The 144,179-nt window shown below is 44.6% G+C and overlaps 1 protein-coding gene and 1 long non-coding RNA gene across 2 annotated transcripts; one reads left to right on the top strand and one right to left on the bottom strand.

Moving 5' to 3' along the window:
* The first annotated feature begins 35,909 nt into the window (after positions 1-35,909).
* Positions 35,910-88,432, top strand: LOC147610837 (pentatricopeptide repeat-containing protein At4g35850, mitochondrial-like). Its single transcript, XM_086785300.1, has 8 exons — positions 35,910-37,557; positions 55,336-55,522; positions 55,632-55,794; positions 60,499-60,564; positions 67,951-68,048; positions 68,174-68,291; positions 68,413-68,625; positions 88,328-88,432. Exons 3-8 carry the CDS (start codon positions 55,663-55,665, stop codon positions 88,430-88,432), a joined length of 732 nt encoding a protein of 243 aa, XP_086641426.1. The 5' UTR covers positions 35,910-37,557; positions 55,336-55,522; positions 55,632-55,662.
* A 33,528-nt stretch (positions 88,433-121,960) lies between these two features.
* Positions 121,961-123,330, bottom strand: LOC147610836 (uncharacterized). The gene is made up of 5 exons (XR_015263915.1): positions 122,859-123,330; positions 122,658-122,753; positions 122,502-122,558; positions 122,180-122,287; positions 121,961-122,091 (listed from the first exon to the last, which is right to left on the bottom strand). It is a non-coding gene; the product is annotated as an uncharacterized LOC147610836 (long non-coding RNA).
* Positions 123,331-144,179: the final 20,849 nt, after the last annotated feature.

Raw genomic sequence — 144,179 nt, 5'->3', positions numbered from 1 at the left:
AAAGAGAAAAATAAGAAAAAGAAAGAGGAAAGAACAAGAGGAGAGAGAAGAAAAAAGAAGAGGACGAGGAGAGACAAGGAAAAAGAAGAAGAGAAAAGCAGAAGGAAGAAGATGAAAGAAGAAAAGAGGAGGAGGGGAGGAGAAAGAAGGAGAGAAGCAGAAAAGGAAGAGAAGGAGAGACAAAGACAAATATTCTAAATTTACTAAGAAAGGGGCTCGGGATAGGGGGGGAGAGAGAGAGAGAGAGAGATAGCAACCTTGTTTTTAGAGGGCCTTTGAAGAGAGAAGGCCTTTGTTTTGACACCAAGAGAGAAGGAACTTTGATTTTTTTTTAACTCGAAGAGAGAGAGAGGGAGAGCTGCAACTCAAAGAGAGAGAGAGAGAGAGATTTATGTTTATTTACAAAGAGAGATAAAATAACAAGAGGACAAATAAAAAATCACGAGTACTTCAAAATCTAAAAATCCTCTAAAACACTCGTTTTTACTCCTTTCCATTTATAGAGTCCTAATTTTATGCTTTTCATTCATAGAAAAAAGAAGATGAGAAAAGGAGAAGAGAGAAGAAAAAAGAAGAAGAAAGAGAAGGAGAAGGAAGAAGAAAAGAAAAGGAGAAGGAGAGGAGAGAGACGGAGAGATAAAGAGACAGACAAATATTCTTAATTTTTTATTAAAAAAGGAGCTCAGGATACGTTTTAGAGAGAGAGAGAGAGAGAGAGAGAGAGAGATATCCGCCTTGTTTTTTAACCAAGAGAAGGCCTTTGTTTTAACGCCAAGAGAGAAGAAGCTTCGATTTTTTTTAAACTCAAAGAGAGAGGGAGAGCTCTGATTTTTTAAACTTTGAGAGATATATATATTCATTTATTTATTTATTTATTTTTATTTACCACGAGAGAAAAAGAGAGAAAATAACAAGAGGACAAATAAAAAATCTAAATCTCAAGTTCTTCAAAGAGTGCTCTTCAAAATGTAAAAATCCCCTCATTTTTACCCCTTTCCATTTGTAGAGTCCTAGTTTTATGCTTGAGTCAGCAAGCCAAGCACTTCACACAAATCATACATGCACTCCCCTAAACCTATGGGCATAACCCCCGCACAAGGAACACATGAACACCAACAACGTGTTGGAAGCATCTCGACCAAACACACTTCAATGCAGAAAGTCACAGTTCACCTTGATCAAAAAGTTGAAACCATGAGATGAACTAAAGAACACGTTACCTCGCTCAAAGCAAAAGTACTACAAAGTGCGCAAGCACCATACACTCATAATCAATATATGGCAAGGTACATTTATAGATGGAGGGACTCTTATAGGAAAAATCCTAGTCCATGGTATGACACATCACCTAGATTCCCTTGAAGGTGCACGTACAAGTGGTTGTTCTACCATTTTTTTTGACAACCCAACCTTGCCAGCAAACCAACCCCCCCTCAAACACAAACCTTATCTCACGACTAAACCCCATTGTGCGCTCTTGCCGCACGTGTCGGAGCTAGGGACTTGCCAAGCACCATGTGTGAGCCACGAATGGCTGCAAGCACACAACCAAGAAACCAGCAAGCTCAAAACAGGGAGCAATGGTGTGTCACTCACCGCTCAGACCGCCATCGTGAAGGATTCTCACGCCACACGGGTGCGGGGTGTAAGTCTACCGGTTCTTGTTGTGCCATGCTTTTTTCTTTAAATTCCACTTCCTTTTATTGCTGAGCTAACTCTCAGTTTTGACGCCTTCTCGTAGTATGACTTAGTTTCGGCTTCTCTTCGATTTCTAATTGGGCGATGTCATGAGGTTGCGGACTACACCACATGACACTTTGGAGGTATTCTCCCCAATTATCCACTAACTTCCGCCGATGAGCGTCATATGCTCCTACATAACTAAGCCATTCTGCAGTGGATCTCTCTTTGTTTATTCTAGCTCGTACATTAGCTCGATAGCATTGTCGCTTATGTCTTGTCTTCTTCTTACCTAGTTTCTGATTTTTGTTTATATCAGATTCAGACTCACTTGATCGATCTTCACTTGTTCCCCCCTCACTCTCCGATGAACTACTGCAAGAGGTTACTGTCCTAGGCCTTGAGCACGTGGCTTCCACACTTAGGTGAATATTCAATTCATAACCCATATCAGGCTCAGAGTCAGTTTCTTCTTGAGATTCAAACTCGGAGTCGCATTGGTCAAAGTCTTCGCTACTTTCAGTGTCAAGGGAGTTTGCCACTTTGTTGCCATCAAAAGTCAAGTGCATAACACCTATCATGTTTACTGGCACTAATGGTGGCATATCTTGCCCCTCAGGTGTTACCCAACTTGTGCCTCTATTTCCCCATGTGTCTATGGTTGCGGTTAGGTGTACCCAACCTACGTTATCTGACTCAGTCATGCCCGGTAGGACATCCATATAAGGAGAATCTTCCCCATCATCGGTCTCTTTTTTGCATGTATAGCAATACTTTAATGAGGCTGAGTGAATAGTGGTATCCGATCGATTATTAATGATAACCTTGTGTAAGGTTCCCCCCTTCTAAAATAGGGGAAACACTTAAGATAGTCCACTAAGTCTTAACTTGGAGAAAATTTCCTATTCATCGACACCTTGACCATGTAGAGATTCAAGGATACGATTCATAGGTAAGACCTAGTTCTATCCCGCAGGGGGAGCGTGATCTTCTAAAAAATCAAATCACCCATAGGGTAATTGATCATAAATTGGATAACTACTAGACTTGATTTCTAGAGGCAACACTTTTTTCCTCATCCATGCAAGGCACAGCCGCTGGCCTAGTCTTCTAGAATAGAGTTGCCCAAGAACCTATTTATCTAGCGTAGGGCTTTCACTTAATCTGTTGGGAAAGCTACCCGACTAATCGGGTCCACCCGTCCGTAGGATGGTGCCGTCGGGACATTCCATCCTCCCACTTTCCACCCTACTCACGCGTCAATTTATTTTCTAATTAATCCTACCACACTGTTTGTTGACATAAATAAACATATTCCTTAATTAAGGCCCTTTTCACAAGGTTTGTTAAAACAGTCTTTTTCCACAATACAATAATGCCAAAAATAAGATTTATATATATACATATATAAATTTATACATGAATCAATTCCATACAAGCCAAACCGGCTCTCTTATCCTTTTCCTTTATACTGCCGATGATCTAGAATTTGGCCTTCCGTCCTCTACATGCTGGGCAAAATCCTACGGGACCATACACCTCAATTCCATACAAGCCAAACCGGCTCTCTTATTCTTTTCCTTTATACTAGGCAAAACCCTACGGGACCATACACCTCATCATCGGCCGGGCGAGGACTCAAGCCGACCTGTCGCCCTCTCAGGCTCCACAATCGCTCGATCCTCCCGCCCCTCAGAGGGATGTCTGCACACTAGGATGGGCTTATCACCGTACTAGCCTGGGCCCTCAGAACTAGGCAGCATCATAATCTCTCGCCCCAATCGCCGACCCTTATTCTCCCAATGGTATGAGGGATACCTTGGGCCATTCTCGAGCTTTGCTAATGACGCCGCCCGGCTACACAAGCACGAAACGGAGTTAGCGTCGAAGCCAGGAAAAACTTGCACTCTTTAAAGATAACAATTTCAATGCAATTTATTGAATACAGCATCACACAATTCGTAACTTCATACAATTTTATGTCATTATTTTAAAAGGAAAAGATACACATTTATTAACACTAATATTAAAAAAAATCTTCTTTAAAAGATAACCAAGCTAACCTGGCCACCATTTCCTTGAGGAGCTTGTAAAGGGAGGGTTGGAGCCGCATCGACAGCATCTTCTCTAATCTCGTTGTTGCGCGCTCCTCCCAAGGCAATATTCTAACGTTTTTGAGAAGGGGCCATCTTGGACGTTGTCTTGTAGGGCTCATTGTTGCGGTCGAAATGCTTTAGTCGGATCTCAATTCTGAGATCGTTTGCTCACCCTATGAGCAAAAGACCACAGCGCATGAACCCTCTCTTAAGGCAAAAACCTCTTACTAAAGTCCACACAAATGGGGGGGGGGATTGTGAGATGTCCTTAACACAAAAATGTTTTGCAAAAGGGGAGAAGGGATGAGGGCTGCTGTAAGTCTCTTCACACGTGGGGGGGGGGAGGGGAGAAGAGTTAAGGACACTGCCTCCTAGCAAGGGGGATAGAGGAAAATTGCCTTATCTGAAAAGTGGCAAATGAGGGGGTGTGAGAGGGGTGGCTGCAAGGGGCGGCTGTACTACAGCAAGTACACTACACAGGGACGGTCGGACGGTACGGACGGCGGCACAGCAGAGCATAGGCTACGTAGAAATGCGTGCTGCCCATGGAGCACCCCGGGGATTTATATAACTGTGGGGTACGGGTACGGGCGCTGCGCAAAGCAAGGACAAAAGGATGGTGTACCAACAAAGGCGGTAGATCAGTGGCCTGCATGGGTCTAGGGGAAAGGTACGGTGTCGGTTAATAGGGAAAGGAGTGGTACGCATGTACCTTATTTGGTCAGGGGCAGCATGGGTGTCCACGTAGCGGTACGTGTGGACCACATAGTGGACGACCGTCCTTTGGTTCTTGTGCGGCCATCGTACGGGCACCCTGGTAAGTGTGTACGGTCCAAATTTTGGGACAGGGTCCCCAAATTTGGAGCACCGGCCTCGATTTGCGTGCTGGACCGCCCTGGGGGCGATTTTTTTTTTTCGAGAGGTTCTCCTGGTCGTTGGGGTTCAGACCGTTCGTCAATCGGACGCCCGATCGTGCATTTATTAAGGTTTAAAGGTCATCGCTTTTAAACTAAAAATGACTAAAATTTACGTATAAGCTTGATCCGGTGTCCGTTTTGGATGTTGTAAAATCCTATATTAGGGTAAAATTGCATGTAGATTCCAAATTGGGGCTCAGAATTTGAAGATTCTAAGTAGAAATGACTCATTTAATAAAATCATTAATTTTTATACCATAAAAACTCTATTGCATGGACATTTCTTTATTATTGAAGATGGGTATGTTACATCCTTCCCCCTTAAAGAAATTGAGATGTCCTCATCTCGTCATGAATTGGGGATAATCCTTTAAGAGTGTAGCTTCATCTTCCCAAGTTGCATCCTCTTCAGGGTAATCTTTCCACTGTACTAGATGTTCTACAAGAGTTCTATTTCAGAGTTGCCTTTCCCTAGAATCTATGATGCTACTGGGCTGTAATTCAAGGACTCCTTGAGTAGGGATTACAACTTGTTCATCATCAAGAATATGATCAAGGCTGGGTACATAAGGTTTTAACAAACTTACATGAAATACATTGTGGACTTTGATATGGGGCTGGGAGTTGGAGTTTATAGGCACTTTTACCTAGACACTTGATAACTGTATAGGGGCCACAATACCTAGGGCTGAGCTTTTTCTTATATTTCCCAAGTGATAGAGAACTTCGTTTAGGTCGCACTCGTAGAAGACCTTTATCTCCTTCCTTGAAGATCCTTTCAGACCTCTTGGTGTCAGCATAATGTTTTTGTTGATCTTGGGTAACTTTAATATCCTTTTGGATTGCCTTGGTTTGTTCCTCCATCTTTTCGAGCATTTTCCTGGATGCCTCAACTCTTATGGTCAGAACAGAGAAATTTAGAGGAGACAAGCATTCTTGCCCATAGAGTGCTTTGAAAGGTGACATTCCTATGCTCTGATGATAAGATGCATCGTAGGCAAATTCTACCAGAGGAAGGTATTGAATCCACCTTCTTGGTTCCCGTCCACAATATGCTCTGAGAATGTCTTCAATTACTTGATTGACTCTCTCAGTCTGGCCATCGGTCTCTGGATGATTGACTCTCTCAGTCTGGCCATCGGTCTCTGGATGATAAGCTGTGCTAAAGCAAAGTTGAGTTCCCAGGGCTTGAAATAAGGACTGCCAGAACTTTGAAGTGAAGTCAGAATCCCGGTCACTTACTATCCTTTATGGGAGACCATGAAGTTTGAGGACTTCCTTGATGAATATTCGAGCAACATCAAAAGCTTTAAAGGTCTTCTTTCCTGGTATAAGGTGAGTTACTTTGGTAAGTAAGTCCACTACTACCAGAATGGAGTCATATCCTCCTTGAACAGTGGGGAGACTTGTGACAAAATCCATACTAATGCACTCCCACTTCATTTGGGGAATATCCAAGGGTTGAAGTTTCCCAGGCATCTTGACCCTTTTAGCTTTGATCCTTTAGCATGAGAGACATTGCTTCAAGTACCGAAGGACATCATTTTTCAAGCCTGTCCAATGAAAGCTCCTTCTTACGGCATTTAATGTTTTTGCATAGCCTGGGTGTCCTGCAGCAGCAAGCAGGACTATCATGAGCTTCATGGAGGATTAGTTTCTTTAAAGTAGGATCCTTAGGGATACATAGCCTGTGTGATTGAAGTAGAGGCTTCCTTCATGAGTGGAGTATCCCTTGATTAGATTCTTCTCTTTCTCTGAATTTCCCCCTTCTTCTACTAACTTCATCATCCTCTGATAATCTGGATCATGAGATGAGACTTCATCCACCTTGACCAGTATGGGATTATTTGGCATTGAAATTGCACTCAAGAAAGATTTGCATCTAAGTGCATCTGCTACCACATTACCCAAGGCGGAATTTGATGTCGAAGTCATATTCTTGTAGAATTTCAATCCATCTCCTTTGCTGCATGTTGAGGTTAGGCTGGGTAAAGATCCACTTTAGGCTTTTGTGGTCAGTACTTTACAAGCTGGAATTTGCCCCCCAAGAGATAATGTCTCCATAATTTTAGGCAATGAACAACTACTAAGAGCTCCAAATCATGGGTGGCATAATTTGCTTCATATTGCTTCAGCTTGAAGTATAAGCGACTGGTCTTCCTTCTTGGCCTAAGACACCACCAAGTGCTAGACTACTGGCATCAGTAACCACTTCGAATTCCTTGGTGAAATCAGGAAGTTTGAGGACTAGGGCAGAAGTAATAATGACGTTGAGCTGATCAAAACTGTTTTGATGGATCGGCAGCCACACTATTTTGCAATCCTTCTTAATAAGATCTATCAAAGGTGCAGCTACCAAGGCATAATCTTTGATAAAAATCCTATACCCTCCCGTGATTCCCAAAAACCCACGAGCTTCACGAACTGATTTAGGGGATGGCCACTCCAGAATATCTTTGACCTTGGCGGGGTCTACTGAAATGCCATCTTTGGAGATGATGAACCCAAGATACTCAATTGGATGAGTAAAGAAGGTACATTTGCTCTTCTTGGCATAGAGTTTATGTCTGTGCAACAATTGCAGAACTCTACGCACATGCTCCTCATGCTCTTCCATTGATTTGGAGTAGATTAAGATGTCATCAAAGAAAACAAGCACAAATTCATCCAAGTAAAGATGGAATATATCTTGCATTAGGCGGTTGAAGGTTGCAGGAGCATTGGTTAACCCGAATGACATTACAGTAAACTCATAGTGGCCATAACGGGTATTGAAGGCTGTCTTGGGTATATCTGCTTCCTTGACTTTGATCTGATAGTAACCAGACCTCAAATCTATTTTTGAGAAGACTTTGGCCCCATGAAGCCTGTCAAGAAGTTCGTCGATGCGAGGGATAGGATACTTATTCTTGACAGTGACTTGATTCAGCCCTCGATAATCTATGCATAATCTATGCAAAGGCGGAGAGTTCCGTCCTTCTTTTTTTGGAAAAGGACAGGTGCCCCCCAAGGAGAGCAACTGGGGCGTACGAATCCTTGCTCAATGAGTTGGGAAAGTTGCTCTTTAAGTTCAATGGCTTCAGGAAGGGACATTTTATAGAGCGTTTTTGAGCCCCAGGGATCACCTCAATTTCATGATCGACTTCTCGAGGAGGCGGTAGCCCTGTAAGCTCATCAAGGAAGATGTCAGAGAATTCTTGGAGCCAAGAGGGTTCTGTCTCCTTAGGTTCAATGGCTTTGTTGAGCTTGACTAAGAAAACTTGTTGACCCTTACGCGTTCCCTTGAGAAGATGTTTTGCCTTGACTACCCTAGATTTAGGTTTTCCTGTTATCCCCTGAACGGATATTACTTGGCCATTCTCATTTTCAAAAGTGATACTCCCCTGGTTATAATGAATGCTAGCTTTGTTTGCAATTAACCAATCCATCCCAAGGATTCCATCATAAATTCCTAATGGCAAGACTATAAAGTGGCCATGAGTTTGCTCATTACCCAGCTCAAAATCAAGGTTTCCTATAGAGTGACGAGATACTACTTCTTTCCCACTGGCTAACTCTACAGTCATTCTTCTAGCTATTTTTTGACCCAAGTTTAATTTTTGCAAACACGTAGGAGAAAGAAATGAATGGGTACTGCCACAATCAATCAAAAGCTGAAATGGCTTACCGTGATGAGTGGCTGGGGTTTGGATTACACCAAATTGTTTATTCGGACCTTGGTGTTCTACTACCGCATGGACGGTGGCGTGCTCTTCTTCAGCCACCTCCAAGGTCGGTTCTTCAATTATAATACAGGCGGTCCTAGAAACTGCTCCTCCGCGGCCTCTGCCACGCCCATCGCCTCTTGCACCTTGGTGGATAGGGATTCCACGGCCTTGATTTCCTCTGCCACCTTGGGGAAATGATGTTGCCATCTTGGGACAGTTGGCCCTAAAGTGTCTCGGCTCATTGCACTCAAAACACAGAGGGCCTTCTCTGGAAGAAGCAGCATACGAGCGGGGGATAAAAGAGCTGCCTTGTTGCCCTCTGTTGTAGTAGGGGAAATTCTGTTGGGGTTTCTTGTAGGGTTGATCTTTAGGATTTGCCTCAGGGTAAGATCTCTTTTGATGCTTAGGTTTGTCAGTCCTCATTTCTTTCACAAAGGGCTTTTCTCGTATGAGAGCATCCTGTAATGTGCTTGGCCTCATTGCTTCAAGGCGGGAATCGAAGGGTTCATTTAATCCTTGGCAGAAACGAGCCACTTATTGGGAAGTAGTCATAGCTGGGACATACTTCCGAAGAGTGATAAATTTGGAATAGTAGTCCTCAAGAGTTAAGCTGCACTGCCTAAGACTAAAAAACTCATTCTTCTTTATGGATTCATGGGATGGGGGAAGATATCTTTCCTTCACGACCTGCTTGATGTCTTCCCACGTTTGAGAATGCTCAGTGACTACCTTGTCACGCACCATTGTTTCCACCAGAGTTTAGCATCTCCGATGAGGCGAAACCGTGCAAGCATAGACTGATTTGCTACTCCAGTACCGGCGGCAGAGAAATAATCGTCCATCGCTTCAATCCAGACTTCAGCATCCTTCTCAATCTTTGAACCTTCTCCTAAAGGAGGGAGGTTGCATTTGCTTGAGCAAGAGCTTCTTCTCCTGGATATCAGTGTAAAGCGCATTGGGAAGTGGAGGGTGATCGTCCTGGCCATCATTGTAGAAACAATTTTAAGATTACAAGATTCATATTTGCACAACGCTTATTTTGAAAAGTAAAACATTGAAATCATTTTATTTCCAAATATTTATAAGGACGAGTTTTATTACAAAGATCTGAGACTAATATAATTAGTCTTATTTGCCATCAAGGGAAATTCCTAGGCTTGACTATGACATAAGGGTAGAGCGGTCCACATAGGTGAAATATGGGGATTCCGTTGTAGTTTCTAAGACTCTAAAAACTAATGGTAAGGTGGTAGACTCTGGATTGGGGTAGGTCCCAACACAGCTACTCTGTCAGTAGGTAAGACCTGAGGCAGCATCATAGTCTCTCGCCTCAATCGGCGAACCTTATTCTCCCAATGGTATGAGGGATACCTTGGGCCATTCCCGGGCTTTGCTAATGACGCCGCCCGGCTACACAAGCACGGAACGGAGTTAGCGTCGAAGCCAGGAAAAACTTACACTCTTTGAAGATAACAATTTCAATGCAATTTATTGAATACAGCATCACACAATTCGTAACTTCATACAATTTTATGTCATTATTTTAAAAGAAAAAGATACACATTTATTAACACTAATATATTTTTAAAAAAAAACTCTTCTTTAAAAGATAACCAAGCTAACCTAGCCACCATTTCCTTGAGAAGCTTGTAAACGGAGAGTTGGAGCCGCATCGAGAGCATCTTCTCTAATCTCGTTGTTGCGCGCTCCTCCCAAGGCAATATTCTGACGTTTTTGGGAAGGGGCCATCTTGGACGTCGTCTTGTAGGGCTCGTTGTTGCGGTTGAAACGCTTCAGTCGGATCTCAATTCTGAGATCGTTTGCTCACCGTATGAGCAAAAGACCACAGCGCATGAACCCTCTCTTAAGGCAAAAACCTCTTACTAAAGTCCACGCAAATGGGGGGGATTGTGAGATGTCCTTAACACAAAAAACGTTTTGCAAAAGGGGAGAAGGGCTGAGGGCTGCTGTAAGTCTCTTCACACGGGGGGCGGGGGGGGAGGAGAAGAGTTAAGGACACTGCCTCCTTGCAAGAGGGGGATAGAGGAAATTTGCCTTATCTGAAAAGTGGCAAATGAGGGGGTGTGAGAGGGGTGGCTGTACTATAGCAGGCTGTACTATAGCAAGTACACTGCACAGGGACGGACGGACGGTACAGACGGCGGCACACCCAGGGATTTATATAATTGTGGGGTATGGGTACGAGCGCTGCGCAAAGCAAGGATGAAAGGACGGTGTACCAACAAAGGCGATAGATCAGTGGCCTACATGGGTCTAGGGGAAAGGTATGGTATCGGTTAACAGGGAAAGGAGTGGTACGCATGTACCTTATCTGGTCAGGGGCAGCATGGGTGCCCACGTAGCCATACGTGTGGACCACACAGTGGGCGACCATCCTTTGGTTCTTGTGCGGCCATCGTACGGGCACCCTGGTAAGTGTGTACGGTCTAAATTTTGGGGCGGGGTCTCCAAATTTGGAGCACCGGCCTCGATTTGTGTGGTGCCGGACCGCCGCCCCAGGGAGGGTGAATTTTTTTTTTATTCGGGAGGTTCTCGTGGGGGTCGTTGGGGTTCAGAGCATTCGTCAATCGGACGCCCGGTCGTGCATTTATTAAGGTTTAAAGATCGTCGCTTTTTAACTAAAAATGACTGAAATTTACGTATAAGCTCGATCCAGTGTCCGTTTTGGATGCTGTAAAATCCTATATTAGGGTAAAATTACGTGCAAATTTCAAATTTGGGCTCATGTTGGGATAAAATTGTGTGCAAATTCTAAATTTGGGCTCAAAATTTGAAGATTCTAAGTAGAAATGACTCATTTAATAAAATCATTAATTTTTATACCATAAAAACTCTATTACATGGACATTTCTTTATTAGTGAAGATGGGTATGTTACACCTTGCTTCTTAAAGGATGCGTGCGACCATTCTCAAGATCAACTCGAATGACAGAGTCCTGGAATTGTAAGTAGACATGGTTTTTCGACTAGTCATGCACCATTTGTGCTTCCCTCATGAAAGGACGTCCTAAGATCACTTGATATGACATAGGATGCTTAGAGAAATCCATTACAATGAAGGTATGCCTTACCTTGCATCCTAGAACCTTGATCTTAAGGTCCCTTAGCATTCCAATAGGTTTAGCTATAGTTCCGTTTGCCATCTTAACCACTATGTTTGTGACTTCTAGGTGAGGTCTTCCCATAGATTCCCAGCAGTTTTTAGTCACAATGCTCACTCCAGCACCACCATCAAGGATTCCCTTTAGAGTTAATCCCTTGGTAGTAATGGGGAGGGTTTCATTAGATTCGTCACCTTCAAAGTACTGTCCCAACTTGTTAACAAGTATTTCAACACAACCGAGTCTTCATCTAGGTTGGGCTGTAGATCCAAATGTTCCTCCACATCTTGAAGCGTGTCGGGCCTATCCATATTTGCAAATTGTGGTAACCCCATCTTCAGTTCTCCATTGAGAAATGCCCGAAGAGCTAAGAATAGCTCAGGATCTCCGTATAACTTGGATATGATCGTGGTTCTGATTTCAGAGGACATGAAATCCATTAGTTTGGACACATTCAACGGTACTTTTTGAGATATCGGCCCTTAACTAGGGACTGGTGAAGATGGAATCACTTCCTCTTCGATGGGGTCAGGCATTCCCTCACTAAACATTCTTTCAAGCAAGAAGGGTGTCTACCCACTTCCTGATGTCCTATCCTCACTTTCTTCCCGAATGATACTAGGTATAGCTAACGGTTTATGGCTCCTATGAGGTTGAACTTGTGTAGGAAACATTGTGTCTGGGATCTTGATTTTTCTAAGTTCTGGCTCCAGTTCTCTTTGTGTTTCTTCCACCAAATCCCTTAAGTGTTGCACTCGTTCAATCTCCTCTACTGGGTTTGGGTAAGTCTCAATCTTTTTCTTGAGGGTTTTTGGCCCACGTGGCTTGTCTTTGAGAGTCTCAGTCAGTCTGGGTAGCCGAGAGGGCATTAGCTGACTTGGTTGTGCGGCAAGAGGAGTTTCCTTTTGTTTCCCCCGATTTATGTCTTTGCTTGATTCTCCTTGGTTGTGCTCCCGAGTGGGTTCCTCCCTTAAAGTAGTGGCTTTGGTCTCCATGGTTTCTATTGAATCAGAATCATCTTCAAGATCATTCATATACACAGGGTCGTCTCCTGTCCCTATATTAGTCTTTGAACTAGGTTTGGAGCTTGTGGCATTAAGTGATCTCTTCCATCGCATTTTCTTTTTCTTTGCTCGAGCAATTGATGCAGTATCGCTCTCTTCAAGAATGTAGTTTTGATTTTGAAGCATTGACCGTGTGACTACATTTACGGGTACAACAGGTGTGGTTCCTAGTGCCTCATTGGTGACCTCAACGAAATTCAATGGCGTAATCTTGGGTGCACTTGGATTATGTGGACATTGAGCAATCAAATGATCTATGCCACAACGATTACATGTAAGTACCGGCATTCCCGACATGCTCCCTTGATTTGGTTACATTTGAGTAGCGATCTTCTGTAGCCTATTAGGGCACTCCGCTACACGATGCGGTCCACCACAATCGTAGCATTGAAGAGGTGGTCTCCTAGCAAAGGTATTAAGGTTTTGCCCTCTTGTGGCGAGAGCAGCCACTTGATATACAGGCTTGACTTGCCCGAAATGATCCTCCATGTAGTACTGGTGGGGAGTCATTTCAAACGTATCAATCCCATATGGAACATTGGGGTCTATATCCTCTTCATAATCCCCACACGCACTATGTGACTCCTCACAACCCATCTGGTTTATAGGGGTAACCCTCGGATGCGGAGGTTGTGGTCCTAGCACTGGCGGTGGGGTAACGGCACAGACTAAATTAAATTTGGGTTCCTTGAAACTATGTGTTGTGACGGTTGCTCGACAGGTGGTGCAAGCATCAGTGCGGGTACTTGAGGTGTGTTTGACCAGGCTAGTGGTGCCTGATTTGCTAACATACGCTTAAGTACTAGGCAATCCTTAGATTGATAGCCATACTTACCACATGTATTGCAAGTCCCATTGAATTTAACTCTGAATGTAGGACATTCACTCGTGCTATGTGGTCCTAAGCAAACCGAACACCATTGTTGCTCTCTTCTTGGGTACATATGGCTATTTTGAGGAGCTCGATTACCCCTAAAGTATTCTTGGGTGGAGAGCCTTAGTAAGGTCAGCTATAGACATTTCGGATATCTTGGGCTCCTTGGCAATAGGTTTTACAGTCATTGGCTCGTGCCCAGGTACTTGCGAACTAACAGACTTTGTCTCCAAAGACACCTTTTTACCTGCAATCATCAAGTTGTCTTCTAACTGGATTGCATTGGCAGTGACTGCTTCCCACGTCGTAAGACCTCTAATGACTAGGCCATTGTATATGTCCTCGTGCCGCAATCCTTGGATGAATCTATCAAGAAGTTGGTTATTATTGAAGCGCTCCATCGGGAGTACAGCGAGAATTTAGATGCTTTAGTCAACTAATAAAGTCTCTCACTGACTCTCCTTCCTCGTGTTCAGCTTTTTGGAGTTGAGATGCTATACCCCAAAGCACACCCTCACGTATGTATTCTTTCAAGAACAATCTCTTGAGAGTGGGATAGTGAGTACGCTCTTCAACCCTTAAAGTTCGATACCAATCTCCGGCTTTTCCACTCAAGGTTAAGCCTAAGGCTTTACACTTATGCAGCTCATTGTGCTCTTCCAAGGAATCACACACGTGTTCAAAAACTTCAATGTGCTTCCTAACATCTTCGTTACCACCACTGAAGTTCTGAGTGAGCTTGGCAACTTGTACCACCTTACTTCTAGGCTCTCTCTCAGATATGCCATGCATGTTTTCCGCAATAGATCGTCCGATCGTTTGAGCAAACACTGCTAGATCACCTAAGTGAGCAAGCATAGCTCATGGAGGCACTTGTGGGATGGCCTGATAGGAGTTTGCATTGGTCTTGGTATGTATGCAGCTGACGTAGGATATGATATGTGACTAGGCATAGCTTCTCTTGGATAAGGGTTCTGATAAGGCATTCGTAGAGCATACGCCATTGGCATAACAGGAGGCGTAGGAGCTACATGAGCATGAGAAGCGATAGGTACATATGGTCGATATGCACTGGTACGCACTGTTGTAGGTACTGTACCACTTGTACTAACTACAGTGGTAACGGGTGCACTTTCCGTCATGCTCATCATCGGAGTAGGCATTGTGGATTCCCTAATGGAAAGTTGAGCCAAAGTTGGAAAGCTAAAGTTACTGCTTGTGGGCTCAACCTACATTGAGACTCCAAGCGAAACAACATACGAAGGATCTACGGGACTCACCGAGGGAGTCTCCAATTGCGACAGGGTTGGTTGTTTAGCCTTGCCCGTATCCAAAAATCTCATAGGGCCAGTTGCAACTAGGTTCACTCCTCTACTCTGCCTCTCGAATTGGATAATTCTATGGATAACTTCACATATCATTTGTTGTTGTTCATCTAGATTGGTGGCACTAGATGTAGATTGTATGACTTCTAACCAACCTACATGGTATGTGTAACCCGTGTATAGGTCAGTCAGAGTCTCCGTGTGTAAGTCATATTCCCAATTTTCATTGAGAAATATCCCATCTAAACTTGGCGTGCCAAAAGGTTCTCTCGAAGTGGACGCAATGTCACTTCTTGTGGTTTGACTTCTAGGGGCCTCTACTTTAGGAAGAGCGTTAGGCTCATCAGTAGGGCCCTTATTACATGAAGTGGGTAGAATATCCACATGGACACTCTTTGGGAGGGCAGGGTCTACATGAGATGTGAATGGCGAATCTACTTTCCCACCTCCTTCGTTTACTTCACTTGTCGCAGGTTCAGAGCACGTAGCTCTACTAAAAGTCTCTATTAGATGACTAAACATGCTAGATCCGGGTTGTGGGGCCCAAATTGGCACGTTTTGGCTTGCTTCCTCAGAGTTCTGGATAGGATGCCCTTCCATGACTTCAGAGTCAGAGGACGAGTCACTAGCCGCTATTCGTGGATCTTGGGTTGCACTTCCTTGGGTACCAACAACTGAAGGCCAAGATGCTAACGTGGAGGGATGGTGTGAGCTTGCGTAAATTGAAACACTTTCTAGTTGCTCAGACTCTAGCACCCGACGACCAGAGCATAGATGCATGTGACGTGGGTATCCTACGGGCGTTTATATCTACCCTTGAAGCCCACACAACTGGTTTCTCAGGTGTTTCGCACCCCGTTTTTACTTGTTTTTGTCTTGTTTTCAACCCATTTTTACCCCCTTATGGTTAAAACTGGACTAAGGCGTGTGATAGCTCAAGACGAGCGTATCGTTTAAGGGGTCCTAGCGTGCTTTATAGCACAGTGTTCGCCTATCCGAAGCTCCGATGGCCCTCAGAACACTCTATTTGTGCCTAGGTGTGAGGCTTAAATTAGAAAATCCAAGGGTGCCTGTGGGGGGGAAGGTGAAGGCTTTGTCCCACATGCCCACTCCACTACTTGGGGGGTAGACTATATATAGAGCTTCACTCCCCTTAAGCTTTCACTTGAGAGAAAGCTATGGAGCCTCACTCTCCTATATATCAAAAGACCAAGGCCGGGGTTGGGGTCGATTGGGGGTTTTTTCTTTCTCAATTTTTTATTTTCAATAAAAAATTTCTTTCCACAAGGGTTGGGTTGATTTAATTTTTTTATTTTTTTTACTTAAAAAATATTTTTAGAGAAAAATAGCTCATGTGCACCTAGGGCTGGCCGCTTGCCACGGCGCCCTCTGCGGCTACCAACACAGCAGCATAGCGCGCAACAGCTCTTCTACCCTCTGTCTACACGTGCGTACGCACACACTAACACTAACTAACTTATTGCTCTAACAGCTAACACACAGAACTGAAATGTGCAGAAAATTAACAAAATATAACTGAAAAATGACTGAAGAACAGTAGCAAACACACAAACACACCTCTCTTTGCCTTTCCTGCAGGATAAAATAGACTTCAAACAGTAGCCCGAGCTGCATCTGGAGCTTGGTGCAGGGCAATTCCCCAGCAGCAGCGCCAAAAATATGCGCTCTTGCTACACGTGTCGGAGCTAGGGACTTGCCAAGCACCGTGTGCGAGCCACGAATGGCTACAAGCACACAACCAGGAAACCAACAAGCTCAAAACATGGAGCAACGGTGTGTCACTCACCGCTCAGACCACCGTCTCATGAAGGATTCTCGTGCTGCGATAAAGAAGGAGCCGCCGCCACCGCTGCCGCTCTACCGCCTTGCCGCCGCCGTGCCGCCACGCAATTCTCTCTCTCTCTCTCTCTCTCTCTCTCTATCTCTCTATCTCTCTCACACACACACACACACACACGCTGGAGAAGGAGATGGAGAAGATGAAGCAAGAGCACTCCTTGTATTCAACACTCAGAGAATGAGAGGTTTTAGGTTACATTTGACTTTTATATGTGACCTGGCCGTTCACACATGGCCGACCGATCCTAACCCTTATCCTAATGAAGTTCAAGGTGCTCCTCTCATCGGCGATCACCCAATCCCCTTACCCTTTACATGTGGTGCCGACAAGCCCGGCCCATGACTCAGAATACGTAAAATAATTATATGACGTAAAAAGTAATACGTCTCAATGTCCTCCATAGGTTAACACCCATAATCTTCTCTAAACCAAAAATGTTGAGGAAAGTAGCTATAGGAGTTGAAGAAAACAGGGAGCTAAATTTTCATGCACACATGAGCACACACCTTCAGGCCACATAGCAAAATCACTAAGGTCTTCACACATCACAACCATATGTTGCATGCATAGGCACTCACAATATCTAGCACCTACACCAAGCCTCATCATTGAGTCATCCACACACATCTTTTTGGAGGGGGGGCCATGGTGGCCGAAAGCCTTGACCCATTGTGTGGATCCTCTTTGAATGCTTCATTCTTGTACTCTAGCCTCTACACTTCTACCACCATAGCTTTCATTTTCAAAGTGGCATTTTTTTTTCACTTCCTCTGATATTGATATGCAGTACTTGACTCTTATGCAAATTCGTATGCCTGAGCCACCTCCCTCTATGTTAGTAGTGGACCCATATGGTGAATCTTTATTACTTGGTGTTTTAAAGGACCTTGTAGCCCCACTGCTACTAGGTGGGGTGGGCATAACACCTTATGTATTCTTGCTCTCCACTTGGTATCCACCTTCCCATAGTGAATATACCTCCTCGTCTGTGAGGTTAGTTTTCAATAGAAATTCGCCATATCTTGGGTGGTGGATTGGGCTTTGGGTTTATGTTGGTGTCCATAATATAGCAATGAAGCACATGATTAGGGAAAAATCACATCCATAGTCCAATGAGACCATTAGGGTGCTTGATATAGCCTTTGAAAGATGGTGTAGGCACACCCTTCACAGAATTGGCAATGTGTTGTCCACACCTCTTACCCCCATGAGGCATTCCGTTGTATGTGACCTTGCTCTGCCCAATGCATGTCCTTCGGATTGCCCACATTACTTCATTCATCTCTTACTCCCACGAGGCATTCCACTGTATGTGACCTTGCTGCCATTGCATCTTCGGATTGAGCACATTACTTCATTCACCTCTCACCCCCCCACAAGGCATTCCATTGTATGTGACCTTGTTGCCAATGCATGTCCTTCAGATTTCCCACATTACTTCATTCACCTTACGCTCAATCACAATCACAATGAACTCTGTGACTTCTGTTGTTCTATCAGGAGTACTGGTTGTATCATGATCCTTTAAAATGATCTTTTGTGGCCTTCCCACATACTTGTGGTCTTGTACATGCGCATTATACTCCAGACCATGTGTGGCCTCTATTAATATCAATTACCATAGGCTGGTCTCTTGTGACATGTACTTTCTTTGTCAACCGATGAGGGGAGTAGGCAATCTGTACATGGGTGTTCCTTCAGTTTCCTGATTAACTATTTGGACCACTTGGGTTGGGCTTGTAGACAACCGTTCTTTTAGTTTCTTTAAGCTTTGTCCTCTCCCTATGTGCTTGCCTTGAGAGTAATAGACTGCCTTAGTGTTTTGTCTGCTTGCCTTGAGAGTAATAGACTGCCTTAGTGCTTTATCATGTCCCTATGTGCTTGCCTTGAGAGTAAGAGACTACCTTAGTGATTTGAAAAATTGCATTCGCCATATCGGTAGTACATGCATCATAAAGAGAAATCTTGCATCTATATCCTTTCCCTGCAAGCCAACTCCCATGCTTACTTTCTGGTAGGTTTGTCCTTAGGATATTTGCACCATGATTACTTCTCTCTACTATTGCCATCACTGAACCCAAATGTGCTTTGCGCACCTCCCATCAACTTAACAAAGAGTCCATTGCTTAAATATTCATATCCATTACATGACCATTGCACCACCATTGACGTATCAATCAAGCCTCTACTGACGCATCTTCACTAGTAGGAGCCATGTGCCACTTCTCGCACATTGCTTGGTGCTCACATTGAGATGTGGCACACACATACTTTGTTGTGTGGGCAACCACGCTCTATTCCCAATGAAATAGGTGTAGGACCTCTCCCTATCCATCAGGACATTATTTTTCCCACCATTGAACACATGTCAAACTACATTCCAATTAGCCTAAACCTTGTCTGCCATGAAAACAAAGAAATTTTTCCTTTCACAACCATGGTTTTCCATCACCTCATTAATACACTCCGGGCCTCTATATCCTCCTATTTCATTTCACATGTCACAATTGTTAGAAGATCCTGCATGTTGCGTGAAAACTCGAGTCATTTATGGGGTAACACACTTGACCACCTCTGACTATGTATATATAGACATTTGTAATATGCTACCTTGGATTATACACATGACAAGCCATGGTCACCCAATCTAATGTCCATTGGGTGTGGTTGAACCGTATCCAGGCATGTCATAGGTCCCCAGAGCCATTTCGTTGCATTTGATTCACCAAATCCAACCCAAAAGCAGCTCCAATGGTGAACATCTTAAAAACAAAGTATTTCTCACCTGTGGACCTTTGTCCCCCAGGAACCTGCTTCCGTGGAAAAAGTTATAAGTGCACTCTCATTTCAACTCTTCAGAAGTGCATCCAAGCCAAAGCTCTCCTTAAAAGGCATGTGTTGGGTTGTAGTTGACCCTTGAAACCTAATAATCAAATTGTTCAAGTTTCATACTTCACTCATCTCCTTAAAAGACCCATGCCAGGTTGCAGTTGACCCCTGAAACCTAATAATCAAATTGTTCAGGTTTCATACTTCACTCATCTAGATTGAAATAACTCATTTACAAAAACATAACTATCCAACCAATTTAATTTACCAGCTGTCTTCTAGCAGTGGTCCCACTCCTCTGCAATGTTCATGAACTCTTGTTCCCTAATGAAATGTGAGGAACCACCTTCTTGATGCCATCACGATTTCTTTTGCCACACACATTTGTAACTTTCTTGCTCCAGCATTGCGATCTCCTCCTAACACCCTGGATACCATTTGATTTCTCCTATCAGTTAGTGCCTTTGATGTGCCTGCCCGTACATTATGTTGATGGACACATGGGAAGGGAGCTTTCCATACACATTGTTGCACTCATCTCTAGTGGTCAGTGCCTTTAGCATGCTTCCAGTAAAATGTGATGTGTTTGAGACCCTATGGTTCTTTAAGCACGGGCAAAGCTCATCCACACACTTCAAACTGCCTAGGCAATGGCTTCTTCGACACACTCCAAGGAAGGCAATGTTGGAGGTTTGTGGCTTTAACCACCAATGGGGATCATACTGATGCTCCATCGATTCCATTCCTGCATGCAATCCCATGGTTAGTGGAAACTCAAATGCAATATAATTTGTACACTTTGACAATACTAAAGAACCAAATCATAGTAATTTAGAAAAAAATGAAAATTTAAAAAACCCTTGGGTTGCATATTGCAAAGTATAGTCTATTGCATTCTATTTATCACCATTTTCCAAAATATAATTTAAATTAGTTGGTTATTTTAATATTGTTATTTTTGGAACTTAATTGTTTATTTAAGTTGGTAATAAAATTTACTTCTTTAAAATAAATAATCACTTTTTATATGTTTTAGATGGGAATTTTTTTAATAAAAGTTCAAAGTAATAATGAAACAAGTGTTCCTCTAGGAATGGAGTTGTAAATGGTAAGAAATGTTATATGTTTTGCAAGGAAATAAGCAAATATAAATATGTATATACATTTACACACACACACATATATATATATCTAAATGTATATACATATACATACATACATACATACATATATACATACATACATATATACATACATATATACATACATACATACATACATACACATATATACATATATATATATATATATTTATATATATACACACACACACACACACACGCGCGTGCACACACACATATACATACATACATATATATGTATGTATGTATGTACATGTGCCCCACCCCGTGTACTACCCTACACAGGCAGTACACGTGGCATGCCATGTGTAATGCCTGAACGTGGGCATTACACATGGCACATGTCACGTGTGTAATGCCTTCACGAGCCTTCCAGGTAGCATGCCACGTGTAATGCCTAAGTTCAAGCATTACACGTGGCATGGCCACGTGCACTACATTACACATGGTCATGCCACGTGTAATGCCCAAGCGCGGGCATTATACATGTCATGGCCACGTATAATGCCACAATCAGTTGGTGCCACTTGTAATGCCACAATCAATTGGTGCCACTTGTAATGCCCGAATTGGGGCATTATGTCATGTTTAATGCGCGAGCGCGAGCATTACACATGGTGTCGATCTGCTGTTGACAACGCCACATTTGTTGCTACGTGTATTGCTCGAGTTTGGGCAATACACGTGCCAGCATCGTGTGTGCTACACTTGTAACACACATGGCACCTGCCACATGGTGCCACATATGCAACACACATGGTGCCTGCAAACGGTCGCAGCAGCAATAATCGTGAACTACATCTTCACCTAGCCACCCCACATGCCTCCTCTCTCTCAAATCGGCCACCCCACATGCCTCCTCTCCCTCACATGCCTCCTCTCTCTCAAATCGGCCCCCTCACACCTCCTCGCCCTCACACGGCCCTCTCTCTCCCTCAAATTGGCCCTCTCTCTCCCTCACACGCCCCTCTCTCTCCCTCAAATTGCTCCTCTCTCTCTCTCTCTCTCTCTCTCTCTCTCTCTCTCTCTCTCTCTCTCTCTCTCTCTCTCTCTCTCTCTCCTCACATGCCCCTCTCTCTCCCTCACATGCTCTCTCTCCCCACACCCCCAAACAAAATGCCTCCCTGGACACGTTTACAATCCAAGGGCTTCATGGATAATTCATATGAGATTCCAGTATCGTAGGATGTGGGCATGTCACAAGTTGCCACATCAAGCGCGGTAACAATACATCTGGATTACGGTTGGGTGCGAGGCTTGCTCCTAAAACGCCCACCAAAAATCGTGTTGCCAGTAGTGGTGCCATAATGCCAAAGAGGAGGAGTCCATAAAGGAGAGTTTTGGCCAAGTGGTTCATCGACACATCTCCACGAATTAGGTGGAGGATCACTCCATAACCACCTTCTTAGAGCGCCTCTATGTCGCCTCTCTCCTTGCAAACCCTCGAGAATCCGTACGAATGAGGATTTTCAGTGTGATGAACTTTTGTACACTCATATTACATCTATAGGGTTGTTTTATGCTTTTGCTATAACCATTTAGATATTTGAGTTAACAACAAAGAGAGATGGAGCAAGATGGATAGAGGAGAGGCCACGAGAGAGAGTGCGAGGAAGTTTGAGGGAGTGGCAGACTGTGTTTTTATCTTTGTAAGCCATATAAATTTGATATTTTTTTAATGCTTAAAAAAGTTATGAAGAAGTAGCAATGATAGTGGCCCATGGAAGTAAACAACAAAGTGTACACACATGCTTTCGTGTGTTATTGTGTGTGTTCAAAATCTCGTAGGTGTTTGTCATAAATTGCTCGTCTTATAATGTTACTTTGGAATATAATGGAAGTTTTATCTGTCTATGGTGTCTTTGTGAGAATGTTGCAATGATGGTGGTGGGCAATGGTGTCTTGTGCTCAACATCTCGTAGGTGAGAAAGACGGTAGAGAGAGAAAGAGTACACATAGAAAGAAAGAGTAGAGAGAGAAATCGCTTGCCTCAAAACCAAAAAGCGCTCGCTCAAAAATGCTTGCAAAAAAATATACCCCATATTCACTTAAGGCTAGATCTAGAACTAGAGCTTTTTAAGTTTTAACATCAACCTATCTTCCCTTTCCCTTAGAGTACCATTAAATGTGCATCTTGCAAGGCTTGTGAAAACATGATGAATTTTCCTCAGTGATACTATAGTGGTGTGCATTCATTCACATAACTATGTTGTAAATCATAATTGGAGCAACCTGAATCATTGAGTGATTTAAGACTAAACCAATATGCTAAAGTGTGCTTTGGGGAGGATTAAACAAATTTGGTCAAAATCTATCCACATATTGGCACTCCACATGGGATTTTGCACAGTTTCCCATTTGATCATGAATGCCTAGGTTGGAGTAGTCTTTCAAAGGGGGCCTACCCTTAATAAGAAGGGTTTAAATAAAATCATCCTTCACAAGGTAATGATTTTGAAAAATCAATTGTATGCTCAATCTTGTACATTAAATTGTATGGTTTATACGAGCCCTTCAATTTGATTTTTAGGGTCTCTCTTTAGATTCAAGATATGGGTATGTGTGAAGATATCTTATGGGGTCACCTTATGTATATGTAACATAGCACAATAGTTAATGGATAGTTTTTCTCTTAAAATTAAGGAACTTACATGATGTACATTGTATACATGTATGAGGGGATTTAAAAAATAGTTGTTTTTCATGAATATAAATTTGCATAGGATGGTTTGAAATTCAAAATCTAAAAATGTTTACATGTAAGAGGGGAGTAAATAATTGTGTAAAAATGTATTTTTTTCAATAGGGGTATTTTAAAAATATAGCTATGCTCGCAAGTAGCTATATAGGTTTTTTATAGAGTAAGTGCTCGAGGAAGATATATAAGAGAGTTGTATTATTTGATAATGCATCAATGACTTACTGAAGCTCGTTAGAAATCTAGGGCTTATAATTGTCCGATTGAGGTGGTAGCTAATAGCCAACTATGTAGACTCTCAACATCATCTCGTGCAAAAAGATAGTGATAGTCTAGTGGGGACGAGGATGAGTGCTCATTGGAGGCCTTTCGTGGCATCGTCTAGGTCCATGAAGAGGGTTATTTTAAATGATTATTTGTTGAAACCTTGCTTGGACAGCCTCTACTTTATTTGGAGTTTGGATGCATATCAACCAAGTCACATTAGGTCATGCTACATCTATATTTGTGAAAAACATAAGTGGGAGAAAGATATTTATTATATTAACACTGGAAAAAATTATGAAAGGTACAAAAGACCATGGGCCAAAGGCTAAGAGCTAGAGACTATTCCAACTCTTTTACATTGCAATTTAACAGCTTACATAACATATCCCATCTATCATCTTCCCGCACAAATGAGGATTGGCTCCAAGAAACATGATATCCAAGTTGTATGTAGGCAATCATCATAGCTTTAGTGGTGCAACCTTTGGGGGGTAGCCTTTCCAATACATATATACTAGTCCACACCTTGACCACTGGTATGGTACCTAGGCGGTTCTCAATGCAAGCCACAAATGTGTAGATGGGATGTTTTTCCTTGAGGTACCATCTTTTGGTCTCTGGCCCAAATTTGGGAGGCATGGTCTTCACATCAAATCCAAAGTAATCTTGCATGCATTAGGCAACCTAGTATGTACAAGGGCCTACTGATCACTAGATTGGCTGATCCCAGACTATAGAGAGTATATTGCCTGGAAAATGTTAGCATCATTTAGCTTGTTTACATCATGTATAGACCAAGCAAAGATGAGTACATTTATATATTAATTCAGTCACATTTAGAGTAATCCTGCATGCAACCAGATATTAGGCAACCTAGTATGTACAAGGGTCTATTGATCACTAGATCAGCTGATCCCAGATTGCAGAGAGTATATTGCCTGGAAAATGTTAGCATCATTTAGCTTGTTAACATAGTACATAGACCAGTAAAGATGAGTACATTTATACATCAGTTCAGTCACATTTAGACCACTATTCCCCCTTTCTAAAACATAATATTATTTCTAGATACCCATATTTCCCATAAACAACCATATCAAATAATATTAAAAAGCAAGTTAGTAACTTCTTCAGAATCCACTCCCCTTCCTAAAACCCAATACCCCCAAAGACCCTAAACACCTAAGGACTTAGCTACCCATTTTCCAATTTTAGCCGAAGAACCCTTGATAGTAGGGCAATCCCATAAAGCATGCCTTCCATCTTCCAGAGCTGATCTGCACCTGGGGCAGCAACTTGTAGTGAAGTTCCTTTGAAGGAGTTTAGTACCAATGGGAAGGGCCAGCAAAAGCAGACTCTCCATAGAAAAACCCAAAATTTCAAGGGAATGTTTGACTCCCAAATGAGCTTCCACCTCTTCCTCCAAGTTCCTACTCTCCAATTTACTTCCCAGGCTCTATTGCAGCATTCAATGTTCATATCAGTTTTCCTCAGTTCTAAGTAAAGGACCTTAGCTAACCCTTTGTCCAATTTCACACCATTAAACCACATCTAGTTCTTTATCCAACAAGAATCATCAAAGGCAGTGGAAACCCATACTTTCTGTAATTCTGCCATCTATCCAGCTCGGTGCTTTCTCTGGATAGTAAACCAAAGTCTATGACTAACTGATCCAACTCTTTCCAACCTACCAAAGACCAGTCCCAACAGTCAGCTAGTCTCCTTAGTCCTCTGTTATTCAGTTTCTTTGCAAGAGGAACATAAAGGAGGGCCAAATGAGGGTTAAAGTTATGGGACCACTAGATCCCTAAGCTGAGAAAGGAATTTCCAGTGGCTAAAGGGAAGCCATCCCAATAGCATAGGTTCAACACTTCCTTCCATTTGGCACTTAAAAAGCTACAAAAGGGGGAGTTTGAGATCTTGAGGGGAGTAAAAGAGAATAGCTTAGTTCTCTAGTTAAGTCCCAACCATCTATGTTTCTGGAGGATAAAAGAATCTTCCACCACATCTTTCAACATTCTAGACCAAACTTCCTCCCGAAGTAAACATTTGGGGAGAAGAAGAGTAATTCTAGCAAGGGCATGAGTAGGAAGATGTAAAATCCCTAGGTCTCCATGTTAAAACCCTAAGATCTCTCTACATAATTGTTATGCATAAACATGCATAAATCAGGCATAAACTCATCCACCCGACCACCCCCGAGCCCAAGGGATGCACACATGAATAGTAATGAAATACATCATACCTTTAACTTGATGTCCCATACCATCAAGAGGTATAACTCCAATCCAATAGCATGTAGCTATAGTGTGAAATGGTAGGTGAGTAGATATGATCCTCTACACAAGAGACCATAGCCTAAGTCTCTAAGCTTCCAAGCCTCCCTTGAGTGTGCCCCATGCCCCTATTATATATAAGAGGGCCCTCAAGTGACCCATGCCCCACTAGAGCTTGTTCCCATGCTCCCATGCTCACAAGCCTAATGTGGGTTAGCCTCTTAGTATATGCACACATAATGTGCATATAACATACTTCCCCTCTCTCAAAACATTGCACTCTTGCAATGAAAAGAAGGAGAACTGCGCTGAACAATCTCAACCGACTCCCAAGTTGAATCCTCTATTTTCCTATCTTTCCACCTAATTTTAACCTCAGGGATTAGTCATCTACAAAGTTTCCTTTCCTTGAATTCAAGTACCTTATCAGGTTCATGTGGAATATAGGATAATTCTTCGACTTCAACGAGTTCTTGAGGAGTAACTATGTTATCCTCACCTCCCAGTTTCCCTTTCAATCTATTGATATGAAAGACTGGATTAACTCTAGCATGTGGAGGTAGTTTTAGTTCATACGCAACCGTGCCAATCCGATGTATAACTCGAAATGGACCACAATATCTAGGAGATAAATTCGAGCATTTTCTTGTTGACAAAGTCTGAGAATCTTTAGAAACTTTTAAATAAACCAATGCTCTTGGTTCAAAAAACCAAGTTGATCATCCTCTATCAGCATAGAACCGTGCCCAATCTTAAGCACTCCTGATAGAATCCTGAGCTTCGGTCAGCATTTCCTGCATATCATGCAAGAAATCCCTTGATGCATCAAGCTCAATGTCCTTAAGACCGACATCAATAGGTGCCCTAGATTGATACCCATACATAAGTATGCAGAGACTAAAACCAATAGCCGTATATTTAAAACTGTTATAGGCAAATTCTATCATTGGAAGATATTTTTCCCAATATGATGATTTTCCAAAGACATATGCACGAAGCATATCCTCTATAATATGATTCATACGCTCTGTTTGCCCATCAGTTTGTGGATGATCAGAGGAATTCATACTCAAAGTAATTTCCTCATTTGTAAACCATTCGGGATAAAGTAGGAAAACATGGCATTATAACAGCAAGAACTAGGGATTCATCGGCGCCCTGACATACCCACATCTGCATATGGAATTATCGGTGTCCCGAGTTACCCATATCAACATAGAGAATCATCGACGTCTCAATGAGTCAAATATGTCCTTCCGTAAATCATCAGGTTGATTGTATAAATCACCTAAAGTACGAAAGTAGGGAAAGAAATGCAAACAAAGGAAAAATCCAAATTTCCTTAATCCGAACACAACAAGATAAACTCATTGAACTCTAAAGAAAGAGATTTGAACAAATGAAAATGTCGACGAGATTACACTCATCAATACATGAAGGCTATAGATAAAAGAAGTTTATCTAGAGAATGCCCACACAACAATTTTAAACGAATTCAGAAAATGAGATTGTCTTTGAATGTTGAGGTCAACATGCTAAGTGATGTAAGCAGAGCAGCATTATTGAGCCCAAATTATCCCATAAGATAATATATGTGAGGGATCGCTATAGCGTCCCATACCACCATGATACCACCCATACATACCACCATGATACCACCCATACATACCTTACCAATTTGAAACTCCCTAGTATGCCATCTAAGAAATATGAATAAAGTCCTGTATAAAAGAAATAAGATGGCCTTATCCTAGACTTTCACATACTAAAACCTGTCTCTATATACCTCAGACTACATCAAGGAATAACTCTTTCCAAGTGCATGATTAGAAAAGAAATTGAATTATTAGCGCCTTTCTAATGATAACTACCCAATAAACACAATAAAGCTGGGGTAGAAAAAATAACTCACCTAGATACATAAACAACTAGGTATCCGAGTTGGAATATGTACAAGAGTACAAGGAACATAGTCCAAAATTATGTGCAAAAAACGAAGGCAAATGCTACCCTCAAAGCACATGAAATTATCCAACAAATCAAAAGATCCTTATAAAACCATGCATAAAAGCATAGAAGCTCTTCGAATCCATGAAAACCATAGTTGATCATAAAAATCAATGCATGCCATCTAATGGTCATAAATCATGCCAAAAGAAGCATGAAAATTGGTGGCCATCTTATCAATCCGGAGTATATGAACGTGGTGTTTGTTCAAGCAAAACTCCAAAGTAAGAAAGTGAAACACATGTGTGTAGCACTCATTAAAAAATACCCTAGACACAAGTGATCTAGGCAGAACCTGATGAGTCCAAATAAAACTTGGAAAACATCCAATAAAATCCACCAAAACAAATCGATTAACTGACCCATGATAGAATTTGTCTTAGGCTTAAGAAATTAAGCACAGACCACACTTAAACAAGTGCAAAATAAATTATCATGGAAAAGTGTCAAAGGTGAAACACACTTTGAACGCGCCATCATTGAAGAAAGTAAGGAACATGTCCAAAAACAATGGCTAAACAATGGTAGAAAATCATGAAAACATCGTTTAGAATTAATCCAAATATAAATAACTATTAATACGAGGTATACTCATATTAATAATATGTAAATACGAGGTATACTCGTATTAATAATATGCAAATAACCCGCATCTATCTAATGTCAGCACGAGAAAATGTACTTCAATATTAAATAACCCTAAAAAATATTAAATTCTCAAGAAAAAGAATTATCATGATTTTTTTCTAATTTTATACGGCCTCAAAATATGATAATCTTGAATTCTACCAAACCTATCTTATGGCATTCTAAACCTATATTTTTCCAGAAAATTTTTAGCAAATAAATTTGCTAAAATACCATTGATATTTTAAAAATACCAATTTCTAGGATTTCTAAAAAAATAATTTCTAGAAAATTCCTAATTTTTTGTGAGAATCCCATCGTTCACGAAATTTACAATTCTGTTCGACAATTCTCAAATCCAATGAAAATCTATAATTTTAATGGATTTTCTAATTCTCTGGGTCAAAAAATATATTTTTAAAGGAATTTGAATGGTCACGGGCGCCCAAATGGACACACCACATGCCAAACACATACCCCACATTTTCTTGAAATTTAAAATAACCTTTGTCTAATTTTTCACTAATTTTCAAGAATTTTTTAAAAATTTTAATTTACCCCGAACGCATTTAGAATACAAACGGTCAAAAAAATTTCGGAATCCCAACGGTTTTCCCGGAATACGGAAAGCCAACAGTTTTGGGAAAATGAAAAGACCAAAAAAAAATCAGAATGTGAAAGGTCAAAAGTTTCCAAAATCCGAAAGGTCAAAAGATTTCCCGGAATTTGGAAAGCCAAATTTCCCCCGGGACTGCGGAAAGCCAAAGGATTTCTAGAGATTTTTTTTCTCAAATCCCATATATTTCTCATAATTTTTGGGCTTCTTTTAAAAGTTTTTTTGCAAAAATTTCAAAAGTCTTTTTTTAATTAAAAAACAAAACTTTAATAAGCTTTTTTATAAAGCTTACAAAATGATTTTTTAGGGGAGGGTGGCGTTTTTTCCGCCTGCCTACAGCGAACCCCTCCCCTGCGCGTTTGCGATTGAAGGTGGAGAGAGGAGAGTCCTCTCTCCTCACCCCTCTCTCCTCTCCTTCTATTCCATTCCTTCTCTCATTCTCCACCCCCTCCTTCTCTGTTAACACAGAGGAGGATTAAGCTTTAATTAAAACTTTACTTAATCATAATTAAATATTAATTAGGATTAATGTTTAATTAAAAAATCCCTATTAAAAGGAGTTCACACGCGGGAGAGGAAAAAAGAAGAGAAAAAATAGATTTTTTCGGTGAAGAGGGTCCTACGCACACGAGAAAGCATTTCATGCATCAACATGCTGCCCCCTACTGCATTTCAGCAGAAAATCGGCAGAAATTTGATCACATACCCGCGGAAAAACCCGCAAAAATGTATTAAAAATATATTTTTAACCATAAAAATGCTCAATAGTTTTTTTAAAAAAATTAAGAAAATTTTCTAAAAATTTAGGGAATCCATTCTACCAAAAATATCCACAATAAAATATGTAGTATTTTCGTAAAAAATTCCATTAATGCTTATTTTAAACCACAAAAATAGGAATAAATAGCATTAAACTCACATAATTCCCCCGCAACGTCAATTCGTCCATTAAATAGTAGTAACATACGTTCCAATTGCCATATTGACGATGCACATGCAAATCATAAACACAAATCAATAAAATAGTATTTTTATTATTAAATATTAAAATTTACTTCAAAAAAATACAAAAAATTACAATAAGAAAGAAAAAATAACAACAATTAACTAGAGATTGCTCTGATACCACTGTTAAAATCCTAAGATCTCTCTAGATAATTGTTATGCATAAACATGCATAAATCAGGCATAAACTCATCCACCCGACCACCCCTGAGCCTAAGGGATACACACGTGAATAATAATGAAATACATCATACCTTTACCTTGATGTCTCATTCCATGAAGAGGTATAACTCCAATCCAATAGCATGTAGCTATAGTGTGAAATGGTAGGTGAGTAGATATGATCCTCTACACAAGAGACCATAGCCTAAGCCTCCAAGCTTCCAAGCCTCCCTTGAGTGTGCCCCATGCCCCTATTATATAGGAGGGCCCTCAAGTGACTCTTGACTCTCCATTTCCCATGTGTGACCCTTGGATGCCTGACCCTAACCTTAACCCTTAAGGTTAGTCCTAACCCATGCTCCACTAGAGCTTGTTTCCATGCTCACAAGCCTAATGTGGATTAGCCTCCTAGTATATGCACACATAATGTGCACATAACACTCCATCCTTTTTTGGTAAGCCTACTTTGCCCCAAGTTAACCATGCTGCCACTCTCTTATTATTGCTCATGTTCCTCCATAATAAGTCCCTAACATGACCTATGATTCTGTTCCATTAAGCTTTACCAAAGTTGATGACTGGAGATAGAAACATAATGTAGGAATTCAATACATAATTACATATAGTTAATCTATCATGAAATGAGACCCTTACTCCTTCCCACTTCTTTAATTTTTGAAGAAATCTTTCTATAGCCCACTCAAATAATTGTTTATTGGTGACCTCCACCCTTAAAGGGACCCCCATGTGCCTAATAATTTGGCCTCTTCTGACCACCTCACAACCCCATCTTTCCAAATCAAAGTATTTGTCTTCAGTTAAGCCAATTATTATGGATTTCAGAATGTTACATTTGGAGCTTTAGGCATCATCAAATTCTTGGATTATGGACAAGGCCTGCCTCACATTATCACTATCTATTCTAAAGAACAACATAGAATCATCAGCAAAATATTGAATTATTAATTTCTCCCCACTCTTGAACTTCAATCCAACAATCCTCCTTTTTTCACTGGATTCTTCAAGGGCCATAATAAGGGGATGAGAAGCAATTGCAAAAAGCAAAGGGGCAAGAGGGCATCCCTACCTTACTGACCTTCAAAACCCCCTACTAGCCTGCCATTCAAAAGAAGACTAGAGAATCCCCCAAGAGAGAGGGTATAGATGCAAGAGGCTATTCTAAAACCAAATCCTAGTTTTTCCATAACCCTTGCCACAAAGGACCAATGTATCCTATCATAAAGGTCCAACTGGAACTTGATACACTTTTGATTAGTTCTTTTGGCTACATCCCTTCCTATCATAGCAGCCATAATATTGTCATAAATAGATCTTCCCTTTATGAATCCATATTGTTTCCTGGAAACCACTTCTTGAAGAACGTGGGAAATCCTCAAGGCAATGACTTTGGCAAGGATTTTGTATAAAATAGTTAACAAGGTGATGGGTCTCCAATAGTTGAACCTACTATATAGGCAGCTTGCTTGGGGATGGAGCTTCACCACACCCTCCTTGAGGTCCCTGTCCAAGATCCTAGAGCTCAAGGCTTCTCTACAAATGTTCCAAACTATGTCCTTGAGAGAGGGCTAGAAGGAGATAAAGAATTCCAATGAGAGACCATCCCTTTTCCTTACCTAGATTGAGGAGGGCTAGCCAACATTCATCAAGTTCCACATCTCTCTTCAACTATCTGGCCTTATCAGTGTCTAAGGTTTGCTTAACCGAGTTTAGCAGGTTATTTTTAGCAAAAAACCTTCTTCTGGACCCATCCTCTTTCAAGCTTAAAGTGGATCCCAAGTAATCTACACATTTCTTAGTCACCTGTTCAATCTCACCCAACTCTTGTCCATTTTCATCTGTAATGAGCCCTACCAATTCCCTACTTCCTTTTTCTTTAGTTAATTTAAATAAGTATCTATCAGGCTTCTTTCTAGAGGTAAAGGTTCTCCTTCTAAAGGCCCCAAGATAAAGTTTGTAAGGTTGTCATCTTCCTCTTTGAGGCTTAATTTGGCATTTAGTATAGAGACTAATCTCATCCTCAGTAAGCTTTCCCATATGCCTTTTTTTTGTAGTACCTCCAACTGTTCACTCCAACTCTTCCTCCTCTGATTTCTCTCATGTGCTCTAAACTTCCCCACCCTTCTAATAACACCTTGCATCTCATTGGCAAAGGACCTTCAAGCTCTATCAATATTGCTTCTCCTTCTCAATCTGTTGATTTTGCATCTTCAATATACTTGATGAACATCTCATCTTTGAGCAGGGAATTATTGACCCTCAACTTCTTAGTCAGGAATTGGCTCAACTTTCCTCCTCCCAATCTTTCACATGCCACTCCCATTTCAAGGGCATGTGATCTGTGAGGGAAGAGGAATTATCAATTTCAAACTTTAAGGTGTGAGGGACCCAGGTACCTTGATGACTAAAAAAGACCCTGTCTATTCTGGAGGAGGAGCCAAAATATTATAAACTGAAGTAGGTATGTCCAGGGTCCATTCTTCAATCCCCCAAGCTCCACCCATCTACAAGACCCATCTTGCCACTAAGCTCTTCCCACTTCTTTTTTTCGTGGCCCATCAATATAGTACTCCCTCCACTTCTATCAGAGTGCTTTTCAACCATGTTGAAGTCCCCATCAAGATGCAAGGTCCCTGAATATTAAGGCCAAAAAGCGAGTCCCACAGACTCCCCCCCTCTTTATAGTTATGAGCTCCATAAATATTCACCACCCAAAATCTATCTCCCCCAATCTGAATCTCGACCATTAGAGCCCTACCATTAGGGTGATTGGCAACTAAGAAGGGGTTTAGAGATTTCTTTATGATGGGGTCATCACTCCACTATAACCATAACCAATCCCCCTATAATACACTACCCAGTCCTTGAAGCTATCCCTCGTAGCTACTTTGCCCCCAAACAGGTTGTGTTCCTGGATGGCTTTCAAGTCTCCAAAAGGCTGCATTATTTTTTTCCTATCTTTGATACCTTTTCACATTCCAAGTGCAACCCCTAACCTCCAACTTATTATTCATGCAAGGGCAGTTTCAGGGACCATCTCTACCTCTTCACTGCCTCCCTCATCAGGGGTTGGTTTTTGGGAGTTCTTCCAGCAGGTAGTCTCAACCTGCTAGTTAACTCTTTCCATAGAACAAGTCTCACTATCCACTCTTCCAAGAGGACTAAAAGGGTTGGAATAAATCAGAGGGCTAAGGTCACTGGAAGAATTGTTAGCACCCTTCTCCTTAATTAAGGATTTATTCTGAGATCTCCTAGCTTCTTCCTTGGCTAGTCTACGACTAGATTTATTCTTTGTCTTCTCCATAACTTTGGTCCACCCCCCTTCTGCATGTCCACTTCCCTGAGTGTCCAACAAACCTTTTCCCTTATCTTCTTTCTTCTGATTACGAGCAATTACTACTTTGTCTACTTTCATTCCCCCCCCTCCCCCCCTCTGAGTCAATACTCTCTTTTCCCTCACCCCACAGGCTTTCTCTTGAGGCCCATTCCCACAAAATCTGGCCATATGGCCAAAGGCACCACACTTAAAACAAGCACCAAGAAAGGGACAAAACTTTAAAGCCAGTTCTATTTTCCCTAGTCCCCCCAAATCAACCTCCATAGATTTAGGAGTCTTAATACCTGTATTACAAGAAACGCAAACACTATTCGCATGTGTTAGTTGGAATCATCTTCTTTGGGAATGTATAGAGTCGAGTCCAAAGATTTGGCAAGCGACGGCGGCCGGAGCCAGGGAGGGATACCAACAAGCTCAACCCACACAGGACAAGACTCTTTTAAACTTTTGTTCACATAAAAAAGAAGATCGAAAGGTACATCATGCACTTACTTAGGACCCATAAACAAAGGAGCCCTTGCAAAAAGATTAGATACAGCTTGTCCCCTATACTAAAGAACATTAAAAAAGCCCTTTCCACGATAAAAAATATGTGAGACCAACTTTTCATGAAAGACATCCTCCTGCAGCCATCTTCCTAGCTCTACCTTAGAAGGAGGTCTACCTGGGCAGAACAAAATAACATTGCAAACTGAGAACAAGTTCACCTACCTTCTTACCAGGTCAACAGGGACCCTTGTACATAACTTTGCTTTAGGTGATTGATTAGTAGAGATGCTAGGGGCCAATCTACCCCCGCTACCCAGTCAGGATACGTCCTCTTCGCGTCCAAGCTTTCGTCCTCGACCTCACGGGAACACTTCATGGCATCGCAATCTTCCAGGCCCTAGTCACCCCAACTACGAACCTCCTTGTGCGCCAAGGCCTTGCCCTCCCACTGCATCCACTCCTCTCCCATGGCTAAGGTGGCTAAACTTGCTCGCGCGACGTACGACGACCACACGCCCCACTATGCATGCATGAGCGAAGTAAATAGCCATGTTCCCACTCTCATCAAACCATTTACTCTCTTCTCTAAATTTGTGAATTCTCTTATACCACTTATAGCCCATCCTAGTCCCAATGGTCGCTAGTTGTGGAGAAAATGAATCCCAAGCACACAATCAAGTAACTTTCAAAATTGGAACCCATCCTTCTTCTTTTTGGGCGAGAGAGTCAATATTGAAATTACATGCCATCACTTCTCACTATGGGAGTTAGTAGATTTGAACCCATCATGGTCACTAGGGGTGTGAAAATAAATCCCAAGCATATCAAGTAACTTTCAAAATTGGAACCCATCCTTTTTTTCTTTGGTGTGAGAGAGTGGGTATTGAAATTACATGCCATCACTTCCCACTACGGGAGTACGTAGTTTCGAACCCTTTTTAAGGGTCACCAGATGTGGGAAAATGAATCCCAAGCATACAACCAGGTAGCTTTCAAAATTGAAACCTATCTTTTTTTTTTTTGGGGTGAGATAGTGGGTATTGAAATTACATGCCATCACTTCCCACTACGGGAGTAGTTCGAACCCTTCTTCAAGGTCACTAGCTGTGGGAAAATGAATCCCAAGCATACAACCAAGAAACTTTCAAAATTGAAACGTATCCTTTTTTTTTTTGTTTGCAAGACAGTGGGTATTGAAATTACATGCCATCACTTCCCACTATGTGAGTGGGTAGATTTGAACCCAGCACCTTGTGGAGGCGCACTGCGGGGCTACAACTAAGGAGGAGAATTGATCCTTTAAGTTTTTGCTTAATTAGATCATGAAACATCAACAAGCATGCTAAAAGATAACTTTTATTCTCTAATTAACACATTAATAGTTCATAATATGCTAAACAGAAACTTTTATCTCCAATTGATAAATCGATATCCCCAGAAAGTTACAAATTAACCATGATAGTTGGGAATGGCTATATCAAAATCTTCCCTATCCGATTGAAAAAGTGTTGTATGCAATGTGCACGTTACTTGAAACCTTCCTTTCCCATGGCCATTTCCTAATCCGTAACCTATGACAACTTTGATAGAGGTGCCTAACATGATGCCCCACCTACATGGTGAATATAATTAAACTCAATTATAAGAGGCTGTTCACACATGGACCACCGGTGGTGGTTGGTGGCCAACTAACCAGTGGGCTGGGCTGAGTGTGCAGATGAATAATCCAAGGGGCACTTGAAACGTGGGCTGAGTGTGCAAAGGAATAATCGAAGGGGCACTCGAAATGGGGCCACACGTAATAGGTTTTGTGCTAGTGATGGCCAAAGTACCATCATCTCCCCCATGAGTGAAGTGGCATGAAATTTTGGTGATGCCTACATCTCCCCCATGAGTGAACATCGCCTAAGTGGCATGAAATTTTGTTGATGATAATTCACATAGAAGGAGAGACACTCTGCTCTAAAAAAAAATAAAAAAATGCGAGCCGAGGTTTACAGGGCTTAAGCTCATCTAAACAAGGCGAGGGTTCTGAGGGAGAGCGAGAGAGAAGGGGGTGTTAGTCCATTTCTCTGCATTTTTGTGGGTTGTCTTCCTTCTGTAAAATTCATGGAGTTGGGCGCTTTGAAATTTTTGCCTTCCGCTCATTGGTATTTTAAAAAATCTGTCTAATTTCCCTCACTTCGTGAAATTGGGCACCATACCCAAGTCTCAAAGACCCAGCTGCTTAGTTTTTTTCACTAACATCTGCTTTTTAGGTTACTTGCTTGCATACATGCATGTAGGAAGCTAGCTTTGTATTGCATTACTTTCTGCTAGTTTTGTTTTTCTTTGTATTTGCTGCTCAAACATAATAAAGTAAGGGAGAATGCACTCTCACATGAACATTGATGCAGCTAACATAGTACTGCTGAGTTCTGTTACAAAGCAACAGTCAAGCTAGGTTTTTGTGGGTGTAATCAATTTTCCCCCTTTTCTACCAATCCATGTCTTTTTTTAGTTGCTTAGGGGCTTGAGCCCAAGTGGGTTCGAGTGGTAACACCGTGGGCCTCTGATGTGCACCTACGGGGTTAGAACCATGGCATCTAACCATCATAATTAATCTCTCATAAAAAAAGGAAGTTGTTTTGTTTTGTTTTGTTTTTGTTTTTATTTCAGGTTCACATTGTTGCTTTTCACATAACCTAGTAGTGCTGGATTCTCTCAGAATTCAATACTCAAAGATCCATTTCTAGGTGGGGGAAAGACAGCCCAAGCATTGAAGTATGCACAAGGGGACCAGCTTGATAACAATTGGTTTTTGAAAGCAAAACACTTGTCCTTTTTTTTTTTCTGGAGTTTTTTAATTCGTGTGGGCTAGAGCCGGTTCTACACGTTATGTGTTGCTCCCCCAGTTGTGGTGAGGTGGCGTCGTGGGTCAGGGGGGTCGAACCCACGACCTCTGCATTTGAACTTCAACCCCCTAACCCCTTGACTGCACTTATCTTTTACATGGTGTAGTGATTCACATGCATAGAGGTCTCCCTAGGACTTTGTGTTTGGTTGTCATTCAAGTCTTGGGGATACAGAGAGGAGGTGGGCAGTGAACCATGTATCATAAGTTACTTTCTTTGTGTATATGTGCACCAAAAATATTTAATGGCCGAACTTTTGCCCTTTGCTGATTTACCATGTTAGAGGGTGTTGGGGGAGACTATTTTTCTGAGGAAGAGCAGGTCGAACCTACATGCAACCTGGTTTGGTTTTTAAAGCTCTTTGAACTTAGGCGCCCACCCCAAAACCTTAAAATGGCTAAAGAGGTGATGGACTGGTTTTCCATTTTTGCAATGGCACCCCATGGTTTAAGGTAGAACTGTGCTTGTTTGTGGTGTGAGCTGAGGAGAGCCACCACCTCGTTGCAGGGTACGGCTCTACCTATCCAAGTGGGCCACAAATCCTGTAAGTTCCCTCCCTCTCCATAACTGATTTTTTTTTCTTTTACTTCACTCCTATGTTGTAAAAATTAAACTTGTTGATTTTTCTCCGGTGGCAGGCTAGGAAAATTCTTAAGTTGGGCATTATAAAGAGATATAAAATTACTTTTTGATTCGGAGACTCAGAGATAAATAATAATTGATTTTAAGTTGGGCATGATACATTAGCAAGAAATCAAAGAAAAATAACAAATTATTTTGAAAAATTAGAAACAAATAATTTTTGGTGATTTTTGTGGAAGGTGAAATTTCGGTCCAAGGTAAGTGACAATTCGGACATCTAGGTGTGTGCAGATTGTAAGCTTAGTTAATCATACCTTATTAATAAGGGCCTGCTTAGGGAACATTCTCAAGGGGCTTGCTTGCTCATCTCTCTGCCATGTGTCCTACATACCTCCTTTTGGAAAGAACAGGATGCTTCTTCCCTCACCTCCCACCATTCCCTTTCCATGTGAGACCACTATTGCTGCTGTATTTGGACTGTTTGGAGACTTCTCTTTCCTATTCTCATGCTGAAAAATATGCCTACTTCTCTAACCCCTGGGAGTTGCATTTTGTCATAATTAATCTTTCCTTTTCTCTCCCTGTTCCCTCCTACTACTACCCTCTCCACTCTCGGGTGCTTTTGGAGCAATTTCTGGGCACTTCCCACTCTCCCAAAGTCAAAATGTGTGTATTGTAAGTAAGTTCTGGTTTTACTCTGAATTTTTCAGCATTAAATCTTAATTAAGCTTTCCCTAGGATTTAATTATGCTGCTAATGTGCTATGAAGTGTTGTATAGTGTCTTGGGAGGCCATTTCTTGGAGTTTGCTACTCTTCTCTCTCTCTTTGCTACTCAATTCTGAAATTAGAGAGCTCTTTTTGTCAAATTAAGTTAAGGGAATTTAATTAATTAAGATTAGCAATTAGCATAACGATTAAGATAAGTAGAGAAGTAAAATTATGTGAATAAGCTATACTCTAATCAATTCTTTACTAAAGTAAGGTTATTTGTGAGAATTTCTCTTATAGATATTCTCTTATTTCTTTATGTTTTCTTAAATTTCATTTAGCTTAAGTATATCTTTAATGCTTTACAAGAAGATTAGAGATAATCCAGCTTCTCCTAATCTGTTAAAATGAGTAGAGTAATCTGTGTTGTAGTTATTGTTTCGTAATGCTGAATTTGTGGATTTATATGATTAAGGTTAGAGTTTTCTCTCTCTTTAAATAGAGAGATGTTATTTTGTATTTGTAAATTGGAATTGAGAGAGGATGAATTGTTTGTGTATAGTGGGCATAGCACAAGCTATGGTTTCCTTATCTTAAACTATGAGAGAAGTAGGAGTTTTGCGAGAGTATAGGAGATTTAGAGAGCTTTCATTTCCTTTTTAGTAGAGAGCTCGATGTGCATGAGTAAAAAGGATTGTCTTCTCTTAATCTAGGTCTTGTTGTTGCTGCTTAGAGCTAATCTAAGTCAGAGACAGATGAGATTCCATTTCTAAATGATCACTCTATCTCTCAAGCTTTCAAGGTTATTCCTGTGGGAGTCTTTCATAGCATCTTGGGTATGGATTGGCTTGGTAGGAATGATGTTGACATTCATTTTGTAAGATGGGACATGTGTAACATGCGGAAGCTTTGCGGGAGATCAATAACTTTAATGCTCAGAAATCAGCACACTTGTCGCGACGAAATTAACGTACAGCTTTGGCTAAGCTTGAGAGGCAATGTTTCCAGGACCACTTCTAGGAACCAAGCACAAAGATGTGGCTCTTTGATACCTTGGTCACTCCTGCAGTATCTTATGGGATAGCTTTTTGGGGACCAGATTTAGGGCAAAAAGACTGGAAAAATTTAGAGAGGATACAGATTCTGATGTTGTCTAGGATGATTCGGAGCAAAGCATGGGTACCCCATGAGATCATTAGGCAGAGTTTGGAGCTGCCTCCTTGGTAGTGGATGCCCTTTTTTGGATAGTGATATACATACACCGGGTATATGCACTAGGTAGAGACGGCCTCCAGGGATTAGCCCTAGCACTAGAGTCCTCGATGAGACAGGAGACACAGGGAGCAGTTTTTTCATGGTATGCTTGCACCAGAAGATGGTTTGCCTCACACTCCCTAAGCATTGATGGTCTGCCACCTTTCCAGTATAGCCTTGACACTCTCATCCGCACAGACCTCACTCAATTGTGTTAGCACTTTCATCCCCAATTTCTACTCTTTTATGGTGCCCATTTGGTCCCCTTTTCTATGGCCCTTGCTTGTGGGTTGGCCACCCCTTTTTACTATTTTCTGGGATTTTTCCCAGCCTTTTCTGGCATTTTCCAGTCGGCCATGTCCAACAGCTCCAGTCGGCCTGTTTATTAGCTCCAGTCGGCCAGCATTTCCCCACTATAAATAGTGGGTGCTGACCTCTCTTGTTTCATTTAGTCTTGTACATATTTTGCTCCCTCACTTATGAGACTATCTGTGTCTCTTGCTTGGGACTGTTTTGCTTCAGTATATTCAGCATAGTTTGCTCCGTCTCTCTCTCTCTCTCTCTCTCTCTCTCTCTCTCTGTGTGTTCCGCACATTCTAGTGCCACTCTGCTTCCGCTCTATGCACTCGTTCATGGTATCATCGCTCCCGGTTTAGCAACCTCTTTGCTGCCCCAGATTCAGCCCTGTTTTCAGCACCTTCTCCTCTGCGTTTTTCTTCCAGATCCATAGACTTTGCTGCTGCATTTTCTGGACAGCACTCTGCTGGTCGCTTTTCTTTCAGATTGGCTTCACCAATTCAGCCATCTGGTACTTGTTGAGACCAGCGTTTCCTTGCCCACTTGGAGATTGGACAATAGGCGGCCTGTTTTCTACAGGACAGCACCTTTTCATTGCTGCGTTTTCCTCTCCAGTGGCCCTTTCCCTTTGCAGAGGGGGCTTGTGGTGTTGCAGGCTTTGGTGGCACTCTTGGTACCTGTGGAGGACACTTCTTCTTCAGAGTTTGTGCATTTTTTGAGATTGAGCCCAAGCTTTCGTGATGGCTGCTCCGACTTCTCTTCATATGTTTGCTGAGTCTGCCAAGTTGGATGGTTCCAACTACACCCTATGGAAGGTGAAGGTGAAATTGGCCTTGTGTGGACTCTTTCAAATTGGACATCCGTATTACATGGCTAGACCCTCAGGAGCTGCCCACCAATTCTCGGTTCTACAGTAAGAATTTCCTCAAGTTCACACCAAATGGATTCATACAACGGCCACACTACCTATAGAGACACATGTCACATGGCATGTCGATGGTGATTGGCCAAAACTGAGTCTCATCACACTCGCTGATGGATTGTGAGGATCAGCGTTGCCTAGGCCTATTTCTGCTTGAGATGTGTCGCCACAGAGATAGACTATTCAAGGCACAAAGGCTAGGATGGGACACACCACAGAGAGTCCTCACACAATTTTTTGGCCAAACAACCCCCGAGGTGACAAGATGTCTTACTCGTGAGCACGAGGAGCCCCAGCTTAGGCAGACCCGCCAACACCCTACCCAGAACACCCATCAGCGAGGGGTCACCATTGAAAGAGCATGCCAGATCCGACGGGCTTGACATCCATGCCCACCTAGGTGCAAACCCTCGACACAACAGCTCCAGATCCTCTCAGTTTTTTGCCTGACAACCCCCCTAGTAGTGGATGTGTCTCACCTCGTAGATGTAATGTGGATGGCATGGACACACCAACTACATGATGTACACATGCCCCAAGTGAAACCGGCCTTCAGAAATCTGATGGGCGGTGAAACAAACACTCGCACACAACACTTCAACACCATTGAGGACCTACAAAAGGAAAACAAACAAGGGGAGCTAGAGTGTTCTTGCAAACAGCACACGGACACCGATTGGCCCCAAAACGCAGTGGCGCCCCTTGCGGTATTTGTTTAATTTATTATAAGAGCTTTGATTACAATAAGGCTAGGAACTCAGCCGTCACAGTAGAACTCCTGAAGCTTGCACATACCCTGCATCATGGCTTCATATCCACTCAGCATCCACAAACAAGTCCAGCCATTGTTTGTTGGGGTAAAGGCATTATGCCCACCCTTGTAGTGTGTACAAGCCCATAAGTTATAGTACATAGTACACTTAGTACTTTTAATGTACTAAGTGCACTATGTGTACTAGAGAAAATATACATGTGTGATAGGGGAGTCACACACACTCACATTCTATGAGTTGACTTATCCCCACATATGTCTCTCTCTCTCTCTCTCCCTTCTTCTCTGTGTATGTCTCCCACATGAAACCCTAACTCTAATCTCCCTTCAACTGGTATCAGAGCTTTGGCTACAGGAGATCCCTGTGGTAGAGAGTGGTAGGGTTTCTACATCGAAGAGCACTGGCTTTAGGGTTACGAATTTGATTGCTGTGCTGACTGCGACAAGCTGGCTAGGGTTTGTTAGGGTTCGTGCAGTGTGCAGCGACTATCCCTGCGTTGAACTAGTCGCAGGCAGGTGGGCGGAAAGAGAAGGAGGCGAGGGCAGCCATTTCTCCTTCAGCAGAGCGACGGGTGAAGCTGGAGCCGCTGGAAAAACACGTGGCGTGTCTGGTGCTGGTAAGCGTGTAGCGCTGGCCAAGGCGTAACAAAGGGCACAGGTAGGTGTCCCCGTGGAGCTCCCGCCGTCTACTGCGTTGCACACAACGAGGAGAGCTACGCACTTACAATCCCCGACACTGCCAGCCTGCGGTTTCATCCACGCCTGCATCCAGCCCAAGGCTAACACGTCCTGCTGCTGTAACGTGATGCTGCAACGTGGGCAGTTGAAGCCCTTGCGTACCTGAGCCAAGCAGTTTTCTGACAGCAGCTCTACATCTTTGACAAAATCGATGAGGGAGTGCTCTCGCGTTTTGAAGTAGCTCGTGCTCCGTTGCCCTCTGACGACTTTGTTTTCCTCCAGTACCTTCTTCTTTTCTGTCTAGGAGATCCCAGCAAAGGGGTAAAAGCCAAGAACGGGGAAGGAGCAAGTCCCGCTCCAAAAAGGACTTGGAATGCCATTATTGTGGCAAGAAGGGACATATCAAAAAGCAATGCTACAAATGGAAGAATGATCAAAAGGAAAAGGGCAAAGGCAAAGACAAAGACAAAGATGAAGGCAAAGATGCAAAGCCAAAGGGCAAAAGTGGAGTCAAGATTGAAGAAGTCAATGTGTCACATGCAGGTGACAGTGAGGATGAGGTCCTATTCACGTCTTCACTTGATGCCCATTCACTTCTTGCAGGAGATGGTCATGGTATGCACTCATGGATCATTGATTCAGGTGCCTCCTTTCATGTCACAGGTTGCAGAGACTTGTTTGTCAGGTATACTGCTGGCAATGAAGGAGTAGTTTATTTGGGTGACAACCATGCATGCAAGATTCTTGGCAGAGGTGATGTGAGGCTTGTGTTTTCAGATGGCTCACAGCTTATGCTCCATGATGTCAGGCATGTGCCTGAGATCAAGAAGAACCTGCTTTCTACTGGACAGCTTGATGATGCTGATTATGTTACCACATTTGGTCGTGGAAAGTGGAAGATTAGTTAAGGGCTCACTGGTTGTTGCCAGAGGCTCTAAGGTGGACACTCTTTACTTCATGCATGCTGGTGTTTGTCACCATGTTAATGTAAATGCAACCGAGCTGCCGGAAATCTCTATGTGGCATAGCCGGTTGGGACACATGAGTGTCAAGGAATGGAGCAATTGTCTCGTTTTGGTTACTTGCCTTCTCTAAAGTTCTCAAGTTTTCAGTTTTGTGAGCATTGTATATATGGCAGGCAACTCCAGTGCCCCCACAAGAAAGCTCTTGGACAGAAAGATGCTCTGTTAGAGCTTGTGCATACAGATGTATGTGAGATGCCTCAGCTTTCTTTGGGAGGGGCAAAATATTTTGTGTCATTTATTGATGATGCCACACGCAAGGTGTGGGTTTATCCTCTTCGTTTGAAGAGTGATACATTCTCAGTGTTTGAGAAGTTTGTTGCTCATGTTGAGAATCAAACTGGCAAAACACTGAAGGCTTTGCGTTCCGACAATGGTGGAGAGTATATGTCCAAACAGTTTCAGGACTTTTGTGATGCTAAAGGCATCAAGAGAGAGCTCTCTACTCCTTATGATCCTCCACAAAACGGGACAGCAGAGAGGATGAACAGGACCATTCAGGAGAAGGTCCGTTCTATGTTGTCACATGCTACATTACCTCATGGTTTTTGGGCTGAAGCTGTTATGACAGCCGTTCATCTTATAAACAGGTCACCTAACACGAGGCTTGGTGGGAAAGTGCCAGAGGAAGTATGGACAGGGAAGCCTCCGTCATACAAGTGTTTGGTTGCGTTGCGTACGTGCACATACGCAGGGAAATACACACCAAACTTGATCCTAAGTCTCACAAATGCATATTCCTAGGATATGGTGACAGAGGTGAAATGGGGTATAGACTTTGGGATCCAGTGAATAGAAAGATTATACGCAGCAATGATGTCATTTTTGATGAAACATGCATGTATAAGGAGCCTGCAAGGCAACAGGAGCCTGGCAGAGTCATCTTTGATGATGATGGACATCATGGACAACAACCAAGGGCTGTAAATCAGCCATTACAGCAACAAAACCAGCCCTTAAATGGTGCTGAAAATGGTCCAAATGGACAGCCAGAGATGGCAGAAGGTATCCCTAAGGATATCCCACAGTTAGAGGAGATACCGGGCATGATCTTTCAACCTTATGGCATGGAACAGGAGCCACCAATAGGTGATATGCAGGCTGGACAGCAACCTGCAAATGATGGTCATTGGGTACGGAGGTCCACAAGACCCTCCAGAGCCCCTGACAGGTTTGTTCCAGGGGTTGACTACTTGATGCTCACTGAGTGTGGGGAGCCCTCATGTTATAAGGAGGCTTTACAGAGGGCAGACAAGGCTCTTTGGGAGCGTGCTATGAAGTCAGAGATGGATTCTCTGCACAAAAATGGAACATGGAAGTTGGTGCATTTGCCTACAGGCAAGAAGGTTTTGCCATGCAAGTGGGTTTACAGGCTCAAAGTTGCACCTGATGCAAAGCCAAGATACAAAGCCAGGTTAGTGGCTAAGGGCTTCAAGCAGGAATATGGTGTGGACTTTGATGAGATCTTCTCTCCAGTGGTCAAAATGACCACACTTAGAGCTGTGTTAGCTTTGGTTGCTCATGATGATCTGGATTTGATTCAGATGGATGTGAAGACTGCTTTTCTTCACGGTGATCTCCATGAGGAGATATATATGCAACAACCAGAGGGTTATGCAGTGAATGGAAAGGATAAGCTTGTATGCAAGCTGAAAAAGAGTCTTTATGGGCTCAAACAGGCACCAAGGGAATGGTATCATAAATTTGATACATTCATGAAATCCCAGGATTTCAGGAGAAGTGACATAGATCACTGCTTATATACCAAGAAAGCTTTGGATGGCAGTCTATTGATCCTCATCTCGTATGTTGATGATATGTTGATTGCCGGGAAATCTCGTAAAGAGATGGATGCCTTGAAGAAGAGGCTGCATCAGACCTTTGATATGAAGGATTTGGGTGATGCAAATCACATTTTGGGTATGCGGATACTTCGGGACAGAAATCAGCATGTGTTGGATTTGTCTCAGAAGGAATACATTGGTAAAGTTTTGCAGAGGTTCAATATGGACGGGGGGAAGAAGACTAGTACTCCTTTGCCTCCATATGGGAAACTCAGTGCTATGGACAGCCCACAGTCGGATAGTGGCAGGGCTGATATGGCCAAGATTCCGTATGCTTCAGCTTGTGGCAGTCTCATGTATGCCATGGTTGCTACTAGGCCGGACATTGCATTTGTAGTGGGAGTGGTTTCTTGATACATGGCCAACCCTGGCAAGAAGCATTGGGAAGCAGTGAAAGGTGTCATGAGATACCTGAAGGGCACACAGGATATGTGCATTTGCTTTGGCAAACAAGATGCATTAGTGCATGGTTACACGGATTCGGATTATGCCGGTCATCCAGATAACCGGAAGTCTACTACCGGTTATGTGTTTACATTCACAGGAGGTGCTGTGTCATGGATATCCAGGATGCACAAGTGCACTGCCTTATCTACTACACAGAGGCCGAGTATATTGCAGCCACAGAGGCTTGCAAGGAGGCATTATGGCTATCTCGGTTAGTGGTTGATTTGGGCTATACAGGGGATATTCCATTGTTGCATTGTGACAGTCAGAGTGCCATCTAGTTGGCAAAGAACCCTGTCTTTCATGCAAAGACGAAGCATGTGGATGTGAAGTATCACTTCATCAGAGAGGTGATAGAGAACAAGCAAATTCAGCTTGTTAAGATTCATACGGATGACAACCCGGCTGATCTGTTGACAAAGAGTTTGCCTCCAGAGCGATTTGCTCATTGCAGACACTTGATGGGCATTGGATGAGGCCAGTTTCAGCCTTGATATGGCCTTGTATATTATCATGTATATGCTGATTTTTCTTTTCCTTCATTTAAGGGCACTTTGCTTTTAAGTGGGAGGTTGTTGGGGGTAAAGGCATTATGCCCACCCTTGTAGTGTGTACAAGCCCATAAGTTATAGTACGTAGTACACTTAGTACTTTTAATGTACTAAGTGCACTATGTGTACTAGAGCAAATATACATGTGTGATAGGGGAGTCACACATACTCACATTCTATGAGTTGACTTATCCCCACATATGTCTCTCTCTCTCTCTCTCTCCCTTCTTCTCTGTGTATGTCTCCCACATGAAACCCTAACTCTAATCTCCCTTCATCGTTCACATCAAAAGACTCTCACACATTGAGTCCTGCATACAGAAGCTTTCTCCCATGATCAGGGATGCCACAACCATCCATAGCCTCTCACCCTATGAACAGCATCACACCCTGACACATCCAGTGCTTCTGCATCACAACACAGACTCCCAAACTGTCTCTCAAAAGAGAACTCGTATCACAGCACAGCATACCATACAGTCGAGACACCTGTACCAACCCTCTCTACCTTCCAAGGGTACTGTCCATCTCTGTCATGGATTCCCTGTCCCCTGCCCAATCAGTAGCAAGGCTGTACCATACATGTGTTCATTCCTGTACCTTCTGCCTGCATGTGACCTATCTCCTGGAGAAACCCAAAAACATGTTTCCTCGAGAAAACCTACGATCTGTTTCCACATGAAACCCTTAGGCCTGTTTCCCTTTTAAACTTCTGTCCTGTTTCCATACAGAACCATTCATGGCACCATTCAACAACAGTGCCAACAACGGCATACATCTAGTTACCTGTTCCCTCATGAAACATCTGGAAACATAGAGATGCCCATAACTGTAGGTCCCTCTATTCCTTTCTAGCAGGAAGAAAACAATCTGCTCCATGAGCATGCAGCCATGCGAGCTTGCTTCACTCCCATGCCAAGAAACACATTCAAGTGACCTGTACTTGGAGCTGGAAACCCAAAACAGGCCATCAAATCAGCCCCATGTCTCCTTCCAAGAGAGAGAGAAAAACCCATGCGACTGTCTTGTCTCGTGCTCAATCATGCGTTTCTGCCCTCTTGCAATCAAGCCCACGCGATTGTGCCAAAGAGAGAGAGAACCCAAAAACGTGTTGTTCAGCCTCTTGTACCTCCTGCAACCAGTCCACGTGCAGCCAATCAAGAGAGAGAGAGAGAGAAACAATAGTCGGCAGTCTCTGTCCAGCAACTTCTCTCCTCACTGTTTCTCCTGCAACTTGCCACACTCCACAAGAGAGAGAAAGAGTCCTGTCGGCCAGCAGTCCTGGCCACGTGCAGTCCAAAGCTGTACTTCTCTGCAGCCCAGCTAGCCGCCTAGAGAGAGAAAGAGGCGTGCAGCTGTAGCCGGCCAGTTACTAGGAGAAAAACATTTGCTATGCAGCTCCTGTGCACTGCCTGCCCAACCAACGCATAGTCCAGCCTGCTCTCTGATCATCCTTTGTGCAGTCCAGCCCACTTGTATGATGCGCCTGCACCTATCCATACAGGACAGCACCTGCAGCTGCCCGCACAGTAGCAGCCTGTACCTGGTCGCCTTGCAGCCCTGCGCCAGATGACGAGCAGCAGCCTGTACTTGGTCGCCACGCAGCCAACCAGCACATCCTCTCCTTCACGTAGCCACAGTCGGCCTGAAGCGCAGCCCTGAAGCACACCTTGAAGCAAAGCCCGCCAGCCTTGTTTTCTCCCAAAAAGCATCAGAGAGAAAGAGACGTACCCCCCCCAAAAGTAGAGTAGCCTCTATAAATTACCTAGGGGCCTCCCAAGGTTTAAAATCTTTTTAACTTTAATTTTTGGCCACCAAAGGTTATAGAACCTTTTTAAATTTTAAATCTGTCCCCTTCACACTTGGGATTGTCCACACATGGGTTTCATTTTCAACTCCAAACTGATGCCATTCACACTGTCCACCATGTCCCTGTGCACACCTGCATATTGTCCAGAGAAAAACACAGGGTCGTGACATACCCCCCTCTTGAAAAATAGCAAGCGTCCTCGATTGCACTCAATGGCACAGTAAGGCATCTTATGAGCAAAGACTCCCTATACGACAAAAGCAATGGCCCTCAAGTGCATCTGGGTGATGAAACAATCATCCTGCACAATATGGCCACACCGTCACGTCAAAGTGACAAACAACTCTTGCTTGTTCCTTCAGAACCTACAGCAAAAGTCTAAAACCAAGTGGAAACACGTTAACTGTGTTAGCCAAAAACAAAACCATGCATCATTCTACATATGACACACATATGCATGACACATATATGCATTCGCAAACAATATGCTCCTCAAGATGCTCTACCTACTCTAAAGTAACAGTCTAAGGGCTGCTCGCAAGCCTTATGCCCATGGGCATCCCACAGGACCCACGACTGATGGTACAACTTGAGCATATGAAAGCACTCAATGCATCCAAACAATACATCCACTAAGTACTTCCTACATATGTCTCATAGCCATCCCGCAGGAGTCACACCCAGTGATGCATCCATGAACATAATAAAGCACTTGATGTATCATACCAATATGCATGCAGCACACGACACAATCCAGAGTATTACCCAATGTATTCTCAATGGTACCAAGATCCAATGGCACCAGAATACAATAATACCACAAAAAGTGTATGCATACATGCACAAATAGAGTTCAATCCATATATGAACCAAACCAACTCTAGGACTGCTCGCAAGACTTATGCCCTCCATAGAGTTATCCATAGTTGCAGTTATAGTTCAAGGTGCGCGCGACTGTGAACCATACTCAACCATCATCTCATGTGTCTAGAACACAAGATCATAGAAGTCCCATAAGCAGATGTACTGTCAGCCTCAGTACCTTCGGGTGAATACAAAGATGTCACCAAGCGACTCCTAGATGACAACTGAGCCTGTCTGTAACAAGGGAGCGGAGGTGCTACCCCCCTCTTGAGCATCAGGCAATGCTCCAGACCTATGCTCTGCTGAACCTGAATGAGCCGTAACAAGAGTCGACTCCAACTCAAAGGCATCGAGATAAAGCTGCAAATCTTGAGGTGAATTTGCTAAGTCACCCTCCTCCATCCACTTCGTATCCATCAGTGAACAGCTCTTGAACTTCACAGGATAGCGACGGGAAACTTTACCCTGTACCTTTGTTTCCTTATGTGCCAGTATCTGCTCGGGAATAAGAACCTCGTCAAGTTCCTCCGCTTCCGTTTGAGCCTCATCTGATACATCCTCAGGCACCCAAAACCTGCTTGCACTCCACCCAAGTGGTAAGCACAAGTCCTCGATGAAACTGTCTTCCGACCCATGAAGCCTCTATGAAGATACGACCGATGAAGATAGTAGATCACCACTGCTAAACATAGAAAGAAACTGTCTTCCGAACCCATGAAGCCTCTATGAAGATACGACCGATGACAAACTGTCGAATGTTTTGTACCATAACACTTCAACTGGTTCTTGTTCTCCTGGCTGACTACTTCTTGTCCTTGGTGTCTTTTCTCCTGAGCTTCATCTTCAGCTCTTGCTCTTCACCTCGTATAGGCAAAGACACACAACCCTGCACTGTCTCCTGCACTTCCTTTTCACTTTCCTCATGTTGAAGCTTTTGATGTGACAACCACGGGCTCGCCTCCTTGAGAAAGTCGACGATGTCCCGGCCAACGGAACCTTGAAACTGGCCTTCAGAAATCTGACGGGCGGTGAAACAAACACTCGCACACAACACTTCAACACCATTGAGGACCTAGAAAAGGAAAACAAACAAGGGGAGCTAGAGTGCTCCTGCAAACAGCACACGGACACCGATTGGCCTCAAAACGCAGTGGCGCTCCTTGCGGTATTTCTTTAATTTATTATAAGAGCTTTGATTACAATAAGGCTGGGAACTCAGCCGTCACAGTAGAACTCCTGAAGCCTGCACATACCCTGCATCATGGCTTCATATCCACTCGGCATCCACAAACAAGTCCAGCCATTGTTCACATCAAAAGACTCACACATTGAGTCCTGCATACAGAAGCTTTCTCCCATGATCAGGGCTGCCACAACCATCCATAGCCTCTCACCCTATGAATAGCATCACACCCTGACACATCTAGTGCTTCTGCATCACAACACAGACTCCCAAACTGTCTCTCAAAAGAGAACTCGTATCACAGCACAACATACCATATAGTCGACACACCTGTACCAACCCTCTCTACCTTCCAAGGGTACTATCCATCTCTGTCATGGATTCCCTGTCCCCAGCCCAATCAGTAGCAAGGCTGTACCATACATGTGTTCATTCCTGTACCTTCTGCCTGCATGTGACCCATCTCCTGGAGAAACCCAAAAACATGTTTCCTCGAGAAAACCTACGACCTGTTTCCACATGAAACCCTTAGGCCTGTTTCCCTTTTAAACTTCTGTCCTGTTTCCATACAGAACCATTCATGGCACCATTCAACAACAGTGCCAACAACGGCATACATCTAGTTACCTGTTCCCTCATGAAACATCTGGAAACATAGAGATGCCCATAACTGTAGGTCCCTCTATTCCTTTCTAGCAGGAAGAAAACAATCTGCTCCATGACCATGCAGCCATGCGAGCTTGCTTCACTCCCATGCCAAGAAACATATTCAAGCGACCAACCAACGCACAGTCCAGCCTGCTCTCTGATCATCCTTCGTGCAGTCCAGCCCACTTGTATGATGCGCCTACACCTATCCGTACAGGACAGCACCTGCAGCTGCCCGCACAGTAGCAGCCTGTACCTGGTTGCCCTGCAGCCCTGCGCCAGATGACGAGCAGCAGCCTGTACTTGGTCGCCACGCAGCCAACCAGCACATCCTCTCCTTCACGCAGCCACAGTCGGCCTGAAGCGCAGCCCTGAAGCACACCTTGAAGCACAGCCCGCCAGCCTTGTTTTCTCCCAAAAAGCATCAGAGAGAAAGAGGCGTACCCCCCCAAAAGTAGAGTAGCCTCTATAAATTACCTAGGGGCCTCCCAAGGTTTTAAAATCTTTTTAACTTTAATTTTTGGCCACCAAAGGTTATAGAACCTTTTTAAATTTTAAATCTCTGTCCCCTTCACACTTGGGATTGTCCACACATGGGTTTCATTTTCAGCTCCAAACTGATGCCATTCACACTGTCCACCATGTCCCCGTGCACACCTGCATACTGTCCAGAGAAAAACACAAGGTCGTGACACCAAGGCCCAAAGCCTTATGTAGCCCTCGAGTTGTAGATGCGAGCAATGGAGATTCAATTGATGGAAGACTGTGCGGTAGCATCCCATGCTGCTTCACAAGAAGATGCAAGGCGACGCGTGGAGCACGAAAGATTTCTTGCGGCTTTAGACGCAAGAGCGACACCAGCGGTTTCCTTGAGTCATCCTCTCGAGAGGATGGACTTTAGTAAGTATAATGGTAAAATCGACCCCACAATCCTTTATTCTTGTTTGCATCAATTTAAAGCTTATTTTGCTGCAGTTAGAAAAAATGATATTGACAGAGTGATCTTGGCTAGTTGGTATTTGGAAGGTGAGGCCATTCCATGGTGGACCCAGTGGGCTCATGTTCACACCAATGAGCCCACACCAGATTAGGTATGGCCGCTTATGTCTGGGAGGACTTTATCCTCGATCTTAAGCGGCAGTTTCTACCGCTGCATTACCTTGAGCGACTTGATGATGAGTTTAGGAGGGGTGCGCCAAAACGTGCAACCAATCCTGCAGTTTGCTGATAAAATTTCAAACTTATGTTTGCAATTGGGTATCTCTGACAAGGATAGGAAAGGGCAGTTCCTTTATGGTCTTGACACGCAAATCCAGTGGGAAGTGCGTATGTTTCGGCCAGCTACCTTCGAGGATGGCCCAGAGTGTTGAAATGAAGTATAATGGCGGAAAGCCTAGGACTTCCCAGCCTTCCACTCCCAAGGCACCCGCTTCGGGGAGAAAAGGCGAGAACTAGATAGGATCTTCCCCAAGACAGAGCACGGGAGCCTCTGGCTCCAAGAACTCGACTAATGCGCCCAAGCTTACTCCAGACCAAAAAGCTTAGGCAAGCAAGACCATTGGGAAATTGAGTGCAGAAGAGACATCTCAGTACAAGGAGGAGGGTGGTAGGAGTTTCTTTTGTCACACAAAAGGACACACTTCTAAGGATTGTCCAAAGAAGACTACCACTCCGCAGACAACCACCTCAGCCTCCACGGCTTCTTTGGTGAGCCTAGCTCCCACACAAACCCCAGCGGCCGTCCCTAGTTCTTCGGTTGGTGCAATGGTTAGCCGGGAGCTCGAAGATAAGTAGAAGGGCGCCCAAGACCAGGCGCAATGAATTGCTCAAGACCTTGTTGGAAGGTTGGCGATTTCGAGCGTGTGATCTATGGCTAGAAGGTGCCTTGGATTATCCCATAAGTGGAAGCATGGGAAGTTGAAGAGCCATATATGGGCTAGAGTGGCACCTTGTCATAGTCATCTCCTCCGGCCGGTGTTTTGGGAGGCAGCTCACCGGGAGATGGGAGCCCGGTGGAGGGATGCTGCAGTGCCCGTTGGGGGTGTCACCGGGAGATGGGAGCCCGGTGGAGGGATGCTGCAGTGCCCGTTGGGGGTGTTTGTGGAGCTCGATGGTGATGCGTCTCCTACGTGCGTTAGTCTTCCGCTGCGCATTCTGACATGGTATCAGAGCCCGGGCATGTGTGGTCTTGGGCGGCTCAGGCGTGTGTGGTCCTGGGTGACCCCCTCGCACCTCGGTGGCTTGCGGAGCTCGAATCGCGCGTGTGATCTATGGCTAGAAGGTGCCTTGGATTATCCCATAAGTGGAAGCATGGGAAGTTGAAGAGCCATATATGGCCTAGAGTGGCACCTTGTCATAGTCATCTCCTCCGGCCGGTGTTTTGGGAGGCAGCTCACTGGGAGATGGGAGCCCGGTGGAGGGATGCTGCAGTGCCCGTTGGGGGTGTTTGTGGAGCTCGATGGTGATGCGTCTCCTACGTGCGTTAGTCTTCCGCTGCGCATTCTAACAGACCTTTGGCTACATAGGTGGCCAAAGAGTCATTGTCTTGTTTGACAGTGGGAGCACAGTGGATGTGGTCACGGAACAAGCCGTTCGGTGCGTCCATTTCCTATTGACTTCGGTTGACAAGAAGGTTGAGGGATTTAGCACTGGAATGATGACGAGCATCAAGTTTGAAGCTCAAGGCGCTAAATTAGTGATTCAAGGCATAGAGTTTGTGCGAGATTTTATGGTTGCTCACAAAGGAAAGCACCAAATTTGTCAGCATCTGATTTGTGCAAATGATCAGGTAGCTGATTGATCTTGTTGGCAAACTGGTGCATGGCCTACAAATTTTGGTTGCAACCCATGAAACTCGTCTTCGAGTTTCACCAAGTAATGTGGCAGTAGGTTCTAACATCTTAATTGTGCCAAAAACCGGTCCCTTGGAAATAGGCTACACCATCCATGTTGGCTAGAGGCCATTCTTGCCTTCGTATACATACGTCACTGAGAGGTGACAATTAGCGAACAATATTTTCTCCCTACCTAACAGTTTTAGAAAAACGTGAGAACTAAGCACTTAAGAGTGCAAGAGTGTTAGGGTCATGTATATCATCGTACTTATTGCACGTCACCTTCTTGGGGAATGGGTACGGATCTTGAAGGTATTAGGGTCATGTATACTGTTGTACTTATTGCACGTCACCACCTTGGGGAATGTGTACCGGATCTTGAAGGTGGTGGTGAATCCAAGAATGTAGAGTGTTAGGGTCATGTATACTGTCGTATTTATTGCACGCCAGCTTCTTGGGGAATGGGTACCAGATCTTGAAGGTGCTTTGGATGTGGAGTGGTCGAGGGTGTGGAGAGGTTGCTCATGTGCCTCCTTATGGTTGTCCTCTTCTACCATGTAATGGTCCACCATCAGTTGGTGTCACAAATCTTCATCGGCCTGGCGTTGTCGGGATTCTTTGTGGCATTGCTTTTTGGTTGCTTCAAATTTCAGGCGCATCTTCAACATAGTGCGTTCATGTTCTTGTCGTCGTTCCAAAAAGCAAGTGGTTGGGTAGCCAGCGAAGGAATGTGAGCTGATTGGGTCATTATCATGTGACACCTCACCCTATGGTACAAGTGGACAGCCTGTAGGACAGCAGGTGCATCACGTCGGCCGGCGTGAAAAGGTGTGCGCTGCATCGGGATAGGCGCAAGTGCCATGTGGCAGTCGGTCATTGGAAGAGCAAGTCTGCAGCATAATGCAGGTCGTGGGCAGTCCTATAAAGAGGCCGACAGCATCTGAAAATGGTTGACCAGCACCCTGGGTGCATATATATATATATATATATATATATATATATATATATATATATATATATATGCATAAGGAATTCGTCAAAATCATCTGCATCTCTCCAATGATTGGGGCATACAGAGCGCTTCTTTTGCTTAAGGTTTGGCCAAGGAGGTTCTACAGTAGAGTTTGGCTTTGTATCAACATCTTCATTTACAGTCGTCACTTGTACTTGAAGTACAATTGTAACACTTCTCTCTTGTACATAATATAGACAGTGTTTTAGTTCTCGTGTGTGTTGCGTTTATTTATTATGCTTCTATTTCTCTCTCTAAACCCTAGCACATAGGATGTGAGCATTTTACAATTGGTATCAGAGCCTAGGGAATTGCCAAATTTTTTTCTTTTTATCACTTGTGTGCATCGGTTGCTAGGTTAGGGTAGAGACCTAGTTTCTAGGAGTGCACCAGTCTGGGCTTGGGAAAGTCACTATTTGGGTTCTCTTATCACCCATGTGGGTGTGGCTGCTTGGTAGGGTGTGCTCCCCTGCCTGGCCCACCCCTCCTCAGTGTGAAGGGCTGCATCCCTCGCCATCCTTCTCTGATCAGGATTACCAAATTCCTTTTTATGGACCATGAAGAAGGTGATTAATTCATTTAGATGGTCACAGCTGTTACATGCACTCGAGCTGTGTCATTGCTTGAAATCTGCAAAAGAGCATTGGAGTAATGTCTCAGAGGAGTCGATAGTGGAGATGACAAAAACTTTTATGTTGAAAGTTCTGATCATTTCCTGTTAGGAGCCGATTTGTGATAGTTCTTTCTCACATACACAAGTAGGAATTAAATCGTGCCGGGTTGGGTTTACTTAATAGGAGGAATTGCTTGGTTAATTTTTATCCAAAATCTGAAGGAATAGGCCTCAAGATGATGTGCATGAATTCAATATGTTAAAAAAAGAGGTAATGCAGGAAGCTTGGATTCAGGGGAGCACTTCAGACATTACTCTCTCCCTTACCGACAACATTGGGTCAACGAACGGGTCAGAGGTGTGCAGTTTTATTCCTCTGTGGATCAAGCTGAATACAAGAAAAGGAACTATGCAAGAGATGTGAATCAGTACACTGATGTTTTGTATAGTCTCAACAATTTCAATAGGTATCTCTGTTGGTAGTCGGCCTGTTCATTCATATGTTTCACGAGGCTTTTATGTGACATTGAATGTATCCATGTGATGTGAGACATAACTTCTTGGATGAGTTTGCAGGCCATTTTTATTACGTGATGTCTATGACGACATGATCTTGGATGGAATCCAACCACATTCAGATACCTTCATACCACTTCTAGTGGGATGCATGAAAGGTGGTCGCTTGCAGGATGCATTCTTCTTCTATGAGGAGATGAAATGTATGGGCTATATCCCTGATGTAAGTTTGTTTCACCATGGCTTGGAACTCTCAAAAACGAATCAAGTTGAATTTGATGTTCAAGCCAATGTTGCTGTTATGGTTGGATTAGCATATGGCTCTCATGCCGATCATGGAATCCTTTTGATTTTCTGTGATTATAAATAAATAAATAATATAAATAAATAAAGGAATAAATTTTATATATACATGTATGTATGTGTAGAGCAATTTCACTCCAATAATACATGCATGTGTGCCTGTGCACGCAAACACACACATATAATGTGTACACATAGAGTTGGCCAGCTTTGTGTGTGAAATTATAATCAATGTGTGTGTGTGTGTGTGTGTGTGTGTATTATGTGTGTGTGTGTATATATATATATATATATGTATGTATGTAGTGTATTACGTGTGTGTGTAAATATATATATACATATACATATACATATACATATATATACATATACATATACATATACATATACATGTATGTATGTATGTATGTATGTAGTGTATTACGTGTGTGTGTGTACATATACATATACATATACATATACATATATACATATACATATATATGTATATGTATGTATGTATGTATGTATGTAGTGTATTACGTGTGTGTGTATATATATATATATACATATACATATACATACATACATACATACATATATATATATATATATATGTATGTATGTATGTATGTATGTATGTATGTATGTATGTACACACACACACACACACACACATATCTGTCTATCTATCAGAAACTCAGAAGAACGAAGGGCTTTGTGTGAATATATGCACTTATGTGTGTGTGTGTGTGTGTGTGGACTGCGTGTGTGAGAGCATATCTTGATACAGAGTTCTACACCCACTATTGGGCACTGATGACGTTACTGGGGATGTCGTAGTATCTAGTCCATACTATGCATAATGGAGTTGATAGTTATATAGTCTTGTGGCTTGACTACCATGAGTATATAACATGCACGTTCCTAAAAGGTGAATTTGGGCATGTTTCTGGATTCATCTACGTATGTATGTATGATTTGTGAGAGGTTGCACAACAACTACACAAGCATGGAAAAGAGAAATTCAGCACATATACATTTATGCTTCAACAAAACATTGGTGTACTGATTCACATCTCTTGCATAGTTCCTTTTCTCGTATTCAGCTGGATCCCCAGAGGAATAAAACTGCACACATCTGATCCGTTCGTTGACCCAATGTTGTCAGTAAAAGGGAGAGAGTAATGTCTCAAGTGCTCCCTTGAATCCAAGCTTCCTGTATTCCCTTAAACACACACACACACACACACACACACACACACACACATATAGTGTGTGTGTGTGTGTGCTGTAAGGATTCACGTGATAGAAATGGAGTTTCTTGCGACAAAATCCTCCCAATGTCTCCTAAACACGAGACACAAGTTAGTTGTCCAAATTCAAGTTCGCAGGCTCAAGCTTACCACCCAACCATAGATCCCCATTGAGGGATTACCCTCGAGCATAGGGCTAAGGCTCTTGTCCATCACAAATCCATGCCTCTCAACTTTGGTGTCCTATACCACCAATGTTTGCCTAGCCAAGGCTTTTGACAAGCTGTCTGCATCTAGTATGGACAGATCCATGAGTGGATCAATCCCTTGGTCTAGGTAGAGATCACTCTTGTCTTCAAGACAAGGATACACACGATAGGTCCATTCATTCCACTTGTATAGTAATTCCCCTATAAAAGCAAAAAGCAGTCACTTCTGTGATTGATAACCTATAACCTTATGTCACTATAGTCAGCATGCTCTTCTAATCTTCTAGGCAATTCAAGATTTGGTCAACTAACCCTATGGTTAGGATCGGATACGTAACATTCCCTCTTTAGACATTTCCACTCTTGGAGCCAAATTAGCAACTGACTCAATTATAACAAATTATCGAAAAGATTAAAGAATATAAACATCATCCCTGAATTCCCTTGAGCCCATTCTCATGGAAAATTGGATCAACTTGAATTCACAGAGACAATTCCAACTACAAGCAATCATAGAACCCTGGATTCATGCACGTTAAATACATAACATACTTCCCTATATGGAAGATCAATGACAAAATGGTCCGTTAGAGAAACATGCATCTAGCATTGCTACCAAGGAATGGTTCATCGTTTTTGGTTTCCAATCAGAGCTTATTCAAATTCTCGTCAAAGCTTATTCAAATTCTCGTCTCACGACTACGTCAAATGGTAAAGTCATGCTAAAAACATTGTCCTCCACTTGTCAACACATCACCATATAGCCGTAGTCATAAGCCTCATCAATCTTACGAAGTCACAAGCTCGTGGACTTTGGAATGTCCCTCGAGGAATGCATTGGTGGGTACCCATACCCAACACACAAACTGCATCGCCTTGGAAGATCAAATCTATTTGGAAATCAAAACTGATCTCATTCAGTATCCAATCTTTGAGTTTGGGTCCTATTCAAAATGTTGCACATCTCAAGGCCTAATGTGAATTGAATCATTGTACCAATGGTCTCACACAAATTACTCAAAGAAAATGTTCATCATTGGTGGATGTTTCACTTTACCAATCCCAAATCTAAACCCATGCAACCAAACCATCGAGTCCTTTGCTGTGTAAAATTTATCCACCCTGGTTAACTATCCACAATGGAACATGATATCAAATTAGGTACATTGAGAAACCGTACATGCAACAGATCCTATCGTTTCATACCACTAGGATATGCTCCATATAGAATGTCCTTTAAACTTAGAGTGAGAGGTGAAATGGCCAATCCCCCTCATGACGTGGTCTTGATGCAACACACTTTCTCTCTAGATAACATGGTCAAACCTTCTAGGTGAGGCTTGCACCAGTCTTTCTTGTTACCATTCTAGGTTTGATGGCCCAAAAATCATAATAGTATCTTGTTGACTCCTTCAAAGGAACAATAAATTCCACTTAGGTCCTCCCATCCGGGAAAGGGATATCTATTCTATAGTTACCTTATCGACACACTCTAAGAAGTTGTCTCTGTCATGTTCGTAGCTTTACCCTTGGTCATCAGACCATTCTGAGGACAACTTTTGAAGATGACCCTTTTGTTTAGAATTGAAGCATCTACCCTCATAAATGTTCTTCAGTTTCTTTGGCAGTGGCTTCAATCAATTGGTCCTCTGGGCTTTGGACGGTCCTTCCAGGAGAAAATTTAACATTTATCCTTGGGTTCCACTTGATAGACATTGGGGTTGGAAATGGCCATTGTGTCATCAAAAAGACTTTGCAAATTAGATGGCTTCCTCCAAGGTCTTGTTGTGTAGTAGTGCCATGTGGACATAGTGGGAGTCTGGGAGGATTGTTATTTCATTCTCTTCTCACCAGACATAGTGGATTGGAAACGGTCATCGTGTCATCAAAAACTTTGCAAATTAGATGGCTTCGTCCAAGGTCTTGCCGCGTGGCAGTGCCATGTCGCATTTCCGGTTGTCGACAGGGCTGCATGCCCGTCCAAATCGCTTGCCCAACCTCGGCCAAAGGCTGGTGGGCCTGTATATAATAGGTGAGGTGCATCACACGCATGGAGCTGGGTTTTAGGAGCACTTTTGGACATAGTGGGAGGATTGTTATTTCATTCTCTTCATAACAGACATAGTTGGAAGTTAAGCTGAGTAAATAATGCCCATAATGCTCTAACCATCCCTTTTTGTTGAGATCTTGCTAACCAATCGGGTTTTTTGCCTCTGATCTCGATTCCTATTTTGGAGTAGAGGGGGCAGAGAATCCCATGCCCACTCATAGGTGGAATACAATCCTCACTTGAGGAGTTGTCCATTGGCTGCAGCAAGATCAATCAACTACCTTTTTTTGTTGGTAAAAGCACTGTTTTCTTTACTATATTAAAAAGGAAGCCCTCTAGGCGGGGGAAAACTTCCTAGGATGATACAAGTGAAAAAACAAAGCCAACTGGCCATCATCGATCAGATGCAAATGTATGCTATCAAACAAAGATTGACGCAAGGATTGATGAAAGTAGTGATAGCATGCAATCCTTATGGAATGAAAAACCAACTAATTTCTTGCATGCCATATTGTCCACAAAGCCCAATATGTAGTCCAGATTAGAAAGGGCCGTGCATGATCCAATCTACAGGGCCCACCTGCCAAAAAGCCAAAAAAATCTAGAGAAGGAATACCTTGGGATTCTGAGTTTAAGAGAATGTGAAATTTTTCGCAGGAAACTTTTGGTCTTTGGACAAGACCAAAGAAGATGCATCACTGTATCCTTTATGCAACAAAAAAAAGGGCATTCGCACAACAGCTGTGTGTCTTTTTTCAAGAAATTCTCCGATTGGGAGAACTCCCAACAAGCATCGTCAGAAACATAATCTAGATTTGAGTGGCAATTTACTATGCCAGAATTTCTTCAGTTTTGTTTCCACCAACGAGATGTCTTAGTGAGGATCCAAATCTTATCAACTACCAACTCGACTACATGCCATGAACTTGCTAATCATGTTTTCTCCTGTGACTCACAACTAGTAATTGAGCTTGTAATAAATGTTTTCCATATGAGCGATATTGTGGTTGTCATCGTCTAAGTTGGTTTTCCAGGTTTTATTTTCTTTTTATCTTGCACTTGTATTTTTTTAAAGAAAGGGTTACTGCAATGGCTTTAGGGTATGCTCAAGATTATATTTTGAATGGCAGGACTTGACCTTCAATTGCCTCATTGCAACTTGTGGTAGATGCCGTCAGCAAAGTCGTGCATTTCAGGTTTTGATTTTTGACTTCTTTTGTATTGTTATTGTCCAGAGTTGTGTGTGTGTGCGGGGTGGATGGGGAGGGTTCAGGCTCCCTTTTGGGCAATGTGGTGGAACAATCACATGTGCAAGGGCCCATTGACTGTATATGTTATTTTCCAAACTTTAAATTGCTTCTTGTGGTATTTCAAACAACCATATTGAACAGAACAATACAAAATCATAGTCAAAGGCCTGTCAGTAGTCATCCCAGAAGGCAAGGTGTTCATACTTGATAGAAGTTTCATTTCTTGCAAAAAAAGAAAGTGAATTGTTGTTTCTGCTCCAATCATCAGCAGAAAGACTTTTTTCTTTGGTTGTTTTTCAAAGTAAAATTGTCTATTTGTGATGATAAGTTCCATTCAAGGTTAATATAAGGTACATGTTTGAAGAAAATTGCTATTAATTTATATACATGCAAGCTTCCACTGTGTCTGTTCTTCTATGGACCACATGAATCCCTTACAAATCCAGGGATGACTAGGGTGCTTTTCATCCTTCCACTGTGGTATATCACCTGTAGTTTAGGGGATTTTTTATGGACAGGTAGGTGATAAGGAGTCTAGAGGGCTATGGTAGTGGGTGCTTTTGATCCTTCCACTGTGCTATATCACCTGTAGTTTAGGGGATTTTTTATGGACAGGTAGATGATAAGGACTCTAGAGGGCTATGCTAGCGGGTGCGGTGGCCAATTAGAGGAGAAATCTCCCAGCTGTAGTTTAGGGGTTTTTTTATGGACAGGTAGGTGATAAGGAGTCTAGAGGGCTATGCTAGTGGATGCTTTTCATCCTTCCACTGTGCTATATCACCTGTAGTTTAGGGGATTTTTTATGGACAGGTAGGTGATGAGGAGTCTAGAGGGCTATGCTAGTGGGTGCGGTGGCCAATTAGAGGAGAAATGTCCCATCGAGAGGCCCTATGCATTCAATTGTGTCTAAAGGTGAAGGCTCAAAATCTGGCTCAGGACATCGCCCCTTTAATTGGCCATCTCACCAACTTGCATGGTCCTCTAGACTTCCCGTCACAAACCTGTCCTTGAGGGAATCCTGTAAATACAGGTGGTGTCACCATATTGAAATGACCATGCGCCTGCCAACAACAGGAGTCACCTAATTCTCAATATAACACAACCAACAACCAGGGGTATAATTGAGCTGGAAGTTGTTGCAGAAGCACCTCCAGAATTATGACAGGATGGGCTGTGGCATGCCTTGGGCAGCCAATGTTGCTGAGTGTGAGGAGTAATGCTTTATTGTTGTTACATGCAATGTGGAAGCATCCTGCTGATTATGCACTTAGTGAACGCAACATGCACAAACTGAATACAAGAACCCAAAAACGTGTTGTTCAGCCTCTTGTACCTCCTGCAACCAGTCCACGTGCAGCCAATCGAGAGAGAGAGAGAGCAGTCCTGCAGCCGCCTTCCACCAGAGAGAGGGAATCCAAAAGCGTGCTGTTCAGCCCTGCAATTCCTGCAGGCCAGCCCGCCAGCCCTTCCAAAGAGAAAGCACTCCTGCAGTTCTGCTGTAGCCAACCTCTCTCCAAAAAGCATGCACAGCATGAGTTCAGCCCTGTGCACACTCCAGCCTGTTTGTGTGCCAAGCGAAAGAGGGAGAGAGAGAGATCATGTGCTGTTGCTTCAGTCCGCCAGCCCTCCTTCAGAAAAAGCACACGCGTGCCCTAGGGGCCTCCCAAGGTTATAAAACCTTTTTAACTTTAAAATCTCTGTCCCCTTCACACTTGGGGTTGTCCACACATGGGTTTCCACCTGCATACTGTCCAGAGAAAAACACAGGGTCGTGACACCGTGTGTACTTTGCTAGGTGGAAGCATGCTTCCTCTCCAGATTCTGATCCGTAGGCAAGTGCAATTGGCTTCCTGGTCTTGGTTTTTTATGGGTCTCTTCAAAGAGTATCTTGCTCTTCTCTTGACGATTAGTGAATCTCTAGGCCAGGTTCTTGAGTCGTAGCATCCATCATCGCAAGGGCAGTCAGATTATTGACCCTTTGAGTCCTTGTTACTTCCCGGAAAACCTTCTTTGATACTTAGCAATTCCTGTGTTGGATGGTACCCATTTCTTGTATGGGGTTGAGTTTGCAGTTTCCTGGGTGGTGCTTCGTCTGCTGCCAGATGGACAACCTGGTGCCGGTGAAGGAAAACCGGTGCAAGCTCTCGCAGCAGGTGACGGCCTTGGAGCCTCGTCATCTAGTGAGACCCACTGGCAACTGGGTCACTGCTCGCAGCCTGCCCATCGCTAGACTTGCCATCGAGCCCGTACACAACAAACTTATTGGAGAAGACCTTGGCGTTGAGTCCGTAGCAATACGGGGGCTTCCATGTGTACTTTGCTAGGTGGAAGCATGGTTCCTCTCCAGATTCTGATCCGTAGGCAAGTGCAATTGGCTTCCTGGTCTTGGTTTTTTATGAGTCTCTTCAAAGAGTATCTTGTTCTTCTCTTGATGATTAGTCAATCTCTAGGTCAGGTTCTTTAGTCGTAGCATGCATCATCGCGAGGGCAGTCAGATTATTGACCCTTTGAGTCCTTGTTACTTCTCCGGAAAACCTTCTTTGATACTTAGCAATTCCTGTGTTGGATGGTACCCATTTCTTGTATGGGGTTGAGTTTGCAGTTTCCTGGGTGGTGCTTCGTCTGCTGCCAGATGGACAACCCGGTGCTGGTGAAGGAAAACCGGTGCAAGCTCTCGTAGCAGGTGACGGCCTTGGAGCCTCGACATCTAGTGAGACCCACCGGCAACTGCATCACTTCTCGCAGTCTGCCAATCGCTAGTCTTGCCATCGAACCCGTACACCCCCCGCGCCCCCCGCGCCCCCCTGCCCCCCCACCTCCCCCCCCCCCCCTCCCCCCCCCCTCTTTTCTCGGGGGCCCCCTGGACTTGACTTTTGTAGAGGTAGCTCCTATCCATCCAGCTCTAGACTCTTCTTTGACGACTCCATTATCGCTCTCTCCTCCTCCGCATTGCCCACCATCAGCCCTAGCCGTCCTCCAGACTCAACCACCTGCGGCACGTGACCCCTTGAACCATTATGTACTGCTATTGGCAGTAATTCTTGGATCCGATAGAGATCATCTTCTATTTTTCTCCAATTGGGTGCTCATCTCGGAGACAACTGGTGCCTTGCCTCGCTAGACATGGCTTTCGGTGGATTATGCATTCCGTTCATGCGCCAAGACCACCTTTATTTGATAACGGTCTTTAAATGGATCCCAGATCTCGTGGTGACACCAGAGAAGAGCACCAGTTTTTGACCTTTCTGGGTCTAGTGGATTCATGACAATCGAAGACCATCTTGATTGTTCCAACTACTCATTGTGGAGCTTTGTGATGAAGAGTCTTTTGATAGCCAAGGGGCTGTGGGAGGCTGTTATGGGACAAGAGCCTCGTTCTGCAACAGTAGCAATCACTACCTCTTGGGCAACATCAACCACAACAGGAAGGGGGAACCAAACTACAGCTCAAGTGGTGGAAGGTACTCCAGCCAGAGCTGCCTCCACTCACTGAAGATCAAAGACGGTGGGATCCTCGTGATGCCCAATGGCCACGATCACTATTTCGGTCAAGCTATCCATTATTCCTCACATCCAATTTTGTAGCTTTGCAATGGCTGCCTGGGCGGTCCTTGAGACCATGTTCGAGTCCCGTAATGAAGCATGAGTCATGTACGTGATGCGGGAGCTGGACAACTTGAGCATGAATGAGGGCCAAGGTAACATACCTAAAAGAAAACCTGCTGAATACAGATGAGGTAGTTGATAACATGAAATATGTCACTACCATTCTTAATTTCTTACTTGAGACCTATCATAATTTTCACACTTCTCTGAATCTCTCTATGAGAGGAGGAGGCAATCCTATATCCTTTGAGCTGGTGGAAGAACACATCCAGGGGTGATGAAAGCAGAGGAGACCAAACCTTCTTCTCTAGTGCTAAAGGCAAAGTGGACTTGTCAAAGGGTGACACCAAGAAGAAGAAAGGAAAGTGTCATTATTGCCACAAGCCAGTGCACTAGATAGAAGAGTGTTGGAAGAGACTTGCAAAGTTGAAAGCTGATGAAGGCTTTGCAAACTCTACTACTTCTATGTCCGTCGATAGGAAGCAACAGCCTTATGAAAAAGCAAACCTAGTCGAGGATGACTGGGCTTCCTAGCCAAATTATCACTATGGGGGGAATGTTAAGTATTAATAGTGATTAATGTGGGAATAAACAAGTGCTAGGTGGTTGTGTAAACTAGCACTCTAGTGTGTGTAAGCTTAGGCTTTAAATAAAGCAGTTCCAATGTGTGAATAAGTGCTAGTGTGTGTAAGTTCTTTGTGTGAGAAAAGCCTTTTATAAGGATCTTATGTAAGCAATGATGTGTGCAAAGTGACATCTATTAGGGACACTTGGCATCATGTTTGACATGTGGCATATGTGGTGGCAGCATAATCTTCACCTTTGTAAAGGGGGCCTCTCCTATAAAAAGGACCAAATATTATAAAACAAGTATGCTTTCCACGACTCTTGTATATTTCCCCTAATCCCCTCATTAACCTCTTTTACTTGTGCTAATTCTTGTAGTGGTGGTCACCATCATATCCTCTCACCATTAGTCGGCTTCCTCCCTCTGTGTGTTCGTGGCCCTACACATTGAACTCTTCTGCTGTTAGCACACTTGGTACATTGGTATCAAAGCATCAGGAGTGTCTATCAATGTCCATGCATAAACATGTTACATTGATACTAGATTGTTCAGGTTTCTCCAAGGCAAATTAGACTTTTTCAAGAGGTGCTAGTAGCAAACAATTAGGTGCCTATGCAGCTGATTTTTGCATGTGCATTAGGTCACTTAGAGAAGCATTTTTGCATGTGCCTTAAGTCCTCTAAGCATATTCATTCATTAGGGTTTGCATTTTCAGCATTCAAGACTGTGTTTAGGGTTTGCAACAACCGTTTGCGCTAGATTTATGCACATTCGGGGTTTCACATCTAGGTCTCACATTGATTTGCATGATTCTTGCATGTAGTGTTAGTTTGCATTCAGTAAGGTTGAGCCGAGGTAGGCAGAATCTTTTGTGCTATACTAACTGATGGAGAGCATTGATGTTTGGAAAGAGAGGTATCACAGCGGGAGAGTGAGATCCGACGAGTGTTGTAGATGAGAAGATGAAGAATGCTGAGCTTGGTACAAAAGGTGGGCACTGCAGTTGTCTACCACAGAAAGTACCAAATCAGATGCCAAATCTGGCCGATGCAAGTGTGGGAGAAAGACGAGTAGGAGTTGATTGTACTGCATCATGGCAAGAACCTGGCTGACTTCTTCCTGTTCTGCCAAGGAAAGTAACGCTGTGCTCCAGTATCAAAGCTTCGGCACTACTTGCTTTAGGGAGGAACATCAGTGCCCACATGGTAACCAAGGTACCTGATTGGAAATGGAGCCCCTCATTTGATCCCATGCTGGAGCGGGAGTCCTCACCCAAAAGCAAGAAGACTTGCTCCAACTACTTGCTTTAGGGAGGAACATCAGTGCCCACATGGTAACCAAGGTACCTGATTGGAAATGGAGCCCCTCATTTGATCCCCATGCTGGAGCGGGAGTCCTCACCCAAAAGCAAGAAGACTTGCTCCAGATGATCTTAATGCGTGAAGCCAAGCAGAAAACCTTAATGGTAGATGCTTAGGTCACCCTCAGTGCCTACCAGGTTGTAGATGAAAAGGTGCAATCCCTGTAATTTTGTGTCCTTAGCTGTGAGGAAGTTGCTCATGGGCCTTTACCAAACAAAAGCGATGAAGGGCAAGGGGGCAACAATGACCAATGGAGTGGAGGACATAAAAATGCACCCCCTGGATGAGCACCTGGCTGTGGGCAGCAGAGTTGAAATCTAAAATTCCTCGAACCAAGGACTTTGAAGTTTGAGAAGTGCTTTTTATCCCAGAAGGGCCCAATGAACTTTGTCGTAGGTCGCCTTGAAATCGAGCAAGAAATATGTGAAGTTCTATCTAGAGGGCACAGCTGTTGTAGCGGCCTCCCATAAAGTGAAGATGTTATCTCTGTAGTCCTGAATCTGGATCAGTAGCTTCTCCACCTTATGAGCCCACACTTGCCGACCCGTAGGTAGGTACGGGATGCTCCTATCTTTGTTTGTGAAACCAAAATCGAGGGCAATGGCCTCAGCAAGGATTCATTTGCCCAAAAGGGTGATGGGTTGCTAGTGGTGAATCTCAGGTCAGTTGTTACCCTTCTCTTTTGAGATGAAATGGGCTTTGGTTCCCAAAGAAATGTTAATGAAAGTCTTCTGATTTCTTTTATTTTTCTGAATGTCAGTGTAGTCTACTCCCAGCGTACATGGCAACGAAAACTGCTGCTTGGAAATTGGATTTATAGCAGAATTTACGGACTCCCTAAAAGTGTTATAGAAGTAAATTGTATGACTAGCTCAATATGAACTTTAATTAATTAGTATGCCTGTTTAATTGTTACTTCCTTAGGTTGGATACAAACATGGTTGCTGGCCTGCTGGCATTGGTGTGGAGGGCCAATCATGAGCTGGTGTTGTGGGATGGGCAGAGGCGACAAGTACACACATTGATTGGCATTGAATTTATAGCAAAATTCAGAGACTCTCTGAAAGGGATATATAAGTAATTTGTATGACTAGCTCCATATGAACTTTAATTAATTAGCATGCGTGTTTAATTTTTGCTTCCTTAGGTGGGATACACACATGGTTGCGGGCCTGTTGGCATTGGGGTGGAGGGCTAATCAGGAGCTGGTGCTGTGGGTTGGGTGGGCGGCGACAAGTACTTATATCATGCCCTTGGTGCCCCCATCTAAGGTGGTGCCACTGTCAACATGGAATTCATGGATGGGCAGTGATGACTGGACCTGGGATGGAAGGGTGCAGAATAATCAGTGATGTCGTTTCTCCAAATCTGCATTGACGTAGCTGAGCGCTAGCCTTCCTGCCATGGATGCTGCTTCTGCACGGGTGGCACCTGCAACCTGCACTGGGCGGAGGGCTTGTCTATGAAGTATTGTAGAAGGCCCTGCCCATCTGTTCTGCTCATGCGGCAGTAAGGTGGTGGGCATGCAAGGGCGTGTGGCTGTTATTTGTGTATCCAACCTTAAATTTGGATGTTTCAATGTGACAAGTAAAAGAAGCTGTCCATAATCACATCCTTGCAAAGAAACTCATGAAGGATTTCTGTTCTAAAACTCTACAATGGTAGAGCTCATGAATGTTTGGATGGAATTTTGAAGTATCTGTGTGTGGAGCAAGGCCAATTTCCTGATTGTATATGTTTAGCGACATTTTTTGACTCTTTGTAATTCATCCCTTTTAAACAAAATCCGTGAGCAAGGTTGTGGAGGAGATGATGCATTTTGGCATACGCCCGAAATTGAAGACATTGACGGCACTTTTAGGAGCATGCGGGGCCACAGGGTTGCCTAAAGAAGCGTAAGTGGGCCATGCTTTAACGTGCTCATGGAGTAGCTTATTCATTGCAATAGGATGGTATTTGAAAATGAAGCACGTGATCAGACTTCTCACTGCACTTAATGGCATGTTGTACATGCTTGCAGGGCTGTGGTTGTGCAGAGGATAACCGAATCTGGGCTTGCACTGAACAAGTACTGCTATGCCGCACTCATAGCAGCAGAGAAAAACCAGCCAGTGAAGAAAAGCGATGTTTTTGAAAAGGTGACGGTGTTAGCAGACTGAGTAAGAATTACCCTTCAAGTTTTGTTGGATTACAGGACATGCTTATTTGTGGTTAAGGGATACTATATCGAATCAACACAAATGCTTGATGGACATACAGATTATTGAGATTCTGAGGCAGGCAAGGAGCTGGTCGAGTCTGGATGTGTTTGGAAGCGGGCGGGAAGGAGGGGACATGATTGATGAGATTGATGAGTATGTCTACTGTCTGCCAACTGTTGATTTTGTGCGAGGACGAGCAAATTTTGTAGATCGGCGGTTGACAGTGTATCACGCTGCCCTTTGCGCTTGTGCGGACCTAAAAAATACAGCGGTAATCCTATTGCAGACGCACACACAGATTTTGTTGATTTACAAAATTTCTTCCCAAGCATAAGGTTTTGTGTGGATGCTGTTCTGGTTTTTTATATGCTGGAAAGTTAGCTATGTCTTCTGTGTACTCTGGTTTGGCATCTGGATTCGCACCATAGCTGCAAATTTCTAAATTTGATTTGGAGTTTGTTGCAATTTCCAAGGTGGAGGCTCCACCTCTTCATCTACCTCCATCTCAGCTTCACAACGGAGCAAGAAGTCTATAGACAGTTCCACTTAGAGGAGGTTGCTGCAGAAGGAGGCCAGATAGCAGTTGGGGGAGGGGTGGATACACCTCTCAGCCCACATCTGAGTTTATTTGGAGTGGCTCCGCTCTCGCACCGACGGCCACTACTCCCCTTCGAAACCTGGTGTAATTTACCCTGCTGGGTGTGAGCACGTATTGGGCATGGTCTTGTAAGTAACAATCACTCAAACACTTAATGAAATGGAAACAACACAAAACATAAACAAAGCTGAAATCTGAAATGCTGCCCTCCAAACCGTACATGGCAATCTTTCGTCATACAGCTCTCACTCGGAACACCTCAATTGTTATCTCAGTTTGTTGGGGCCCAAAGTGGGGGATATGGTGGAACGGTAGACGCTGCGGACTCAATCAGATTGAGCCGAGGTATGGAGGTAGGTACGCAAGAGAATGACGATTTTCTTGCTGGAGAGGGTGAAATGAGTGGTGCATGAGTTTTAGTTGTCCACACCAACCATTTGCCACATGGGTGGTCACCCCTCACTTATGGGGTGCCCATCCTACACACGTTGCCAGCAAGAAGGTGCCCACCAAGTTGGACCCCTAGCACTTCAATAAATTATCCACTCAATTTTTAACGAGTTGGACCCCTAGCACTTTAATAAATTGTCCACTCAATTTTTAAGGAGTGTGAACCTACAAAGGTTAAAAACGATACAAAACATTTTTATAAATTAATACAAGAGTTTTGAGTGCACTTACCACCTGTTCACACAACCCACAAAACACATCAGAATATAGGGCATTTGCATGGTTCACGGGTAGGCGCGTCCTAGGCCCGTGAACTGGACATTCATAGTAGGCAAACATACGAAAATAGTTCACGTGGAAACAATTTTAAACATGCAAACATGTGTGCACTTTATTATGAGCACATCTCCCGGTCATACAAACATGTGTGCATGTGCACTTTATAATGAGCACATCTCCCGGTCATGGAACAAGTACAGCATTGGCATTTTCGGGCACAAGTCTAGCACATCAGAAAGCGCGGAACTAGGATCCTGGGCACTCCGGACTAGTATCTTGGGCACTCAGATCCACACACTGGCTGTAAGCAGGTGTGAAAAATTGGGATCCTAGACACTCGGATCCACAAATTGGCTACACATGGGCACGAGAAATTGAAGAGGACTGTTGGCTTCTAAACAATTGTCCTCGACTGAAAAGCGTTGTGGTATGCCTGAAGAACTTGTGGATAGTCGGAGAAGTATTCTTCATCAACCCATTTACCATCAATAGGAAGGTAGTTTTTAAACAAGATATCACGTGCTAGTTTTCTCTCCTCGTGGAAGACTATTTTCTCTGGCGGTCTTCTTGATCACTTTGAAGGGCCCAAATACCTTGTAGAGAGCTTAGGACATGCTCCCTCTTTTTTTTTTTTTTTTTTTTCCCAAGGGAAAAAGATCCTTCTATTAGTTACCAAAAAACAACCAAAATGGCTAAGTACAAATCCGTCTTGAGAGGGAAACGCTAGTCAAGATGATCAAAGGGAGGATGCACTTCTCCTCTGGTTGGCCGCTCTAGGAGGAGAAGGCTATCTCATACAATGGGGGGAGGAGAAAATAATCACACAGGTGGTCTGTAATGCCAAGTGGGCTTGCCACCTCTATCTGTAAGAAAGGGACTGTGCCGCTAGATCTTGAGGAAGGCCTCCCAATGCTTCCTCATGTGGTCTGAGCCACCTTGAAGCTGCCCCCACTGACCACGGAGGGTATGAATGATATCGGGCCAGATGCTTTGGATAAACCCCGTTGGCGGGGTGAGGGTGCCTTCTATGGCTTTGCTGCATCGCTTCTACCGATATGCCACGTGGCTATACTGCTGCAGATCTCCCATCTCTGGCAAGAACGTGGGGTCCAACAACCAGTAGGCAAAGTTGGAATTGGCACAATAGAAATATGAAGGTGAGAGACCTGAAGGGCTAGTCCCCCACCTTCCTCCTCGCATGGCATGATGATCGTGGTCTTAGTGGCCCAAGCAACAGTGCCTCACGTGACAATACGGGCCGGAGCCCGATCCATAGTGAAAATGCATAGGATCCTCTACCAGACTTGCTTGCTGGGCTTGGAGGTGGCTAGAGAAAGAGTACTCGGGCAGCATGTGCAGGGCATGCAACAAGTGCGCAATAGGCTTAGACCGGGTAACGGAGTAGTGCATGGGCAGAGCGCTGCAGAACCTATTTAGTTGCATGCTCTTGTTTCTTTTTATAAGTGTGGAATCTATTTAGTTGCATGCTCTTAAGTGTGGAAAAGGGAATGGATACGAGGCTTTACCATGAACCCTTTTGTGTTATCCGGATAGCCATTGTGTGGCAGGTTGTGGAGGTAGTCTTGTTGGGTGTTCACTTAATCCAAGATGTTAGGCCGTCTTGTGGTGATGGTCATAATCTAGGATGCTTGGGTGGAGATTTACGTATGGCTTATAGATAGCCAACGGAGCTGTGACTACAGGAGCTAGGAACATGGATTGGGGTGTGAACATGGTTGTATCTTTCATCCTTGACTTTGCATGGTTTGGATTAATCCTCAAGTTGACCTTGGAGTTCAGAGGGGAATTCAGTTGCTTCAATGCTAGATTGTAGGGAGGAAAGAGTTGGCCATTCCACCCATGATCATGCTTAACGGGGGTTTTATGTGGGGTGTGCTTTGGTGCTATGGGACGCCACAGTGTGTTCTCATGTAGAATCTCTCAAGGCTTTGCGGTTACTTGTCTTGGAAACTCTATGCTTTGGGACGTGTTCTCATGTAGAATCTCTCAGGGCTTTGGGGGTTTATTGGGACACACTTTGCTTTGGCATTGTTTACCTTTGGTGATTGTGAGGGGTAGTGCCTGATTATGAGTGACAACAAGATAAGGGACTTTCTTGGTTGTCTGAGCATTGGCATGTCACTCGTAGGGTGGCAAGTTTTATGATTCACACACTCTCTCGTGATGGCCAAATGATATTGATGCATGAGGGAGCCTCAAAATTGTACATATGAGATGACAACTTTGGAACTTCTTCATCTTAGACTAAATGTCTTCCGTTGATGGGATTGCGTGGACCTTTGGCTCATCCCACTTTGGTGGGGTGAAAGTGGCTGTTAGCCGTATGTTGTCTTCAAGCTTTTCGAGGACATGGGACATATGCAGACGTTGATGGGGAGTATTATGCTTGCCCTGAAGTAGACGTGAGTATCTACTAGTTCCCCCCCCCCCCCCCCCCCCAGGAAAGAGATCCTTCTATTAGTTACCAAGAAAAACACCAATAATGTCTAAGTACAAACTTGGCTCCACATGGGGAAGCGAGAGTCGAGAAACATAAAAAGGGGGGAGGATGCTCTTCTCCTCCGGCTGGCCACTCTAGGAGGAGAAGGCTATCTCATACAATGGGGGGAGGGGCAAACAATACATAGGTGGGCTATAGTGCCAAGTGGACTCACCACCATTGTTAATGAGAAAGGGACTGTGATGCCAGATCCTCAAGAAGGCTTCCCAGCGCTTCTGCATGCGGTCAGAGCCACCTTGAAGCTTCCCCCACTGTCCACGGATGGTATGAATGATATCGAGTCAGATGCTCCATATGGACACAATTGGCGGGGTGAGGGTGCCCTCGTTGGCTTTGCTGCATTGAGCTCTCCAAATGTGCCTTGTTGCAATATTGCTTGCAAATCTTCCATCTCTGGCTAGAACCTGTTGGAGTCTGGTGACTAGTGGATGGAGCTGCGATTGGCACTGCATAAATACGAAGGTGAGAGACATGAAGGGCTAGTCCCCCACCACCCTCCTCATATGACATGATGGTTTTGGCCTTAGTGGCCCAAGCAACTGTGCCCCACGTAATTGTGCAGGAGGGGGCCGGGTCCATAGTGAGGATGCGGAGAATCTGTTGCCAAACTTGCCGAGCCTTCAGGCAATCCCAAAGACAATGACGGTGGGACTCCTGGGGATGGCCACACCTCGAACAGACTATTGTCCCATCTCCTATGGCCAGGCAAGTGCCAGCCACCAGGCTCCGATATGCCAGCTGCCACAGAAAGAGTGTGTGTAACGCGCGGAAGCTATGGGAGTCTTCTTTCAGCCCTAAACACTACTGGAAAACATCTGATGCAAAACGCAGATATGGAGAGAGAGTAGAGAGAGAGAGATGTGCTGGAAATTCAGTATATTTCATATAGTACAAAAAGGGTACTCTAGTTCTACAGCCAGAGGCTGCCTTATAAAGGTGAACATCACAAAAATCTAGCCTAATACTTGATCCACTCCATAGGGGAGAGAATGATTCTAATAATGAGCACACTCTTCCTTTTATAGTACTCTTGGACACTTTGGTGTACTGGCCGACTGCTGGTCGGCCAGTCTTATATGCTTTAAATGCCCCTTTTCAGCGCTGCCCGACTGGTGGTCTTCTTCGATCCTTAGTCGCCACTGCCGCCTTGTCCTCTGGAGCGCCTGCAGCCGCCTTGCCCCCTCTGGTACAGCCGACAACACCAAGTCATGCAACCGACAGGGTTTTTCCCCTTGCTCATCATGCACCGGCTCCTGCCTTCCTCTGGTTCAGCCGACCAGTGCTGGTTCAGCCGACCCCATGTCCTGGCTCCTAACGCATGGTCATGAAGCTCCTCCAGGCCTTGCTCTGAATCCACCTTTGTCCTCTTGTGCTCCTAGCTGGTTCGTAGTCTTTATCTGGTTGCGTCCTCTGGATCAGCACTTGAGAAGGTACATGGCATTGATCATGCACATGTCAGTGTGATCTTTCGCGACCGAAAACTATCCCACGGCCTCTTCCAGAAATCTGAGAGAAACTGAGGAGGGAGGCCTCGAGACTGCCAATATCTTGCCGTTGCTGCTGGAGTTCCCTCAATCTCTGGCATCTGAATCCTGCGGCCCAGCCATGCGACTTAGGCAAAGAAGGGGTATCAGGAGTCTCCTCATTGTCATCTGGATCATGCCATGTCCACTCCCTTGGGTCTCACTGGAGGCGCGTGAGAGAGGATGACCCTCCCAAATCCACAAACGCCATAATCTCTCTCTTGCCACCTTGGCCGGTGGAGGGTCTATGTGCCACTCATGCACATGGAAACCAATCACCCTCACCCTCTTCAAGGTGCATCCCCTGAAATCCTCCATAGGGGGGTATGCATCAGGTCCGATAGAGAAGGTGAGTCAGCGGAGCTCTCATCTGCGCCATGGATAGCGAAAGGAATGTCATGCCTAGTGAACACTCCCAACCACGTTGGGGGGGGGGAGTGTTTGGGATTGGGGCCAGCCACTGTGGGGGGATGGAAGAGTCGATGTCGAGGCTAAGTCTGTCCCTACCCCATATCCTAGTGAGGCTCCTCTCCTGGGCCTTTGGGGGCAGCTGTCTGAATGTAAGCCAGTCTCCAAGTGACTGAGTGGGACCCATGCTCAATGCTCCCCATGATGCGTGTGGGCGAGCCCTGAGCATGTGCCTACTGGGCAAATGGACCAAAGGTCCTAGATCAGAGGCTGTCAGAGATGCTCCTCGGATGCAACTGGAGAAGATTGCTGAAGGGCAGGCATGAGATGATTCCAAGCACGTGAGAGATTGGCTGCAAATCTGTCCTCAATAGCAGGGCTAAAGCCATGAACCCACATCTTCGTGAAGATCCATCTCATACTGTGGGGCCAAGGGCCTCCCAAAATCAGGATGCAGGCAGAGATCCTAGCCCCAGAGGAAGTCCTATCAGGGCTCATCGCTCGGAAGAAGGCCATGAACTATCCACTTGCCCAAAAGGGTGTGGCTTTGAATGGAGGGGTCAATGATGCCCAGGCCCCCCCTTTGTCATGATTGAATGATCACTCTTGAGGCCACCTTGGCCCGGGCGGGCCTCTCATCTTGCTGCTAGCCTAAAGAAAGTTGCGGATCAACCGTTGAACCTTACCAATGCAAACCTGGGAGAGGGCCTAGTAGGAGGTGATGTACCACATGGTTGCAAGAAGAACCTGGTTCACCACCATGACCCGGCTAGCTAAGGAAAGCCTGGCTGAACTCCAGTATAACAGCTTCTTCTGAATGCTTAGAAGAAGAGGGGCTAGCTGTTGCTGTGGGGAGATATTAATACCCACCTGGCATCTAAGATAATGAACTGGAGTGCCACACAGGATCCAATGAAAAGCCTCAACCCAACTCCAAGTTGGGGCAGGTGATGAGCCAACCCAAAATCCACACGACTTGTGCTAGTTGATCTACGCTCCAGATGCACGATAGAAGATCTCCATCGCCTCGGCGAATCTTTGGAGGTTCCCCTTATGTTCGGGTAGATATGTTGCTATGTCATCGTTGAACTCAAGAATCAAGCAGCTCCTGCGCGGATGGGAAGAGATAGCCCCTGGAGTCCTGTTTCTTGAGTGGAGAGAAAACTACTCATGGCTGCGGCAACAAACAAAAATAGATAAGGTGCCAGTGGACAGCCTTGCCGGACCGAGCAAGAAAGCGGAAATCTGTTGCCTCTAGCTCGCCGAATGAGAACCTGGTTGTGCGAAGTTGAGTAGCGCCCGGAAACTACTCGGACCCACAATTGAGGGAATCCCATCTGCCACATTGTCCCCTCGAGAAATCACCAGTCCACTTTGTGATAGGCTTTCTCAAAATCTAGGAGGACAATAAGATCCTACTGCCTCAACCTGGCCGAAGCGGTTGCCTCCCAGAAAGTGAAGATGTTGTCCAGAATGCTCTGATCCTGGACGAAACCCATCTGCATGCCATGGATCAAATCGGGGAGGAAAGGTTGCAGGCGCGGGCTGATGGCCTTGGCTAGAATTTTGAGGCGGTCCCTAGGAGGGTGATGGGCCTCCATTGCCGAATCTCCAATCTGTCCACCACCCTCCTTGGGAATCGAATGGATCAATCCCTTTGATAGCCTCTCCGGCATGGCTCCCGTGATCATAATCTCATTGAAGGCGACTATGAAGGTGCCTTCCATGAGATCCCAATGTCAGAGAGTGCCTTCCATGAGATCCCAATGTCAGAGAATTTAGGAAACCGGAAGCCCGTCTTCTCCCAAGCATTTGCCCCCCCAAGGAGTGCCGTCAAAGCCTCTGCAAGCTCCTCTACAGTAAAGGGAGTCAACATGAAAGTTCCGGAGAGCAGGAGGAATCACCTCTCTCGTATGCCACCAAACCCGCTTATGCGTATCCAGCACCTGTGAGGATATCAGGGCACTCGTGAGGAGAGAGTGAAAGAAATTTGTGGCAATATCTCACACAGGGAGATTTGCAACAATGGGTCCATCCTAGCCTCGCAACTTGTGGATACCATCCCTCTGCCTATGTGGGCGTGCTATCGCAAAGAAATCCCCGGTGACCATGTCTCCTGCTTGGGTCCAAAAGGAGGCTTTGGCATGCTATCTGTACTCCACCCTCTGCTTCTCGATGGAACTAAGCTCTATGTGGGCTGCAGCCAATTGGGCCTCAATCCACGGGCTATCTGGGGAACTCTCTTGGAGCCGTTGCAGGGAGGCTAGGCTTCGACAGAGGCTCCTCTCCTGCTTTGAAAAGCCAGCCAATCTGCTCTACGCTGCCTCTTGTAATAAACTGCTGATCTCGCTAAAGCCTGCGTCCAAAGCGCTTGCGATTGAACGTGAGTGAAAATCCAGACTCTCCCAGATCTCCTCTATCTTGTTGCATACCTCGGAGCCCTTAATGAGGCTGTCTCGGATCTGGGTGCTCAAATGCCTATCTTGCCTCGAGGGGTCCTCTAGGGATAGAATGACGGGTGCATGATCGGAGAAAGTAGTGCCGATCAGTTTACCAATTATGCCACCACGTCCACAAGCCCACCCATCTACATAAAACCAGTCTAATCTGGATAGGACCTAGGTTAGGGCCTGTACGATCTCGAGAAAAACACACTCCCGGGGTTGGGTCCAAACTCCGGTAAATGCCAAGGGCCCTGTGATGTCCCCTCAAAGCCAAAATCAACTCCTCCCAAGCCGAGTACTCCGTGCCAGAAACTGTAGCCATGCACCTTTGAGTCTGTCCTCTGTCGACTCTTAACATGTCGAAATTCCCACCCATGCACCAGAGAGGCGGCGGGGAAAGACGCAAAGGCAAGGAAGCGGAGGGTGACGGTGATGGAGGGAAGGTGCGCACAAGGGGCGAGCTCCAACATCTCGTCGTTCAAGTCTGAGTATCTAGTAATGTGTGAAAACAGAATCTTCATTAGTCTTAGATGAGGATTAGATAAGGGAGATCTTGTACTGGAAGTACATGGCACTAGTACTTGGTTGTGCTTTTAGTGGACTAGTGTTTGCTTACAACTAATGTGCAGGATGACGTTTGGTATGACCGTTGAATTGTGCTATTGGGCTGTGCTAGGGTTGTTACGGTAGAGCTTGTTGCACTTTGTGACTAGATGTCCTATTGAGATTCAGCTCTTGGACGAGAGTTGGATTGATAGTAAGCAATTGGATCTTTGTAGCACGATCTACAAAGCAGTCTTACAGTGGCTTAGGTAAGAGGCAGTTGTCACATGCATCCCTGTGCCATGGCTAATCTTCAGCATGAACTGGCTTAATCCCTGATGATTAGTGCAAGCATAAGCATTTAGGTCACCATCAGAAGCATCATCATCAGCACTAGCATTAGAACCATCATCTTCATTATCATCGTAATCATTAGCATCAGAACCATCAGCATGATCATCAGTTTCAGCTGCATCAACATCATCATCATCACAATTGGGCAAGGAACCCTGTCGGCAGCAGCCACAGCAGCCAGTATAGGTCCTTGGCAGCCAGTCGGCTATTCTCAGCATAAGGGCCAGCAGGTGGCATCACATCAAGCATAAGCGCAGCATTAAAGAGAAGCAAAAGTGATTATTTGTCCAGCATGGCTGGCCGACAGCAGGGACAGCTGGCCGTCTGCAGCCCCACACACATATATAAGCATACTTCATAATTCAGCATTGGGCAATCAAGTAGTTCTTCATTCATTCATTAGAAATCAGCATAAATCATGTAGAAGGGGCCTAGGTCATCCCTATGGGGCCGACCATAGCCCTAAACCATGTACAAGCATCCAGCTACCTTTTTGTACCATATTAATACATGAAAACCCTGACACCAAATACTCTCTCTTCTTCTTCTCTCCTCTGTCTTATCTCATTAATTAGTATCAATGTTCTTAATCAAGCTTAGGGCTGTGGGTCAGTACAACAAGGCTTCCGTGCATGCAATAACAGTAGTCTTGAGTAGATGGACGGATGTCTGGATCCGAGGATTTGCTTACATAGGCTTGTCTCCTTACAAGGATGTGAATTGAACAAAAGGGGGAAAGTACGTTACATCTCGACAGGCCTCGGATTAGGGCCAGGGGCATGTGCTAACCCAAATAGAGTTAACCGAGGATTAGGGTTAAGGCTTAGCTAGGGCGTGGGGACCTGGAGGGTTCACATGTGCACTAAGGGCACTAGCAATATGAGGTCTAGATTGGCTGAAAGCTTATAGTTAATAGCCTAGGGCTAATAATGGCTAAAAGCTTATAAATAAAACGGGAAAGCTAATAAATAAAGCAAGGGCCAATAATAGCCAGGTACTATATAAGTGACCTTGGGGTCACGCGGTGACCCAGAGATACCAAGGAAGCATGCAGGATCCTGTGGCTCTCCACATATGATTGGGGTCGGATGGAGAGACTGCAGACCCTCATGATCTCCATGATGATTTGCAGCAAACCATTAGTACCACATGAGATTGTGAGAGCAGAGCTTGCAGTGCCCCCCCCGTGATGGTAGAGGCTCTATTTCAGACCATAGCCTACATCAGACGCATGAGAGCCATGGGTCCAGAGAGACTACCCCGCTTAGCCATGGAGTCCTCACAGACTATTGCCACAAAGAGCCATCACCCATCATGGTATGCTGCAGTAGATGAGTGGTTCTCAGCACATGGCCTCGACATGGATAGATTACCGCCCTTCCAGTAATGATGAGGACTCCCCATACTTTACACTCTCCCGAGAGGAGAGGAATAGAGTTTTGAGACATGATTTGATGCAGATGCACACCGGGGAGACTTGGTCGGGTCCCCTTCCCTTCAAGATGTACTACAGTGATCATTTCCTCAGATTCACAGAGAATGGATTGGTCAGACGCCCAAGCTACATGGATGTACACATGTCTCATGCTATGAGGGTGACTATTGGTCAGATCAGAGTTTCCTCTCACACTTTGGAGATTGAGGTAGGGAGAGCAACACAGACCCCTAGAGAGGACAGAGTATGCAAATTATGCCACAAAGAGGTAAAGTCAAAGGAGCATTACATATGCAGATGCCCTGTATATTATGAGATCAAAGGGAGATACCAGAGAGGGTTTTGGCCCACTTCGCCGGGTGATGGAGTATCGTGATCAGAGATGCCTAGGCCTTTTCCTCCTTGAGCTACACCGACATTGAGAGAGGCTTCTACAGGTGCAGAGCCAGAGATCCCAGCCACCATAGATCATCAGCTTCTTTAGGCCTATCAATGAGCCACATCCCCCTCCCCCTGTATCGTCTACCTCTCGACGAGGGCTCACACTATAGAGATGTCACCAGCCTTGACATTTCCCAGTATGAAAGGGGTATGGTGGACTCCAGGATGTCTAAATATTTGGAAAGTACAAGCTTTGGGAATAGGGGATTATCCTAGAATACAAAGGACCACACTCCTAAAATTTAGGAGAGTTGCTATTTTTGGTCTGACTTCGATGGAAATTCTGACTTCGATGGAAATTCTGTCTTGAATTGAGCAGATACCAAGAGTTGGTAAAGTGCCTATGACAGAATGTCTACGAGTTGGGATATTTTTAGCGATAAAGTTTATGGAAGGACCCATCTCTTAGATTGGGACATGTGGCAAGAAAGTGGACCAAAGTGAGATAAGTGGCCTGACACTTGTTAGAAAGTGGATCAAAGTGAGACAAGTGGCCTCACACTTGTCACTTCAACTATTGTGTGGCTCTCCACTTGTCATTGTAGCCTTCTCTTGCCATTTTAGCTCATGGGAGGCCCAAATCTATAAATTGGAGCCCTCTCTCTTCATTAATCGAGGCTCTCTTGTTGCACACTAGCCTTTGCCACCATTACAGGCTGCCCCCCGTCGGCCACGATGACCTCATCAGCTCCAGATCCAGGACATGCTCCACCGCCATCGAGCTACCTTTCCACGTGACATAGCGGAGGGAGACCTCTCGGCCATACTTGTCAACCCCATGCTTGACATTTTGGAGAGTGGTATACCATCTACCCGGAGCTGATGTTGCTCCCATGTTTTTATGTTCTTAGTTTTCCATGACGAGTTTCCTTGGACATTTTTGTATCACACCAGTGAGATAGCTATATTTATGTTTTCATTCTGTTTTATTTTCCATTCCATGATGAGATATGCCATGGACATTATTGTACCACTTTGGTCTCATAGGCCCATTGGGTCTTTAGTAGACGCTTAATATATCTTTCTTTCTTTCTCTTGAAGGCTGCCCATGAAGAATACTGGCTGTTGGGGACTGTTTTTTTGGAGGCTTCCATCGCGAAGAAATACTTAAGGCAAGGGTATTTGATCATTTATTATGATTTCTAGCCATTGTACTTGTTGTACCAGTCCTTGTACTTGCTGTACCATCCATTGTACTGGCTGTACAAGCCCTTGTACGTGCTGTACCAGCCACTGTATTGGCTGTACCAGCTACTATAGCAGCTGTATCAGCCACTGTTCTCGCTAGACTAGCCACTTTTTTGGCTGTACCAGCCCTTGTACCGACTGTACCAGCCACTGTACCTATCGTACCGGCCGAATGGAGAGCTGAACTGTTGTACCAGCTCTATTGCATGAAGACCCATGGTTTTTGGGGAAGAATCAGTACCCACACGAAGGTATATGGATTATATTGTTGGCTCGACATTTCTACAGCTTATGTTCCGGCTTGGTAGCCTCGTGTTGGGTTGTGTTATGGCATTTGTATATGGATAATCCGGCATCTCCTGAGGGGAGAGTAAGGCCCTCAAAGCTTGTACATGATATTATTCTCCTTGGGTAATAAAATACTCCAAGGGGGGGGTCGGCCCATTCCGGCCTCTATGTGGTGTCACATGTGCAAGCTCCATTTTCAGCATTTGTGGATGTTTTGTCCAGCTTTATGTTTTATGCAAAGTGATGATGGATATGTGTTAAGGCTGTGGCCATGTTTAAATGTTTTAATATGCATTGATGGTATCAACAAGTGTGTCAAAGGCCCTAGTCTCCTGGGCACCGCCGCGAGTTACATTGGTATCAGAGCATAGGCTTCCTTGGAAGCGGAGGCTTCCTTCTATCAACAATGAGGAAGAGAAAAGATCTCAAGTGAGGGCCACACTTACCATCATTGCTATTAAGCATGGCCAGCCACTTCATAGCCTATGAAGCAAGAGCATGAGCAATAGATAGCTTGGTCTAAGGATTTATGAATTCACAAAATTTATCTTGGAAGTATGGAGTTGGCTTTATGTGCACACGTTTAGCACTCTTTCCATATGGATATTGTGGATTATATTATTAAGCTTACTGGCAACCTATATGGAGATATATCTCAGGATATCTGAAGGATATGGAGACGAGATATTTCTTTTGGCTTCATGACCAACCTGGCAGAGAAAAGCTAAGTATACTTTAAGTTTGCAAAGTTGGTGCTTTTGCTATTTACTATGAAGTATTTTTGATGTTCACTAACCCTTGTACAGCCATGCAAGGAGAAAGGTGTTATCGTTTGCCTTGAGATAGTTTCAAGGAAACATTGTTTATGGCTCCCTTTATTGGGATGGACTGTATCTATGGAGATTTCTTTCTTGGACGAGATTTATATAGATATTGGGCTTCCTAAGTTATTTCTATGGACGAATCTGTCCGAGTTTATAGAGAAGAAATCTTTGGATATCTCATGGATATGATGCTTTTATGGATAAAGTCCACCACTACTCGAAGGTGTGTGGTTAGCACGGAGTATGTGGTAAGAGTTATGGTATACAAGGATTATGGTATACAGGTCTATGGATTCCTGGACTTATTTTCTAGGGATTTGGATCTATCCTCAGGTTTATGGATTATTCTTTTTGGCTCCCTTTATTTGGGATGCATTGGACTTATGAAACTCATGGTTCACATACTCTATGTAGTGTTCTCTTGTCCTACGTGCTCTCTTGAAGATTGTTTCTATCATGTGTGGGTGGAACAATAGAGAGCACTTCAGAGGGTAGTGTTGAGCACAACATACTGTGTGTAGTGTTCTCAGGTCCTACGTGCTCTCTTGAAGATTGTTTCTACCATATGTGGGTGGAACAATAGAGAGCAGATGGAAGGGAACATGGGCACTTGAGAGGGTAGTGTGAGTTGGTGGCCGAAATGCCTACAAACTATTGGTGGCCGAAATGTCTATAAACTATGTGTAGCAGAAATGCTTATGGAACACCAGGCTATCTATGCCTGCGAGTGATTGTTTTATCTTGTTACTTGAGCCTACCTCTCATCCAAGGTGTGTGATCAAAGTACCAACACGGAGTGCAAGTGGTAAAGTGGACATGACACCTGGTTGGCACGGGACTTATGTCTATGCCAAGGATCATGTGGACCGATGTCTTGTTGGTAGGAGACTTATTTTGTCTCTCTCATTTACTTGGGACATGGATTACGATATCTGGACTTATGTGACTGATTTGTCTCGCCCATTTACTTGGGACATGATTATGATATCTGGACTTATGGGACTATTTTGTCTTGCCCATTTATTTGGGACATGATTATGATATCTTGACTTATGGGACTATTTTGTCTTGCCCATTTATTTGGGACATGGATTTTTTTTAATTTTTAAAAGCCATATTAGAATCACTGTCTCCCCATACAGAGGCCAAGAGGTTCATTGTTCATCTCAACATGCATGTGGATTCATGTTGGGATTGTGAGAGGGCAATTCAATGAACACTCCACCATACATGTGGATTCATGTTGCGATTGTGGAGTGAGTGTTTCATTGTTTTCACACCATGCTTATTGATCAGAGTTGGGATTGTATGGGAGAACATGGGAACTGTTGGGATTGGGAGAAAGGATTGCCAAAACTATGGAGAACCAGGTTTTTTGTCACCATGGTTTGTGCTCTTGAATGGCACCAGTTTGTGTGCATAGCACATGTTTCTGTGCGTGTGCATAGCACATGTTTCTGTGCGAGGCACTAGTTTCTTGTGCATGGCACTTATTTAAGTGTCTTAGGACCTGGTTCGTGATTTTCATTGGCATATGATTATCTCATTGATATTGATGATTGAGACACAATTGACTCTTGTGCCTGTGTCTAGCATATGGAATTCCTGCCCATTTATTTTGGGACATGATTTTGGAGGCCCAAATCTATAAATTGGAGCCCTCTCTCTTCATTAATGGAGGCTCTCTTGCTGCACACTAGCCTTTGCCACCGTTACAGGCTGTCCTAAGGATGGCTACTCTCTTTCTCTCTCTCTTAAAGGCTGCCTATGAAGAATACCGGCTGTTGGGGACTGTTTTGGAGGCTTCCATCGCGAAGAAATACTTAAGGCAAGGGTATTTAATCATTAATTATGATTTCTAGCCATTGTACTTGTTGTACTAGCCCTTGTACTTGATGTACCATCCATTGTATTGATTGTACCATCCCTTGTACATGCTATACCAACCACTGTAGTGGCTATACCAACCCTTGTACTTGCTGTACATGCTGTACCAGCCACTGTACCTGATGTACCAACCACTGTTTTGGTTGTACCATCCCTTGTACCGGCTGTACCAGCCATTGTACCTACTATACCAGCCACTGTACCTATTGTACCGGCTGAATGGAGAGCTGAACCTGGTGTACCAGCTCTATTGCATGAAGACCCGTGGTTTTTGGGGAAGAATTAGTACCCACACGGAGGTATATGGATTATATTGTTGGCTCGGCATTTCTACAGCCTGTGTTCCGGCTTGGTAGCCTCGTGTTGGGCTGTGTTATGGCATTTGTATATGGATAATCCGGCATCTCCCGTGGGGAGAGTAAGGCCCTCAAAGCTTGTACATGATATTATTCTCCTTGGGTAATAAAGTACTCCAAGGGGGGGGTTGGCCCATTCCAGCCTCTATGTGGTGTCACATGTGCAAGCTCCATTTTCAGCATTTGTGGATGTTTTGTCCAGCTTTATGTTTTATGCAAAGTGATGATGGATATGTGTTAAGGCCGTGGCCATGTTTAAATGTTTTAATATGCATTGATGGTATCAACAAGTGTGTCAAAGGCCCTAGTCCCCCGGGCACCGCCGCGAGCTACCAGGAGACCAGGACTACCCGGACGTAGACCACCACTACTCCATTAGGCCCAGTTTACCTAGATCGAGGCACGTTACCGCAGAGCTATGGAGGAGAGAGTCCAGAGGCTACACCAGGGCACAACAGATGTGAGAGTCCTCCTCGCCCCATGCCCCATGTATGATGTACTACACCCCACCATCTCCACTGGGTGGAATTAGTAGTATACCACTTATCAGGATTGCACATCTATAACATGCTAGACAGTGACTGCATAGTGAGTTGCATATGACTAGGATTAGCTTTTCGTTTCAGTTTTTCTTTCCATGATACTCAGGACATGGACTTGTTGTATGCAGATTTGTCTCATAGGCCAACCTGGCCTTCCGTAGACGTTAATATATCTTTTCTACACTAGGGGAAGTATTTCTTACGGGCGACTTCAATGCCCACACACAGAGCAGACAGTGTGAGGTGTATGACTATGATGACATGGAGATCCTCCACCCTGTGGATCCAGAGGAGATAGGGGCTAGTCGGGCATCAGAGGACACTGGACCAGACAGAGGACATTATGGGGACCACTTACTAGAGTTGGGAGCCAGGCATCATCTCGTTATTTATAACGGGATGCTACAGTGGCCGGGATCAGGAGGGCTGACATGCTTCCCACATGGGGGTCATACACGGACCGGAGGCACGGTGGTAGACTACATTATGGGGTCTTTGGAGGCATCACAGCTTGTCACCTCATTCTCCATTCCACCTCGTCCTATTGAGGCAGATCATACATACTTGGCATTTTCACTAGCCGGATCACCAGTATCACCAGCCCCCCACATACCGACGCCACGCACTACCATCTACTTCACACATGACATGGCAGACATATACACTGGCAGAGTAGAGGATGGGCTCCTACTCATGGATCCCCTGGCATCTATGGATACCATTACAGCCCAGCTGGCATCACTCCTACACACGGCTGCATTACAGAGCTTCCCACATCGTGTACACTCAGGAGAGCCTGCGAGACCTGGGACTATGCCCCAGAACAGATGATGACGAGTGCAGAGCCCTATACTCACGGCTCCGCATACAGAGAGCCTTGGGAGCCATCACAGAGCAGGAGTCGAGGAGAGAGATGAGGAGACTTACTCGCCGCAAAAGGCGGGCCTTCGCAGAGATACAGGAGCTAGAGATCTTTCATTTCTTCATGAGTAGAGATAGCCCTGTCTCATGGCGGCACTTCAGAGAGCCCCGGACCCCGACACCTATTGCAGACCCACAGACATGGCACACATATGCAGAGGGTCTATACCATGCCCCACAGCAGCCACCTATACCTTAGCCACAGGAGCCTCGACCTACCACAGCTAGCTTCTTTACCCACTCGATGGTACAGGAAGCTATCCGCCGCCTACAGCATGGACGGGCCGCCGACCATATGGGCCTGCAGGGTGAGCATCTCATATATGGAGTAGATTCTTTAGCTCCTTTTCTTACACACGTGTTTAACAGGGCACTAGCAGAGGGTTTGCCTGCGGAGTGGACGTTGCACACCATTGTGCCGATTCACAAAATAGAGGATATGCTCGATCCGAGCAACTACAGGACGGTTATGGTTGGCCACGTGCTGGCCAAACTCTATGGTGCAGTGCTGGAGCAAGAGCTTAGCTTATATGCTGAGCGAGCAGGTTTACGCTCATCAAGGCAGGCAGGCTTCAGGAGAGCTTTCTCTACCACTGACCATGTATTCACTTTGAGATGTATGATTGATCAGGCCAGAGTGAGGAAGAGAAAGCTCTATTGCTGCTTTGTGGATTTCTGCAAGGCATTTGACACAGTGCCACGAGAGAGGCTCTTTTAGCGCCTGCAGTCTCTTGGCATACCAGCAGATATGACATGGGGCATCTATGCATTATATGAGCAGGTTTTTGGGCGAGTCAGATGTCCAGGAGGTATGTCCGAGACTATTGCTAGCACCATTGGTGTGAAGCAAGGATGCCCACTTTCCCCCACGCTATTTGGGTTATACATTGATGAGGTGGCTGACTTCATTACACGGGGAGGCGGAGATGGAGTTGATTTAGCAGGTACCTCAGTACATATTATGCTCTATGCTGATGATATTGTATTAGTGTCTGAGTCTCCAGGTGGTCTACAGCAGCATCTACATGCACTCGATGATTTCTGCACACAGAGAGGTCTTACTGTGAACCTTGGGAAAACCAAGGTTATGGTCTTTCATACATCGAGACAGGGCAGGAGTCAGCTGACATTCACTCTCGCAGGATGCCAGGTGGAGGTGGTGACATCATACGTGTACCTAGGGGTTACCTTCTCTGCAGCAGCCACACGCTTCACCATGGGTTCAGCAGCCAGAGCTAGATTGACAAGGGGATGTGCAGCATTGGCTATGCTAGAGAGACAGTGCCACTAGGCGCATTTTCAGGAGCCCCAGACGAAGGGGTGGCTATTTGACACATTAGTCACACCGGCATTGATGTATGGAGCAGCAGTATGGGCGCTAGGCCTTGCTACCCATTGGTGGACACAGATAGAGAGACCACAGGCCCTCATGATGGCACGCATGATACGCAGCAAACGGTCAGTACCTCATGACATTATCCGTGCAGAGTTTGCTGCGCCTCCTATGATGGTGGCCATATTTCAGACTATATGCCTGCTAGACAGATTCAGAGAGATGCCACAGGACAGATTATCATACAGAGCTTTTGAGGCATCTAGACAGTTGGCTGAGGCAGGAGACAGAGGATCATGGTATGCACAGGTCACACATTGGTTCTCACAGCATGGCCTAGACATGGATCATCTACCACCATTCCAGTATGACAGGGATGCACCACATATCCGTCTCTCTCATAGTGAGAGGAACAGAGTATTGAGACAGGATCTATGGCAGCTCTATACACGAGAGACATGGATATCGCCTACACAGCCTCTTCCACCGAAGATGCTATACTACAGAGATCACTTCATGAGTATCACTGATGATGGATTTATAGAGAGGCCTAGATACATGGAGGGCTTTTTACCACACGGCTCCCGAGTGGCTATTGGTCAGCTCAGAGTTTCATCACACCGATTGGAGATTGAGACTGGCAGAGCAACACGGATCCCCCGAGAGGAGAGGGTATGCAGATTGTGCAGAGAGGAGGTGGAGAGTGAGGAGCATTATGTATGCAGATGCAGAGCATATACAGCCATCAGAGAGAGATATCCCATTTTATGCAGAGAGCCACATTCCCTACGCCAGATCTTTGAGGCAGCAGACGAGCGCATTCTGGGGAGATACATTCTAGACATACAGCGCCACAGAGAGACATTATTACAGGCTCAGATAGCTCCAGAGGGGAGGCGACAGACACAGATTACTCATTTTTTCAGAGATCCATCCCACTCCCAGCCCCTACACGGCAGGGAATTACTCTCCAGAGAGCAGAGACACTTAGAGCCCGCAGGAGACAGAGGACACCTGGCTTTCGGACACCACGCCTATACCAGAGAGAGATGACAGAGATCAGAGCTCAGTTTCACAGAGAGGGTGCGGAGCGACTGGCTTGCTTCAGAGCACACCCAGGCATGTTCTTCAGGGAGCTGTGGACACCCCCTTCACTGATGTATACCATTTTATACCCCCAGTATGGTACAGGATGGAGCTAGCTAGGTTGCATATCATGATTGTATACTCCATGCATTTAGCTTTGCATTCTCCTAGTAGTAGAGCATTCTCCTAGTAGTAGAGCTCCATCCCCCGCACACCCAGATTCAGCTTTTTTATTCAGTACTTTTTCATTTTGTTAGGATGACAGAGGACACCCCATACAGGTACTCCGATTTGTCTCATAGGCCGAGTTCGGTCTTTTGGAAGACGTTAATAAAATCTTTCTTTCTTTCTTTCTTTCTTTCTCTCTCTCTCTCGAAAAATTACTGGTAGGAGCCTTGCCTCATTCCTTGCAATGGATTCTGACAACCCTCTCATTTCTGTTAACCAAAATAATTCTCCACTGCCTACAGTGTGGAAACTGAAAGCCTGGTCATTGTTGTATTGATTCATATATTTGTGTAGTTGACCGTGTTGAATTTGGTGCATATGCAGGCCCTAAGGAGTGTTGTAGAAATGCTGAGACAAGATGGCTTTCAGCCGATTCTGTTCTGTGGCTCAAATTCTAAGGTACAGGTCCTTCTCTCATGGCCTTGTTAGTGGTGTTGCATGGGAAACATTGTGTTTTTAGTATACATATTTGCAAATTGTGGTAACCCCGCCTTTAGTTCTCCATTGAGAAATGCCCGAAAAGCTAAGAATAACTCAGGATCTCCGTATAACTTGGATATGATCGTGGTTCTGATTTCACAAGACATGAAATCCATTAGCTTGGACACATTCAACGGTACTTTTCGAGATATCGCCCCTTGACTAGGGACTGGTGATCACTTCCTCTTCGATGGGGTCTGGCATTCCCTCACTAAACATTCTTTCAAGCAAGAAGGGTGGTTGCCCTCTTCCTGATGTCCTATCCTCACTTTCTTCTCGAATGATGCTAGGTATAGCTAACGGTTTATGGCTCCTGTGAGGCTGAACTTGCGTAGGAAACACTGTGTCTGGAATTTTGATTTTTCTAGGGTTTGGCTCCAGTTCTCTTTGTGTTTCTTCCACCAAACGCCTGAAGTGTTGCACTTGTTCAATCTCCTCTACTGGGTTTGGGTAAGTACCAATCTTTTTCTTGAGGGTTTTTGGTCCACGTGGCTTGTCTTGGGGAGTCTCAGTCAGTTTAGGTGGCCGAGAGGGCATTAGCTGACTTGGTTGTGGGGCCGGGAAGTTTCCTTTTGTTTCCCCTGATTTATGTATTCTTCGCTTGATTCTCCTTCGTTGAGCTCCCGAGTGGGTTCCTCCCTTAAGGTAGTGGCTTTGGTCTCCATGGTTTCTATTGAATCGGAATCATCTTCAGGATCATTCATATACACGGGGTCGTCTCCTGTCCCTATGTTAGTCTTTGAACTAGGCTTGGAGCTCGTGGCATTAAGCGATCTCTTCCGCCGCGTTTTCTTTCTCTTTGCTCGAGCAATTCATGCAGTATCCCTCTCTTCAAGAATGTAGTTTTGATTTTGAAGCATTGACCGTGTGAGTACATTCGCGGGTAGAACAGGTGTGGCTCCTTGTGCCTCGTTGGTGACCTCAACCAAATTCAATGGCGTAATCTTGGGTGCACTAGGATTATGTGGACATTAAGCAATCAAATGATCTATGCCACAACGATTACATGTAAGTACCGGCATTCCCGATGTGCTCCCTTGATTCGGTTGCATTTGAGTAGCGATCTTCTGTAGCCTATTAGGGCACTCCGCTACACGATGCGGTCCACCACAATCGTAGCATTGAAGAGGTGGTCTCCTCGCCAAGGTATTAAGGTTTTGCCCTCTTGTGGCGAGAGCAGCAGCTTGATATACAGGCTTGACTTGCCTGAAATGATCCTCCATGTAGTACTGGGGAGTCATTTCAAACGTATCAATCCCATATGGAGCAGTGGGGTCTATCTCCTCTTCATAATCCCCACATGCACTATGCGACTCACAACCCATCTGGTTTATAGGGGTAATCCTTGGATGTGGAGGTTGTGGTCCTAGCACTGGCGGTGGTAACGGCACAGACTGGACTACATTTGGGTTCCTTGGAACTATGTCCTGTAACGGTTGCTCGACAGGTGGTGCAGGCATCAGCGCGGGTACTTGAGGTGTGTTTGACCAGGCTAGTAGTGCCTGATTTGCTAACATACGCTTCAGTACTAGGCATTCCTTAGATTGATGGCCATACTTGCCACATGCTTTGCGATATTTAACTCTGAATGTGGGACATTCACTCGTGCTATGTGGTCCTAAGCAAACCTAACACCATTGTTGCTCTCTTCTTGGGTACATATGGCTATTTTGAGGAGCTCGATTACCCCTAAAGTTTTTTTGGAGAGCCTTAGTAAGGTCAGTCAGAGACATTTGGGATATCTTGGGCTCCTTGGCAATAGGTTTTACAGTCATTGGCTCGTGCCCAGATACTTGCGAACTAACAGATTTTGTCTCCGAAGACACCTTTTTACCTGCAGTCATCAAGTTGTCTTCTAACTGGATTGCATTGGCAGTGACTGCTTCCCACGTTGTAAGACCTCTAATGACTAGGCCATTGTATATGTCCTCGTGGCGCAATCCTCGGATGAATCTATCAAGCAATTGGTTGTTATTGAAGCGCTCATCAGGAGTGCAGCGAGAATTTAGATGCTTTAATCGACTAATAAAGTCTCTCACTGACTCCCCTTCCTCGCGTTCAGCTTTTTGGAGTTGAGATGCTACTCCCCAAAGCACACCCCTCACGTATGTATTCCTTCAAGAACAATCTCTTGAGAGTGGGATAGTGAGTACGCTCTTCAACCCTCAAAGTTCGATACCAATCTCCGGCTTTTCCACTCAAGGTTAAGCCTAAGGCTTTACATTTATGTAGCTCATTGTGCTCTTCCCAGAAATCACACACGTGTTCAAAAACTTCAATGTGCTTCCTAACATCCTCGTTACCACTGAAGTTCTGAATGAGCTTGGCCACTTGTACCGCCTTGCTTCTAGGCTCTCTCTCAGGTATGCCACGCATGTTTTCCGCAATAGATCGTCCGATTGTCTGAGCAAACGCTGCGAGATCACCTAGGTGAGCACACATAGTTGGTGGAGGCGCTTCTGGAATAGCCTGGTGGACAGGAGTTGGCATTGGTCTTGATATGTATGCAGCTGACGTAGGATATGATAGGTGACTAGGCCTAGCTCCTCTTGGATAAGGGTCGTGATAAGGCGGTCGTGGGGCATATGCCATTGGCATAACAAGAGGCGTAGGAGCTACATGAGCATGAGTAGCGATAGGTACATATGGTCGATAGGCACTGGCACGCACTGTTGTAGGTACTGTTCCGCTAGGTAGCGGTGTCGTACTAACTACAGTGGTAACAAGTGCACTTTCCGTCATGCTCATCATCGGAGTAGGCATTGTGGATTCCCTAATGAAAAGTTGAGCCAAGGTTGGAAAGCTAAAGTTACTGCTTGTGGGCTCAACCTGCATTGAGACTCCATGTGAAACAACATACGAAGGGTCTATGGGACTCACCGAGGGAATCTCCAATTGTGACAAGGTTGGTTGTTTGGCCTTGCCCGTATCCAAAAATTTCATAGGGCCAGTGGAAACTAAGTTCACTCCCCTATTTTGTCTCTCAATTTGGATAATTCTATGAATAACCTTACATATCATTTGTTGTTGCTCCTCTAGATTAGTGACACTAGATGTAGATCGTATGACTTCTAACCAACCTACATGGTATGTGTAACCCGTGCATAGATCAGTCAGTGAAACCGATCCCGTCAAGTGGGAAAGACTCCGTTGGACATCCACACGCTTAATAGCACAACTTTAAAACCACAAATATGAAATGGACAACTTAAAACAACTTGAAATTCAAATGAAATGAAATGGAAAATGGACACCAGCACTGGGGCCGGAACGGGCCGACCCCCCCCTCAATATATGATATATTTATTGGGAGTATTTAATGAATACAATGCTCCATGGGTTCTGAGAACCAGATAATGTCCATGTACATATGAAAACAGTACTAAACAAATAGCTCGAATTTCGATGTAGAAGCTCGAAGCAGATTGACCACTAGTGTGGTCCAATCGCTACGGTCCTGTGCTTTCACTGGACTCCGCGGAGAGCACCACACTGGTGTTCCGAGACCACGCACAGACAGGCGCTCTCGTACTAACGCCTGGCTCTCCCGATCTCAGCACCTTTGGACCGAGGTTCGCCCATATAGCTTGGACAACCCGGCACCGAACGGGTGTAGGCCGAGCGGGACGAATCTTTTACCAGATTTAAACATTAAATGCTTTACTCAAATCTGAAAATCACTTACTTGTAGTTGGTTGATAAAAGACCAAGACTTGTGGAATGATGAAGTCTTCCAGATGATGAAGAAACAGTTGCCTCGTGGTGAACCACCAAGGCAGATACCTTCGTAAAAGAAAACCACAGCCACCTTATAGAATGCACGGCCTCCTGTATGGAGAAGGGATCGCCTGCTTGGGAAGAGAGGTAGGCGCCTGCAGGAGAAGAAGAGTATCTCACAGAAGCTGGTCACACAGTCGCCTGCAGCAAGAGAGGCAACGTAGCCTTGCTAGAGATAAAACATACAGGCAACCGACAGCCTATGGTGCAGTCGCCAGCAGAGATGGTCAGCCGCCTGTGAAGAGCAGCAGCGTAGCCTGCAGTAGAGGGTCGCCTGTAAAGAAGTCAGGCGCTGCCAGCAGTAGGGTCAACCGCCTGTAGAGTGTTTAGCGCAGGCAGTAGCAGCATAATCAGTCCTCTGCAGTTTTCAACGCAGCCACCCACAGCAATGTTCAGTCGCCTGTTGAGGGGCAGAAGCACATATGGATTCAGCAGCAGCCGCCTGAGAGCATGCTTGGCTGCAGCCAGTCCACAATCGCCTCCAAGAGAGGAAGCGCAGGTTGGTGAAAAAAAAACGCCTGAAGGAAGCGATGGGTCCCCACGCTTGAGAGAGAGATTTCTTTTAATTAAAATTCAAGTGAAGTTAACCTTAGAGCTACCCACGCATGCATGTGGGGGATGAGTGGGGGTTGGTGACCATGCCCACCCCCACACTCACTTAAAAGTGAGGCTCCCCACCTTGGCCCCAAAGTGGGTGCCCAAAGGGGGTGCCCACTTTTAAATAAGTGTGAACCCCTAACCTTATAAATCAAAGGGTTAGAATTTAATAATATTAAACAACATGTACCATATACTTACCACCTGTTCACATGCATTGAAACTCGTCAGAATACAGAGCAGACTTCACGACTCACTGGCAGGCGTCCCCGCTCAGTAAGTAACACGTCAAGCAGGCAAACACACAAATACATGTCATGCGAAAACAGTTTCAAGCATACAAAATATGTGTGCATGTGCAAATAGTAACATGGACATATCTCCCGTTCATGGAACATGTACAAAATATTTGTCGGCACAGAACTGGCACGACATAAAACATAAAAACCTGGTCTTCCTATGGAGTGACAGTCCCATAGGTAAGACACAGTTCCAGGCACGAGTTTCCCTAGGTGTGACAGTCCCATAGGTAAAACACGGCACGAATACTGGCTCTTCCATGGCGTGACAGTCCCATGGATCGAACACAGTCCAGGTCATACACGGGTGACACTGATCTGGCTCCCGTCCATACGACACCATCCTGCTAACACACGGGTGGCACCAGTCTGGCTCCCGTCCATGTCAGCAAAATACTGGCCTCTTCACATGAGACACTGGCCTGGCCTCAAGTGAACGAGACGCAAAAACTAGGAATGGACCAAATGGTCGGCCAATTGGTGACATCCCCCCGGGCTTCTAAAGAGTTGACCTCAACTTAAAAGCCTCAAGATATGCCTGCAACAATTGCGGATAATCTGCAAAATAATCCTCATTTACCCATTTGGCATCAATAGGCAAATAATTTTTAAACTTCACAAGGTATCTCCTAGAAAGCTTTCCTGCAGGTAGCTTTCTCTCCTTGTGAAAAACAATCTGTTCTGGCTGGAGGATCTCCTCAAGCTCTTCAATCTCTGGCGGATCTTCTGTGACAGGCTCATCAGGATCTGGCCCCACATACTTCCGAAATAGACTCACATGAAAAGCATTGTGAATCTTCCAATGACTAGGTAGAGCAAGGCTGTAGGACACTTCATTGATTTTGTGAATCACCTTGAAGGGTCCATAATAGCGAGGAGAAAGCTTAGGATATGATCCTTCGCGTCCTGGCCTCTTCCGAAGCCTAGCCTTCTCAAATTTCAGCAATACCCAATCACCTTCTTTGACTTCCATGTCCCTTCTATGCTTGTCAGCAGCCTTTTTATGCTTATCCTGAGATCTTGCAATGGCTGTCCGCACCTGACCAAAGGCAACATCCAAGTCACGAACATATTCATCAGCTGCAAAAATCTCATCCTTTGTACGAAGGATGGGTGGCAAGACCACTCTGCCATAAATAATCTCAAACGGAGCCTTTCCTGTAGAAGCATGGATTGTATTGTTGTAGGCAAACTCAACAAGTGGAAGATACTTCTCCCATGCACTCTTTTGATCTGCCACATAACACTTCAACAAATCCAACACTGCTGAATTTGCAACTTCACTTTGGCCATCCGTTTGGGGATGATAAGCTGATGAAAACTCAAGCTTAGTACCCATATTATCAAACAAAGCCCTCCAAAATAGGCGTGTAGTCCTGGGATCTCTATCCCCAACAATGGATTTAGGCATACCATGATGCTTAAAAATATTAGCAAGAAAAAGCTTTACCATATGATCAGCTTTGATGGTTTTCTTGACGGGCAAGAAGTGAGCTTGCTTGCTAAACCTGTCCACAATAGTCCAAATAGCATCATTCCCATGCTGGGATCTAGGCAAATCCATAATAAAATCCATCGTGATACTTTCCCAAGGTTGCGAGGGAATAGGCAATGGCTGAAGCAAACCTGGAGGCTTTTGCCTGTCAAATTTCACCTTTTGGCAAGTAATACATGCACGCACATAAGCCTCAATGTCTTTACGCATGCTCGGCCAAAAGAAGTACCTCTCAATCATGCGAGTAGTAGGCATAATACCTCTATGACCAGCATATGGTGGAGCGTGACATTCATCCATAACCTTTGGACGCAAATCCTTCACCACACATAGACAATTATCCTTCATGAGATAACCCTCATTGATAACATAAGAGGCATGTGAATGACCAGCCATCAAATCAGTCCATATATGGCAAAAATCAGCATCCAAATGATACAAATCTCTCATAGCAGATAGATCTCCATGAGAGGCCACTGAGACTGCAGCAATATAAGGCCTCCTAGATAGTGCATCGGCCACCACATTTTTCTTTCCTGGAGTATGCACAATCTGAAAATGAAACATGGAAAGAAAATTTGCCATTCTCATCTGCTTCTCTGAAAGCTTAGTTTGAGATAGAAAGTATCTCAAGCTTTGATGATCTGTCTTGACTACAAATTCAGCCCCAAGAAGGTAGTGTTTCCAAATCTTTAAGGCATGAATTACAGCCAAGAGCTCTTTCTCATAGATATCCATATGAAGCTCAGCATCATGCAAACGACGGCTCTCGTATGCAACTGCATGCCCTTCTTGATTTAGGACAGCTCCTATGCAATCACCACAAGCATCACATTCAACCACGAATGACTTGTGCAAGTCAGGAACAATCAATACTGGACCACATATGATCGCATGCTTGAGCTGCAAGAAAGCATCCTGTTCCTTTGAAGTCCATTTGAAAACAGTTTTCTTCTTCGTGAGATCATGTAGAGGAGTGGCAATTATGGCGAAATGCCTTATGAAACGCCTATAGTACGAACATAATCCCAGAAAACTACGTACTTGATGTACGTTTTGCAATTCGGGCCAATTCCGAATAGTCTCTATCTTTGCAGGATCCATTGTAACTCCATCCTTGGATACAATATGTCCCAGATAATGAATCTCTGAAAGGAAAAACTCACTTTTCTTGTCATTGACGAAAAGTTTATGCTTCCGCAACTCTTCGAACACTGTGACCAAATGAGTTCTGTGTTCCTGCTCATTCTTGGAGAAAACCAAGATGTCATCAAAGAAGACTCCTGTAAACTTGCGATGGGGTCGGAATATCCTATCCATCATACGATTAAAAGTAGCAGGAGCATTGGTGAGACCAAAAGGCATTACCAAGAATTCATATAATCCGAAGGCTGTCCTGAATGCAGTCTTATGGACATCTTGTGGCACCACGCGTATCTGGTGATAACCACTCTTCAAATCAAGTCTGCTAAAGCAAGCTGAGCCATCAAGCTTATCCAAGATATCATCAATACGTGGAATTGGAAATCTATTCTTGATGGTAAGCTTGTTCAAAGCTCTATAGTCCACACACATACGGAATGATCCGTCCTTCTTTTGAACTAGAAGCACAGGAGAGCAGTAAGGTGAGGAACTGGGCTGAACCAAACCTTTCTCTAAAAGCTCGTTTACCTGCTTCATAATTTCTTCTTGTTGTGCGGCACTTACTCGGTATGCGGGTTTGTTAGGTGGAGAACTACCTGGCACAAGATCTATGCAATGATCTTCGGGCCTTTGGGGAGGTAATTCACCTGGCAACGAGTCAGCAAAACAGTCTTTGAATGCATTAAGAAAATTCAGCCTATCATTAGACATAGCATCCACATTTTGATGATTTGGCACAAGACTATCACGCACAAAAATCAAGTACGCTGAAAGACTCTTTTTCATTGCTTTATTAATTTGGATGTGTGATACAACTGGGATAGAATCCCCTTCTTTGCCAGCATCAATAAAGTGCATGCGGCCTTTATGCATAAAGGAAATCATATTGGACTTGTAGTCTTTGCGGGGCTCAAGCCTATGGTGCCACGGCTTGCCCAACAATACATCACATCCATTCAAAGGAGCAACTAAGAAATGCTCATTATCAAGATAGCCCTGTATATGGATACGTAACTTCCCAATCAAAGGGGTAACCTGCACCTCTTTGCCAATAAATGCAGCTTCAGCTTCAATTTGAGGTCCCATATTTTCAACCTCAATTCCCAATGCAGCTGCCATTTGCATAGAGATGAAATTATCAGTTGCACAGTCATCAAACATGAATAATGCGGGCTGATCCTTGATTTGCCCCCAAGCCTTGCAAACCATACGCTCTTTTGCATCATGACCTGTATTACCTTGCACATCAGGAACTGCATGAACATTTGCTTTGGTGTGCTTGTCCTCGTGCTTTGGTTTACGATCTGGGCATTGTCGGAACATGTGGTCTTTGCTACCACAAGAAAAGCATTTTCCATCCTTAGCATATTGCTCTCTTTGCTCCGGGGTTAATCCAAATTTGTTCTTCCTTGGGCCCTGTTCTTTAGATGGGTTGTTTTCAGCTTTACCACCCTTGTAAGGCTCCCGGAAGTTCTTTTTGGATGGCTGTCCGCCCTTTTGCTGATTTGGGACAGCCTTGTCCTTCGCCTTGGAACCTCCTTGATCCTGCTTGATCTTGAGCACCAATTGCTCTGTAGCAAGGGCAGAAGCTGTGAGTTGTTGCAACGTATGTTTTGGGTGCAATTCAATACCCGATCTATAAGCAGGTTGCAATCCAGAACGAAACTTCCTCTTTCTTTCATCCTCAGTGATTAGCATGAAGGGAGTCACTTCCAGCAACACTTTCCAAAATTTGTTAACATACTGTTGCACACTCTCATTATCTTTTTGTTCCAGCCTGTCCCACTTTTGAGTGAGAGTTTGCTCTGCATTGGGTGGCAAGAACTGAGCATAAAATCTATCTTTGAATTCCTTCCAAGTAGAGATGGGATCCTTGGTGATCTTTTCGGTGATCCACCAATGGGCAGCAGTGCCTTTCAGAAACATGCTAGCATGGCGCACCTTTGACTTTTCTGTAAAGTCCTCATCGCTAAAAGCAATGTCGAACTGTGCCACGAACGCTAACACCTTAGAAGCATCGTGTTCACCATGAAAGACATCAAATTTGACAGATTTATCACCTGCTTTGAACTCCTTGAGCTTCCTGGCATGAGGCTCATGGTCCTCTCTTTTTCTTTTCCCCTTATCCAACGGGGTAGCCCTATCTGCATGGGCTCCATGGGCCGTCATAGAAGCTTCATGGGGCACGGTGGCATGTGCTCCACGAACTCGAAGCTCAGATGCATGTGACTTACCTGCATATGGCATGGTCTCTCCATGAGACAACTCAGAAGGCAAAATTTTTCTGGAAGCAGACCTGTCACCATGAGATACATATCTTGCATGCATGTGACTTTCGTGCCCTCCATGAGCACTGGCATACATAAATCTGTCGGGCTTAGTGCCTTGGGGAGAGGATGCATGTCGAGAGGTGACAGTCACCTCTTCCTTTTGCATATAAGATTTCAGCCTCTGGGATGCGGGATCTCCATGCTTTAAACGAGGTGGATTTCTGAATTTTAGCTCTCCGTCATCCCTCTCTTTGATATCACCTTTGCGAAGGAGATAGGCAAGTGCCAACTCCCTTGGTTTCTTGCCCACTTCACGAGCCATTGATTCAAAGGTTACATCAACCATAGCATCAGCCTTCCTGGCTTCAATAGCACTTTGTAGATGAGGATCTTCATGCAAAAACTTCAATTCTTGCTCTTGAGCCTGCAAAAGTTTTCTCATATGTTCCATTTCAGCTTTCATAACATCAGGGTCTTGTTCAAGCATAACTGTCTTTCCTGGAGACAGTTGACCCTTGGATTCACTATCAAGAACCCTTTCAAGGGGCTTGTGCCTACCTCGCAGGGCATCAGACCCACGAGAAGCACTAGAGGGACCCCTCGAATTTGGTACTTCCAAAGGGTTGCCTTGGCTGTCCATTGTGTTCAAAGTTTGCTAAAAGCGGGATGTCCAGTACACAGGTTCGTTTCCCCACTAGGAAGAGGGAAACAACCGTGCTCTGATACCAATGAAACCGATCCCGTCAAGTGGGAAAGACTCCGTTGGACATCCACACGCTTAATAGCACAACTTTAAAACCACAAATATGAAATGGACAACTTAAAACAACTTGAAATTCAAATGAAATGAAATGGAAAATGGACACCAGCACTGGGGCCGGAACGGGCCGACCCCCCCCTCAATATATGATATATTTATTGGGAGTATTTAATGAATACAATGCTCCATGGGTTCTGAGAACCAGATAATGTCCATGTACATATGAAAACAGTACTAAACAAATAGCTCGAATTTCGATGTAGAAGCTCGAAGCAGATTGACCACTAGTGTGGTCCAATCGCTACGGTCCTGTGCTTTCACTGGACTCCGCGGAGAGCACCACACTGGTGTTCCGAGACCACGCACAGACAGGCGCTCTCGTACTAACGCCTGGCTCTCCCGATCTCAGCACCTTTGGACCGAGGTTCGCCCATATAGCTTGGACAACCCGGCACCGAACGGGTGTAGGCCGAGCGGGACGAATCTTTTACCAGATTTAAACATTAAATGCTTTACTCAAATCTGAAAATCACTTACTTGTAGTTGGTTGATAAAAGACCAAGACTTGTGGAATGATGAAGTCTTCCAGATGATGAAGAAACAGTTGCCTCGTGGTGAACCACCAAGGCAGATACCTTCGTAAAAGAAAACCACAGCCACCTTATAGAATGCACGGCCTCCTGTATGGAGAAGGGATCGCCTGCTTGGGAAGAGAGGTAGGCGCCTGCAGGAGAAGAAGAGTATCCCACAGAAGCTGGTCACACAGTCGCCTGCAGCAAGAGAGGCAACGTAGCCTTGCTAGAGATAAAACATACAGGCAACCGACAGCCTATGGTGCAGTCGCCAGCAGAGATGGTCAGCCGCCTGTGAAGAGCAGCAGCGTAGCCTGCAGTAGAGGGTCGCCTGTAAAGAAGTCAGGCGCTGCCAGCAGTAGGGTCAACCGCCTGTAGAGTGTTTAGCGCAGGCAGTAGCAGCATAATCAGTCCTCTGCAGTTTTCAACGCAGCCACCCACAGCAATGTTCAGTCGCCTGTTGAGGGGCAGAAGCACATATGGATTCAGCAGCAGCCGCCTGAGAGCATGCTTGGCTGCAGCCAGTCCACAATCGCCTCCAAGAGAGGAAGCGCAGGTTGGTGAAAAAAAAACGCCTGAAGGAAGCGATGGGTCCCCACGCTTGAGAGAGAGATTTCTTTTAATTAAAATTCAAGTGAAGTTAACCTTAGAGCTACCCACGCATGCATGTGGGGGATGAGTGGGGGTTGGTGACCATGCCCACCCCCACACTCACTTAAAAGTGAGGCTCCCCACCTTGGCCCCAAAGTGGGTGCCCAAAGGGGGTGCCCACTTTTAAATAAGTGTGAACCCCTAACCTTATAAATCAAAGGGTTAGAATTTAATAATATTAAACAACATGTACCATATACTTACCACCTGTTCACATGCACTGAAACTCGTCAGAATACAGAGCAGACTTCACGACTCACTGGCAGGCGTCCCCGCTCAGTAAGTAACACGTCAAGCAGGCAAACACACAAATACATGTCATGCGAAAACAGTTTCAAGCATACAAAATATGTGTGCATGTGCAAATAGTAACATGGACATATCTCCCGTTCATGGAACATGTACAAAATATTTGTCGGCACAGAACTGGCACGACATAAAACATAAAAACCTGGTCTTCCTATGGAGTGACAGTCCCATAGGTAAGACACAGTTCCAGGCACGAGTTTCCCTAGGTGTGACAGTCCCATAGGTAAAACACGGCACGAATACTGGCTCTTCCATGGCGTGACAGTCCCATGGATCGAACACAGTCCAGGTCATACACGGGTGACACTGATCTGGCTCCCGTCCATACGACACCATCCTGCTAACACACGGGTGGCACCAGTCTGGCTCCCGTCCATGTCAGCAAAATACTGGCCTCTTCACATGAGACACTGGCCTGGCCTCAAGTGAACGAGACGCAAAAACTAGGAATGGACCAAATGGTCGGCCAATTGGTGACAGTCAGAGTCTCCGTGTGTAGATCATATTCCCAATTTTCATTGAGAAATATCTTATCTAGACTTGGCGTGCCAAACGGTTTTCTTGAAGTGGACGCAATGTCACTTCTTATGGATTGACTTCTAAGGACCTCTACGTTAGGAAGAGCGTCAGAAGGTGGTAGCTCAGTAAGGCCTTCATTAAACGAAGTGGGTAGAATATCCACATGGACACTCTTTGGGAGGGTAGGGTCTACCGTCTACTACCCCTCCTTCTTCGTTTACTTCGCTTGTCGCATGTTCAGAGCGTGTAGCTCTACTAAAGGTCTCTATTAGACGACTAAACATGCTAGATCCGGATTGTGGGACCCAAACTAGCATGTTTTGGCTTGCTTCCTCAGAATTCTTGGTAGGGTGCCCTTTCATGACTTCAGAGTCAGAGGACGAGTCACTAGCCGCTATTCGTGGATCTTGGGTTGCACTTCCTTGGGTTCCAGCTGAAGGCCAAGATGCTAACGTGAAGGGATGGTGTGAGCCTGCATAAACTGAAACGCTTTCTAGTTGCTCAAACTCTAGCACCCGACCAGAGCGTAGATGCATGTGACGTGGGTACCCTACGAGCGTTGGTAACTATCCTTGAAGCCCACCCAAGTGGTATTCTCGGGTGTTTCGCACCCTGTTTTTACTTGTTTTTATATTGTTTTTAACCCGTCTTTTACCCCCTTACTTATGGTCGAACCTGGACCAGGGCGTGTGATAGCTCGAGACGAGCGTATCGTTCAAGGGGTCCTAGCGTGCTTTACAGCACAGTGTTCGCTTATCCGGAGCTCCTGTGGTCCTCAGAACAGTCTATTTGCTTGTGGGGGGAGGGTGAAGGCTTTATCCCACATGCTCACTCCACTCCTCGGGGAGTGGACTACATATAGAGCTCCACTTTCCTTTAGCTTTCACTTGAAAGAAAGCTATGGAGGCTCACTCTCCTATATATATATATCAAAAGACCGAGACCGAGACCGAGGCCAAGATCGAGGTGAATTCGGGGTTTTTTCTTTTCACAATTTTTTTCTCAAATACAAAATTTCTTTCTTCTTCACACCGGTTTATTTTCGTAAATTTTTTTGATTTTTTTTAAAATTATTTTTTTGAAATTTTTTTTTCTTTGGTTTATGTTTTTTTTTTTGAAAAAAGAAAAAGTTTCTTGGGGTTTGTTTTCTAGGGTTTGGTCTTGGCCACAGTGCCTTGCTGCTCGCACACAGCGCAGGCCTGGGGATTAAGAAATCCCCTCGTCCGTGTTCACGCCCAATCGCACAGCGCAAAAACCGGAAACAGCGCAGAACAGAGAAATAAACGGGATAAACAAAATTGCAGAAAACAAAAAACGTCAGCACCATACACACAATCGCCTTTCCTACAGTGTAAATTTCACTTCACGCAGTAGCCCGAGCTGCAAACTGGAGCTTGGTGCAGGGCATTTTCCCGGCAGCGGCGCCAAAAATGTGCGCTTTTACCGCACGAGTCGCAGCTAGGGACTTGCCGAACACCGTATGCGAGCCACGAATGGCCGCAAGCATACAACCAGAAACTAGCAAGCTCAAACAGAAAGCAAAGGTGTGTCACTCACCGCTCAAATCGCCGTCGTGAAGGATTCTCGCGTTGCAGTGAAGAAGGAGCCGCTGTCGCCGCTCTACCGCCTCGCCACCGCCGTGCCGCCACATAGTGTTCGATCGCTCGCTTTCTCTCTCTCTCTCTCTCTCTCACACACACACACACGCAGGAGAAGGGGACCGAGAAGATAAGGCAAGAGCACACTTTGTATTCAACACGTTGAGAATGAGAGTTTTAGGGTTACATTTGACTCTTATAGGTGACTTAGCCGTTCACACATGGACGGCCATACATGGCCGGCCGATCCTAATCCTTATCCTGCTGATATTCAAGGTGCGCCTCTCATCGGCGATCACCCAATCCCTTTATCCTTTACATATGGTGCCGACAAGCCCGGCCCATGACTCAGAATACTTGAATTAATTACATGACGTAAAACATAGTACGTCTCAATGTCCGTCATAGGTTAACATGCAAATGTACGTCATAGATTAACATGCATGTTAACCTATGAGACGGACATTGCGACGTACTATGTTTTACGTCATGTAATTAATTCAAGTATTCTAAGTCATGGGCCGGGCTTGTCGGCACCATATGTAAAGGATAAAGGGATTGGGCGATCGCCGATGAGAGGCGCACCTTGAATATCAGGAGGATAAGGGTTAGGATCGGCCGGCCATGTATGGGCACCCATGTGTGAACGGCTAAGTCATCTATAAGAGTCAAATGTAACCCTAAAACTCTCATTCTCAACATGTTGAATACAAAGTGTGCTCTTGCCTCATCTTCTCGGTCCCCTTCTCCTACGTGTGTGTGTGTGAGAGAGAGAGAGAGAGAGAGAGAGCACTATGTGGCGGCACGGCAGTGGAGAGGCGGTAGAGCGGCGACATCGGCTCCTTCTTCACTGCAACGCGAGAATCCTTCACGACGACGGTTTGAGCGGTGAGTGACACACCTTTGCTTTCTGTTTGAGCTTGCTAGTTTCTGGTTGTATGCTTGCGGCCATTCGTGGCTCGCATATGGTGTTCGGCAAGTCCCCAGCTCCGACTCGTGCGGTAAAAGCGCACATTTTTTGCGCCGCTGCCGGGGAAATGCCATGCACCAAGCTCCAGTTTGCAACTCGGGCTGCTGCGTGAAGTGAAATTTACACTGTAGGAAAGGCGATTCTGTGTATGGTGTTGACGTTTTTTGTTTTCTGCAATTTTGTTTATCCTGTTTATTTCTCTGTTCTGCGCTGTTTCTGGTTTCTGCGCTGTGCGCGTGGGCGTGAACACGGACGAGGGGATTTCTGAATCCCCAGGCCTGCACTGTGTGCAAGCAGCAAGGCGCTGCGGCCAAGACCAAACCCTAGAAAACAACCCCAGAAAACTTTCTCTTTTTTCCAAAAAAAAAAGAAAACATAAAAACAAAGAAAAAAATTCAAAAAAATAATTTTAAAAAAAAGCAAAAAAATTTAAGAAAAAAAAAACCCGTGTGAAGAGCAAAGAAATTTTGTATTTGAGAAAAAAATTTGAAAAGAAAAAACCCCCAATTGACCCCGACCCCGGCCTCGGTCTCGGTCTCGGTCTCGGTCTTTTGATATATATATATATATATATAGGAGAGTGAGCCTCCATAGCTTTCTTTCAAGTGAAAGCTAAAGGGAAGTGGAGCTCTATATGTAGTCCACCCCCCAAGGAGCGGAGTGAGCATGTGGGATAAAGCCTTCACCCTCCCACCACAAGCAAATAGACTGTTCTGAGGACCACAGTCTATATACAAGGATTGTATAAATACTAGAGCAAGATTTTATTTCTGGAGCTATTAAAAGTTGATCACAAGACCACATAACTCACAAAAAAGAATCCAACGCAATGATTTTATGCAGCCTTTAAAATAACACCAACATAAAAAGATAATAATATCAATATCATAATTCATAATTTAAAACCCAATGTCATAGATCAAGCTACATTGAAAGAAATTACAAAATAAAAAAGATAGCATATGCCTTAATCAATAGAGCTAGGTAACATCAATTTAACCTGGTCTCTTTAATCATTGAAGAAAAGCATCAGCATTTTCAATCAAAACCATTCTCTCCGGATAAGCGAACACTGTGCTGTAAAGCACGCTAGGACCCCTTGAACGATACGCTCGTCTCGAGCTATCACACGCCCTGGTCCAGGTTCGACCATAAGTAAGGGGGTAAAAAACGGGTTGAAAACAATATAAAAACAAGTAAAAACGGGGTGCGAAACACCCGAGAATACCACTTGGGTGGGCTTCAAGGATAGTTACCAACGCCCGTAGAGTAACCACGTCACATGCATCTACGCTCTGGTGGGGTGCTAGAGTCTGAGCAACTAGAAAGCGTTTCAGTTTACGCAGGCTCACACCATCCCTCCATGTTAGCATCTTGGCCTTCAGCTGGAACCCAAGGAAGTGCAACCCAAGATCCACGAATAGCGGCTAGTGACTCGTCCTCTGACTCTGAAGTAATGGAAGGGCACCCTACGAAGAACTCTGAGGAAGCAAGCCAAAACATGCCAGTTTGGGCCCCACAACCCGGATCTAGCATGTTTAGTCGTATAATAGAGACCTTTAGTAGAGCTACACGCTTTGAACATGCGACAAGCGAAGTAAACGAAGAAGGAGGGGCAGTAGATTCGCCATTCACATCTCAGGTAGACCCTACCCTCCCAAAGAGTGTCCATGTGGATATTCTACCCACTTCGTTTAATGAAGGCCTTACTGAGCTACCACCTTCTGACGCTCTTCCTAACGTAGAGGTCCTTAGAAGTCAATCCATAAGAAGTGACATTGCGTCCACTTCAAGAGAACCGTTTGGCACGCCAAGTCTAGATAAGATATTTCTCAATGAAAATTGGGAATATGATCTACACACGGAGACTCTGACTGATCTATGCACGGGTTACACATACCATGTAGGTTGGTTAGAAGTCATACGATCTACATCTAGTGCCACTAATCTAGAGGAGCAACAACAAATCATATGTGAGGTTATTCATAGAATTATCCAAATTGAGAGACAAAATAGGGGAGTGAACTTAGTTTCCACTGGCCCTATGAAATTTTTGGATACGGGCGTGGCCAAACAACCAACCCTGTCACAATTGGAGACTCCCTCGGTGAGTCCCATAGACCCTTCGTATGTTGTTTCACCTGGAGTCTCAATGCAGGTTGAGCCCACAAGCAGTAACTTTAGCTTCCCAACCTTGGCTCAACTTTCCATTAGGGAATCCACAATGCCTACTCCGATGATGAGCATGCGGAAAGTGCACCTGTTACCACTGTAGTTAGTACGACACCGCTACCTAGCGGAACAGTACCTACAACAGTGCGTGCCAGTGCCTATCGACCATATATACCTATCGCTACTCATGCTCATGTAGCTCCTACGCCTCTTGTTATGCCAATGGCATATGCCCCACGACCGCCTTATCACCCTAGTGTGCAGACATCCCTCTGAGGGGTGAGAGGATCGCGCGCTGGAGCCTGAGAGGGCGACATGCCGGCTTGAGTCCTCGCCACTTATCCAAGAGGAGCTAGGCCTAGTTACCTATCATATCCTACGTCAGCTGCATACATATCAAGACCAATGCCAACTCCTGTCAACCAGGCTATTCCAAAAGCGCCTCCACCAACTATGCGTGCTCACCTAGGTGATCTCGCAGCGTTTGCTCAGACGATCGGACGATCTATTGCGGAAAACATGCGTGGCATACCTGAGAGAGAGCCTAGAAGCAAGGTGGTACAAGTGGCCAAGCTCACTCTCAGAACTTCAGTGGTGACGAGGATGTTAGGAAGCACATTGAACACGTGTGTGATTCCTTGGAAGAGCACAATGAGCTACATAAATGTAAAGCCTTAGGCTTAACCTTGAGTGGAAAAGCCGGAGATTGGTATCGAACTTTGAGGGTTGAAGAGCGTACTCACTATCCCACTCTCAAGAGATTGTTCTTGAAGGAATACATACGTGAGGGTGTGCTTTGGGGAGTAGCATCTCAACTCAAAAAAGCTGAACGCGAGGAAGGGGAGTCAGTGAGAGACTTTATTAGTCGATTAAAGCATCTAAATTCTCGCTGCACTCCTGATGAGCGCTTCGATAACAACCAACTGCTTTATAGATCGAGGATTGCGCCACGAGGACATATACAATGGCCTAGTCATTAGAGGTCTTACAACGTGGGAAGCAGTCACTGCCAATGCAATCCAGTTAGAAGACAACTTGATGACTGCAAGTAAAAAGGTGTCTTCGGAGACAAAATCTGTTAGTTCGCAAGTATCTGGGCACGAGCCAATGACTGTAAAACCTATTGCCAAGGAGCCCAAGATATCCCAAATGTCTCTGACTGACCTTACTAAGGCTCTCCAAAAAAACTTTAGGGGTAATCGAGCTCCTCAAAATAGCCATATCTACCCAAGAAGAGAGCAACAATGGTGTTAGGTTTGCTTAGGACCACATAGCACGAGTGAATGTCCCACATTCAGAGTTAAATATCGCAAAGCATGTGGCAAGTATGGCCATCAATCTAAGGAATGCCTAGTACTGAAGCGTATGTTAGCAAATCAGGCACTACTAGCCTGGTCAAACACACCTCAAGTACCCGCGCTGATGCCTGCACCACCTGTCGAGCAACCGTTACAGGACATAGTTCCAAGGAACCCAAATGTAGTCCAGTCTGTGCCGTTACCACCGCCAGTGCTAGGACCACAACCTCCACATCCAAGGATTACCCCTATAAACCAGATGGGTTGTGAGTCGCATAGTGCGTGTGGGGATTATGAAGAGGAGATAGACCCCACTGCTCCATATGGGATTGATACGTTTGAAATGACTCCCCAGTACTACATGGAGGATCATTTCAGGCAAGTCAAGCCTGTATATCAAGCTGCTGCTCTCGCCACAAGAGGGCAAAACCTTAATACCTTGGCGAGGAGACCACCTCTTCAATGCTACGATTGTGGTGGACCGCATCGTGTAGCGGAGTGCCCTAATAGGCTACAGAAGATCGCTACTCAAATGCAACCGAATCAAGGGAGCACATCGGGAATGCCGGTACTTACATGTAATCGTTGTGGCATAGATCATTTGATTGCTTAATGTCCACATAATCCTAGTGCACCCAAGATTACGCCATTGAATTTGGTTGAGGTCACCAACGAGGCACGAGGAGCCACACCTGTTCTACCCGCGAATGTACTCACACGGTCAATGCTTCAAAATCAAAACTACATTCTTGAAGAGAGGGATACTGCATGAATTGCTCGAGCAAAGAGAAAGAAAACGCGGCGGAAGAGATCGCTTAATGCCACGAGCTCCAAGCCTAGTTCAAAGACTAACATAGGGACAGGAGACGACCCCGTGTATATGAATGATCCTGAAGATGATTCCGATTCAATAGAAACCATGGAGACCAAAGCCAGCCCACATGAAGCTCCTTTTCTCTACCTTTCTGTTACGAGAAGCAACTTATTTGAGCATTTCCGGTATTTGTTTGCCCAACAGGGATGTACCAAAGTGGAAACTATGCACAGAAAGGGCCTTTCACTTATCATTCAACCTGAGAACTAGAGATCAGCTTACCCTAGTACACTACAGCATCTACAACATCTTGCACAGGACTTATTAGTGCTCCATAACCAGCTATCCACGTAACACTTGCATGCTACCTACTGGAAAGAACTAGTTTGCACAAGCCTGGAGCTTGCAATCATCATCCTGCTAGTCTTTGTATGGAACACACAGCATAACCTCTCCAGATGCCCACCTTATGACTAAGGACAGTCTCCAAGTGTACAAAGTGTGCACTCCCCAATCATAAGCTACAAATGCATCAATTACGTGGAGCAGTTCTTCAAGATGAAGGGAAACATTGGGATCTACAACCCAACCTAGATGAAGACTCGGTCGTTGAAATACCGGTTAACAAGTTGGGACAGTACTTTGAAGGTGACGAATGTAATGCAATCCTCCCATTACTACCAAGGGATTAACTCTAAAGGGAATCCTTGATGGTGGTGCTGGAGTGAGCATTGTGTCTAAAAAGTGTTGGGAATCTATTGGAAGACCTCACCTTGAAGTCACAAACATAGTGGTTAAGATGGCAAACGGAACTATTGCTAAACCTATTGGCATGTTAAGGGACCTTAAGATCAAGGTTCTGGGGTATAAGGTAAGACATACCTTCATTGTAATGGATTTCTCAAAGCATCCTATGTCATATCAAATGATCTTAGGACGTCCTTTCATGAGGGAAGCACAAATGGTGCATGACTGGTCGAAAAACCATGTCTATCTACAATTCCAGGACTTCGTCATTCGGGCTGATCTTGAGAATGGTCGCGCGAATCCTTTAGGAAGCAAGGTTATCATCGATAATCGATCGGATACCACTATTCACTCCGCCCCATTAAAGTATTGCTATACATGCAAAAAAGAGACTGATGATGGGAAAGATTCTCCCTATATGGATGTCTTACCGGGTATGACTGAGTCGGATAACGTGGATTGGGTACACCTAGCGGCAACCATAGACACATGGAAAAATAGAGGCACAAGTTGGGTAATGCCTGAGGGGCAAGATATGCCACCGTTAGTGCCAATAAACACGATAGGTGTTATGCACTTGACTCCTGATGGCAAGAAAGTGGCAAACTCCCTTGACACTGACAGTAGCGAAGACTCTCACCAATGCAACTCTGAGTCGTCTGAATCTCAAGAAGAAACTGACTCTGAGCCTGATGGGGGGGGATGAATCAAATATTCACCCAAGTGTGGAAGCAAGGTACTCAAGGCCTAGGACGGTGACCTCCCGCAGTTCATCCGAGAGCGAGGGGGACACAAGTAAAGATCGACCAAGTGAGTCCGAATCTGATAGAAATGGTAAGAAGGAAACGAGACATAAGCGACAACGCTATCGAGCTAATGTACGAACTACAATAAACAAAGAGAGATCCACTGCAGAATGGCTTAGTTATGTAGGAGCTATTGACGCTCATCAGAAGTTAGCGGATAATTGGGGACAATACCTCCAAAGTGTCATGTGGTGTATTTCGCAACCTCATGACGTCGCCCGATTAGAAATCGAAGAGAAGCCAAAACTAAGTCGTACTGCGAGAAGGCGAGAAGGCGGCAAAACCAAGAGTTAGCTCAACAACAAAAGGATGCGGAATTAAAAGAAAAAAACCTGGCACAACAGGAACCGGTAGACTTACACCCCACACCTGAGCATTTCAAATCATTTACCACAAGGGAACGTAAAGTCGTCTACACAAAAGCCCAATGAACGCCTATCAATGGGAGTAGCGGTGTCTACAATGGCCTGGCGGTAGTTAAGGAGATAGAACTAGCAGATCCAGGTGAGGAGTCTAACCCAGTTTTTATTGCTCAAGACCTCACTCAGACGGAGGAAGCTACACTCAAGAAGCTTCTTAAGGAATTCAAAGACATATTTGCTTGGACATATCATGATATGAAGCGTGTTCCACCCTCAGTGGTGCAACACACGATTCCAATGATTAGCACTGCTAAACCAGTCTAGCAACGTCCCTACCCAATGAATCCTATGTATGCAAAGATTGTACAAGAGGAAATTGAAAACCTTATAAAATGTGGATTCATATACCCTATTGATTTTGAGCACTCAGAATGGGTTTCCCCAATAGTCATCGTACCAAAGAAGAATGGGAAACTCAGAGTGTGCGTTGATCTGAAAAAGGTTAATGCAGCCACCCGAAGGGATCATTACCCCTTGCCGTATTCTGAACATGTGCTTAAAAGAGTTGCAGGCAAGGAAGCATATAGCTTTTTAGATGGGTACTCTGGTTACAATCAGATCACAATTGCAGTAGAGGACCAAGCTAAAACAGCATTTATCATGGAGTTTGGAGTGTTTGCCTTTCGCGTCATGGCCTTTGGCTTGCACCTGCAACATTCCAATGATTGATAAACACAACCTTTAAGGAATATCTAAGGGACTTTTGTGAAGCTTTCTTAGATGATCTTTGTGTTCATTCCTCTTGGCACGAGCACTTGATGTGTTTACGAAAAATATTTGAAAGGTGTAGATTATATCACATCTCCTTGAATCCTTTCAAATGCCAATTCTGGGTTAAACACGGAGTTATCTTAGGGCATATAGTGTCCACAAATGGGATTTCCACTGACGAGAGTAAAATCAAGGTTATTCTGAAATTGCCCCTACCCACAAACTATAAGGGAGTCCAACGCTTTATGGGCCATGTTGGTTATTATCAAAGGTTTATTTTATTCTTCGCTGAGATAGCTCGACCGTTGTATAAGCTTCTCATCGAGTTTTTTTGGACCGAAGATTGTGACCGTGCCTATGAGCTATTAAAGAAGGCCTTGGCGAGTGCTCCAATCTTGAGAATGCCTAACTGGGATTTAATCTTCCATGTGCATATTGATGCATCAAACTTTGCTATTGGGTGTGTACTAACTCAACCTGGAGAACATAAACTAGACTACCCCATTAGCTTTGCTAGTCGCCAGTTGAACGATGCTGAAATGAACTACACGACTACGGAGCGAGAAGGGTTGGCAATGATATATGCTGTAAGGAAATTTCGTTATTACCTCCTTGCCACCAAGTTTGTTTTTTATGTGGATCATCAAGCATTGTTGTATCTGGTAAACAAACCATGCTCCACAGGAAGAATCACACGATGGCTATTGATCCTTCTTGAGTTTGATTTCACAGTTGTTGTGAGACCCGGCAAAAAACATGTCATGGCTGATCATTTGTCTCGCGTACCTAATGGTGAAGCTTCTACGGGAGTTGATGATGACTTACCTGACACTTCCCTGTTCATGGTGGAGACAATGCCTGAATGGAGTGAGAAGATTGTTAACTTTTTGATAAAAGCTTTCCACCCAAGGAGCTTCGTAAAGATCTAGCTCGAAAGCTGATCAAGGAATGCGAACCCTATTGCCTGTAAGCCGGGACTCTTTATAAAAGGGAAAAGGATGACGTTCTTAGGTGTTGTGCCCGAGAGGATGAGTATCTATACATTTTGCAAGAGGCACATATGGCCGTAGCCGGTGGGGACTTGCCGAACACCGTATGCGAGCCACGAATGGCTGCACGCATACAACCAGAAACTAGCAAGCTCAAACAGAAAGCAAAGGTGTGTTACTCACCGCTCAAACCGCCGTCGTGAAGGATTCTCGCGTTGCAGCGAAGAAGGAGCCGCTGTCGCCGCTCTACCGCCTCGCTACCGCCGTGCCGCCACACAGTGCTCGATCGCTCGCTCTGTCTCTCTCTCTCTCTCTCACACACACACACACGCGCGCGCAGGAGAAGGGGCTGAGAAGATAAGGCAAGAGCACACTTTGTATTCAACACGTTGAGAATGAGAGTTTTAGGGTTACATTTGACTCTTATAGGTGACTTAGCCGTTCACACATGGGCGCCCATACATGGCCGGCTGTTCCTAATCCTTATCCTGCTGATATTCAAGGTGCACCTCTCATCGGCGATCACCCAATCCCTTTATCCTATACATATGGTGCCGACAAGCCCGGTCCATGACTCAGAATACTTGAATTAATTACATGACGTAAAACATAGTACGTCTCAATGTCCGTCATAGGTTAACAGTCCGTGTCTCGGCTATACCTGCGACTCGAATGTTGAGGTGGTGGGCTTGCCTCATCTTCTCCTCTTCAATGTTGGTGTGCATGATTTGGTGTTCTTCCCTTTGAGTCTCCTCCCTCACCTCTTGACGGATGTTCTTCGTCTCCACTTCAACCCATCCTGATTGCTTGGCTTCAAGTTTCCCATCCATGTCCTTTGTGATCTCCTTGGAGTTCTCTTCTTTGATGGCCGTGAGAGTGTTGCCATTGATCTCCCCTTCTTCCTTCTCGGTGTTCTTGACGGCTCCTAGTTCCACTTTCAGTGCACTCACCTCCTCCTTGAGTGCCGGGTTCTCTTGTTCAAGTTCCGTGACCCGTACTTCGAGGGCCATGATGTGCCGGTTTTACTTGTTCTGCACCTCAGTGAGGTTGGAATCGGATGTGTTCTTGTTCTCCTTGATTAGTGCCTTCATTGCCGTCTCGAGGGCCTCGAGCTTCTCTTGGAGACTTGGAGCCATTCCTCGAGATTATTCTGCAGTTCTTCCGACAGACCGAGAGAGAGAGAGAGAGAGAGAGAGAGAGAGAGAGAGAGAGATACATATAATATAAAACACCATTTCACGAAAAAGAGAGAGAGAGAGAGAGAAAGAAAGAAAGAAAGAAAGAAAGATTTTATTAACGTCTTCCAAAAGACCGAACTCGGCCTATGAGACAAATCGGAGTACCTGTATGGGGTATCCTCTGTCATCCCAACAAAATGAAAAAGTACTGAACAAAAAAAGCTGAATCTGGGTGTGTAGGGGATGGAGCTCTACTACTAGGAGAATGCAAAGCTATATGCATGGAGTATACAATCATGATATGCAATCTAGCTAGCTCCATCTTGTACCATACTGGGGGTATAAAATGGTATACATCAGTGAAGGGGGTGTCCACAGCTCCCTGAAGAACATGCCTGGGTGTGCTCTGAAGCGAGCCAGTCGCTCCGCACCCTCTCTGTGAAACTGAGCTCTGATCTCTGTCATCTCTCTCTGGTATAGGCGTGGTGTCCGAAAGCCAGGTGTCCTCTGTCTCCTGCGGGCTCTAAGTGTCTCTGCTCTCTGGAGAGTAATTCCTTGCCGTGTAGGGGCTGGGAGGGGGATGGATCTCTGAAGAAATGTAGTAATCTGTGTCTGTCGCCTCCCCTCTGGAGCTGTCTGAGCCTGTAATAATGTCTCTCTGTGGCGCTGTATGTCTAGAATGTATCTCCCCAGTATGCGCCGGTCTGCTGCCTCAAAGATCTGGCGTAGGGAAGTGGCTCTCTGAATAAAATGGGATCTCTCTCTCTGATGGCTGTATATGCTCTGCATCTGCATACATAATGCTCCTCACTCTCCACCTCCTCTCTGCACAATCTGCATACCCTCTCCTCTCGGGGGATCCGTGCTGCTCTGCCAGTCTCAATCTCCAATCGGTGTGATGAAACTCTGAGCTGACCAATAGCCACTCGGGAGCCGTGTGGTAAAAAGCCCTCCATGTATCTAGGCCTCTCTATAAATCCATCATCAGTGATACTCATGAAGTGATCTTTGTAGTATAGCATCTTCGGTGGAAGAGGCTGTGTAGGCGATATCCATGTCTGTCGTGTATTGAGCTGCCATAGATCCTGTCTCAATACTCTGTTCCTCTCACTATGAGAGAGACGGATATGTGGTGCATCCCTGTCATACTGGAATGGTGGTAGATGATCCATGTCTAGGCCATGCAGTGAGAACCAATGTGTGACCCGTGCATACCATGATCCTCTGTCTCCTGCCTCAGCCAGCTGTCTAGATGCCTCAAAAGCTCTGTATGACAATCTATCCTGTGGCATCTCTCTGAATCTATCTAGCAGGCATATAGTCTGAAATATGGCCTCTACCATCATAGGAGGCGCAGCAAACTCTGCTCGGATAATGTCATGAGGTACTGACGGTTTGCTGCTTATCATGCGTGCCATCAAGCACAACACGAGCAGGCCAGCATAGCAACGCAGTACAGTAGAAGTGCGCAGTGTAAGTAGGGCAGTTCGGGCAGGGAGGGCAGCGTCAGGTGCAGCACAACAAGGGTGCGCAGACCACCAGCGCGAGCAGCGAGAGGGTGTTGAGACCACCAGCGTGCAGCGCGAGCAGTGAGAGAGCAAAGATGTCACGCCATGGACAGCGCGAGCAGCTAGAGGGTGACCACCAGCGCGCAGCGCGAACAGCGAGAGAGAGAGAGACCACAGCGTGCGGCGCGAGCAACGAAAGAGCAAAGGCGTCACGCCATGAGAGAGAGAGAGAGAGAGAGAGAGAGAGAGAGAGAGAGAGAGAGAAAGAGAGAGAGAGAGAGAGATGATATGATATGACGTCCTCAAAAGGCCAAAATGACCTATGAGACCAAAAAGGTTACAACAATTGGTGGATCTGATACAATGTCTATGTAAGAAAAGCTAAAACAACTAAACAACTAACTGAAACTGAAACAACAACTATGAGGAAAAGTAAGGTACTAGGAGCTCCTAATAGATAGCATCTGGGAAGGAAAACTCCAGCAACAAAGGTAAGGATCATATACATCACTATCCAAAGATGTCTCTCATCCGTCGATGGCGGATATCCTCAATGTCCTCCATGGTGAGTACTCTGACTGGACGTCTCCCATGCCGTGCTAGTATGGTCCTGATCCTCTGTTGTAGTTTCCGCTGGTGTCGAGATGGGCCTCTCATCTTGGGGCGCCTGGACCGCCCCAACTCTATAGCCCGATTAATCAGTGCACCTTTGGTGTGGCTATACTGTGGGGCTAGCTGCAATGCCTGCTGGCCTGACTGCTCAATCTGTGGTCGAAAGAAGTCTGTAATCTGCCTCTGTAGGTTTCTCTCCCTCTCTGATCCCCTCCCTCTCAAGAGACCCTCTCTATGTCTACGTAGCTGCAGCAAGTATGATCCGAGGCATCTCTGATCCTGGTATCTCATGACTCTGGAAAGTGGTCCGAAACCCTCTCTGAACAGGCAGTGAAAACGGCCTCGTATCTCATAATATACTAGACAGTGACATATGTAATGTAACTCTGTCTGTGGCTCCATCTGACACAACTGACAAATCCTGGCCTCAGCTGGTACTCCTCTGAATCTGCTAGTGTCAATCTCTAGCTGGTGTGAGGATGTGCGCATCTGACCAATTGCACACCGTACCCCATGAGAAAGATGAGTATCCATGTAGCTGGGTCTAATCACAAACCCATCCTCTGTGAGCTGGAGAAGATGATCTCTATAGAAAGCCATCTTCGTACCAAGCTCGTGTGTCAGCTGTATCCAAGTCCTCCTAGTGTCCAACTGAGTCAAGTCTTGCCTGATAAGTGTGGTAATCTCTGCGTGTGTGAGAGAGAGGGAGGGTGCATCCAGGGAGTACTGAAATGGAGGTAGCCTGTCCATACTAAAGCCATGCAGTTGGAACCAAGCTGTCATCTGTGCATACCAACATGATCCGTCTCCCTGTGATACCAATTGTCGTGAAGACTCCAGGGCTAAGCGAGTATATCTGTCTCTAGGGAGAGCCCAAGTGCTATGTATAAAGGAGACTGATCGAGTGAGTGCCTCTACTACCAATGGGGGGGCAGCCATCTCTGCACGGATAATATCATGTGGTACGGAGGCCTTGGCCCTAATCATCCGGGAAATCATAGAAACCAAGGGTCTCTCCATACATCTCCATCCATCAGTGCTACCAGCTCGGCTGTGGGGTGATCCACTGAGGGTCCCCATATCTCCACTCCATACAGCATGGCTGAAGTGACCAAAGTGTCAAAGAGCCAGAGCTTTGTTCGAGGTTCCTGAAACTGAACCTGCGAACACATCCTCTCTAGTCTCCCCAATGCTGCATAAGCTCTGGTCAATCTGGTCTCTGTTGCTCTCCTTAGGGAAAATAGTGGGCCACTAAAAACCACACCAAGGTAAGTTTATGCATCTGTATACTCCCTTGTCTTCTGACCATATGTAAAGGTGGGTGCTGACCTCCTAACCCATTGTGCTGACCTCCTAACCCACTGTGCTGTGGTGTTAAACACCATCACCTTGGTTTTACCAAGGTTAACAGACAATCCACTGTCCTGTGCAAACGTGTGCAATGCATCCAAATGACGCTGCATCCCCTCTGGAGAATTTGAGATCAACACAATATCATCAGCATACAATAACAGCGGAATCCATGTCCGTGCTAGCTGTGCTCCTCTATCACCCTCCCGCTCTACATAGTCCGAAACCTCATCCACATACATCCCATATAAGGTGGGAGAAAGGGGGCAGCCCTATTTCACTCCAATAGTGGAGTGAACCATCGGTTGTTGTCATTAGAAAAATTCTGATTCTGTCTTGGTCTTTGATTAAAGGGTGCGGATCCCTGAGAACGATGGCTTGTCGATATGATCCTAGAGCCATAAGCTCCAGAGTTTGCTTTCTTTTCATTGAACTTCTCCATCTTCTCGTAGTTCTCTGCTCTAGCGACAACATCAAGAAAATCCACACATCTAGATCCCTTGACTTGAAAACGTAGTGTGTCTCGTAGCCCTTCAATAAACTTGCTCTTTAATGCATCGCCGGTCACCTCAAGTTCGTATTTGTGAAGCCGTAATTAAAAAAAAAAACACTGGAAAAATCGACCCTTCTTCAAGCTTCCGTATCTTAGATATACCCTGAGTAGTACGTACCTGCCCCACAACTGTCCTGTATAAAGCCATGATTCCCCAAATCAGCTCTGTGGGCACTTCCATCTCCTGTAGTCTGTGCATTAGTCTGGCTCTCGGTACTGTGTCAAAAGCTTTGCGGAAATCCACAAAGCAACAATAAATCCTCTTGCCATATGATCTACCCTCCTCAATAATAGCTCTGAGTGTCAAGATATGGTCAAGAGTGGAGAAACCTCTCCTGAACCTTGCCTGCCCTGATGCACGTATGCTCTCTCTCTCTGCCCATCTACTCAACTCCTGCTCAAGAATAGATGCATATAATCTAGCCAATGTGTGACCAATCATGATGGTACTATAATTCCTAGGAAGCATGGGATCCCCTGACTTGAAGATAGGCACAATCGTGGACATATTCCAAGTCTCAAGAAAACCCTCACACATGGCTTGGTTAAACATCATAGCAATAAGCTCTGCAAGCATATCTCTGGCATGAATAAAGTGCTCTGCTACCAAACCATCATGATCATGTGCTCTCCCAGTCCTCATCCTGTCAATAGCTTTCCTTACCATCTCAGCAGTAAAGAAAGCACATGTCTCTGGGCATGGCTCCGATGGGTTTGGCAAGGGCGGCTGTCCTGGTGCTATGTACAGGGATGTTGCATACTCACCCCAAATCTCTGTGGAGGTAATGGTTGGTGATGGTGAATGCTCATGGAACAGTCTCCATGCCTCGCCTGAGTCCTAACTCATAAATCACTGATACAAATCCCTCTCTAACTGAGCAAGATAAGCCCTCTTCTTCCGTCGCACTAGGCGCCGGAAGGTAATCCGTGACTGTCTGTGAGTGGTAACACCCATGAGCACCTCTCTCTGTAATCTGATCCTCATCTCTCTGCACTCCTCATCATACCAGCTGTTCTGGGGCATGTTCCCAGATCGTCTCCGTGTAGGCTGACTATGGGGATATGCCTCTGATGCTGCAGCATGAAGCGTCTCTATCAATATCTGAGTGAGCTCATCTAATGGCAAGCCTGGCTCCTCGGCACATAAGCGTCTGTATATCTCATCCGTGTACACGGTGTCAGTCTCCCTCAGAAAGGTATAACGAGTGTGTGTGGAGACTTGTCCCAATGGAGCTGTGCTGAACTGAAATGTGAGAGTGAAGGACAAGAAAGCATGATCCACTGCTACTCCAACCGGCCTAGTGCCTACCATAAAATCCTGAAAAGAGGGAATGAGACTGGGCTGAGCCATAACATAGTCCACTGTACTAGCACCATGCCGATGTGGAAAGCTAGTGAAACCGCTCGCTGTCGGGAATCTCTGTAGGCCATTCAGGATGGCCAATCCATGTGCAGTCCCCATGTCTAGCAAATACCGCCCATACTCAGTGTGTTCCTCATCCTGTGAGAGTCTAGATAGGCCCATATCCCTAACATCAAGCTCCCTCAACATCTCCTCTGAGGTATCATAAAACACTGTCTGGTTATGGGCGGTCCTGGCATTGAAGTCCCCCAGGAGAATGATGTCACCATCCCTGGAGAACTCCCAAATGTCATCATCCAAAATAGAAAAGGGGGACTGCCCGCTAGGTGATGCATGCACTGATGTACTAGGGGCAAAATAGCATATAGCAATGTAGAGATATTTGCCCGTCTCTGCCCTCAGTCTAACCCACATGTACCTAGAGAGAGAGAGAGAGAGAGAGAGAGAGAGAGAGAGAGAGGAGGCGCAGGTGAGAGAGAGAGAGAGAGGAGGCGCAGGTGAGAGAGAGAGAAAGAAAGAAAGATATATTAAGCGTCTACTAAAGACCCAACGGGCCTATGAGACCAAAGTGGTAAGAGAGATAGAGATTTATACACCTTACTGGGTACCAAATTACCCACTGAAGGGCCCCCTCCTATTTCTAGGAGTATTTGCTTTTATTACTTTGAAGAGAATGGCTGTATGACTGACTTGGGACTGTAGATAAGCCAAACACAAGACCTTCGGAAGACCAAGAGTTGGGCTGGACTGTACATGGCTGTAGAAGCACCAATGATGTCCGATCTCAAGGCCAACGCACTCTTCCAAGGGGCTGTAGGAAGGCTGCAAACTGTGGCTGAGAGATGGGCTGTTTTGGGACTGTTCTAGGTTGTGAATATGCAATGTGAATGAATGAACATGGTGCGTTTCCGTTCACCTTGATGATTGGAGCAAACGATGAAGTCGATGTATGCTGAAATCTGCTGTAGGCTGAAACGCATTCATCGACTAATGCGCTTTCTCTTTGACTGAATGCTGATGATGCGTTTTGTGATGATGAATGCTTATATGCTCCAAGCGATGATGTTCCCAAAGGCTGAGGGTTGAATCGCTTTTGCTTGAATGATGAGATGCTATGGAATGAAGCAAACGATGCTATTTATATGCACATGAAGCTGATCGGCTGGTTGCAGAGCTGGCCGATTGCATCACTGATGCTACACGACTTGTTATCATGTGATACATGCTGAAATAATGTGTCTAAAAGCTAAAATAATGCTAATAAATATGGTAAAAATGTGGAATAATGCTGAATAATATTCCAAGGCTTTTGCAATGGTCTATATGTATACGTGATGAATGCTATGCAAATGCAGACCGTGATTTGATGCAAACCCTAAGGCTTCTACTGACTCTACATGCATGAATGATTCTCTCCAAGTCAGTCAAGGGACTTGAGTGACTAATTGACACTCTTAAGGCTGAGGAATGACCTTCGTAGTTCATGCCTGACATATGCTAGACTGAGGATTACAATGGGGCTATGACATACGATATTTTCATATCCTAAAGGGTCCTACTGCTGTACTATGAAGCATTGATGATGAGCCATCTTGTCACCATGCACTACAGTGCAGAGTGCATGTGACATTCCCTCCTCTTTAGCTTGGCGGCAGGTTCATGGCTTCCAAGCAGTCCGCTAATAACTGGGGGTACTCTTGAAAGAACTCCTCGTGTAGGCAAACGGTTTCGTGGATACCTCGATCTCGGAACTTTGTGTAGAATTGATGGAGTTTTCGACTGGAACCATGCTTCCAAAACGATGAGGAAGGATCTCCTCAGGCGCAATGACTTCTACTTTGCAACCACGTCTGGTTGCTGTTCATCTGAGCCAAGAAACATGGAAAACATCATGCATTGTCCAACTGTTAGGCAACGTCAACTTCATGGAGACATCACCTAGCTTTTTAACCATAGGAAAAGGTCCAAAACAAGGTTGGGACAATGTTTGTCCACTTGTTTCAATCTCCGTTTCATTATGTGCAAATAGACCCAATCATAGTCACAAGAAACATTTCGAGGTTTTTTTCGTTTCGAGGTTTTTTTGGGTTTTGTTTCGAAAGGTTTCATCCCTCGGCTAAGAAACCGCGAGGTTTTGAAAAATCAATAATTTCATAAAGTATAAATACTTAAAGAACTTACAGTAGCCATCTAAAAACACAATGTAATGATGAAAAAATGGTGTCTTCTAAGCTCTCACACATCTTGGGGAACCATCCTTATTTTGGTGACGCATTATGGCAATTTTTCTTGATTAGATGCCACAACCCGTTCAATCAAGGACTCTTAATAAATTGAAGAAGAGAAGGTAGAAATTGGGAAAGATTGAAGACATTGAAAGATGGTGTATGAAGAAAATGGGGAAAAAAGAGAGGAGAAGAAGAGCATGGAGAAGAAGAGGAGAGTGTTAGCCGTCATCTCCTGTCTGTATATTTACACGAGGGCCTCTGTTGTGGATGTGCTCGCCCGATTTAGGTGTTTTCTCATTTTTTTCCACTCTCCATATTTTTTCCTATTTTTTCCAAGTGTGGGAGGCAGTATTGGACCTGTCGGTTGTACCAGGTGCTGTTCGACTGGTCACTGGCTGTCCCGACTTTCCCTGTGTGCTTTGCATATAGTTGGCCGATTGGAGGGAAACCAGGTCGTGGGACTTTTTGCTACTGTCGGCTGTCTTTACAGCAGGCCGACTGGTTGATAGGGACCATATAAAATGGCCCCTTGGCCCCCCACTCTTTGTATTCTGATCTTGGAATTTTCTCTTGTGTATATAGCAGAGTTACACGCCTCTCTCTCTCCCTCTCTATTGCTGTGTTTTTCTGCAGTGCAGTTGCTCTTGTGTTCTCAGATCTTGTCTTCATCTCTGCTGCATATTCTGACATGGTGTATTAGAGGAAGGGGATTTACCCTCGATTCGGAAGGAACGTGAGGCACAGGCACAGTTATGGGATCGTGTCAATACTAGAGTCCGTTCTTTCATTTTCCTCAATTGCACACCACAGGTAATCAATCATATCAAGCATATGACGCTGGCCAAAGGTATATGGAAGCATTTGGCTTCTCTCTATAACAGGGTATCGCCCGTGAAGAGGATCTCCTTGGAAGTTCAGATGCGGATGATGAATCCTACAAAGTCGTCGACGATGCGGGAGCACATCAACAAGCTGCAGGCTCTTCAGCAGGAAGTTCTCCAGGCTGGGAAAGAGAGATATCATTGGAGGATATGGCCATAACGTTCCTGTCACATTTGCCCTCTCAATACTCAGCATTTTACTTTTCGTTGATTACCAGTGGCAGGCTTAGCACCATCACATGGGAGGAGCTTGTGCCGATGGTCTTGGACCAGGAGGAAAGATTCACGAACCCTCCATAGGGTTGAGGTTCGGAGGCCTTATCTGGCCATCGAAAGGCCAGAATAACAAGGGCAAAGGGAAGGCTTCATTGGAAAAGTCTTATGAGAAGAAGCCCGACGCAGACCGAGAGAAACTGAAGGCCGAGAGGACCTGCAATGATTGTGGTGAGAAAGGCCACTATTGGAGGAAGTGCTGATTCTTCAGCTTCAGCTGCAAAGACTCCAGCCTTTGTGCACTTAGAGATGATGGACACGGATGCTTTATCTTCTTCGAGCGAGGAGGTAGTTGGCTTCACCGCAAAGGATACTCGAGAATGGATTCTCGACAGTGGTGCTTCCAGGCACATGACTCCTTGTGACTTCTTTCTGGATCTGAAACGGCAGTCAGGTTGCATTTTCATTGGTGACAATTTTCAATGTGGATGCGCTGCGGTGAGATTTCCGGGACCTGATGGTGGTTGGCTTGCCAGATGTTGGCAGCAGGCAAGGACGTTGCAGTTCTTGCATACGTGGTAAGCAGCACAGGGAATCCTTTCCGAAGCAGGCTTCCAGGCGGGCTTCGAAACCATTGGAGTTGGTACACACTGACTTGTGTGGACCTGGTTTCACCCAAAAAAAAGTGTGTGTGTGTATGTGCAACTCAAAGAAAAAAGGAGATAAACATACAAAACCGCCCAATAAAAAGCAGCCGCAGCTGTTAAGTTGCTTTGACTTACATGATAATTGTAATCATCAATCTGCAAAGTTTAAACGCATAGTATTAGTTAGAGCCTTGTTTCATAATCAACCATACTTTGTAGTTCATGAGAATGTAAATAATCATACCCGAGATCTGTGTCTGTGATCCTTCCGCCAGTGATCCCTATCGTAATCTCGCCTTGCACGATCATAATGTTTTTTGTATTTTGGTTGTGAATCTTCTGTCCTTTTTTCCTGCAGAAAACCCATCACTCTACGTTTTTTTAAAGAGTTGTGTGCGAGTTTTCTCTCTCTCTCTCTCTCTCTCTCCCCCGAAAAAAGGGGCTCATGAAATTCTTCTCCTGCTAAAAGACACTATGACACTTCAGGAAAACAACAATGCATGTTCAGCAAATGCTTGTTCATATATACATAGCAAAGGCTTGAAGTGTATTAGTTCAGAGCATGCCTCCTCTTCTCTAGCTTGTATAATTTTTTGTTCTTCTGCAAACGACTCCTTTTCCGCCTGTCCAGAAATAAGATCCAAATGAAAATGAAGTGCATTTTATCCTTGAATGGGCTTAAAGGCTTGAAATTTAGGACCCCCCCCCCCCCCTTCTTCTACCTCTCTATTCTGACCCCAAGTCTCTTCTGCGACCCGCTTGGCATATTCAGGGTCATCGCAAACCAAAATGTTATCAAACAGTGACCCTGATTTCACCTGATTAATCAATTGACAAAGGGGATTAGGGAAATGATTAAGGATGATAAACCAAACATGATCATCCATAATAATCAAAACATGTGCTCAAAAGAAGAGAAAAACCTGCCAGAGTTCAATTCCAAAGTATTTCAAGGGCTGAAACACAGAGAGATCTGGATCATCTACAAAATCTGCTCACATCCAAGGCAATAGTCATGACACAACCAACTGTGAAGGCTTACCAAAATATGATTAAAACCTTTTGTAAACCCAAATAAATAAATAAATAAATCTTGGAAAGTAATTCTATGCAAGTTTGTTATGCATATTTTGCTTGTATTTCTGCTGCTCAACCTCCAACTGCCACATTGATGCTTGGCAGATGTTGGACGAGATCATTTCTCACACTGCTTAAGGGGGTGGGATTGGCTTGCCTGGATTCATCCCACATGGTAGGGGGAGCTCCGTGGATGGGGTTTATAAGGGCCAAAGGGGCAGTGGGCCTCTCTTACCTCCCTGGGCCCATGGCTTTGGCATAGGGGAGCACTGATTGACGGGCTTGGGGACCCCATCAGCAACACCAGCCTCCCACATACGCAGATGAGGGCTCTCCATGGCTGGCCATCCAAGATGTGTTGGCAAAGATGCTGCTCGGTTGACATAGCCACCTCCAACAGGGTATTTATGTATCTACCCGTGTTAAGTGGAAGGGCATCTGTTGGATGGACGGGAGAGAGAGCCTTATCCACATCCATAGCTGGAATTGCTGGCATGCAGAGCGCATCCTTGGGAGGTTCTCTATACTTCATGTTGGTTGTTGATGATTGTTCGTGATTCACATGGGTCTATTTCCTTTCTCAGAAGGACCAAGCTTTTACTCGGTTCAAGGAGTGGCATGTGATGGTGGAGAAAGAGTCTGGATTGCAGGTGAAGACTCTCCGGGCTGACAAAGGAGGTGAATTTTCTTCTAATGCTTTCATAAGATTTTATGCAGAACATGGCATCAAGAGGCAACTGGCCAATACAGGTTCACCGTCAATGAATGGAGTAGTTGAACGTAAGAACAGGACTGTGGTGGAGATGGTAAGGACGATGCTGGAGCATCGTGATCTTCCTCGTCCACTTTGGGTAGAGGCTGTGGCTACGGCTGTCCATATCCTCAACCGGTCTCTGACGACTTTAGTACTGAACATGACTCCCTTTGAGGCATATTTTGGCAGGAAACCTGATGTCTCCCATTTCTGTGTGTTTGGGAGCGATGCGTATGTTCACATTCCGAAGAAGCAGAGAGGGAAGCTCGACTCAAAGTCCCAAAAGCTTATATTTGTGAGATATAACTCTCTTTCCAAGGGATACAGGTTATTTGATCCAAAGAGGAACGAGATTGTTGTCAACAGGGATGTGGTCTTTGATGAGCATGTTCCGGTTTCCACTGTTGATGAGCCGCCACTTCTTGGAGACCCAAAGGATTCTGATGATGATTCCCAGTCTATTGTTCTTGCTGGACAACCTCTGTCAGTTCAAGAGGTTGAGCCCGCAGCTGGAGTTGAGCCCCCACAGCAGCAGGAGGCTCCGCGTTCTGTTCGAGTACCTAGGTGGTTAGTGGACACGAGTCAGGTGTCACGGAGCTTCCCTCCGAATGGACCACAGAGGACGGGCCTCGAAGATCGCACAGAGTCCATGATAAAAGTCATTCAGTGGAGCTTTAACAGGTAAACTATGCTTTGATGTCTCGTATCATGCGGGACAAAGAGCCCACTTCCGTCAAGGAAGCCCTTGCACAGGATACTTGGAGGAAAGCCATGCAGGTGGAACTGGATGCCATTGAAAAGAACAACACTTGGGAGTTGGTACCGAGGCCATCAACACGGTCAGTCATTGGTGTCAAGTGGGTCTTTAAGACCAAATATGCATCAGATGGGTCGGTGGACAAACACAAAGCCAAACTTGTGGCTAAGGGTTATGCTCAGTGGCGAGGCATTGACTATGAGGATACCTTTGCACCGACAGCGAGGATGACCACGATTCGGACTATTCTTGCCCTTACTTTTTCTCAGCGGTGGTCCGTATATCAGATGGATGTCAAATCTGTGTTTCTTAATTGTGACCTGCAGGAGGAGGTATATGTTGAGAAGCATCCAGGCTTTGTGGTTCCAGGATCAGAAGGGATGGTTTACAGGTTAAGGAAGGCCTTGTATGGTCTTAAACAGGCTCCCAGGGCTTGGAATCAGAAGATTGATTCCTTCTTTCTCTTGACTGGATTTCAGAGATCGGTTGAAGATCCCAACCTGAATCTCTTTCGGGAAAGCGGCATGGTTATGCTAACCATCCTCTATGTGGATGATCTCATTCTCACCGGTGGTCATGGGGAGCACATTAGAGTGACGAAGGTTTCCTTGTCCAAGGAGTTTGAGATGACCGACTTACGCTTACTCCACTTCTTCTTGGGATTGGAGATCTGGCAGACCCAGAGGGGCTTGTTTGTCTCTCAGCAGCGGTATGTTCATGAGTTGATTGAGGCCTTTGGGATGGAGAACTGCAAGTCTATTACGTCGCTGATGGACCCGAACACGAAGCTGACAGTGAATGATCCTTGTGAGCCAATTGATGCCTCTCTGTACCGGAAGCTGGTTGGTTCTTTGATCTGGTTGCTGAACACCAGATTGGACTTGAGCTTTTCTGTGGGGCCGTTGAGCTCATTCATGCAGACGCCGTTAAAGTCTCATTGGGACGCAGGATTGCGGATCTCTTAGTATCTACAAGGTACGAAGAATCTTGGACTCTTTTACACAGGAGGGGGATTGATGGATGGAATCAGACTCCATGGTTGGAGTGACTCATATTGGGGAGGAGATCCAGACATGAGGAGATCCACATCAGGCTACAGCTTTTCCCTCGGCTTAGGAGCGGTTTCATGGAGCAGTAAGAGGTAGCCAACTATTGCCTTGTCATCGCGACAGAGACAGAGTACCGGGCTGCTTGTGGTGCTGCTTGCGAGGTTGTGTGGCTGCGGAGGTTACTTGGCGAGATTGGGTTTCCACAGAAGGAGCCCATAGTAATCCACTGCGATAACCAGAGCTGTATAGCTATTACTCGGAACCCGATCTTCCATGCCCGGACCAAGCACATAGAGATACAATATCACTTTGTTGGTGAGAAGATCTTCGTTGGTGACATCTTACTTTTTTATTGTTTGATGGAGGACAATGCGGCGGACCTCTTCACGAAGTCTCTACCTCAGGCTATATGCTCCAGCGGCACTCCAGCTCACTGGGGTTGGTTCCACATCCAGGAGTTGAGAGGGGGTGTTAGCAGTCATCTCTTGTCTGTATATTTACACTAGGGCCTCTGTTGTGGATGTGCTCGCCCGATTTAGGTGTTTTCTCATTTTTCCCCTCTCTCCATATTTTTTCCCTATTTTTTCTAGGTGTGGGAGGCAGTATTGGACCTGTCGACTGCACCAGGTGCTGGCCGACTGGTCACTAGCTGTCCCGACTTTCCTTGTGTGCTGGCCGACTAGAGGGAAACTAGGTCGTGGGACTTTTTGCTGCTGTCGGTTGTCTTTACAGCAGGTCGACTGGTTGATAGAGACCATATAGAATGGCCCCTTGGCTCCCCACTCTTTGTATTCTGATCTCGGGATTTTCTCTTGTGTATATAGCAGGGTTACATGCCTCTCTCTCTCTCTCTCCCTCTCTATTGCTGTGTTTTTATGTAGTGCACGTGCTCTTGTGTTCTCGGATCTTTGTCTTCATCTCCGTTGCATATTTTGACAGAGAGAAGAAGAGAAAGGAAGAAGAAGAGGAGAATGAAGGAAGTAGGAGTAGAGGTGAAAGAAGTAGCAGAATATGGAAAAGGGAAGGACAGAGGTAGGAGAAGAGAGGGAAGAAAGGTGATGAGGAGGATATGGAACAAAAACAAAAATAAAAAAATCCCAGAAAAATTAGGGAGGCGGGACGGGGGAGGGGCGGGGACGAAACCTGAAATTTGGACGAAACTATCGTACTAGAGAGGTTTTGAGGTTTTTACAAGCCGTTTCGAGGTTTCGAAAGCTAGAAACAGGTTTTTTTGTTACTATGGACCCAATCGTCCTCCTTGAAGTGGACATCTCATCTAGACTTATTTGCTTGTTTGCTATAAGCTTCTCTGGCTTTGGTCAAGCGGTCTTTAACGGACTTAGTGGTTTCAGAGAATGCTTCCATCGTTTTGTTAGCCTCTAGAAATGGAGACACCATCCTCGTCAAAAGAGAAGACAAAAGATGACCAAAGGTTGCCTCATGCGGAGTACGTCCGACAGCGGATGAATGAGTATCGCTTAAGATGGCTTGGACCAATGGAAGAAAATGTTTCCATTTGGACTGCTGGTCATGACAGTATGACCTAAGAACATCAAAGGCCAACTGATTATAGATTTGTGTCTGACCGTCTGTATGTGGATGGAATGCTTTAGACAACTGTAACTTAGTCACAAAGTTCTTGAATAATGCCCTCCAAAAATGCGAGGTGAACTTGGAATCCCTATCTGATGTAATGGTGCTAGGCAAACCACAAATGGAGTACCAATGCTTGAGAAAAAGGTGGGCTACGTCCTTAGTTGTGGTCGTATGCTTGAATGGACGAGCATGCAGAACTTACTAAAGCGATCCACAATGGTAAAACACTGAGTGTTACGAGATTTGGTGGATGTTGGTAGAGGCCCTGCAAAGCCCATAGAAATGTCGATGAAAGGTCCATTGAGGATAGGAAAAGGTTGAAGTAAACCAACCTTTTTCGTATGTGGAACCTTGACTTTTTGATAAATATTACAGGCTTGAACATGCGAATAAACATCACGCCTCATTTTTGGCCAATAAAAGGACCGTTCCAATTTCTTGAGGGCATTGTTGATACCTCTATGGCCTCCAACTAAGGAGTCATGGACATCATGGAGAAGAGCTGCTCGCTTTACCCGAATGACACCCAGGCGGTTCTTGTAGAACAACCAACCGTTTTGCATTGAGTAATGACCAAGCTTAGAATTGAGGGCCAAAGTATACTGAGTACCAAACTCTGCGGAATCAACATATTGATCTCTCATGCTATCCAAGTCTTTTCTAGTGATTTTGAGAACTGCATAGTCTGGATGCTGGTCGTTCGACTAAGAGCATCTGCTACTCTTGGGCTATGCTTACTAGGGATGTACTCGATCATTCCTCCGCATCTGCTACTCTTGGCTTATGCTTACTAGGGATGTACTCGATCATTCCTCCGAATTGTTGAAAGATTTGACTCCATTCGGCTTGTCGATCACTCCTGGGTACTTGGCATGGTCTGCTTGGTGGTCTCTGTTGACTGTGAAGACCTGTCCATAAAGAAAAGGCTTCCAATGTTTGAGCGTTGTGATCACACCCAAAAGCTCTATGTCATAAACCGAATAATTTCTTTTGGCGACATCCAACTTTCTACTGTAGTAGGCCATGGGTCTATTGTCCTGTTGAAGAACGGAACCTATGGCTACATTGCTAGCATCGGTAATGACCTTGAAAGGTTCATCCCAAGATGCTAACTTCAAAACAGGCGCTCTGAGGCTGCTTTTTGGAGTGCATGGAATGCATCAAGCGCCTTGCCTGTAACTGTGACTTTTTGTCGACGAGTTTTCATCCCCTTGGGCAAGTCGGTGAGAACTCCAGTTCCTCTCACATGCACCCGAAGAGCAATCCTGAGCTAGGATTTTCAAAGCCACCTTTTGGAGGCTTGAGAGCGCATACCCAAATGTCTCCCACCAAAAGAGGGGCTTCACAAGGGATTTCCTCTTCCAACAGCTAGTAGATGCAAACCCGGCTCCTCCCCTTTGGTCATTGTAGCTTATGAGCTCCTCAAGGAACTTCCCATGGCGATCCTCCGGCAATGCTTTGGGCAAGTAAGCATCTCGGGCTTCAAGTAGCTCCACGTTGGTGAAGAGGACGGGTGATTTGTAAGCCGGATGCAATAAAGCGGCAAGACCATGGATAGGTCTTCGCATCCACTTCCATCATTTCCACAATGGCCAACATACCATCGCGCTTCTCCTCGTCGATGGAAGGAGAAGCGCGCAACTCTGCTATGGCCTCTCTCATGAAGTGAACAAGAAGGCCCATGGTGGCTCCCTCCATGCCGGTCATCCGCAATACCCTATAGAAGGGCGTGACCGCAATGACAATAGTGCGGACCGATTGCCAGAACTCCTCCTTTAGGCAAAGCCGTTGCATGGCTTTGGCCTCCGCCGATTCTCGCTCATCCCACTCATTCCACATTGTGGAGACCACTGTTTGGCGAAGGGAGGATTTCACATCGTGGAGGCGCTCCAAGAGGAGTGACATGTAGGCGAAGCGTGTAGATGAAGGCTTCTTCAATTCCAACTTGCTATGTTCGCGGAACATGGCAAGCACTGTTGGGGTAAAGGCATTATGCCCACCCTTATAGTGTGTACTAGCCCATAAGTTATAGTACATAGTACACTTAGTACTTTTAATGTACTAAGTGCACTATGTGTATTAGTGCAATATACATGTGTGATAGGGGAGTCACACACTCACTCTCATGAGTTGACTTATCCCCACAACTCTCTCTCTCTCTCTCTCTCTCCCTTCTTCTCTGTGTATGTCTCCCACATGAAACCTAACCCTAATTAACTCTCCCATTCAACTGGTATCAGAGCTTAGGTTGCTGTCTTGATCCTCTCCCTTTGCCCTAGAGCTTGCCATTTTCCGGTGCAGCACACTCTGCTCGCATTCTTTGTGCATCTCTGCTGATGTACAAGCCTAAAGCGCTACTGTACCTGCCAACCAGGCGCCTACAGCAGCAGCAGTAGCAACGCCCGCAGCAGCAGAAGCAACACCAAGCGCACAACAGCGCACGGCAGGTGGACATCGTGGGGAATCGTGTAGACGCTTGGCCACAAAGCGTGTAGCGCTACTAGGCGAAGGCATAAAACCGCTCAGCAGCAGCGAGTGAACACGTCTACGAGGCAGAGTAGGCTTCCTGCAGTCAAAGACAGCGAATCGCCAAGCATTGAGTCGACGTCTCGGTCCCTCGGTTCCCAAGATCGTTGTCTCTGCGGTGTGTGCGTCTGTCCCCGCTGAGGAGTTTCGATGGTGCGCGATTGACAAGGCGGCCTGGAGGGAGCGCTTCGCCCTCTTCTACAAGCTCGCCAGCATCGCCGATGGCAGAGACAAGCCCTTGAAGCGTTGGTTGGACGCCGATGTTGAAGAATTCATCCACTCTGATCCCGTCTATGGACCTCAGTTGAAGCTTGTCAGGCAAGCAACAAAAGTCTCAGCAGTGCGAGCTGTTGTTGGAGGGCTGTCGACATCAGCCCTGGTGTGGAGATTCGGAAAGAGTCCTCATGCTAGGAGAAGCCTTGTACGCCTGCACCTGCCCGACTACAACAGTAGTATGCAGCAGCACCTCATCAGAGCAAATTTGACGACCCCCCTTTCCTGCAAAACAAATTTTCAGAGGTACGTGCTTCAATTTTTTTTTTGGGATTTGCAATTGAGCAGGTACAATTATCAATTGAGCATGTACAGGTGTCAAATTGCTCAAATTTTGAGCGAAATTGGCAAAATTGGGTGACATTGGTCACAATCAGGATCAATTTGCAGGAAATTGGATGTCAAAATTTGGGGCTTTTGATGTAATTGTGCAATTAAGCATTCATACATGCTATATGATGTGAAAAATCGCACATTCGGGCAAAATTGCAGCAAATTGCATTGCAAATCAAGGGGCTTTTGTGCCGATTTGGTTGATTTGCTTGCAGGCACTCGCATTTGATGCTTTGGGCAACGCGTTGATGCCTATCAAGCACTCAATGTGCCTGTAAATCAAGGGGCTTTCATGTATTGAATGTATATGTGGCCAGGGGGAAGCATCGCGAAGACTCTGGATGCCTTCGTGTGCGTTAATGTACCATGTATGATCAGAAATTGATCTTAAATCAAGGGGCTTTTCAAGATTTTATGCTTGTTGAGCTCGGCAAAGCAGGAGGCAAGACTTTTATGCCTTGAATCCTCAGAAATCAGCTTGCAGTCAAGGGGCTTTTGCCCAATTTCTGTTCGGGACTGTTGTATGTAGTGTTCGGGACTGTAAAAGTCTGATTTTCACTCATTTGGACAGCCAGGAGAGCATTTATTGCTATTGTACCTGCTGGTACAGATTTGGTACAGCTTTGTACAAGTTTTGGCATGGCTGCACATTGATTTGAGTGACCAAAAGGCTCAATTTCAGCTGCTGTACTTGCCGGTACAGGTTTGGTACATCATTAGTGAGCACTTAGTACTGCTGTACAGTACTTTGGAAGGGCAACAGAGCACATTTAAGGTGCTGTCCTAAATCTGCAGCAACCAGATTTTTGGTGATTTCATCACATACAGTGGGAGAAAAGTTGCATTTGTGCTTCCGTAGTGGGAGATAAAGCTTGGGAGAACAACTGTGAGCACTTTGTGTGCTTTTGGTGCAGTGTTTGCACATTTTGCAGGGAGTCAGGCATTGATAGGTTGCATATTGCTATGGCAACCACAGGTGAGAGCTCTTCATTGCTTCACATCAAGAAGCTTGAAGGCTCACATAACTATGATATTTGGCAAACCCAGTGCTATAATGTGTTGCTCCAGAAGAAGCAGCACAAGCCTATCAAAGAAAGGGGTGTAATGCCCGCTTCTCTTACTGCTGAAGAGTGGCAAGATATGGATGAGTTGGCAAGATCTACTATCATGTTGTCTGTGTCGGACTCTTTACTTTTCAGCATTCGTGAAGAGAAGACAGCTTGGGGAATGTGGCAAAGATTGCAGGACTTGTATGCCCAGCAAAGTGCCTCAAGCAAAGTGTATTGGTTGAAGAAACTCATAGGTCTTCAGATGGAAGGGGCGTCTATGACAGCCCATCTAAATGAGTTTAATGGTATTGTCAGCCAGGTCATTAATCAAAAGTTGGCAATGGACGATGAGTTCAAAGCCACTTTTCTCTTATGCACTTTGCCAGGGAGTTGGGACACATTCAGGACAGCCACTAGCAATTCGAATGCTATGCTGTCATATGCAGATGTGGAAGGTGCTCTTCTTCAAGAAGAGATGAACAGGAAAAACAACTCTGTTGGAAAGTCCAATGCAATGAATGCACGTGGGAGATCCCAGCAAAGGGGTAAAAACCAAGAAAGGGGAAGGAGCAAGTCCCGCTCCAAAAAGGACTTGGAATGCCATTATTGTGGCAAGAAGGGACACATCAAAAAGCAATGCTACAAATGGAAAAATGATCAAAAAGAAAAGGGAAAAGGCAAAGACAAAGACAAAGATAAAGCCAAAGATGTAAAGCCAAAGGGCAAAAGTGGAGTCAAGATTGAAGAAGTCAATGTGTCACATGTAGGTGACAATGAGGATGAGGTCCTATTCACGTCTTCACTTGATGCCCATTCACTTCTTACAGGAGATGGTCATGGTATGCACTCATGGATCATTGATTCAGGTGCCTCCTTTCATGTCACAGGTTGTAGAGACTTTTTTGTCAGGTATACTGCTGGCAATGAAGGAGTAGTTTATTTGGGTGATAACCATGCATGCAAGATTCTTGGCAGAGGTAATGTGAGACTTGTGTTTTCAGATGGCTCACAGCTTATGCTCCATGATGTCAGGCATGTGCCTGAGATCAAGAAGAACCTGCTTTCTACTGGACAGCTTGATGATGCTGATTATGTTACCACATTTGGTCGTGGAAAGTGGAAGATTAGTAAGGGCTCACTGGTTGTTGCCAGAGGCTCTAAGGTGGACACTCTTTACTTCATGCATGCAGGTGTTTGTCACCATGCTAATGTAAATGCAACCGAGCTGCCGGAAGGTGATTAGGCTTAAAAAATTAGCTAAATCCTAAGCTAGACTCTGATACCAAGTTGAATTTGCCACAATGTGAAGGGCTAAGGTGGATCAAATGCAAGAATCAATATGATTAGCAAGCAATTAGAGAGATTAAAGCAAGATTACTACATAATTAATCTAATAGCATAATGTAGGCATGGATACTAAAAAATCAGCAAATTCTCATTAGGTCAATGCCTCAATTTATAGCTTTTACATCCATAAGGTGTCAAGCACCCACTCTCCACTTGATTTCTCCTTGATTTGTGTCACCTCCCCTCCTTCATCTGGGGGGGACATCTTTTTCTAGAATCTTTCCACACCCCTATATTCACTCTTGCTACCCTGGATTCTCTCATCTAGTAGATTCTTCTTCACCTTCACTGCTACCCACTCAATTACGGACTCCCTTTTACAATCTCTAGCTAAGGGATTGTTTCCTCACATACCCATTAACTTGTATATTTCAACACCATAGACTATGAGATTATAAATCCCACTTCTCTTTAAGGATTATTCTCTCTTTAGATATAGGTATTTTTGTTCTCCTAAAATTCTATTTCTAGCTTTTATAAATCGGTCAAAAATGACTTTAAATTTCTAATCTAACCTTGGTCATAATTTTCACATGCATAACTAGCACACATAAGCACTTTCTCTCTCGATTGTTTTCTTGGATATTCTTTCTCTATAATTAGGATATCTCTAAGCCTTATTTCAAAAAAAAAAAATCCTCCAATCTCTTAGAGTCGAATGTCCTAACCTAGCATTAAGAGTAATATATGTGCACATTAATGTACATAGGTCATTTTTCTCACTATTTTTGAGAGAGAATGTGAAATCGATAGGGTTAAATCGAGTTAAACTAGGTTTACATGTGACACCTATTTTTCTTTAATTCATAAATTGAGCAAGGTAATTACTTATTCTTATGAATAATTATTTGCACATTTATTTTCTTAATTTAAGTGAAATTCTTGGGGTGGGGTTTCTCTTACTACAAATTTGTATAATTTATATTCTATCTTACCAAATAGAAGTCAACTATCTAAAAATCTAGTCTAAGGTCCTATCCTTGAAATAATAAATCTTTTTAGGCACACACAAATGATTGCTATGGTGAATTGGTCATGTGTACTAATGTTATCTCTTTACAAATTTTTATGTTAATTTAAGATTAGGTTGACAATTAATTTCCTAGGGTTAGGTCAATGTATCCTAACCTTTCCATGCTTTAGATTTATCTAAGTCAAAAAATACTCGTAAATTTATAAGATAGCCTATGGTTACAAATCTTCCTTTTTTAATGCACACTATTTTTTCCTTTGAGTCTACAGTCTCTCACTAGAATGTGCACCATAGAAAAAGATAAAAGCTCATAAAAATTATTACAGTAGGAAGAGAGATCTGACATAACTCATCCCATGGTTTGAGTCATATTTTCTCCAATCAGTTCATTTAGACCACTTCTATTGATATCTATAAAGCATGCAACATAGAAGCTCACATCACTTGAACTAATATTTGTAAGACTTGTTATGGTTAAGTAACACCCATTGCACATTTTTCAAGACTTCTACTGCTCTCAAGAGGCCTTGAAAATTTTGGCTCTTCTCCATGCCATCATACCCAAACATTGTTCATTTTGGTGATGAAACTTTGTAAGTATGCGGGGGGAGTCTCCCACATGCTTACAAAGTTTGGTCAACATCAAACGATGTTTGATTGGTTAAGTAGTGCTGCCTAGTGTACATTTTTGACGATGTTTGCTTGGTCAAGTAGTGGTAGGATCTCCCAAATGCTTAAAAAGTTTCATCACAGTCTTAATTTACATACATGATAATAATTGCATCCCCACTTCATGAAATTTCCACACAAATTCTTACAAAATTGCCACTCGGGTCTAGGATCGTTTTTCTTTCCAGTGTTATGCACTTGATCAGATGTTCCTCTATGTTGGACAGGTAAATATATCAATTAGAGAAGCCTTACATTGTGACCCATGTAGATCTTAGGTGTTGCTGGCATAGTGGTGCATTCTGGCAGGAGTGCACTTGGATGTACAATTAAGTCCAAAAAAACCTGCATCCATCGAAGAAGTAATGTTGAAATAACAACTGAAATAGTTGTCGCTATTCTCGTCGATAAAAGCATCGAAAAAACTATCGTACAATAAATATTATTTCGATGCTTTACTGAAACGCTTGTTTCAACGAATATTTCAGTGCTTATTTTTGACGATATGATACCAATGCTTTTTTTGACATGAGTTTTGACGCTTTGTGGATTTTTTTACATATTCATTTCCATCGAAAAAGGCGTTGCAAAGTCCCGCTTGTAATAGTGATTTTGTGCTAGATATGTATTCATGTTAGTAAGTTGTACATGGTTTACTAAAAAAATTGTATGTCATAAATATAAGAATAAGATTTAGATGACATTTTATACACTAATCTTGTAGTTGTATTAAAAAAAACACTTTTATCATTTATACCTCTAAAAGACTTCCATAAATATATTACAAACTCTTTGTCAATTAAAATTTTAAAAAAATCTTTCAACACAATATAACCAAGATGTAAGATAATATAGGGTGGTTGCAAGATGAGGTTATCTAGTTTTGTTTAGTGGGCGCTCTTGGTTTTAGCCTGAAAACATACATTTTTTCATGAAGAATAGCCAATCTCTTCTAGCTTCTTTGAGAATGGGTTCTCAAAATTGTAGGAGTCGAAAATGTCATAGGACTAGACTTCTTCCGGTCCACCAAGTTGAAGAGGAGGAGAGGAAAAGGATAGCTCATGAGAGAAAGAGAGAGTGGAGAGCACGTCAACGAGCAACACCTTCCATTGGAGATGATCCAAGCCTTGCCCCTCTTCTTCCACTTCCTGTCCCTCTCTGCTGCCCTCTTTCCCTCACTATCCTCCCTTAGTTCAGATAATCCACATGAACCAGTCCTTCCTGAGTCCCCTTCTCTTCCACAAGAACCCACCCCACCTCCTTTGGGCGCACATAGTGTGGATATGGAAGAACTATCAAAGTCAGGGACGCATTGTTGTGCCCATGCAATCTTCCAATTCTAATTCAAAGACCTTATGCCTTCATCACAGGCATCGTTCTTGATGCTTTTTGATTGATCTACCCAACATGGCCAATTATTGTAGGACGCTTTTTAACATTGGAGGTCAAGGAGAGGAGAGATGGCATGGTGGTGCTACAAAGTGTTCGTCGTTCCTATACAGTTAACAAGAACAGGAACTCTGTGGATGCTTTGGTTGGTCGACGGCCTATTGTGGCAGCCATAAGTAGCTCCCAAATAAAGGGTAAGGTGAGTGTCGCATCTCGCATCCTTTCCATAGCACCACACACACTTAGAGTCGGGTCTATTAGACGGCAAAGTTTAGATACCAATGAGGTTGGTGCTTTGTGGGTGAGTAGTGGTCGTGTAGCTAGGCATGATCGTCTACTAGATGAAACCACTAGAGCTTTGATAGAAAGTTTTTGGGAGAAAAATTATCGTGCCTCACGAGTTTTCAAGAAAGCTTTGTGTATTAGAGTGACAAGAGGAATGTTCATTGAGCATAGTGCTTGCTCTCTTGAAATGACCTAAAGAGAGTTGTATTCTCAGTTTGTGGCATGATATCCAGACCTTATAATTGGGCGGCAAAGGTCATTTGAGGGGTGTGAGCCTTGGTTTGCGAGGTAATCTCTCAGGACAACATGACATATGTTGTTGTCGCTACCATGCTGAGTTCTAACTTTTTTATGATGTGTTCCATTCTCTTAGTGGGCATAGAGAGTTGCCTCGAAGTCCTCGTGATTTTATCCACTCTCTTTTGTGTGCACGCACGGAGGATGCCCATTTCCATATGATGCCTTGTGTGGAGAGCAATTGCACATCATGTGGTTCACTTGCACATCTACACATGGTAGAGCTTGATGCAAGTGACAAAGAGATAGTTCCATGGAGGTGTTATGAGTATGTGACACAAGCTCCAAAGTGGTGGGCAGTCCAAGAAGTTACAGCTTGTGGACAAACATACACCACATTGTCACTTCACAGCAGCCACATTTAGGGAGTAGATCTACCCTATATACTACAACATATTTATTGTGCCAAGTGGTAGGATCGTTAGTTCTGAGCATGCTTGGCAAAGCTTCCTATTGGTGTGGTCATATTTGTGGTTGATTTTGCAAAGAACTACACCTTCACACCTTTCTAGGAGATACAATCTGAGTATCACTTCTGAGAGTAGGTAATGGTTATATTTCATAATATTTGTTTCGTGTGTTTGAGCTATATTACTTAATTGATTATATTTTATCTTAATCATCTCTCTTCCTTACCTCGTTAGGTTGTTATTATGGTCCACATTACTATCGATATGCAGAGGCACATGTAGATGGGATAGCGAGTACCCCTGAGGCCTGTGTCATTATTTGAGAGTATCATTTCTATATCAGTGAGATGAGCGTTCACATGATGCACATTTTGTGCACCACTGTTTTCGTCTCCATGATAATTTTTTACAAGATTGTGGGGTGACATGTGGCCAACGATGGGTTTAGTAGGATGGCTGTGGTACACAGTTCAAGTCATCACTCACATCACGATAGTTCTATTGGCGCTACAGGTAGTACTTATAGTTCTCTTAGATTCGTAATTAATTTAAATTCATTAGAACATCTTAAAGAAAGCAGTAACTAAGACTTGTTTTTATGGGTTTATAGGTGGCATGTGCAGTCTAGTATCCCAGTGATTTGGTCATTCTTTCAGACTGGTCATGTGGGAAGGGAGAGCATGATGGTGTGGGCGCGTGTGTGAAACGTGCTTTGGACGTCATCAACTTGCTATGTTGTCGAGTGGTGCTCCCAACATTTGTGTGGGAGTGCAGCATTATCCTATCCCAAACATGATGCTCGGATTATTAGGAGATTTTTTTGGCATGTGGATGGTGGCATGATTAACTATAGAGGCCCCCATGATTGTGACACAGTACCTGGAACCTTGGGCTTACATTCCATCAGGAGCATGTGCATGGCAATCCCCAACGATTTACACACGATAGTTTACATGCTTTTGTGGAGCATGTATGGTTGGCGATTAGTCACATTGTGCCTCGAGAGGATGGGCAGATGCATGGATACAGACAATCCTCTCTCCCAAGCATCCTTCACATCTAGTGTTGTTTGATGGGCACACAGATCCTAAGTTCATGGCCAACTATGATGACCTGATAGATTTGCTACATGAGGGTGATGTATTTGCCTTTATTGTCGATGAGGGCAATAGCGAGGGAGTAGATTACTATATCTGATGAGTTGCACTAGGCCAAAGTGCATCCTTGACACCAAGATATAATGGATCATCATGGGTTTTCTTTTGATGCCAATAGCATGATTGTGGCAAGTCAGTTGTGTTGAAATGCAAGCAAGAGTGGACTATGGTGGATCAAATGTAAGAATCAACATAATTAACAAGTAATTAGATGATGATTAAGATAAGATTGAGCAATTAATCTAATAGCTTAATGTAGACATGGATACTTAAAAAGCAGTAAATTCTTATTAGGCCAATGCCTCAATTTATAGGTTTTACATCTACAAGATGCCAAGCATCTAATCCCACTGATTTCTCCTTGATTTGTGCCACCTCCCTAGTACCTTTTCCTAGAATCTTTTCACACCTCTATATTCACTCATGCTACCCTTGATTCTCTCATCAGTAGATTCTTCTCACCTTTTCACTGCTACCCAATTAATTACGAACTCCCTTTTATAGTCTCTTGCTGCTAAGGGCTTATTCCCGCACACACCCATTCACTTGCATATTTCAACACCTCCCCTCAAGTGAATAACTCTAGTACACCTGGATCCTATATACTAAGTTTTTCTCTTACTTGGTAGCCCGACCAGTGTCTCAAGTCCCTAACTCATAGTCCTTGACACTCTCTCTCTATGTGTCTAAGACTACTACAAGTGCTCGTGACCTTGACTAAAGTACTCACACATACATATATCACATGGCCTATTAGAGGTGGTTTTACTCTATTGGGGGCAGGTTACATTGGGTTGTGGGGTTTCTCTCTCTTTATCTCAGAAAAGATGTCTTGACTTCTCTACCTTAGGAGTCTCAAAGTTTGTCGATATTGATTCTTCTTCATTTGGTTTGCTGTAGCAGTCTCTAGCCATGTGTGTCTTGGCTTCCCACACACAGTTGTGGCAAGTGAAGGTGCTTCCTCCTCCCTTGCCTCTTCCTTGTCCTCGTCCTCGTGCAAGGCCTCCTTGGGTGTAGAATGCTTTCTCCTCTCCAGGTTTTGGGTCCAATCCTTTCTTCTCTTTGACCTTGTTCTCTTGCTCTAGTAGAGCTCCTTCTAACTCATGCAGCTTCAAATTTGGTACATTCTTTAAGGTTTCCACAATGTTCTCATATTCTCCCTTGTCCACACTCTTTAGAAGCACTGCTAGTAGTGCCTCGTCCCAATGGCTGTCAGTTGTTGCTTAATGCTTTTGTATTTGTTCAAGTGTGTGGTTAGAGGTTCACTTTCCTTCATGTCAAGTTTGTAGAATTGCATTAGTAGATTTATCTTTGAATTCTTTTCTTGAGTACCAAATAATTTGTTAAGTCCATTCCATGCATCTTTAGCTTCTTGTTGTATTCCGCAATGTGGTGAATGATTTTATCATTTAAGCTAAGTGCAATGAGTCCTAATGCTTTTTCATTCCCTGCTCTTCCACTCATCCTTCCCATGCTCCTCTGGACATTCATCTCTTCCCTCAACTAGCCCCCATAGATTCTTCCTCATGAGTAAATACATGGTCTTTGTTTGCCATGTATGGAATTGCTTCCCGTTAAATATAGCTATTTCTTGTGCAGTGCTCATGTGATGAAGTGAAGAGGGTCTTACCTCTTGACCCAATTCAAGATTCAAGGGCAGTGTCTACCCTTTTACAACTCTAATTTGGTCTTAAATGATGATTATAACAGATTTACAAGCATGAATACACCAAAAATTGCATCAAGCTAAGGATAACTGATTTTTGTACTGAATGATTGGGATATCAAACTAACTCCAAATTGCAATCTAAAGTGATTAAGATATGTATCCAATACCCAATGGTAAATTTGAACCATCAATTATATCAAAATATAATGATTAGTATTAATTAATTATTGATTAGTCAAATAATCTCCTATTTTGTCACAAAAAATAGAGTGTACAGGGAGGCCAGATCTGGTGCCTTAGAGTTCAAATGAGCTCAAATCCTTTCAAGAGCATCAATAGCAATTAGTCTAGTAGAGGACAAAGCCAAGAAACAAAAGATTTGACCAAAAATTGAATGCTTAATCTCTGATTTACCAAAGTCACTTGCAGATTTGATGCAGAGCTTGATTCCACTTCTCGTTGAAGCATTTCTGAAATCTGAGATCATAGGCTTGTAGAGCACCCTCGAAAATCCCTGGGGATAAGAGGAATTTGCTTGATTCTCCTTGAGTGAGTTTAGATCTAAGATTTCCTCTAAAAAAGAGCTCCGACAAAAACGTATATTTCTAAGAAGCATATCTGAGCGGCGATTCGACAAGCTCATTCAATGAGCCAATGCATGGGGAGTATGGCTACGTATGGCTAGAAGCATTTTGCCTATAATGTTGAGGATGAAGGGAGATCAAGCTCCTCCACCAGTTGGGAGTGCAGAGGTTTAGTTAACAAGATCTTAAAAATAGATTAACTCTTAATTATGATCAGTAGAGTAATTAGTAGGATAATTAGACTAAAAAATCAGATGAATCCTAAGCTTGGCTTTGATACCATGTTGAAATGCAAGCAAGAGTGGGCCATGGTGGATCAAATGCAAGAATCAACATAATTAACAAGTAATTAGATGATGATCAAGATGAGATTAGTGAGCAATTAATCTAATAGCTTAATGTAGGCACGGTACTCAAAAAGCAGCAAATTCTCATTAGGCCAATGCCTCAATTTATAGGTTTTACATCCACAAGATGCCAAGCATCTAATCCCACAGATTTCTCCTTGATTTGTGCCATCTCCCCTACATATGGGGGCACCTTTTCCTAGAATCTTTCCACACCCTATATTCACTTATGCTACCCTTGATTCTCTCATCAGTAGATTCTTCTCACCTTTTCACTACTACCCACTTAATTACAGACTCCCTTTTACAGTCTCTTGCTAAGAGCTTATTCCCGTACACACCCATTCACTTGCATATTTCAATAGGTTCTACCAGTTGCTTGGACTTCGTCAGGGGAGTCTTGAGTTCCAATAGTGGAAGTGGCAGTTAGAGGAATTTCAGTTCTTTCATCTACTAGTGGTTGCTACCAGGCTCACTCTTGATCGAGTGCAAAGCCGAAAACAAAGATCTCGCCCGCATTTTCGGCTTCGAGTGGATGACCATGAGAGCATTCTAGAGCAATTGAGAGCAAGAGAGGGTGCTACTGACTAGATCTCTATCTTGATAGAGTGACTAAATTCAAACTAGCTGGGTTAGCTTACTTACATTGTACTTAGATTTATTGGCAGTGACTAACCTCAGACTAGCTGGGGTAGCTCATTTTAATTTTGCCTTAATATATTGAGTTAGTGGCTAAATCCATACTAGCTAGGTTAGCTCACATTCTGATGTACTTAGTTGATTATTATATCATTATGAGTTGTTTCAGTATTGAGGATCATTGCATTTTAGTTGATGTTCATTCTTACTACTCCAAGGCTTGTCTTGGATGTCAAACCAGCAGTATATGTAGACTTGAAACTGAGTCTCAAGTCCAAACAAGTCTCTTAGTGCTCGAGAGGCCATGGAAAATCTCGCTCTTCCCCATGTCATCCTACCCAAACATGGTCCGATGGTGACCAAAATTTACAAGCATGTGGAGGTTGTGTTACCATTGGAGCATGTTTGGGTATAATGGCATCAAGAAGAGCGGGTGTTTCCATGGCCTCTGGAGCACCAAGAGACTTGAACAATCCGTACACGATGCTAATTACTAATCAAAACATGCCTCGATGGTGGCCAAACTTTGCGAGCACGTGGGGGTGGGTCCCTCCCACCACATGCTTGCAAAGTATGGTTGACTAAACTTTGCAAGCATGTGGGGGTTGGTCCCTCCCACATGCTCACACAACGTTTTGTCACCATCAGAGCATGTTTGTATGGGGAAGAGCGGGATTTTCCATGGCCTCTCCAGCGTTAAGAGACTTGAAAAATCCCAACACGATGCTAAGTGCTAATCCAAACATGCTTTGATGCCGACCAAACTTTGTGACTATGTGGAAGTGGGTCCCCCTCACATGCTTGCAAAGTTTTGACACCATCGGAGTATGTTTGGGAATGATGGCATGGAAAAAAGTAGGATTTTTTATGGTCTCTCGTGTACTAAGAGACTTGGAAAATTTTCTCACGGTGCTAATTGCTAATCTAAACATGCTCCTATGGTGACCAAACTTTGCGAGCATGTGGGGGGACCCCAAACTTTGCGAGCATGTGGGGGTGGGTCCCCCCACATGCTCGCAAAGTTTGGTCACCATCAAAGCATTGTTGGGTAAAATGGCATGGGGAAGAGAGGGTTTTTTCATGGCCTCTCAAGTACTAAGAGACTTGAAAAATTTACACTAGGAACTAATTGCTAATCCAAACATGCTCCGGATGCTAATCAAACTTTGCAAGCATGTGGGAGGGGAGTCCCCCCCCATATACTCACAAGTTTTGTCAGCATTGGAGCATGTTTGGGTATGATGGCATGGGGAAGAGCACGATTTTCCATGGTCTCTCAAGCACTAAAACAGGCTTGAAAACTGTATAGTGGGCGCTAACATGCTCCGATGTGCTAACAAAACTTTGCGAGCATGTGGGGGTGGGTCCTCTCCGCATACTGGCAAAGTTTGGTCACCATCGGAGCATGTTTAGTTATGGTGGCATGGGGATTTTCAACAAACAATATGATAGCCAAAGTGTTTAAAAAATCTAAAAACCATGAACATCAACTAAAATGCAATGATCCTCTCAATAATGAAAAAACTCATAATGATATAAACATCAACTAAGTACATCAATATGTGAGCTAACCTAGCTACTCTGGGTTTAGCCACTAACTTAATAGATTAAGGCATAATGAAAATGAGCTACCCCAGCTAGTCTGAGGTTAGTCACTACCAAAAAATCTATGTACAATGTAAGTGAGCTAACCTAGCCAGTTTGAGTTTAGTAACTATCAAGGGGAACCTAGTCAAAATTTTCATCTTTGAGGTTAGTCACTACCAAAAAATCTATGTACAATGTAAGTGAGCTAACCTAGCCAGTTTGAGTTTAGTAACTATCAAGGGGAACCCAGTCAAAATTGTCATCTCTTGTTGGTTGACGTACACATTGAGGAGGCTGTGCCAGCTATGAGGGTCGTTGAATATCTGTGGGAAGTTCTACCTTAAAGGCAAGATCATAAGCTGGTGTACTCGGGAGCTCACGAGTCCCATAAGCTGCTACAGCTCTTTCGCTCTCTACATCATGTTACTGCAAGACGTCTCTGTCTGTAAACCCAAAATTTACAATCGGCAATGGTCCGTGCCTGTCACTTTGCACGTGTAAGTTCCTCTGTTGTAAGTACGCGCTGCTCATGTGAAGCAGCACTGCTGCCAGCACCATCACACCTGAGGTGCCACTGGGACCAACACCACCCACACGCTTATGTGCTGTGAATTGGCTCTCCTGAGAAGGACTCTCTGGTATCCATCAAACTTGTGTGCACTCCACTTAATCTCTGGAGACACCATAGGCTCCTGATCGTTGTCATCAGGCATCGAGTCCTGAGTCAGTACTACTGATGTAAAATCAAGTGGCATGCCAGTCCTAGCATCGACTCGAGTGAAGCCTCGGTGAAGATCGTCAATGCCGAGAACTCTGTATGTCGCTAGGTCGACTTGTGCTGGGGCAAGAGGGACATCCCGAGAAGCGTACTAGCTCCTCGATGATTTAGGATAAATAAAAAAAATGTCCACATCCCAGAGCATATCCACGAGTATTGTGAGTGTCCTTGAGGCATAGAGTGCAGCAGGCATCGTGGAGGAATGGCGGTGCATCATCCTGAGGGAGAGGTTGTCAAAAAACCTCTTTATAACAGGCCGTGGTTATAAAGGCAAGTAAGGCACTGTCACGTCAAAAGACGTGCAGAACTCTCGAAGATGTAGGATCAACTGCTCTGCCCTATGTAGCTACGCAATCCTCTCCATAATCATGTACTGCTCCGCCTCAGCTCTAGCACTCTCTACCTCAGTCCGAGCCTACTCAAAAAGTAAATCATACAAATAATTAATTAGTCTCTCTCATTAGGTAGTATTACTTAAATAAATTTATAACTTTAGACCTTAATTATAACTCTTTTACGTATAAGAGAGACCTACCTAGTGGATGTTAGACTCTCTCGCATGGCGCGCCTCTGTAGTGGATTCCTTTGCCGTCTGTAATGCTTCTCTAACACGGTCGATCTCCGCTCTCGCCTCTATCAACTCTTGAGTTAGTCTCTTATACTGGTAGGTGTGGGATCCTACGTGACACAATCAACCAT

This window comes from Cibotium barometz, chromosome 48, assembly GCF_041138505.1.
Source record: "Cibotium barometz isolate CiBa-2024 chromosome 48, ASM4113850v1, whole genome shotgun sequence".
Lineage (NCBI taxonomy): Eukaryota > Viridiplantae > Streptophyta > Polypodiopsida > Cyatheales > Cibotiaceae > Cibotium > Cibotium barometz.
Note: the sequence above shows the minus strand (reverse complement) of the source record. Positions and strands in the feature narration are given on the sequence as shown.

Excerpts from the sequence above, each read along its gene's own strand:
- LOC147610837 (XM_086785300.1), top strand. The coding sequence starts at position 55,663 with ATGATCTTGGATGGAATCCAACCACATTCAGATACCTTCATACCACTT. Across the intron at positions 55,795-60,498 it reads GTATGGGCTATATCCCTGAT|GACTTGACCTTCAATTGCCT; the intron begins GTAAGTTTGTTT and ends TTTGAATGGCAG. Across the intron at positions 68,626-88,327 it reads CGGACCTAAAAAATACAGCG|GCCCTAAGGAGTGTTGTAGA; the intron begins GTAATCCTATTG and ends GTGCATATGCAG.